The sequence below is a fragment of the Pelmatolapia mariae genome, linkage group LG1, assembly GCF_036321145.2.
Source record: "Pelmatolapia mariae isolate MD_Pm_ZW linkage group LG1, Pm_UMD_F_2, whole genome shotgun sequence".
Classification (NCBI taxonomy): Eukaryota; Metazoa; Chordata; class Actinopteri; order Cichliformes; family Cichlidae; genus Pelmatolapia; species Pelmatolapia mariae.
Window position 1 is genome coordinate 3885251 of NC_086227.1, and position 129347 is coordinate 4014597.

Here is a 129347-nt window from a genome sequence, read left to right on the forward strand (position 1 = left end):
TCCTCTTCTATGTGCAAACCAACAAGCACGCCAAAGCATGAAGAATAATTAGTCTCCAGGTCAGGCCTGAAAAGACAAGGAAACATTAACCATCATGTGTTGTTCACACTATTTATTTAAATCCCATGAAAAGTAAAGCTGATATATAATGTTGGATCTGGAGACTTTGCTATGTCCAACTGTTTGTATTCACTTACCAGACACTTTATTAGATAAGCTTGCTCAACTGCACATGAATTCAAATATTCAATCAGCCAGTGACATGGCAGCAACTCAGTGACATGTAGGCATGTCAAAAAACCCTGCTCAAGTTCAAATTGAGCATAATTTAAGTGATTTTGATAGTGGCATGGCTTTTAGTGCCATATAGACTGGTCTGAGTATTTCACAAAATGTTGATCTACTGGAATTTTCCCACATGACCACCTCGGGGGTTAACAGAGAAATAGCTGCAGTTCACTTCTCTGACTTTCAAAGTGATAAGAAGAGAGCAGTACCTCAGAAAAACACTGAAAATGTAATGCTTCTTACCTGACTGATTCATTCCACCTGTTGGTGCTGAAGTAACAGAGTCTAGAGGAAAACAAATGTGCCTTGTTAGCATTAGAGCTGTTAACACTAACACAGTTCACTCCCTTTCTTTCAGGCCTCAGTTTGTGCCATGATCCCAAAAAGAAATGACTAATTCTCAGGTATAAATAAAAAAAATACTCAAGTTTTCCTTCACAATAAACAGGATGGAAATTAAAATGAATACCCTGCGGTGCGCATATACATACTACCCTAATACTTAATACTTAAAATATTATATAGTTTATATACCCATTTAAAATAAATGTATTTTAATGTAAAAATTAAATGAAAATAAAAAACAGTGTAACATTTTTTCTAATGAACATCAGGGAGTGCCTCCCTTGTGGCAACCCCCCCCCCCCAAAAAAACAAACAAACAAACAAACAAACAAAAAGACATTGTCACAATTATATAAATGAGAATAGTTACTGTGATGTTCATGAAGTCCTGTTCGAGATCAAGAAAAAGGACGAGTGGGTCTGACTGTGAAACACTGCTTTCTCATTTGCTAATGAGGTGCCAGTCACAAGTAATTAGTCAGTGAGGAGCATAGAAAAATAATATGACAGATTTTCAAATTACACATGATTCATTTCATTCACCATGACCCTAAACTAGCGATGGGCAAATCAGGGGCAGATCTAGAGAAATTTTCTTAGGGTGGCATGAGGGTGGCAAAGAAATCAAATGGGGTGGCAAAATCAAAGCCTTTTTCCCCCCCCAAACACATATGCAGGTGGTTACATATGGTTAAAATGATTCAAATGCAGTAAGTATACATGTTTTTCATATAAATATAGTCTATAACTTAATTATTGTCTGTAGCCCACATAATTACACACTTTAGTTACATAAAACATGTGAGTTTTGAATATGTACTGTATAGCCTGTATAATAAATAAATATGTAGCCCAATAAGTATAAAATCCAGAAAGCTACACAACATGGGGCGGCTCATTTACAAACACAAGTCTAACTTAAGTTTCACTGTTTTTCTTAGAAAACAATCACATTGTTACAGCTTAAATTACACAAAATGTCAGAAATCTGCACTGTCATGAACAAAAATTTAAACCTAATTTTTCATGATTTGTTGGATTAACCCTCTGAGGTCTGAAATACAACCGGCCATTTTTGACTCCTTTTGAGTTTACGTTTGTATTTCACGCTCAGATTGTTTCATTTTATTTTTTCCCCTTGCCTTGTTTGGTGTCATTCTTTTCAGCTCAACTGAATTTAGTTGTTTTTTCACTGACATACTGCATTAGTATTACTGATCTGAAATCACACAAAGAACTTAAAATCCTAGTAGTATTTTTTTACTGTAAAAAAACAGACATGTTGAGTAAATTTGTATAACTTGAAATGCAAATATAAATTGTACATTTTGTAAACATATACAACTATTTATCTAAAAATGCAGCCAATACACCTGCCATTTTTTCATTTTTTACAACCATTTAAAAATATAACTAAAACTAAAATGAGAGAACAATCAGATTTCGCAATAAGATGCCCCACAAATGATGTGTGCCAGTAAAAAAAAGTTTGTCCACCAAAAGACAGGAGAACAGCACAGGGATAAACCTGCAGGCTGACAACAGGAGGTGTATCACTACAATCGTTTTCTACTTAGTGACAGTGTTTACATTGCAAATGTGCCTTAGTGACATTCATTAGTGCCCTCACTGACACACAAAACAAAACGACTACACAACAGAACAACTACACAAGACAACACAATACACTAAGTATACACTCCACACTAAACGTCACAAATCTCCCACATCTAAAAACTCTCTCTCTCTCACTCGCTTGCTCTGTCTCGCTGCCGTTACCTTCACTCCCAAAACTTTTCCCTCTTCCTAAACAACCAAATCCCACATGTTGACTTTTTTTTTTAAATTGGTCGACATGGTACATTTTTCCACCGATAGGAAAGAGGTGGCTTTTTTTTCCTTTCTTTACTGTTTTCGCGCTGTCCTTAGAAAACGCTTAAAACACACGCACACAAAAACGTGATGACAGTATTTAGAAAAAAGCGTGGCTTATATATATTATCACAACTCTGGATTTACTGGCCTGTAATTAAAATTTAAAAACTTTGAAGTCCGAACTTTGAATGTGGGCTGAAATAGAGAGTCAGCGTGTCTGCAGCTTGTTGCTACGTCAGCTTAAAATAGTCATGTGATTTGGAGGTGCAGCGTGTCCGTGGACCACAGAGGGTTAATAACACTCACCTTCCTTCCATTTCCAGAGTGTAACATCCAACCACCTGTGTAAAATCCGAAATTCCCATGGTGTTGTTCAAAATGTGCTCTGGCACAATCATAAGCATCGCTTGCTACTGAAAACAAGAAAAAAGCCGGTCCTGCTATGGGCTGAACCATTTGTTAATGGTGGAGGGGGGGAACACTATCCAATATATTCAGTTTTAGCATTTATATTCACTGTTGACTGTAACTACGCTCAAACTGTTAATGCTATCTTATTTTAATAAACTTTCATATGCAAAACTGGGGTGGCACTTGGGGTGGCAAGGGATCATTTTAGGGTGGCACTTGCCACCCCATGCCACCCTTCTAGATCCGCCCCTGGGGCAAATGAAGCTTACTGAAGCTTGTATTTAAAAAAGGTTCATCCCTCAAAGCTTCTCAATAGCTTTTGGTGCCACCTGGTGGGCAAACACATGAAGAGCAGCTTGAATCTACAAATTAAAATGAACTGCTTCATTCAATTGCCCACTCTACAGAGCTAACAGCTAATAGCAATCTAATATTGGGCTGCCATTGTGGTGCTTTGAATGTGTATTTTGGGGGGTGCTGCCTGTATGTGCCTCAGGTCCTTGTTTCAAACTGTAACAGGGGATTTGAGGTTTTAATAAGATGGACAAGTGTCATAATGCTGGATGAGCTCATTAACCATTACAACTAAGTAAGGTGCAATACAATAACTACAACTTGAAAAAATACTTTAAAACTAATGATAATACATTCAATTAACTTCAGAAAGTGTCAGGATTCATCTTTTATGTAACACATGATGCTCAGTGTCTGAGGTCACATCTGAAATCCAGCAAAGAAGCGGGTGGTCATCAAACAGCATGTTGATGTTGGTTCTATCACCACATTTTGGAGGGGACTGGAAGAGGGAAATAAGGTCGGTTAAGTCCACACTCCAGGTCATCCTAAACAATCAAATCAAATAGTGCCTGAAGAACTCCTCTTCACAGCACTCACTTAAATGGAAGGGATCCTTAACGCTAAACCTCTTGGCTAAATATCATCTGATATTGCTGATCCTGACCCAATCGTACCCATTCTCATGGTCATGGGGCACCAGGATGCCTCATTTCCACAGGTGGCATATGGACCAGGTTAAGTTTATCGCCAGTTAAAGATGGAAACAAAGCCAGATCATCGCTGAACACTTCTGGAGCCATTTCATTTCCAGATGCCTCCATGGCCTTCAGCTCAGACAGAAGTGGCGTGATGCCACCTGACCTTGCTGTAGATGAAGTCGTCATGATAGTGGACTCTCAGCTGCCCAGGGCCATGTGGCTAGTTGGGGAAAATCTCAAAAGTGTTTCTTAGGGTGGATGGTATAGTGTGGTCAGTGGAAGGACAAGTAAAAGATCACACTTACACACGACCAAGCTAGTTACCCTGCCTCAGATGCAAGATGGGAAAACCTCCTTATAGTATTTTTTTGCTATGATGTGCATTTGCAGTGTAAATACAGGGGTGGCTGTATATATGTCCCTGTTAATATGGACTACATTACCCAGAACCCCTTGCCTAGCATCATAGGATTGATTAGCCCCTGTTCTAACTGGTCTGACTTAGCTCCTGGGCTGACGATGCAGGAAAGAGCTGTTGGGAACAAAGGCAATAACCCATCCTTTGTTTGTTATGACTGGTGTCTGTCGCATAAATGTGACATTATGTGGGTCATGTTTAGGATGCTTCTATTTTGACCTTTTCAAAATATTTGTTCTAGCTACCGTTGGGGCATGTGCTAGTTAGTGAGAACCATGGTGACCCGATTAAATCATAGTTTCCAGTCCTGTTTCAGCTTTATTTGTCACATCTATGTTCTAATGTGACTTGGAACAGTCTACTGTAGGTGTGTTATGTACTGGCTAACTGCCTCATTATAGATATTTCCATCTCTTGTGTTGGAGTTCCATCTAGTGATACGTTTGGGAAGTGGTATACTAAATGTGAGCGCTCTTGAAGAGCAGAATTAGACTTTCCCCATATAAAACTGATAATTTAATTATATCTGGTGCAGGCTGGAGTCTTCCACGAACAGCATCAACATGCTGGTTCAGACGTTTTGTTTTGAAAATTACTCCACTACATTCTCGGCTAAAAAATATTTAAAAAGTGCAGTTGGTGACACACAAACAGGTTATTTTAAAACTTAACTTACAGTTTAGAGTACCACCACCACTGCCGCTTGTGATTTGAAATGTTAGAGTCTGTTGACAAGCTGCAGTGACAACATTAGCCCCATCAATTTGATGTGTGAGGTTGAAATGTAACCTATTAATTAGTTATTACATTAGGTTATGTAATATAATAGGTTACATTTAATGTTCCTTGCTAGAAAGGTTTGATGTCAGCTGGCAGGTTTGGTGCAATGAAGAAGGTGCCTAAAAAGTACAGTAGGCTGTCCAAACAGCCAAGCAAAGACTCACAACCTCGGCCAGCCGCTTGAAGAGGTACACCAGAGAGATAGAAGGCAGGAGAATAAACCACCTGTTCTCCATAGAACCAGCCACGGTTTACTCTCAGTGGCAGGGAAACAATATGAGAACAGAACCACCAAGGCTGGAGATGGAGCGATACTGGAAGAGCATATGGGAGAAGGACGCAACTGATAACTGCATGCTCAGTTTCTAGTGGATCTAAGAGCAGACCACAGCAACCTCCCTGAACAGGATCCAATAACCTTCACAGTGGCAGACATCCAAGAAAGCGTCTCTAGTATGAAGAGTTGGACAGCACCAGGCCCAGACATGGTTCACGCCTACTGGCTGAAGAAGCTGACTGCACTATGACATCACAATGATGCCAAAACAGGCTGAGATCAGCATTTTCTAATAAAAATATCCTAAAACAAAGTTTCATATCTCAGGATGGTGTGCAATGTTTCCTTTAAAAAATGTGGAACCTGGACAAGTAGAGGACAAAAACGAAAAGACCTGGCAGGCCTAAAACGTCTAACCACAGTTGATAAACAATATCTGAAAGTTATATCCTTAAGAAATAGGAAAAAAAGACCAAAGATAGGACCAGCGAGATACTCTATTGCCCATATTTACTGCAGCAATTCAGTTCAATTCAATTTTATTTATAAAACCACCAAATCACCAATCACAACATCATTCCCCTCAATATACCTTATTGTAAGGTAAAGACCCTACAAAAATATGTTAAAACTTCAACAATCAAATGACCACCTTTGAGCAGTCACTTTGTGACAATGGGAAGAAAAACTCCTTTTTAGTAGGAAGAAACCTCCGGCAGAACCAGGCTCACGGAGGGGCGGGGCCATCTGCCACAACCAGTTGGGGTTGATATGCAGATATGGTCTCAATAGAAGGAAGGCTATCAAGAAGCTATTCATAAGGAAGGGAAAGGTGGAAAATTACACAACAACTGCTACACCTATTTCTTTTCCTGGGAGTTCTCTTAGCAAAAATTTAAGGAAAGAATATCACAAACACATTTTTATGTGTATAGTGAGAAGAATCTTTAATGATTCAGGGTAAGTATTGGTCCCATAGTAGTGTGAAAACCAGATGGTAGGTTCCAGATATAAGGTCATGCATAAGAGGCACAAAGAGAGGCTAATAATCAAGACACAAGCTACACACCTCACCTGTCAAACTCACCTGACATTCTGGCCAGCTCAATGCTGTAGTCAGAGAACTCATGCCGTTTGCTCACTGAGCAAATGTGAGTCCCAAAGTCCTCCAGTCTGACCTGCAGGATGGTGAGCGTGATGTTGCCTGGGCTGTAGCTGATGGTGTAGCCAGCCGTGCAGTTCTGAAAGGCTTTGTGTTTGATATAGTGACACAGCAGCTCATTGAGAGGACTCCTCCACTGTATGGATAGCTGGAAGATATGCATCTGGTCCTCATAGTGGTATGAGCAAGGCAAAGTGGCACGCTGACCCGGCAGGCAGAGCAGTTTCCCGGTGCTACCTTGAGACACAAGAACTCAGGGTTAATGTTTTTGAAGATGCTCAAATCAGCATTTTTTTAATTTTTAATTTTATATACGTACTGTGGTGGTTCATTTACAAACACAAGTCTAACTTACGTTTTTTAATTAGAAATAATCGGATTGTTACATGCTTAAACTTACACAAAATGTCAGAAATCTGCACTGTCATGAACATGTTTTTCACCAAAAATTGAAAACCAAATTTTTCATGATTTGTTGGGTTAACCCTTTGGGCTCCAGGATATAATTGGCCATTTTTGACTACTTTTGTAGTCAAAAATTGAATTTTGTTGAGTTTTGTTGTTTTTTTAATGACTGGTTTCTTCCTGTTAAAAGGGAGTTTTTCCTTCCCGCTGTCGCCAAAGTGCTTGCTCATAGGGGGTCATATGATTGTTGGTGTTTTCTCTGTATCTATTATTGTACGATCTACTGTAAATATAAAGCGCCTTGAGGCGACTGTTGTTGTGATTTGGCGCTATATAAATAAATTGAATTGAACATGCTGTATTAACACAATTTATCTGTAATCACACAAAAAACAAAAACTCTAGTAGGAATTTTTTTTTACTGTAAAAACCACAGACATGTTTAGTGAATGATTTCATAACTTGAAACTCAAAAAAATTGTAAACAATAAATTCATATATAACTATTCACCTAAAAATGCAGCCAATGCCTCTGGCGTTTTTTGTACAACCATTTAAAAATACTAAAACTAAAATTAGAGAACAATCAGGTTTCACAATAATATGCCGCGCAAATTATTTGTGCCACTCCAAAAAGTAGTTTTTCCGCCACAAGACAGAGGAGAACACCACAGGGATGAAACCTGCAGGCCTGACAACAGGAGGTGTATCGCTCCACCTGTTTCCCACCTGGAGACAGTGTTTACACTGAAATCTGCCTTTGGTGGCTTTTCGGCAACAACTGTGATATTCAGCAGTGCCCTCAGTGTCACACAAAACAAAATAATGACTACACTACACACTACCACACACTAACTGCACACTCCAAACACACTAAAAGTCACAAATTTCTGCCTTTTACACCAGCCTCCCTCACAGATTGGTGAGCAAGCTGTTAACCCTAGGATTCCCATATTCCACCTGCTTTGGATTAAGGACTTTCTGACAAACACAGACGACACCACTTTGGTGTGGGTCATCTCTGGGGAGCATGAGTCTGCCTACAGGGATGAACTGGAGTGGCTGACAACGTGGCGCAGGGACAACAACCTAATCCTGAACACATTTAAGACCAAGACGATTAAGACCACATTAAACCACTTTACATCAATGGGGATGGGGTGGAGATGGTGTCGGAGTTCCTCTTCCTGAGAGTTCACATCATGGAAGACCTGTACTGGGGTGTGAACACAACGGAGATGGCAAAGAACTGAACAGCCCTCGCTGCATCATAAAAAGCAGGAAATATTATAAAAGACCCCTTACATCGCTCATAATCTGTTCCAACTGCCGCCATCAGGCAAAGATAGAGACGCATCAAAACAAAGACAAATAGACTGAATAGCAGTTTCTACTGTGTAACTGTTAGGGCATTAAATGACATGTAATCCTATGCAATAGTGTTGTATGTGCAATAAGGTTTTATACATAATACTGAGTGCTTGTGTGCTACCTCTTTGTTTTTAGAGTATCCTTTTTTAATTATATTCTACTTCTACTCTGTGACACCACAGGGACTAAATTTTGCTGTACTTGTTACAATGACAATGAAGATTTTCTGATTCTGATCACTTCCTGTTACAATGCACAGCGGTGTTTTTGTGTAGCTTATCTGTGTTTAACTAAAACTTACTCTGTGAAATAAGACGTTATGTATAATCTTCACGTGTTTTATCCAAAGTACACTCTCTGTTGGCTCTGTTAGCTCTCCCCAGGCAGATCCAGGAAAACAGGGTGGCTGGGTGACAATGAGGAGGAAGTGTACTCTAAACAGAAGGCCGCAGTTCACTACCAACCCATCCATCTCCCATTTAATTTTCCCCACTCGCCAAGGAACAAACTCCGGTAACTGGTGATTCTGTTTTGAGACATGTGAAGCTAGAAACACCAACAATCTTACTTTCTGGGAACCAGAAAGCTGAGTTGCTTTTCTTACATGCCTATCTGCCGCTTCTCGCCTCCTGTTATGGCCCCAAACCCTGTGCCTCTGTCAGCTCCCAAACAAATAAATGGCAACAAATGATATAAAACATAGAAAATCACAAAGATAGAATAATATAGTATCCATAACTGCACCAAAGAGTAAACCAGTGAAATGTGGATTATTAAACAGGTCCCTGTTAGTACATGAATTAATCATTCATCAAAAATTTAACATTTAGCAGTATTTCCTGAAAAACCTCTTTTGTCTGATCAATTCAAATTCAGATCAACATATTTATTTATACAGCACCAAATCACAACAACAGTCGCCTCAAAGTGCTTTAATAGCACTCAGACGGCACTTTTAAGGATTTTTAATGATATTCTTTTAACTCTGGACTCTGGCAGTCCTGATGCCCTTTTATTGTTGGACCTGTCAGCAGCTTTTGACATGGTCGACAACAACATCCTGTTATCACGGCTGGAATTTCATGCTGGCTTAAAAGGATCTGCCCTCCAGTGGTTTCGGTCCTACTTTTCAGGAAGGTCTTTTTACGTTAATATGGGCCCCCATAGCTCCAAAATAGCCCCTCTTAAATACGGTGTACCTCAAAGCTCTATTTTGCGTCCTGTTCGCACTGTATTTGTTGCCATTGGGTTCCATCTTCTCATGGTACAACATTTCATTCCACTGCTTTGCTAATGATTTGCAGATTTATCTGCCTTTAAAAGCAGAGTCAGACCATCCCCAGCTCTTATTATGCTGCCTTGATGACATCAAACAGTGGATGTCCTTAAATTTTCTAAAGCTAAATGAAAATAAAACTGAAGTTGTCATTTTAGGCAACTTTGTCAATAATCACATCGATAGCACTCTGGGCCTCCTTTCCTCCTACTGTAAAAAACCTCGGTGTCTACCTTGATGGTTCTTTTAAATTGAATAAGCAGGTGAGTGCAGTAGTCCAATCCTGCTTCTTTCAGTTAAGACAGCTAGCTAAGGTAAAGCCATGCCTCCCGGCTAACGTCTTTAACCTCCTAAGACCCGAACTCTTCCATGGCATGCATTTTTAATTTCTCTTGATATTTGGGCTGATTGGGACCGCATGAATGTAAAAACAAAGAATTGCCAGATTTTTCTTTCTTTTTTTTTTTTACCTGATTTTTGTTTCTGACAAAAATGAGATCCACATATGAGGATATTCATTTTAAATTTTTGTAGAACAGTGGCAGTATAATGTCCTCGTAAGTGGATATCAAGCCCTTGTAGAGAAAAATTAGTGCTTTTAGGTCTAGACAACCCAAAATGTGATGTCCACATATGTGGACGCCAGGTCCTAGGAGGTTAAATGTGTTATTCACCTCTTCCTTACTTGCAGGTTGGACTACTGCAATTCATTGTGTTTTGGTCTCGACCAGGCCTCCATTCATTGTCTTCAAATGGTCCAAAATGCAGCTGCTCGCCTGCTAACTGGTACCAAACGGAGAGAGTATATAACCCCAGTTTTAGGTTCTCTACACTGGCTTCCTGTCTCCTACAGGATCCAATTTAAACTTTTACTTTTTGTTTCTAAGTCACTTAACGCCCGAGCCCCTTCTTACCTGTCTGAGCTCCTTTCTGTTTATGCTCCAGGAAAAACCACGAGGTTTAGCTCAAAATTAATGCTGTCCATCCCACAGACTTATTTTAAATCTCGTGGCGATAGAGCCTTCTCTGTGGCAGGTCCCAGACTTTGGAATAGTCTTCCCCTAAATATTAGATCTGCACAAACACTTGATCAATTTAAATCATTACTAAAGACACATTTTTATGCCCTGGCTTTTAACACATTATGACCCGAGCATTTTCGTCTTATTTAATAGTCTTAGTTATTGTTTTAATTATTTTATTATCTATCATTGTTTTATATTGTTATCATTGTTTTACATAGTTTCTTTTTAATGGCATTTTTATATTGTTAAGCACTTTGTGCAGCATCGTCTGTCTGGAAATGTGCTATATAAATAAATTTGACCTTGACCTTAATCTTTGATCATTTCCTAATAACATTTAAATTTACAATAATGTAAATTATTGTAACATTACAATAACATGTTCCCTTACAGGGAGTAGATCAGCTGCCTGACACACTGGTGCCAAGAGAACCATCTCACCCTCAACGTCACAAAGAGAAAGGAGTTGATGGTGGACTTCCGGACTTCCAGAGTTGTAGAGAAGCACACACCCCCATTACCATCAACGGCGCTGCTGTGGAGAGAGTGAGCAGCTTCTGTTTCCTAGGTTTACATCTGGCGGATGATCTCACATGGTCTGTTCACATGAACAGAACAGTGAAGAAGGCGCAGCAGCACCTCTTCTTTCTCAGGAGACTGAAGAAATTCGGCATGAGCCCCCGCGTCCTCAGGACCTTCTACTGCTGTGCCATTGAGAGCATCCTCACTGGATGCATCACTACCTGGTATGGCAACAGCACCGCCTACAACCGCAAAGCTCTCCAGAGTGGTGTGGTGTGCCGAAAGGATAATTGGAGGTGAGCTTCCCTCCATCCAGGACATCTACAAGAAGCGGTGCCTGAGGAAAGCGGGAAGGACCATCGAAGATTCCAGTCACCCCAGCCATAAAGTGTTCAAACTACTTCCATCAGACAGGAGGTACTGCAGTACCCGGTCCCAAACCAGCAGACTGAGGGACAGCTTTTTCCATCAGGTCACCAGACTGCTGAACACTTCATAGACACCTCACTTTCACTTACTGGAACTTTGACACTTATGCACTCCATATTGTACATATATGCCATTTCTTTTGCACAATATTCATACTGCTGACCTCTGCATATTTTATATATATGTATATACATATTCGGAATACATATTTAGTAATGTGCATACATTCTTTTATTGTACACATATTTGTTCTTATAATTCTCATATTCCTGTTCTTATATTTGGCTTGTATCTCATGTTTCTTGTATTTTTCACATCACTGTTGCTTGTGAAACTTGCACACAACAGTTTCACTCACATGTGCTGTACCAGTGTACCAGTAATGTGATGTGACAATAAAAGGGATTTGATTTGATTTAATGGATTACACAGCAGTGGGGAATAGATTTGAACACAGTAGATGTCTTTCTGAAAGTGCTGTTACTAAGTTTGTTATCTTCTTCAATGCCATGTGCCAACACAGTGCAGAGCAGCTACTTGAATGCTACTCTGACAGAGGCTGATTACCTTGTTATTAATAATATTAATATGAATATTTACATCTTCACTGTCTATGACTGTGGATACTGTAGCTCCTCTGAAAAAGAGCCTCGAATTAGAACTCTCAATGCTCATCTTAAAGCAGATAACTTATGAGTTGGAGAGGAAATGGCGTCTCACTAAATTAGAAAATCATCATTTAGCCTGGAAAAATAGTTTGCTGCTTTATTAAAAAGCCCTCTGTAAAACTAGAACATCTTACTATTCAAAACTGATTGAGGAAAATAAGTTCAGCACTGTAGGCAGACTGACCAATAGTCATAGCTTTGTTGAGCCAACCATTCCTTTAACCTTAACTAGTTCATTTACCATCAATGTGTCTTTTAGACCCGATTCCTACAAGTCTGCTCCTAACATTAATGACCCCTATAATGCCCTTTGTATCATATTTGATAAATGAGTTTCTGAGACCTCAATCTCATCAACATGATCAATACTTGCCATAATTTCAAAATGTTATGGACAAAACTCTTTTTTGTCTAAAATGAACATTGTTGTTAACAAAAAGTTGCATTTTGTATCAAATGTGATACAAAAAATATATAACAAATATATAATTAAAATATATAATACACAACATGATATAGCAAAAAAAAAAAAAATGTGTGGATTTTGTTATAACGGTTATTAAACATCTCAGTTCCAAAAAGTCTGAATTTTTTGATTGGGTTGGTCTTACAGGGTTAATACACTAATCCTAAATATGATCAGCCTATCTCTATTAATTAGTCTTAGCCAATCTCAAACCTTCCTTTTATCTGATCATGTTTTTCAAGTTAAGTGATATTTGTTAAAGATTGTGGCTGTGTGGTTAAACCTACCTCCTCCACCCAAGTGTGACAGAATCAGTCCAAGGTACAGTGCAGCTGTCCTGCTCTGTTCGAGAGGTGTTCTCCACATTTGTTAACCGATTGACTCGACACGTTCAAATACTTACAAGATTCTAACACAAAGAACCCCGAGCCCGAAGATGAAAAGTGCTATCATTTTTGTTTTTGCTGTGGTGTCAGTTTACAAGCTCTGGCTGTAGGAGTACAGTATCTGAAGACTAAGTAGACTCAACGTAATCTGATTCTTCTGGATCACAGAAAATTTTTTTTGTTGGTGTTTGTGAAAAAGGAAAAATGAACAGACTTGGATTTATACCGCATGTTTCAGTAGAATTCAAGAACAGTGTATATGGACTACAAGATGGCAGAAAAATGTCCAAACTTCTAGTGAAAAGACCTTAAAGAAAAAACAGTTCAGCCACAAAAGATTTCAAACCACTACACGAACAATAGAAACAGTCGCCAAATCATACCACAGAAGTAACATGAAAACTGCTACTAAACATTGTCCCAACAACTCTGCCACAGTTGAGGAATTATGTTTTGTCTTATGTCGATCCCTTTACTTGTTGGATCCCTTACTGTAGTTTTGCCAAGCTAAGAGAAAGGTCACCAGGTTTCTCCGGGCATTGCACTATTGGGCGAGGGCTTAAGTTCCTCGGAGTATGTTTTTTTCCTGTCCTTGTGATCCCATGGCATTTTCGTACCATTGGTGTTTTCCTCATACGAGTTGTCAGAAGATCTTCAAATGGACCAACCTATTTGTTCAGTGGTTATGCTGACTTCAGTGTTTGTAATGTGATCACTGTATGAGATGCCCAGGATCAGATGATATTTGATTTTCTTTTACAGTCCTGCTGCGAGGGTCAGGATTTGCAGGAGTATATAAAAAAAAAGGACTTTACTGAAATGTGAAATATGTCATCTTCAACTGTACCAGTGTAGCTCACTCTGTACTCAGTGTAGCCAGCAGATGGTCCCGAATACCTGGGAAAACAGGCTGGCTGGGTGACGGTGAAGAGGAAGTGTAGTCCTAAACAGAAGGCCCCAGTAAACTGTTCATGTCTCTAATTTTTTTTCCCCACTTGGTGACACACCTGCCGACAGTGGGAAGGAAAAACTCCCTTTTAACAGGAAGAAACCTCCGACAGAACCAGGCTCAGGGAGGGGCGGGGCCATCTGCTGCGACCGGTTGGGGTGAGAGAATGAAGACAGGATAGAAGACATGCTGTGGAAGAGAGACAGAGATTAATAACAAGTGTGATTCCATGCAGAAGAGTCTATTAGCACATAGTGAGTGAGAAAGGTGACTGAAGAAGAAATACTCAATGTGTCAAGTCTACACCTATTGCAGCATAACTAAGGGAGGATTCAGGGTCACCTGATCCAGCCCTAACTATATGCTTTAGCGAAAAGGAAAGTTTGAAGCCTAATCTTAAAAGCAGAGTTAGTGTCTTTGACACACCACGGACCCACACAGTGTTCAATTATAGTTACACAGTTTATTTTAACAGCGTGTCAAATAGGGATGGGTATTGATAAGATTTTCACGATTCCGATTCCATTTTCGATTCTGTTTAACGATTCGATTCTTTATTGATTCTCTTATCGATTCTTTTTAAAAAAGGAGAACACTAAGGTCGACTAGCTTAGAACTTTGTTTTATATCTTCTCTTTGAACAAGATAGAAATTTAGGAGTAACATGGCCTTACAAACCCAACAGTGAGATCTTAAGAGATCCACAGCCTACGGCTCTTCAATGGGGTGTCACAGGGTCCCCAGGAAAAAAAATTGTAAATGTAAAACAACAAAATAAATATTCTTCTGTAGCAATAACAAAGTATAACATAAATTATTCTGTAGCAATTACACAAGAATATCCAGTAATCTCCCTGCCTACAATTAAACACATTCACTTACAGAAAATGGAGAGTCTTCTTCACACACTAAGGTCTATTATGGTGTTCCACAGGGTTCAGTGCTAGGACCAATTCTATTTACATTATACATGCTTCCCCTAGGTAGCATCATTAGAAGACATAGCATAAATTTTCACTGCTATGCAGATGATACGCAGCTCTATCTATCCATGAAGCCAGGTAACACACACCAATTAGTTAAACTGCAGGAATGTCTTAAAGACATAAAGACCTGGATGGCCGCTAACTTCCTGCTTCTTAATTCAGATAAAACTGAGGTTATTGTACTCGGCCCTGAAAATCTTAGAAATATGGTATCTAAGCAGATCCTTACTCTGGATGGCATTACCTTGGCCTCCAGTAATGCTGTGAGGAACCTTGGAGTCATTTTTGACCAGGACATGTCCTTCAAGGCACATATTAAACAAATATGTAAGACTGCTTTCTTCCATTTGCGCAACATCTCTAAAATTAGAAATATCCTGTCTCAGAGTGATGCTGAAAAACTAGTTCATGCCTTCATTACTTCCAGGCTGGACTACTGTAACTCATTATTATCAGGATGTCCTAAAAACTCCCTGAAAAGTCTTCAGTTAATCCAAAATGCTGCAGCAAGAGTACTGACAGGGACTAGAAAGAGAGAGCATATTTCTCCTGTTTTGGCTTCCCTTCATTGGCTTCCTGTTAAATCCAGAATTGAATTCAAAATCCTGCTCCTCACATACAAGGTCTTAAATAATCAGGCCCCATCTTATCTTAATGACCTTGTAGTACCATATCACCCTATTAGAGCACTTCGCTCTCGCTCTGCAGGCTTACTTGTTGTTCCTAGAGTATTTAAAAGTAGAATGGGAGGGAGAGCCTTCAGTTTTCAGGCCCCTCTTCTGTGGAACCAGCTTCCAGTTTGGATTCAGGAGACAGACACTATCTCTACTTTCAAGGTTAGGCTTAAAACTTTCCTTTTTGCTAAAGCATATAGTTAGGGCTGGACCAGGTGACCCTGAATCCTCCCTTAGTTATGCTGCAATAGACGTAGGCTGCCGGGGATTCCCATGATGCATTGAGTTTTTCCTTTCCAGTCACCTTCTCACTCACTATGTGTTAATAGACCTCTCTGCATCGAATCATATCTGTTATTAATCTCTGTCTCTCTTCCACAGCATGTCTTTCATCCTGTTTTCCTTCTTTCACCCCAACCGGTCGCAGCAGATGGCCGCCCCTCCCTGAGCCTGGTTCTGCCGGAGGTTTCTTCCTGTTAAAAGGGAGTTTTTCCTTCCCACTGTCGCCAAAGTGCTTGCTCATAGGGGGTCATATGATATGATTGTTGGGTTTTTCTCTGTATTTATTATTGTGCGATCTACTGTACAATATAAAGCGCCTTGAGGCGACTTTTGTTGTGATTTGGCGCTATATAAATAAAATTGAATTGAATTGAATTGAATAGAAAATCGGGGGCATCTGCTGTGGCAAATGGGTGCAAGCCTTTTACCACAAACTTAGTCACTGCTCGGTCACATTCGTCTATCCTGGCCTGAAAGGAGACGCTACCGGTAGACTGCAGCGAGAACTGCCAGCATCTGAGCCAGCCAGACTCTGTCTGTCTCTCTCATCATGGTCACCTAAATGCACAGTAATGGCAGGTTTTGTAATAAGGCAGATCGCGCTAACATAATATGCACTGTTAGTTGATTATTTTCCTGCCGCATTAACGGGAGAGGACGGGCAAACGTTACCGCTGCTGCTGGTTGAGATTCACGAGTCCGGAGCGGAATTAAAAACACGACATTCATTTAAGGTCATCGCGTGTTTTGTGAGCAAATGCTTTTGCATATTCGTAGTGTTTCCTCCCTTAAATGAAACATCTACTTTGCAAATATTGCAAGTTGCCCTGTTGTCATCCGTTCTCGTAAAGTATGACCAAACTTTTGAGCGTTTGAGCCGCCATGTTTCCTGCCAGGTAAATGATGCTCCGCAACGTGGTGACGTCATTCGGGGCGACTGGAATCGATAAGGGAATCGTTTGCAAAAATGGCAAACAATTCCAAGGAACTGAAACAATGGGAACCGGTTCTCAACAAGAACCGGTTTTCGATACCCATCCCTAGTGTCAAAACACTAGATGCTTTTCTTCATGGCAGCTCAGCCACACAGCTTCCTGTTCGGTGCTTTGACTGCTCTTGACAGCTTTCCAGCTGTCTCTGCAAACACCCACACCTCCTCTGCAGTCACAGGTAATCCCTATTAACCAAAAGCCCAGGTGTCAGATTGCTTGAAAGAGTCCTTCATATCCACCTTCCTCGTGTGCACCTTGTAGAATAGAATTTGGTGTGGATGAAATGTTTGATAAAGATGGAAAAACAAAAGCGAAACAGTGGAGCTGAAAAGCTAAAAGAGAAAAAGAAAATAGATGAAATAGAAATAGATGGAGCAAACTTTGTCAAATTAACCAACATATGTCCGAGTAGCTGCTGCCGAATCACCATTCTCTTCTGTACTCTCTTCCGCTCATCGAGTTGTGGGGGCACTGGAGCCTATCCCATCTACCATAGGGCGAGAGGCGGGGTACACCCTGGACAGTTCACCAATCTGATGCAAGAGTCATTCACACCGATGGGCAATTTAGAATCACCAAATAATCAATTTAGAAAGTACATAACCCCATTAATTACATGTTTAGGGATGTAGGAGTACCCTGAGAAAACTCATGCAAACATGGACATGCAAAGAGAACTGAAAATAGATAGTGGAGTCAAACTCAGGACCTTATTGCTGTGAGGCAACAGTGAAAACCACTGCAGCAATAACAGCAGTATCAGCAATAATTGGTAACAAACCCTGGCAGTTCCAGGAGATTGCTGTTATATAGGTGAGGACGGTGTACTTAATGCGGTAAGAAACTAGACAGAGGGACAAGGAAGAGATTCAAGTGAAATAAATGTTTCCTTTGACCATGGGCCATTCCTCATAGCTAAAACGTAGCTTTTAATTGTAACAGTTTTACCATAATGGTTGTACCATTGAAAACATCCTGACACAAAGTTTTACATCTTGGTTTGGCAGCTGCAAGTCCAATGAGAAGTGACAACTCGATAGGATTGTTAAGACTGCCAGGAGGGTTGTTGGTGCCCCTCTCTCGTCTCTGGAGGAGATCTACAAACAGCGCTGCATACGCAGAGCTATCTCCATCATCAGCACTTAAGGAGAGGAGAAATAAAAGGCTGCTTGAAAGAATGGGTGGATGAGGTATGTTACATAAAGCGCTTTGAGTTATTAAACTATAGATTATTTTAATTTTACACATTAACTTCATATAATTTAAGACCAAAGAGTCTTGCTGACAGATTTCTTTCATTTACTATTGTATTTTTTTTTTTTATCATGTAGGAAAAACTGGCCAAGGGCCGTTTTCTATTTTCCTACCGGTATTCCTATTCTCCTGATTGCTTCATCAGGAGACGCCCCCTGCTGGTCATTAGAATGAATGCAGTCTTTTAGACTGCAGCCTAAACTTATGTAGGTGCATAAACAGTCTAATCTAAGAACAGCAAACACAACAATGGTCTCAGAGATGAAGTTCTGAGTTAGAGATATTTAGAGAGCATGGAAAAAAAATGTACACTACATTTAAAAAATGTATATTAACAACATCGTGAGCAACAAAGAATCACACAGAAGTACTGTAATCAGTTTATTGGCAAAATGAAATATGAATCCATTTGTGAGTACATACTTATGACACCAACAAGCTATAATTGAAGAAGGCCATGTACTTCTAAACAGATGTATCCTTTTGTGTCTTAGAAACCATTACAAGGTTAATGGGAAGTTATTTATGCGACTGTAAACAAAACAAAACAAAAAACAGGCCACTGAGAAAACCACATACTGGCTTGAAATTAAAATTGTACACAAATGAATACCAAGGATCCATGCTGAAAATAGTTCCATCATGTCATACAGTTCAAAAGTGGTTACAATTAATGCGCTACTCTTCTCAAACTTCTGGATTAAACAAGGTTCCATACTTAGACCTAAAAATGGTCTATTTGCTTGTTTAAAAATGCCAATAGTAAACTGTGATACTTTTAGAAGACAAGTATCTTTTTAGTACCTTATTATTTCCTTTATTATTTTCAGACTTAAAAGCAATTAGGAGAATGGGAAAGAATATTGTTTAAAAATTGAAGGAGAGACCTGCTGCCATAGAAAATACTGGAAGGAATACTTTTGGGACTCAAATTCTTACAAATAAACACTTAAATTCCAGACAAACTACTATAACATCACACAATAACTCAAAACACTGGCATATAAAAATAAAACAAAACATCCACCAAGTGGACTTTCCAGAATCGCCAAAACTTTGCTTTTCTTGACATCTTTACAGTGCTGCAGGCATCTTATCATCACAGGGAGATCATTAAAAGTAGATACAAACACCAGAGTTCGTATTTTTTTTTTTTTAAATGGCCATCATGTGAGATACATGCATATATATTTTTTTGAATGATTTGCTAACAATAGTTTGTGTTTCATTCGAAGTCTTTTACAGTATATTGTCAAAAGCATTGGAATGATTAACAATCAAGGGTAAAATCTCTGAAATGACTCCAGTGGTTGAATTTCTCCGGGAACACAGCTGTTTACCTAAAATGAACATGATGGCCAAATTGGAAAGTTTTAACATTTTGAAAATTCAATGGCTAATTTTGCTCATTAATGCCTCCAAAGGAAAGGTATATCCATCTTTGAAAGACTGTTTCACTTCACTATTACAGATGCACAGATGGTTTACTTTCATATTTTCAAGGGAAACTAAAAGCATGCAGCAGCAAATTGGCACTGTGGAGACCAGCAACACTGGCAGGGAAAGAAATCCTCCAGTACTACACCTTTCTTTATTAATCTCCTCTAACCCAGTGTCCTCTCAGCATTTTTCAGCTTTGTGCTTTGATCCAAAGTTCAAAACTATAAGTTTTTAAAATAAAACCAGACTGAAAAAAAGCCTTAGAGGATAAAATCTAATAAAATCTAAGGAAAAAAATAGACATATTTCATTATTACCCTTGGATACAATTTCACCAAATACTTTGCTCCCTATTTGTGTGTTTCTTGAGTTCAGTAATGTAACTTCCTCCGCTGAGCTTCAGTACTTTGGCACTTTGGTATAATCCTCCATGCGAACGTTCCTGCACAGGCAGATGGACAGGATCATCCCCAGCAGCTGTCAACCAGAGAAAGACACTTTTAATTTCTCATTTTTAAGTTATTTATTCATAAACAACTCAGATTGTTCATCTTGAACAAACTCAATCTACAGTTTCAATACATTGGAATTACCAAGATTTCAGCACGATTACTTCTCAAGTCTGATATGAGCTTATTCTTAATAGCAAACATTAAAAAACACAGTCTGAGTAAACTAATAACACAAAGAGTCTTTATTCCACACACTGAACAGCCACTCACTTTGCAGGTCGAAGAAGTGCTTTTTTTTTTCTTTCAAACAAATATTTGTGACAAAAAATTGTCAGAAATTTGTGAAAACGTTCTGCATAGTGTAACACCACAGAAGTGTATGAAAGTGTGTGAGAGCAAAAAAAAATTAGTTTGGCAAAAACATCAGATCTTTGTGTCACAACACTGTAAATAGAGGAGCGTTTTTGAGAACTGTTCAGCCTTCACTGAGTGATTATTCAGTGTGTTCAACAATGACATGAAAGGTGCAGCTGCTTGTTTTATTAGTTTTGTTAAAATTGTATTTGACTTTAATTAACAACATTTTATGATTAACAAAGAATCCAGACACATCCAAAGGTTTCAAAAATGTTTTTTAAGCCACTTTAGTGATGTTGAACTGTAACAGGTATTATTTTGCATATTGTTTGTTTCTGTAAACTACTTTCATGGAAACCCAGCTAGTTATAGGTTAATGAGAGTTAATGATGTTGTACCTCAATAAGAGTCACTCCAAGGCAAATGCCTAACGCAACCCCAGTGTTGGTGAGGAGCCATCTCTCCACGCTGGCGGCACATCCCTGATTAAGACAAGAACCTTATTCACTGGAAATGGATCTAAGAGACAGCAAATATGTGAGGTGAACGGAAAACACCATTTACCACATCGTATACAGGCCAGTCAGGTGTCTTAGCCTCACAGAATCCACTGTCAGAGAAGTTTCCAGAAATAAGTGAGATGTTCTGGCAGGAGCAGGGAAACAGCAGCTGCGAGCTGTTGACGATGACCATGTTACCACTCCAATCCGTACGATCAATCCAGCCACAACACTCCATCTACAGATGGGGAGAGTTAAGCACAGGTTTAATTTGTAACAGCCAACGCATTACTCCCAAGGACGTTTGACTGGAATGGCTGATGAATGGGTTGATACATATAATTTTATACTAATTCTGGAACAGCTACTTTGGGCCTGATTTCATGTTTTTCAATTTAACACCCATGTAAACATTTCTGAAGAAAATATCAAGGTATTTTATTTACAAATGTTATTAATATACTTTCATATTTTGAACTGTAGGTTTTTATGTTATTATTTTTGAGTTTTTCCCTGGTGAGAAAGCATTATATTGTTATATGAAATTCCTGTTAATGTCAGCATGTTGCTGGGGAGGTTTTGACATCACACAAACCTTAGTTCTAGTTACTGTTTCACTTGGAAAACACCGGTGTGAACCAGGATTAGACAAGTTAAATGTTCAGTTTCCACTTATGTAGTGTGAGAATTTTCTGTGATTACAGATGTCTGGAAGCCTTTAAGATCTACACAATGCAGTCAAATGGAGTATTTACAACATGCAGCTATCTTATATTAAAAATTATACTCTATAATTATATTGTAAGTGTGTTGAGATAAGGTGACTACACACTAACAGTGCTAAAATTTAAACTCAGGAAAATCTGCTGATGAAAATAACTGAGGTTTAGATTACTGAAAATTAAAGGTTGATATTAAGTCATTTTTGCTTATCAAGACTGTAAAGCTATTTTGTCACGAGTGACAGAATCTGTTCATATAAAAATGAAATCTGATTATTTCAGAAGAAACTGGCTAAAAAGAGAAATCTAGCTATAGAGCTAATCGAGCTATTTTAAGCTACATTACCTTCTTTTGGAAACACACTGATGGAGAAGTGGTACAGTGACTTGCAAAAGTGTTCGGCTCCCTTGGACTTTTCCACATGGTGTCACATTACAGCCACAAACATGAATCAATTTTACTGGAATTCCACGTGAAAGACCAATACAAAGTGGTGTACACGTGAGAAGTGGAACAAAAATCAGACATGATTCCAAACATTTTTCCAAATAAATAACTGCAAAGTGGGGTGTGCGTAATTATTCAGCCCCCTTTGGTCTGAGTGCAGTCAGTTGCCCATAGACATTGCCTGATGAGTGTTAATGACTAAATAGAGTGCACCTGTGTGTAATCTAATGTCAGTACAAATACAGCTGCTCTGTGACGGCCTCAGAGGTTGTCTAAGAGAATATTGGGAGCAACAACACCATGAAGTCCAAAGAACACACCAGACAGGTCAGGGATAAAGTTATTGAGAAATTTAAAGCAGGCTTAGGCTACAAAAAGATTTCCCAAGCCTTGAACATCCCACGGAGCACTGTTCAAGCCATCATTCAGAAATGGAAGGAGTATGGCACAACTGTAAACCTACCAAGACAAGGCCGTCCACCTAAACTCACAGGCCGAACAAGGAGAGCGCTGATCAGAAATGCAGCCAAGAGGCCCATGGTGACTCTGGACGAGCTGCAGAGATCTACAGCTCAGGTGGGGGAATCTGTCCATAGGACAACTATTAGTCGTGCACTGCACAAAGTTGGCCTTTATGGAAGAGTGGCAAGAAGAAAGCCATTGTTAACAGGAAACCATAAGAAGTCCCGTTTGCAGTTTGCCACAAGCCATGTGGGGGACACAGCAAACATGTGGAAGAAGGTGCTCTGGTCAGGTGAGACCAAAATGCAAAACGCTATGTGTGGCAGAAAACTAACACTGCACATCACTCTGAACACACCATCCCCACTGTCAAATATGGTGGTGGCAGCATCATGCTCTGGGGGTGCTTCTCTTCAGCAGGGACAGGGAAGCTGGTCAGAGTTGATGGGAAGATGGATGGAGCCAAATACAGGGCAATCTTGGAAGAAAACCTCTTGGAGTCTGCAAAAGACTTGAGACTGGGGCGGAGGTTCACCTTCCAGCAGGACCACGACCCTAAACATAAAGCCAGGGCAACAATGGAATGGTTTAAAACAAAACATATCCATGTGTTAGAATGGCCCAGTCAAAGTCCAGATCTAAATCCAATCCAGAATCTGTGGCAAGATCTGAAAACTGCTGTTCACAAAGGCTGTCCATCTAATCTGACTGAGCTGGAGCTGTTTTGCAAAGAAGAATGGGCAAGGATTTCAGTCTGTAGATGTGCAAAGCTGGTAGAGACATACCCTAAAAGACTGGCAGCTGTAACTGCAGCAAAAGGTGGTTCTACAAAGTATTGACTCAGGCGGCTGAATAATTACGCACACCCCACTTTGCAGTTATTTATTTGTAAAAAATGTTTGGAATCATGTATGATTTTCGTTCCACTTCTCACGTGTACACCACTTTGTATTGGTCTTTCACGTGGAATTCCAATAACATTGATTCATGTTTGTGGCTGTAATGTGACAAAATGTGGGAAAGTTCAAGGGGGCCGAATACTTTTGCAAGCCACTGTAAATGGCAAAAGTACTGGTCCTTTTATAACCCTTTACTACTTTACCTGAGCACCCTTCCAATCAGTAGATGCCCTGATCTACCTCCTGAGCTCCAGCCACCCCTTAAGTGGAAATTAAGATTGTTGTTGCTCAGTTCTAGAGTATAAAACGAAATTCTCTAATATATTTCAAACAGATTCATATTAGGCCCTTCAGAAAACTTAAATTCAAGTTAATTTGTCTTCTTTGTCTCAGTTAGGTTTTCAATGCATTTCTGCATTGCAAGTCTAACTGTATAGTTAAAGTGTAAAGCATTGTTAAACTCAAGTTTTCAAATTCCCCCTGTTAAAAATGGATATACCTGTGTTTCTAGCTAGGGCATTTCTGCCATTTTGTACCACTGAAGATATTTTTATTGATGGGTTTGTATTTCAGGTCCATGCTTCCAACTCACGTTAGTCTGGATGAAGTCCCAGGCCTGCTCTGTGGTTGAATTGTTCCCAGAGTATTTGTCCAGTACCTTAGTGATGACCTTGGAGATCTGCTCATTGACCTGAAAGACAGCAGGCTGACAGAGTTGGTGAAACATGTATTACCATAAACATATAGGCAGCGTAATATGCCCACACTGTATCCATGTTTGAGCCAATGTGTCTCTTTTGTGTCTTCTTTTTGTGAATATATTGTTGGATGGATACCATTCAAATGAACTAAATTAAAACGCCCTCACTTCATGCTATGCCAGACACTAAGTAAAATTTCTCAATGTGGCATGTTTTAAATCTTATTAATTAGAAGGACTATGTGAGTTTTTGTCAATCAAAACAACAATACTTGCAGCCCATCGTATCTTCATTTAATTTATGATGACTAACATATTGTGTAGGTCTTTCTTGGAAATATTACAGTTCATTTGCAAGAAAGTACAAAAAAGTTCTTCTGACAATACTTGGTACAATTCCTAAGTTCAAAAAGTTTATGAATGCAAAAGGATAAAAGAAACAAGAGAAGGACTGTAGGAGCAAAACTGTATTCTGTTAGCAAAAAGTGTCAACTAATATAAATTCTGGTGAAAAGTTTGGATGCAAACGTCTGTTGTTCAGCCTAAACAAAAAAGAAGCTTATTTTGAGATAAAACATCTGCTGACCTGAAGAAGCTGACTGCACCCTACGAGTGTCTGGCAGCACAAATGAACCAGCTAGTTGATGAGAGACATCCAGAAAGGCCAACCGAAGACCAGACAGTCCTGATCCCCAAGGACCCCCAGAAAGGGCCGGTCCCATCCAACTACCAGTCTCAATAACCTGCTTCAGTACCACATGGAAGCTCCTGTCAGTCATCATAGTGGCTAAGATGAACAGGCACATGGCTCAATACATGAGGGGGGCATAGAAAGGAAATGGCAAGAATACCAGAGGTGCGAAACGCCAGCAACTGGTAGACCGAGCAGTTACCCAAGACTGCAAAAGCAGACTGACCAACCTGTGCACTGCCTGGATTGTGACAAGAAGGCCTATGACTCGATGCCCCACACATGGATCCTGGAATGCCTAGACCTGTACAAGATCAGAAGAACCCTAAGAGATTTCATCAGGAACTCAATGGGGATGTGGCGTACAACACTAGAGGCCAACTTCAAGCCAATAGCACAAGTCACCATCAAGTGTGGGATCATCATCAAGTGTAGGAGATGCTCTGTCCCCACTGCTGTTCTGCATAGGCCCGAACCCCCTCAGTGAGATCACTGACAAGACTGACTACGGACACTGACTTCGGAACGGAGCAATCGTCAGCCACCGGCTTCATGGATGACAAAAAGCTGTATGCCAAGAGAGAGACATGGATTCGCTGATCCACACCACCAGGATATACAGCAATGACATCGGAATGTCATTCGGACTGTTATCATCCAAGTACACTTCTCCAAAGAGAGGGAAGGTAGTCAGAATTGAGGGGATCGAACTACCAGAAGGCAACATAAAGCGCCTTGAGCTGACTGTTGTTGTGATTTGGCGCTACATAAATAAAATTGAATTGAATTGAACATTGCAGACATTGAGGACAGCTACAAGTACCTGGGGATCCCACAGACAAATGGGAACCATGAAGAACCCCCCTAGGAAAGCTGCAATGACCAAGTACCTGCAGAGGATCAGGCAAAAGAACAAGATCCAGGCTATCAACACCTACGCCCTGTGGGGTTAGCTTAATTGGTGATTCTTAATTGCCCATAGGTGTGAATGTGAGTGGTTGCCTGTCTCTCTGTGTCAAATTGGTGATCTGTCCAGGTTGAACCCTGTCTGTCACTCTATGGCAGCTGGGATAGGCTTCAGTCACCCCATGACTACAAACTCCCAAGATGTGAAGTTAGTTCAAGTCTGATACATAAAGATTATGAGGAAGAATAAATCACCAGCCAAAAACAACATCTGTAGAGACTGAACTGCAGAGGTAGCAAAAGTACAAAAATTCTGTACTTAAGTAGAAGTACGGATACCTAAAAAGTACTCCAGTAAATGTTGAAGAACTGAATGAAATGCACTCAAAGTAAGAAAGTAAAAAGTAACTCTTTCGAGGATGTTTTTTTAACAGCTATATTTGTGTAAAGTTAACTGAACCTGTTATATTAATGTAATAACAAAATAGCAGGTGGGAATACAAACTTTATTTTAGTCAGAGTTTTTTATTCTAATTGTCCTCAGCTTGAACCAATTAAATAGAAATGAGCAGAGAAAAAGAAGGAAATCTATTAAAATCTAAAATCTATTTTCTGTTGCCTACATTGTAGAGGTTGACTTTGCCTCTAAACAGGAAAATGAGTACAGGGGATAAAGTGGGATACAGCAGGTAGGGGAACCCTAAAACTGATTGTAATGGCTCAGTGTGGGGAAAATAACTCATAACTCACAATAATTTCTAATGTGAGCTCCAATAAACTCTTAGCTCTGATGGAGGCGGTCGCATCTTTCCCCCTCCCCCTTGCCTTATCTTTCCTGCTTGGCTTCTCATGTCCTTGTCTAGTCTCAACTAACTTTAAGAGAGAACCTCAGAGAGCCTCTCCATCTTGTTCTCTAAAACCTAAAGAATTATGGATTTGAACAACTGGTCCCTCAACCCAACCGACACCCTTTTCTCGATGAGAAGCCTGGGTTCGAGAGAGCCTGATTGACCTGGAGGGACATTTCCTGCCGGATACACAATGGATGGGTGGCAGCATTGGCGCGTCGTTTGCCTGGCGGGACTGTCGATTGAGGACGTAGAAGATTTATACCTATTTGGAACCATGATAACAGGGTTCTTGCTGATCAGAGCTGGCTCGGCTCTGGCTTATCAAAGATTAAAGAAAGCGGTTACAGCTGGTCAAAACCCCACAAGGCTGGCCGCTATGATCGACGCGACGGGAAGAGCTGAGAGTACTCCGACTGTGCTTGCTACCATACGGTGCAGATGGCGGGACTGTGTATATGATGAATAAAATTTGAACTTGAACTACATTTTCTTGGTGTACAGGCTGTGATCAGCTGCCCTGCTGCTCTTTATGGATTTAGGCACCTGAATTCAACAAAATGTGAGCAAATGTTTTATGAGTTGTCCTGGCTGATTTCCATCCTCTATACTGACAGTCTATTGTTTATACCAACTTTATACTAGACTGAATAAAGTTGGCATGAAGGTGAATGAATCTCAGCATCATCAGCTAAAATTCATATGAATCTCTGCTACACTCTGCAACAAAGTAACCTTACTCTAACCATGAAACCACAGCCACTGTGCACCACTCATACAGACTTTTCTTTACTTTAAACCCATCACAGTACAGCAAGTTAACCTGTTCATCCTGCACTAACCTGCAGAGGAAGCCTTTAAGTAACACAGTTATTCTACCTCAGTTTGTTTTTCATGTTTCACAATATGAAAAAAAAACTAATATCACAGGTACAGACCCAATATCTGATTTAAAAACATGACGACTTACATGTAAGCTGTAAATTTCCAGTTTATCAAACACCACTGAGCAGTCCTTACCTTTAATCTAACCTCTTATCTTTCTCCATCTGAGTGAAGTTAGCTCTCTTTCTTTTCTCTCCCTGTGAAATACAGCAGCTGGAGCTTTAGCTGCAACACACTGTGAGACAAACTGCACACAAACAGTTTGTGTGTTTGCTGATGTTTGTTGAGCTGATAGAAACATTGAATTTGAAATGACCTGCCACACGTTACACCTTTATGCTCGCTTGTCTTCTGTATGGCTGGCTAGATACTGAAATACTGCTTATTGACACCTGCAGTCATGCCAGTATTGTGCAAAAAACAAAACAAAAATATCCCCCCAAAAATCAAAACTCTGACCCACTTCAAACTCTAACTATAGTGCACGGTTTTGCTTCTTGTTATGTGACATCCTCTGGGATTTACACGTACAGGACTGCCTTTCATGTGTTGCTGTTTAGGATCAAATCGGTTTGATGTTTGAAGCCTTAAATCTGTCAAATCAAAATTAACGAGCCTGTTCTGAAAATGTAAGGAGTAGAAAATACAGATATTGGTTTAAAATGTAGGGAGTCAAAATAAAGCGAACTACTTAATTAAAGCAGAGATACATGAAAATTCAAAGTACAGTAACAAAGTATTTGTATGCCATTATTTAACACTTCTGCTGAACTGATCCAAACCACCAGATGTAGGTAATCTTCTGCTTCATCAGCTAAGCATTTATTGCTGGACCAATGACTGAAATAACTCATAGCAGGAGTAGGGGAGGTTTGGCCTGGACTTGAGCAGCAGACAGTGGCTGAGAAGACCTTCCAACAGAAGTTCAGATACAGTAAAAGCTGACGTCCTTGTTCTTGTAGCGTTCTGCTTTCATTTGTCTGTGTGAACTGTGTCTCCTGGCTCTCTGAGCCAGGCCAGTTTCTAGAGTAAAGTATAAAACGCTTTGACACCCAGTGCCCAGCTTGCATTTGGTAAAAGGACTGACTTTGCAGTTGATATAAACTAAAGAAAACCTCAACCCTCATCTCTCAAAATAAACCAAGAAAAACAAATAGTAAACACTTTAAAAACTATTCTTAACCATGAAGCTTTCACTGTGTTTTACTTCTGGCTGAAATACCTCAAACTAAATAAGTCTGAACACTGTCACTGTTACTGTAGATTTTTTTTCTTTGCACAGGGGTTGTGTACATGGTGGGTACATTTACCACAGCATGTGGATGAACAAACAAAAGCATGACAAAATGTATATTACTCAAGTTTGCAATATTTGAACTGACATCACTCACCACATCCTTCTGAAAGTAGATGAGGGCACCAGCTGCAAACTGAGTGATGAGGATGAGCAGGAGGACGCTGAAGTACTGAGAAGGATCACAGAGAACAGTGAATATAAAAATTAAGGGCATGTGAACAGCTGTATAAATAAAACTGAATTGAATTAAATTGAAATTAAACAGTCAGACCCACCTCTATATGTTAGTTAGTGGTGCATACACAAACATATCCCTCTCTATTATGTTGTACTGTTGTCAAGAGGGAAAGCAGCAAATAAACTGCATATAAACTCCATATCCAAATGCAGTTTTCCCCTGATGGAGAATTTTGACATCTTACCATTTGGCACTTTTATTAAACAGAACATAATATTACCTTGGTGCAGACAAATGACCTGATACGTAGTGTATCGGGTAGCTAGCAAACCTTTGCATGGTTGCTTATTAACAATGTCACCAGCACTGTCATCATTATCTGAAGCTATATTAGTTTTTGTTTTTTCTTCTCCTTTGGAGTGTTGGGGTCTGTTTTGATTGACTGATTGATTGATTGATCATACTTTATTCATCCCGAGGGAAATTGGGTTAAGGCTGCCAGCCGTGCCAGCAACATCTTACCCTTCCGACCATACATACATTACACAAACATCACATGGGGAAGACAGGTCAGAGAGATACAACAATAGAAAATGCACAACATGAGGAAAGACGAGGAGAAAAAAAGAACTCCCCCCAGACTGAGCTCCAACAGGGAGATCAGTTTGAGAACAGAAAAAAACACCTCAGCACAGGAATCATCACATCTCACAACATAGAAGACATAAGCTTCGAAGGCGTTTGGAGGGGGTGGGGTGGGGGTGGGTGGGGGGGGGGTGGGGGGGGGGGGGGTGAGTGTAGGTCTGTGTCAGTGTACATGCGTGTGTGTGTGTGTGTGTGTGTGTGTGTGTGTGTGTGTGTGTGTGTGTGTGTGTGTGTGTGTTCCGTGTTCAACCGAGAGAAAGTGTCCCTTCACCCGGTTAAGCAAAAGTCAACAATCTTCGATCAACGCGGATGGCCTTGAAGGAGGGACAAAGAGTTCTGACAACAATCCTGTTATCATGGAGATTTTTGTTGTTCCAGTCAGCTTCGACCTTGGCAGGCCTTCAGCTGGTGCCAGTGGGATAGCTGCATGAGTGAAGATGGTGAATGTTTGGGTTTAGTGCAAACAACTGCATCCAATTTTTCCAGTTGGTCTAATGTCCATCATTGGTCACCAATTCTCTCAATTCCTGTTGTTCTTCTCCAAGATCTTATCCATATTGCGTTCAAAACACAGTCTGAGTACTCACAGCCCTGCCAATCGTCTATCATGTCGGCCAGCCTTGTGGGATTTTGAACAGCTGTAGCCGCTTCTTGTACTTCGATAAGCCAGGTCCGAGCCAGCTCCAATCAGCCAGAACTCTGTTATCGTGGTTCCAAATTGGTAGATGTCGTTCAATGTCCTCCATCGAGGGTGTCGCCAGACACATGACGCAACCGACCATCGAGTATCCGGCAGCAAACGTCTCCGCAGGACAATCGGGCTCTCCCAAGCCCAAGGAGATGTCAATTCCGTCACGGGACCAGTTGATCAAATCCATAATTCTTTAGGTTTTAGAGAACAAGTCTGGGAGACTCTCTGAGGGTTAGAGAATAAGCGAAACTATACAAAAGACATGAGAAGCCAAGCAGGAAAGATAAGGGAGAGGGAGAAGGAGAAAAGTGCGACCGCCTCCGTCAAGAGCCAAGAGAGAAAAGAGAGCTCAGAGAGAGCTTTTGTGCTCAGAGCTGTTTGTTTGTTGGTCTAAGGCAGCCATTCCCTAAGTTAAGAGCGCTGTGGCCCACTTAAAAAAAACAGAATATGAAGATAAAAAGTCTTTTCTTCCTTCCTGATTTTGTTTTTTTAAATATATTGTTACATTTCAGATCCATCCCTATGCAACCATGTTTTTAATGTTTGATTTTTAATGGCGACAAAAACTAAAATTAAGCATTTGTGATAACTGGCAATGAGTGTTTCACATCATTGGGAAGGAATTCTGGCCCACTCTTCTTTGCAGAATTATTTTAATTCAGCCCTGCTGGGGTTTTCAAACATGAACAGTTGCTGGAAGTCATGCCAGAGCATCTCAAGCTGATTCAAGTCCAGATTCTAACTTCAGAGGTGAACCTGCTGGTGTGCTTTGACTCATTATCCTAACCCAACAGCACTTGAACATCCTGTCATTCTCCTTCAGATCTTTCTGGTAGAGACCAAAATTCATGGTTCCATCGATTATGACAAGTCACCCAGCTCCTGAAGCTGCAAAGCAGCCCCAGAACACCACACTACCACCACCACGTTTGACTTTGGCATAATATTCTTTTTGTGCAACACTGTATTAGTAACCAGATACCAGATGTAACACCAGTTGTAACGGGACACAAACCTTCAGTCCATAGAATATTTTCCCCCAAAATGTTGGGACTTATCGAGATGTTTTTTTGACAAATGTGAAATACACTTTTGTGCTCTTTTTGCTCAGCAGCGCTTTTCGCCTTGGAACTCTCACGTGAATGCATTTTTGCCCAGTCTCTTTCTTACTGTTGAATCACAAATGATGATTAACTGACCAAATGAGGCCCTATTTATTTCCCCTAAATAAATGAAATGATAATTTTGCATTTATTCAGGTTACATTTGTCTTATATTTATATATAAGATATACTTAGTTTTATAATCTGAAACATTTAAATATCATAAATAGATGAAAAAAACAAGAAATCAGGAAGGGGAAAAACTTTTGACAATATTGTAAATAAATGATGTACAAAGTCTGCTTATTGACAAAATCTCCTATCATCAAGAAGAATTGGCTGTGTGAAACCTCAATCACTACTTTTACAACACTTAGAAGAAACATTGTAGAAAAAAAGCCACAAAAATTTACAGTGGACTGCCGAACACTGGATAACAACGGTATTGATAAAAGGGCACAACTGCTCACTGGAAAACATGGTGGCATGTTTCAAGTATGCAAGAGACTAATCCAGGTTTAGCCTTACTCTGGCCTGGGTGTAGCTGCTGAATGATGATATTGGATAGAATGGAAGTTGGTGGATAGTTTGGTAAGCACACGTGCAGATACCAAAGTCCAGATCTCACTGTTCTGATGTCCTTTCTGTTTGTTTCTCTTCAGCTATCTTCTACTTTGTCTCCCTCAGTAATGTAGCTATTACTCCACAAAGGTCTGATGCACAATCTCCTCTCAGTAGCCAAGTTGTGTCTTCTATTTGAACTCTGGGAAACACTGATGTGAACTTCTGTCCAGGTGATGGAACCTCCCTTCCAGGTGCATTGTCAACATATCGTTTGATGTTTTTTTCTCTGTGTGACTGAACTCGTAGACACTTTTATTGTTGTGGAAATCTTCTGGACTTAAAGTACTGTGATTAGCTGAACTGTTCTTTCCAAAACATGCAGTAGTTGAATAGGTTCTTAATGTAACACAGCTAATGGTCTTCAGTAAGGATGCAAAAATCAGTTAACTATTGACAGGAAAATCTTTACATTATTTATATTTTGTCATTATCATGTCTAAATGGGGACGGTACATACACATACTCACACATACTCACCAGGCTCAGCAGAGAGCGGATCTCATAAATGGCCCCCAAGCAACCGAGGAAGCTTATGAGAATGGGGAAAGCTCCAACTCCTATCAAAATGTAGCATGCCAACTTCACATCTGTGGAGTTTTCTGAGGATCAGCAACAGAGATCTCAGGTTACAAACTGCAAGCTGTCAGAGCATGTGACTATGGCTACCATACTGTTAGGATATAAATTATACTTATGCTTTTTGTTTAAGTAGCAAAGCACATTGGTCACACATGCATGTTTGAGTTTTAACTTGTTTCTAAGGCGATTTCATCACAGTGGTAAGTTTACATTATTCAACTATAACTGAGCAACATGTTTAAATGTCAGACTGAATTTAAGAATGTTACAGCTGACCTACCAGATCCCGACTCATCCATGGATCGGAATTACACAGTAATTGTGTAAATGCACACACCCCTCTGTTTTTTTCCTGTATGCCATGGAATGCTAGATATTTACTAAAGTGATTTTTATGTCGTGTAAGATTCAGAAAATAATCTAAGAGACTTTCGATCTTTCTAAGTCCCATTAATTAAACAAAACAAAAAGAGTGAGACAAGAGTTAGTACTTTCCCAGTCATCCTAAATCTAGCTGTAGGGAGTTATACAAAATATACCTAACATTACAGTTAGACAATAAAGTAAAACAGACTGTGTGAAGTTGTTATCAGTGTTGCAATTGATCAACTGTCCCATTAACTGAAGCATTTTGACATTTCAACATTGTGCTGAGAGAACTGAGAGAACAAAAAACAAACTACATGATGGTGATTTGTGGTTCTTCACACCAAGTAGATGGCTGCACGTCTTCATTATGAACACATTTCTAAACGTTGACTATAATATTGGAAACACTGCAAATCCATCAGATAACTTAAAAAAATATTGATTCCCAGTCTGCTTTTGTATTGTGGTTCCCATGTGAGCTCTGAAACAAAATCTAAATACTTATTTGAGTTTGACCTCAATAATAACTGAGCCCACAGGGCAGATTTAATAATGCTCTGCACAATAACAAAACAGTAAATTGAATGCTGTTACTGTGCCATGTGCTTATCAGTATCATCTGCAGTGATGGGAATAAAGGCGTTACTAACGGCCTTACTTTTTTCAGTAACGAGTAATCTAACTAATCACTTTTCCTATCATTACAATGCTGTTACCGTTGCTAACAAGAAAATGCGGTGCGGTCGCGTTATTATTTTTCAACAAACAGACAGCTGAAGCTGTCTTCAGCTTACCGCAGTTTATATCAGTTGCACGGAAGTAGCTGTAAGTAATCTGGGCGCTACAGCTTTAAGCAGCTGCGCGCTCCTGCGGGCGGCAATCACTTTCTGGCACAACACCTGGAGCTAAGGGGGCAAAACAATCGCATGAGTGCTGCTGTTTGGCTGAGGTAAAACCAGAGTAATGATAAAAATAGATACGCGTGTTTTTTTCCTCAATAGTTTCGTCCCATTTACTGTCTAAGGACAGCGCTAGCAAGCACTCTCTGCTCATGACCAAAAAATAAAAAAACACAAACAAAAAACAGCCCGTTCGTGTTGGTGGAAAATGCACCATGTCGACCAATCAAAAAATTATATGGAAACATGAAATTTGGTTGTTCAGGAAGAGGGGGAAGTTTTAGGCGTGATGGCGAGAGAGAGAGAGAGCGAGCGCGAGTTTTGAGATGTGAGAGATTTGTGACGTTTAGCGTGTTTGGAGTGTGTAGTTCATGTGTTGTCTTGTGTAGTTAGTGTGTAGTGTTGTGGATAGTTTTGTGTTGTGTGTCAGAACAATGAGGCGACTGCTGTCTCCAGGTAGAAAAAGGAGTGATACACCTGCTGCTGTCAGACCTGCAGGTATCAGGCTGTGATGTTCTCCTTTATAGTGGACAGAAATTATTTTTTTGGAGAGGCACAAATAATTTGTGTGACATCTTATTGAAGAACAGCTGATTGTTCTGTAAATAGTTTGAAATGGTTATTTTGAAAAAGAGGTAAAAGGTAAATGGCTGCAAATAACTTTGTTGTTTGCAAAACTTGTGCATAGGATTTTAAAATTGACAATTTATATTTGCATTTAAAGTTATGAAATATGATTCATTAAACATGTTTGTGGTTGTTACAGTAAAAAATATAACTTTTTCTACTTGGATTTTATGTTTTTTGTCTGATTTTAGAACAATTGTGTTAATACAGTATGTCAAAATGAAAACATAACTGTAAATTCAGACACGTGAGGTTGTGCTGAAAAGAATGATACCAAACAAGGCAAAGTAAATAGTTTAATCGGTGAAATGTAGAGGTAAAATCAAAAGTAGTCAAAAATGGCCAATTATACCCTGGACCTCAGAGGGTTAAACATTTTTTTTAAAGTAACGCAATAGTTACTTTTCAAGTAATTAATTACTTTTAGAATCTTGTAACTCAGTTACTTTTTTGAAGAAGTAACTAGTAAATATAATTAATTACTTTTTCAAAGTAACTTGCCCAACACTGATCATCTGTAACACATGAAAGGGTCGAAATCTGATGGTAAATAATGTTTGATGTTATTCTTCTCACCTCACAGGTCAGCTGTTCTACAAAGAATTCAGGTTTATATGTCGGAGTAATTTGTAATAATGAAGCTCCCTACTGGATGAATACTGTGTAGTGCTCTACCTGAGTCTCAGTCCTCAGGACCAAACACAGTCCTCATCAATTTCTCACAATGAGATGATCCTAATAGAAAAATCATACTGATTCTTCTTCAGCCTGTTTTCAGAGAGACACAGGTCTGAAACCTGCACTTACACTGGATTATTTTTGTTGGGACAACACTCCCTCCCTAACTTCCTCATTGGCTGCACGCATTTTTGAGCTGCTAATCTGCTCAGTTCTTGGCTGGTAATTGTTGAAATGAACTGACTGCATCTTTGTTTATAAATTAGGGCACTGTTAGTAGATTTTACACTTCCATGGGCATTTGTCTCCAGCTTCAGTGACAAAACTGACACTGCAGCTCTTTGGTAAACCCTGACAGCAGCTTTTTGATACCAAAAGAGTTTTTTTGTGCTGGTCAAGACTAAATCTGGCCTTTATCAGGCATCCTGATGAATTGGGTGGGTCACTGGGAGGCTCCCATTAAGTAGGCGAGAGCACTTTCATTTTCTTCTACTTCTCTGACTTCTTTCTGTCAGTGTGTGCATACAAACAGAACGATCAGGCCAGAACATGGACTTAGCGTAGTCTGGTGAAGTCATTCGCTCTTTAGCTGTTACTTAAAAAGCCATCTCTAGACCCAGCAGTCTTAGCTAATTATAATCCAATCTCTAACCTTCCTCTCATATCAAAAAGTCTTGAAAGAGTAGTTATCAAACAGCTAACAGATCGTCTGCAGAGGAATGGCTTATTTGAAGAGTTTCAGTCAGGTTTCAGAGCTCATCACAGCACAGAAACAGCTTTAGTGAAGGTTAAAATTGATCTTCTTATGGCCTCTGACAGTGGACGCATCTCTGTGCCAACTGTATCTATAGATAGATACCCTACTGTATCTGTGAAGCCAGATAACACACACAAATGAGTTAAATTGCAGGAAAGACCTGGACCTCTAACTTTTTGCTTCATTAATTCAGATAAAAAAGAGGTCATTGTATTCGGCTCTGTATGTAGTATTGTAGGGCCCACCTGTACAAATAAAATTGAACTGAATTGAATTTAGCCCTCCAAGAGGCTCAGCTGTCATACTGTCGAATGTCATCTTCTTTTATTATATATATGTACAATATGTACAAGCTGTATGCCAAGAGACATCGAACGAGACATCGATTCACTGATCCACACCACCAGGATATACAGCAATGACATCAGAATGTCGTTCAGACTGGAGAAGTGTAGTCGGATGACAACAAAGAGAGGGAAGGTAGTGAGAACTGAGGGGATCGAACTACCAGAAGGCAACATTGCAGACATAGAGGACAGCTACAAGTACCTGGGCATCCCACAGGCAAATGGGAACCATGAAGAGGTCGCTAGGAAACCACCAAGTACCTGCAGAGGGTCAGGCAAGTCCTGAGGAGTCAGCTGAATGGTAAGAACAAGATCCGGGCTATCAACACCCGATGCCCTGCCCGTGATCAGGTACCCTGCTGGGATAATAAGCTGGCTAAAGGAGATAGAAGCTTCTGACATCAAGACAAGAAAGCTCATGACCATGACCATCAACCCAAGTCCAGCACCCTGAGGCTGTACGCTAAGCAGAAGGAAAGAGGCCGGGGACTGGTGAGTGTCAGCACCACAGTCCAGGATGAGACAAGAAACATCCACGAATACATCACGAAGATGGCCCCAACTGACAGCGTGCTCAGTGAATACCTCAGGCAGCAGAAACCCAAGAAAGAGGAGGAAGGCGAGGAACCATCATGGAAGGACAGGCCCCTGCACGGTATGTACCACCGGCAGATAGAGGAGGTGGCTGATATCCAGAAATCCTACCAGTGGCTGGACAAAGCTGGACTGAAAGACAGCACAGAGGCACTAATCATGGCAGCACAGGAACAAGCACTGAGCACAAGATCCATAGAGGCTGAGGTCTATCACACCAGGCAAGACCCCAGGTGCAGGCTGTGTAAAGATGCCCCAGAGACAATCCAGCACATAACAGCAGGGTGCAAGATGCTAGCAGGCAGGGCATACATGGAACGCCATAACCAAGTGGCCGGCATAGTGTACAGGAACATCTGTGCCGAGTATAACCTGGAAGTCCCGAGGTCAAAATGGGAGATGCCCCCAAGGGTGATGGAGAATGACCGAGCTAAGATCCTGTGGGACTTCCAGATACAGACGGACAAAATGGTGGTGGCTAACCAACCGGACATAGTGGTGGTAGACAAACAGAAGAAGACGGCCGTAGTGATCGATGTAGCGATTCCGAATGACAGCAATATCAGGAAGAAGGAACACGAGAAGCTGGAGAAATACCAAGGGCTCAGAGAAGGGCTCGAGAGGATGTGGAGGGTGAAGGTAACGGTGGTCGCCGTGGTAATCGGAGCACTAGGTGCGGTGACTCCCAAGCTAGGCGAGTGGCTCCAGCAGATCCCGGGAACAACATCGGAGATCTCTGTCCAGAAGAGCGCAGTCCTGGGAACAGCTAAGATACTGCGCAGGACCCTCAAGCTCCCAGGCCTCTGGTAGAGGACCCGAGCTTGAAGGATAAACCGCCCGCAGGGACGAGATGGGTGTTTTTATTTATATATATATATATATATATATATATATATATATATAATAAAAGAAGATGACATCCGACAGTAAAGGTGGGGATACTGGAGCGAAACATTAACACAGATACAAAAATGCATCTGCACATAAGTGAGCCATGTAGACATTTCATACGGTTTGCGTTGTATGACCACATTCCTGAGCTCAACTCTCTGGACTTGTGCTATCAGGCCATCTGTCTATCCTTTCAGCTTTGTCCAGCCAGTGATGTATCGTGGGTTGCGAGTGTGGAGTGATGAGTAAGGGAGTGAGCGCACTAGGCTGATGTGATGCATACTGATGCTGGACAGAGCTGAAAGAGCCCTGTGTCTGATGAGGACACCTGCTGAGCAGCCATGGCTGACAAACATCCTCAGTGATGTTCACTGTTCTATTCTTTCTCTATTACACTTGGTCACTGTCTCTATATGTCTTCATTGAACCCTCTTCAGTCATGTCTGTACCTTTTTCCCCCTCATGGACACAACTCATCTTTCTCTTTCTCTTAATCTCTTTTTACCATCTTGATATATTATTACTGCAGGTTAACCTTGTAAGTTTTAAAGATCTTTCTGATGTTAGATTTACAATCTGCTATGTCATAACAAACAATGGCTCTTCAGTTACTCAACAACTACAAACAGATGCGTTTTCAAACTGAAACTTTTGGTATATGACTTTGGTTAAAGATTCAGTATAGTCATGAAAATGTTTCTGCTTGAGTCAGACTTCAAACATCTGACATTTAATCCAGTTTTCCTCTTTGACATTTTAGTATTCATTCTTGGGCTTTAATTTTATATCCCTCAAGAATTTTGATGTCCCACCAAGTGTTCTTTTGTTCTATAGCAAGATTATTGAGAATCCTTAGAGACCATGTCCCTCTGATCTGTACTGCACCGATACAGACACACAGTCCTCTGTCAAGGTTAAGGACAGATCAAAGTTTTAAGTTTTGATACCAGTGTTAAATCTGTATTTCTATTTGGAAAATATTAACTATTATTGTTAATAATAACTGTTATCTGTAAGGTAGTATCATGCCCAACTTGAACACCTGCAGAAGCAAATATCTGTGAAGAAATGCAAAAAAAACTTCCTAATAAGTACTAAAATAATCATAACCGTTGTTTGTTTTTTTGTGATTTTTCCTGACTGACTGAATTCATTAGAGGGTCCATTGTCCCTCTTGGGGGGATACTCCCACAGGGTTTAAATCTGGGACTCTCCACCATTTGACCCTAGAACTGAAGAAGCTTCTCGGATGAGTGGTGAAACGTCTTCAAGCAACTTAAAGAAGTCCAGACGCTTTTCTTTCCAAGCTCCTTAGTCGAAAACAGCACTTCACAAAAACTTCATGAGAAACTTTAAAAGCAATGTCACTGACTGTTATGTCTTTATTTAATGATCTCATTTAATCATGGCTCAAGGTGCTTTATATCTTAAGGTAAAGACCCTACAGTAATTCAAAGAAAACAGAGAAAACTCCAACAATCGCACGAACCCCTATGAGCAAGCATTTTGGCAACAGTGGGAAGGAAAAACTTCCTTTTAACAGGAAGAAACCTCCAGCAGAACCAGACTCAGGAATGTATGGCCATCTGCCGCGACCAGTTGGGGCTAGGAAAAGGAAGATGGGACAAAGACACACTGTGGAACACAGCCAGCGATTAATAATAACTAATAATTAAATGAAGAGAGGTGTGTAAACACGTAGTAAGGGAAAAGGGTCACAAAGAAGAAACACACAATGCATCATGGGAATCCCCAAGCAGCCTAGATGCACTGCAGTGCAACTAAGGGAGAATTCAGGATCACTTAATCCTGCCCTAGCTATAGAGTACAATAACTTCAGTTTTATCTGAATTTAGAAGCAGGTCATCCAAGTCTTTATGCTTCTGTCAGTCTGCCCCCGGGCAGCTGTTGCTACAACTGTAGCTTGCCTCCACCAGTGTGTGAATGTGAGAGTGAATAAATAGTGGAATTGTAAAGCGCTTTGGGTGCCTAGAAAAGCGCTATATAAATAAAATCCATTATTTAAGATATTCAGTTTAACTAATTGGTGTGTGTTTTCTGGCTTCATGGACAGATAGAGCTGGGTGTCATCTGCATAGCAGTAAAAATATATACTATGTCTTCTGATGATACCGCCTAAGGGAAGCATGTATAATGTAAACAGAATTGGTCCTAGCACTGAACCCTGTGGAACTCCATAATTAACTTCACTGTGTGAAGAGGACTCTCCATTTACATGAACAAATTGGAGTCTATTAGATAGATATGATACAAACCACTGCAGCGCAGTACCTGTAATACCTACAGCGTGCTCCAATTCCTCTAATAGGATATTATGGTCAACAGTATCGAACGCTGCACTGAGGTCTAGCAGGACAAGCACAGAGATGAGTCCACTGTCAGAGGCCATAAGAAGATCATTTGTAACCTTCACTAAAGCTGTTTCTGTGCTGTGATGAGCTCTGAAACCTGACTGAAACTCTTCAAATAAGCCATTCCTCTGCAGATGATCTGTTAGCTGTTTGATAACTACTCTTTCAAGAATTTTTGATATGAGAGGAAGGTTGGAGATTGGCCTATAATTAGCTAAGACTGCTGGGTCCAGAGATGGCTTTTAAAGTAACGGTTTAATTACTGCCAGCTTGAAGGCAAAGAGCAAAACATACAAAAAATTAAGGAAAGTAGCTGGATATATTTGTTTAACTCAACATACATACACCTCAAGACATAATTTCCTGGTATCACCAATAACTGCTGGCTTTCAGACTTTTTTTAAGATCAATTACTGATAATCTTGTTGCTAATGGAATAACTACATAAAAATGTACAGGTAGTCCATACTACTACTTTGAGAAAGTTTAGGAAACAGACAGTTTGTAGCACATACTTTATGTTGATTAAATTATTATATATTATATTTGACAAACCCCCAAAAATCACAATCTAAAGCCAAAATCTATAACTCATCAGTATCATAGGCTGCAACATAGTTTCTCTGCACCGGTTTAATGTCTATGATGTATAGTCACAGAAGTATCGATACATTGGATGTAAAAAACATAGATTCATTACTAAAATAATTACTGTAAAAGTGATTTCATGGTAAGCTGTCTCTAAAAAATAGATTCTGGTTTTGTTTTACAGATTTTAATCTTATTTTAAATAGGATCTTATGATTGTTTAAAAAAAACAAAAATCAATTATCCAGAATTTGCTGGAAAGTGTTCAAAAAATGAAATCCTTTGACAAAATATGAATGGTATGCTTATGTCTGATCATATATTGATACAGTTTTGAGTTTCATAGTTTGTGTTTTAACAGTTCAAATAAATAAACCATAAAATCTGAGGTTCCCAATGGTTGCATTTCTTCTTTTTTCTTCCTGTCACACAAACAAACAGTGACACTTGGAGACACTTGGAGCTAGAACATGGCCACATTTAGGCTCTTAATCATAGCTTCTTGGTTTTTTTTTGGCATAAATGCAATCCACAAGGGGTTTAGTGGGAAGGATCCACTGGAGAAAATACAATATAGCATTTCTGTTTTAGTAGGACTCACACCAAACACTGGTCAAGACAGCAGGTTGTATTTTTATACTCCTATTCAATAAGATCACAACCCACAGAAAAGTGACTTAAGTAAAGTTAAAACCAGAGGAGGAAAAAGTACAGACTTTCTTTACTTAGATATAACTATAGATACCTGTGTTTAAAAAAATACTCCAGTAAAAGTACTGAGGCATCTTTTTTACTCAAGTAAAAGTGAAAAAGTATAGGCTCTGAAAAGTACTCAAAGTAGGAAAGTAAAAAGTAGCTCCTTGAAGGACATTTCTACTTACCATTCTGTACAAAGGAAACTGATCCCTGTGCTATATTAATATAATAAAATAATATTAGTACATACTAATTCCAATATTTAAATATAAATTCTAATTCAATTGAATGCACTCAGGCTGAATCTGTTATGTAGGGATTCAGCAGGTGGGGAACGCTTAGATCTGTGTAGTGTCTCCACATAGGGAAAAGAATCACAACTCAAAATGTCTTGGCCGATTCCCATTTTCTAAACTGACTGCATACTGTATATTGTGTTGTTACTAGACTGTTGGTACAAATGTGGATTCAGCAAATCAACAATAAATTAACCACAGTACGACAAGCTAACATCTTTATCTCATACAAACTACCAACTATTTTCAGCAACACACTCAGCGTCAAACTGCACACAACAGTTGGTATGTTTGTTTATGTTAACCTGATAAAAATGTTGAATTTCAAATTACCTGACACTTAAAAAATGTAACTCCCTTCATGTTTCCTCCATGTAACGCTAGCTAGATTTGAAGTACCGCAACCACAACATACGGACACCTGCACTCCTTTCAGGCCACTTGTTCTAGATAAGCAGTCCCCAACCTTTTTCGGGCCATGGACCGGTTTAACGTCAGACACTATTTTCACGGATGGGCCTTTAAGGTGTTGCGGATAAATACAACAAAATAAAACGATATGAACAAGACAAAAACTGTTGTATTTTGTAAATATAATAATAGACACGAGTTCACTGTGTAATTGTGTAACTTTATTAGCAGCGTCCTCCTGAAATGCACCAACAATATAAAGAGTTAGATCCTCCTATCTGCCCCTTAATGCTCTCTGGTCGCTATGGTAACGTGTAAATACTTCTTTCAAAATAAGACACACAACTACAACACGGGAAAAGACCCAGGGAAACCAAGTTAACAATAAAAACCCTGAAAACCATAAATTTAAATAAACACTCAAGTACAGATACCTAAAAATTCATTCAAGTACAGTAACAAAGTATTTGTACCTCGTTACTTCCCACCACTGGTTAAAACACACAGAGAAGTACAGATGACCTCAAACCTGATCAAGCACTTACTCAGGGCAATGATGAAAGTCTGATTGTCCAGGAGAATCCAAAATCCAAAGCCAACGATGACGGCCCCAAACAGCTGGAGGATACATATGAGAACTGCATGAGAACTATCAGAATGAAAGGATGTCACAATACCACAAATTTGATAGTTACAAACACCACTTCATTTCCATGATTTTCATGTATTTAAAAAAAAACTTTGATCAAAATTGGTGCTAAAAACTAATTAATAAAAAGCATGAAATTATGTGTTTTCAGAAGTATCTAAAGGTAAGCTGTAGGTGAAATATCTGTCAGTACAAATAGGAACACAGTGGAAACTAAACCGTAGGGATTATGTCAAAAGCTGCAAATGCAGAGGGTGAAATGCAGGTACAATGAAAACTCACTTCTATTAAGGGTTTTAATGCAACACTGCAAATTGTCCTGAGTTGATTAGTTTCTTTACATTTTACTTTTATTTTGACAAAAAGCTGCTGTATTGAATATTCCTAAATATTAGCCAACAAGCCAACAACATGTTTGTCTGTTTGTCTATGTTTGTTTGGAATTACATTTATATTTACATTTACATCCCACTTTCTCCAATTTTTATTGAAAATTATGCAGTTTAACATCACATTGCACTCTGAAAAGAAAGCATAGTACAAATAAGCAACTGGAGTTAAAAAAGGAAATCATGTAATCGACTTATAGCCCAAAATGTATTCTAAACCTCTGACTCATCAAAGTAGCCACCTTTGGCATTCTTTCCACAATAGAAATCCAATATTCTTCAGAAAGTTCTTCCCATATATGTTGCATAACTTCCCATAAATGTGGACCTTTCACTCTTCTGTCCAGTTCATCCCAAACCAGCTCGATGGGGTTTCAGTCTGGAGACTGTGGTGGACACTCCATGTTTTCAAGCTTACCATCTTTTTCTTTTTTCCTGAGGTAGTTCTGACATAGCTTGAACATCATGTTGTGGGTCATTATCTTTGATGATTGAGGATGAATCCCTGACCAACTAGGTGCATACCAGAGGGTATTGCATGGTGCTGCAGAATGCTGTGGTAGCCATTTTGGTTCAGGGTGCCTCTCACTCTCACCGACCCTGAATCCAGCAAAACAGCCCCAGACCATCACACTTCCTCCTCCATGTTTGACAGTTGATGTAACTGTGGAACCATCCTTTCACATACTCGATGGTGTACAAAGATCCTACGTGATGAACTGAAGATTTCAAATTTTAAATCATCAGTCCCTTCTTCTAGTCTTCAGTAGTCCAATGGTGGTGTTTCATGGCCCAGGCAAGCCTCTTTGTCAATGGCTTTCTTGCTGCAACTCGTCCTGTCAAACCTGCAGCTCAAAGTCTTCTCTTCATAGTTGAAACAGAGACTTGCTTACGCCTATCACACAAGCTGTTAACTCTCAGAAACTTGTCCTCTGTTTCATTTGTGGCTTTGGGTCTGCCGGACCTCTTCCTGTCAGAGTTTGTTTCTGAGTGCCTTTTGATGGTGAAGGAAACTGTACTCACTGACACCTTGACTTTCTTTGCTATGATGGTCTGTGTTACGTGCGTGTGTTGGTGGTTTATTTGTTCTCTTAATGTATGTATGCAAATTCACCTGTGCAGGGGCTCGGCTGTGATTGGTGGACCTAAGGAGTGGCCTGCTGTAACTGGTTCCTGCTGTGAACCTGAACTATAAAAGGGCGACTGAAGAGCTGCGGTGCGGGGGGTGTGGCAGACTTCCCGTGCACTTGTCCGAGGTCCAGACGGAGCAGCCGTAGATCACAGAAATTTCGTAAGAGTGAAAACACCGCTGAACAAACCTTTGTGGAGTTTGCCCGTGAGAAACATCGCTTGTTTGAACGCTGGATGCAAGCCAGCACAGTGAAGGATATGGAGGGATTGAAGGAGTTGGTTCTTTTAGAAGAATTTAAAAAAATGTCTCCCGGATCAGTTGGTTGTTTATTTAAATGAGCAGAAGGTGACGTCCCTGGCAAAAGCAGCAGTTTTAGCGGATGAATTTACCCTCACACATAAAGTCATTTTTTCAACTGGGGCGGCACGAGAAGTGAGGGGAGGGCAGGAAAAGAGACAAAGGTCCCCTAAACAGATCCAAAGGGTGAGACAGGAGGAAACTGAAAGGCGGGAATGTTTTTATTGCCGTGAGTCTGGTCACCTGATCGCCAGTTGTCCTGCGCTGCGGAAGAAAGAGCAGCGCAGAGGGTCTAAGGGACCCGTGGGGCTCATTAAAGTAGTTTCCCCACCTGTCTGTCCTGATCAGATGCAGGGGTGTGACCCAGAAATGGAGGTAGAGTCACGTTTTAAACCATTCCTTTCCCAAGGCTTCGTTTCGGTGGCAGGAGAAGAGAAGGACAGGGTTCCTATCACCATTCTCCGGGACACCGGGTCACATCAATCTTTTATGTTAGATGATGTGTTGCCACTGTCGGATAAAACCGCCTGCCACACGGATGTGTTAGTGTGGGGAATTGAAATGAGTGTTCTTCGGGCGCCACTCCACAGAGTATATTTACACTCACCTATCATAACTGGATCTGTGAAGGTCGCCATAAGACGTCAGTTGCCGTTTAAAGGTGTGTCTTTTATTTTGGGCAATGATTTGGCCGGGGGGAAAGTGTTTCCACCGCCTGAAGTGATGGATACCCCTGTTGCTGCCTCAGATGTTACTGATCCAGAAGCGACAGTTTTTCCCGTTTGTGCTGTTACGCGGGCGCAAGCGCGCAAATTTGCTGATGTCGTTAGTATCGCAGATACATTTGTGGCTGGGGGGCAAAAACCTTCTGTAGGGGAGAAAGACAGTGTGGGGGATAACTGTAGTGTGCTAAATTTAATGCCGGAATTGAGCGGCGATGTGAATAAAGACGCTTTGGTAAGCGCTCAGGAAAGTGATAAGTCTTTGAGTCCCTGTTTTGCAGCCGTTGCCAGGGCTGGGGAGAGCATTCTTCCACCGTTTTTTCCTGCAGGATGGCGTGTTAATGAGGCGGTGGTCTGCTGATCAGGGTGGAACATCAAGTGTTACACAGGTGGTGGTACCGTCCCAGCATCGTGACCAGGTGTTAAGCTTAGCACATGATGGCTGGGCACCTCGGAATAAATAAAACTTATTACCGAGTGTTGCGCAATTTCTTTTGGCCTGGCTTAAAAAAACATGTAGCTGCTTACTGTCGATCTTGTGCCATCTGCCAGTTGGTGGGCAAACCCAATAAACCCATTCCACCTGCGCCGTTGTCTCCTATCCCAGTAATGAGTGAACCTTTTGAAAAGGTAATACTAGACTGTGTGGGACCGTTGCTGAGAACAAAAGCCAGTAATCAGTATATTCTTACTGTGATGTGCTCAGCAACGAGATTTCCGGAAGCCATTCCGCTGCGTACGATGAAGGCCAAAGCAGTAATTAAAGCTTTGATCGGATTCTTTTCTGTGTTTGGGTTGCCGAAAATCATTCAAACGGACCAAGGCACCAACTTCATGTCCAGAGTCTTTGCACAGGTTGTTAAAAACTACATGCCAAGCATGTTACATCCAGTCCATATCACCCCGAAAGTCAAGGTGCTTTGGAAAGGTTCCACCAAACTCTCAAAGTTATGTTACGCAAGTTCTGTTTGGAGTCAGGTAAAGAGTGGGATGAGGGGTTGCCCCTATTGTTGTTTGCCATTAGAGAGGCGAAACAGGAGTCGCTGGGGTTTAGCCCCGCGGAGTTGGTTTTCGGACATGTGGTCCGAGGCCCTCTCCGACTTTTGAGGGAAAAATGGTTGTCGGAGACCCCGGAGGAGCCGTGTAGTGTACTTGACTACGTGAGTCAGCTTCGAGACAGGCTTCGCCTAGCGTGGAAAATAGCCGGGGGAAAACCTGAAGCAAGTGCAAACTAAAATGAAGGCTCGTTTTGACAAAAAAGCTGTGGATAGAAGTTTTCAACCAGGGGAGAAGGTGTTGATGTTATTGCCCGTAGTGGAGTCCAGTTTACTAACGCAGTTTGCGGGTCCTTACAGTGTTGAATGTAAACTCGACAATAACCATTATGTGATTCGCACTCCAGATCGGCGGCAAAAAACCAGGGTTTGTCATGTGAACACGTTGAAACTGTTCTATCCCTGTAAACAAAATACAACAGCACCCACGGTGTGCGCTGTTGCCGTCCTCCCCACGTACAAACTGTTGGATGACGGATTATCTGGGAAGGATGATGCATTAGGTAGTGGGCTGAAAAATTCAGTAATTTTAAATGATCTTGAATCATTTGTTGCCGATTTACCGGAAACTGCTCAAACTGACATCATTACTCTGATAAGAAATAACTTGTCACTTTTCTCTGATCACCCGCGCCAAACGACTGTCTTATGTCATGACATTGATGTAGAGGGGCAGGTTCCTTTAACTGCAAGAGTGTCTGAGATCTCTGCATTCGGTACCCCCGATCACTTCCTTCAGTATACCGTGATGCCCTTTGGCTTGCGTAATGCGCCAGCGACATTTCAGCGTCTGATGGCTAAGGTTTTGGCCGGGGTCCCTAACTGTGATGCCTACTTAGATGATGTGGTCATTTATTCTGCTTCCTGGAGCAGTCATCTCCAAACCCTCTTAACTGTCTTTAAGCGTTTCGAGGAAGCATCGCTCACTGTTAATCTGACCAAATGTGAGTTTAGAAAAGCCACCATCACCTACCTCGGGAAGCAGGTGGGTCACGAGCGAGTGTGCCCCGTAACCGTGAAGGTGGAGGCTATTATTGAGTTTCCGATTCTGCAAACAAGGCGCTTCTTGGGAATGTGTGGTTATTACCGCGGTTTCTGTAAAAACTTTGCCTCCGTAGTCGCTCCCCTGACTGACCTAGTCAGCCCAACCAAACCCTTCACATGGAATGTGGCGTGCCAAACTGCTTTTGAGTCAGTGAAAACTTTATTGTGCAGTGCCCCAGTTTTAGCAGCACCTAACTTTGAATCTCCTTTTAAGTTGGAGGTGGATGCCAGCCCACTGCAGCGGATGCGGTTCTGCTGCAGGCAGATGAGCACGGAGTGGACCGTCCGATCTGCTATTTCTCGAAGAAATTCAATAAACACCAAGCGAACTATAGCACCATCGAAAAGGAGGCGCTTGTATTACACTAGCCTTACAACACTTCGAGATCTACGTTGGGTCTAGCTCCGTGCCAGTTCAAGTTTTCACAGACCATAATCCGCTTGTGTTTCTTTTGCGAATGCAAAACTCCAACCAGCGACTCATGCGCTGGTCCCTCCTTTTACAAGATTTCAACTTACAAATTAGCCATAAAAAGGGCCTCGATAATGTCCTTGCTGATGCCCTATCTAGAGCAGTTTAAGCAGGTAGGAATTAAACATGCAGGGGTTGTTTAATTCTTACGGTGAGCTGCCGATTATTTTGGGAAGCCTTCTTTTCTCCTGTGTTTTTAGACCAGGGAGGTCAGACTGTGTCATTTCTTTGTTTTCTTTTTCTTGAACAGGTTAGAGGGGAACCGAAGCCTAGGTTGAGTTTTGTTTGTTGTGTTGGCCTTAGCTCACCCCCGAAAATATACACTCCCACTACCGTGAGTGCCACTGTTGTGAAAAAGTCCGACGCTGTGGCTGTGTCTGTTTGGGCGTGGGAAGTCGCGGGACACCCCGCTCTTGTTACGGTCATTTCGAGCCGGGTCGTAACAGTCTGTCTCCATTGATAATTGCCCTTTTCTCACCATTTTTGCAGCAACGCACTACTTTCTGCAGTACAATACTGTTCAGCTGATTTTTACAGTGCGTTCCAACACTGCTAATATGCACACAGAGGGGGTTGTAAGTAATCCAAAACAGTTGGAACAGCTGTAGGTATTAGTAGCACCAGCTCTCAAGGCTTGATCAACCTCCATTGCTGCAGAACAGCTTTAAATTGTTAACCCATTTTGAAAAAAAAAAAGCCTTTTTGTATAATTCTAACATGTAGATTACTTTTCAGTTTTGGGTAACCTTACCTTTTTTTAAAAAAGGTCTGGCAGTTCACCACTTACCTTTGTATCATTTCGAATAAATGGACAAATTGGGGTGTTGTAAAACTTCTGACCAGTAGTGTATGCCAAAAGTTCAGTGCGCGAAAACCACCCCCAAACTATTGCAAGCACAATTAAATTCCTTACATGTTAATTTAATAACATGCATGCATAGAAGTCACAGCCACTTGCACAAAAAAGCCATCATGCATATGAGAGTGTCTGCGTTGCACTCGCTGCTACAGTTTCACGCAGACAGGTTGCTTAATGTGCTCAAAGCTGAATCCTGCTTGCATAAACTAACTTAACTTTTCACTGTTTGGAGGGCAGAGCCCAAAGGAAGATTGGTCACTTTGGTGGACTGTTGATGTTAGTGCCTTAAACTGACTTACACTGTCAGAGCAAATAAGCACTACTTTAAACCATATTTATATATCCATCCTTTTTCTTCTGCTTATCCAATTTAAGGGGGTGGAAAGTCTATTTCAGCCGCCACAGAGCAAAACGCAGAGTACACCCTGGACAGAAATGCCTTAAATGCCTGGGCCCTTGGTATCCCAACATAACATTGCATTGTAACAAGATAATCTGTTACTCACCACCTGTCAGTGGTTTAATCTTTTGTCATTTTAGTTATATTTACATGTTCGAAATAAACTATATTCTATTCTATTCTGTTCTATTTAGCACCATTTGACACAATCTAAGATCTATAAAATTCTTCTAAAAAGTAGATCTTAGGCCAAAGCATGATATTCTACAATACAAGTTTTCCCATGCTTACTTATGTGTTATCAAATGTACTTTGTTATTGTCGGGTTTTTATCTTACCATATTAAGCGCCTTGAGGCGACTCTTGTTGTGATTTGGCGCAATATTAAATCAAACTGAAGTGAACTGAATGGAATGGAGTAATAAACTCAATCACAAACATACAGCTGCTCTAACACCATCCTAAAGGTGCATTTTTCTGCAACAGAGCACTTTTATGAGTCATTAGAAAATTTAAAATACTTACAAAGAAGATGAGGTTGAAGAAGAACAAGAAGTACTTGCTCGCTGTCATGCAGCCTTTCCCCATGGTCATTTATCTGTGAACATGAGACAAATGAAGAGTCATAATAGAAATTTACATTAACAGACCCAGAAGCGGAGATTATTACAGGATGCAGTTTAATTGTAACAGCTTTAGATCAGAGATAATCTTGATGTAAAGAAGTGGCGACAGATGCTGTAAGAATTAGAGACCGCTGTGGATCATGATGATCAGATCAGGACCAGGGGCTCAAATCTAAAAGATTACACCAGCAAAACCAGTATGACCTCAATCTGTGAGCATGGGGAGACTGCACTGGCAGTCTTTATAAAATTGAAGGAAGGATGAATGGAAAAATGTACCAAGACATTCTTGATAACAATCGGCTGCCATCCACCAGGATTATGAAGACCAAATGAGGGAGTATGCTTCAGCAAGACAATGATCCCAAAAACACAGCCAAGGAAACTCTTAGTTGGCTTCAGAGAAAGAAATTAAAGCTGCTGGAACGGCCCAGCCAATCACCTTCATGGATGTTTGTAAGGCTATCATGGCCCAGTGGGCGGGGGGGGGGACGACATATGTAGGCGGAGGACCAACCATCATGCCGGCTGCAGGATGCGGCGGAGAGGTGGCTGCAGCGTGGCCCTTCACCAGGAGACAAAATGCTTGTATTACTCTCTTCTTCTAGCTCAAATTTACCCGCCAAGTTACTCAGCCAACTCGCAAAAGTGTGCAGTGGCCGACAAAACTGCTGTACAGCAGAAATATAAAAGGTACAAAAAGAATAATAACTACAATAATTAAACAGCAATAAAATAACAGTGTCAGTTACCCACTGAGTCAAAGGCCAGTGAATAAAAATGAGTTTTTAATCTGGATTTATAAACCAGCACTGATGCAGATTGCCTAATGTGAAGAGGAAGATCATTCCAAAGCTTTGGGGCAACAGTAGAGTCTCCTCTAAGTTTCAGCCGTGATCTACTGACTGAGAGCAACAGCTGCTCAGCTGACCAGAGTGAATGAGGGGGGACATAGGGCTTCAGCAGGTCAGACAAATATACAGGTGCCAGACCATTTAAGGATTTTATAACCAGTGAAAGGATTTTAAAATAGATTCTAAATTCAATTGGAAGCCAATGTAAGGAGGCCAAAACCGGAGTAATATGCTCAAATTTTCTTTTTACCAGTTAAAAGCCGTGCCGCAGCATTCTGCACCAGTTGCAGGTGTGACAGAGTGGATGCACTCAGATGGAGAAAACAGCAGCCATCGCATCCTGCCCGCGTCCCAAGACCATAAAAGTTTCTTGGGGCTGGCTGGGTACTACTGTTGGTTTGTGCCTGGGTTTGCAGAGTTATCCAGTCCCTTGACTGAGCTCACCCAAAATGGGGAGCCAGATCTGGTCCAGTGGATGGAGCAGTGCCAGAGGCTGGGGGCCATTTTGTCCCAGCAGGTAAGGGGGTCGACCGGCCCATTGTGTACATCAGCCGGAAGCTGTCAGAGAGAGTAAGGCCACATATATCACGGTGGAGGAGTGTCTGACCACGTGGTGGCCAGTCCACTCCCTTCATTATTACCTCTTGGGACGCTCATTTGCCTCACTGCAATGACTCCACTGCATGAAGGATGCCAACGCCTGGATCACCTGCTAAAATCTGGCCCTATAGCCCTTTAAGGTCAAGGTGGTCAATAGATTTAGGGGTGCAAATCGTCATGGCCGATTTTTCTCTCTATTTGCAACTGTAACTGACTGGATTGCCGTACCAAACACTGCAAATTACTTCTGTGTGGTGGCTCATATCTGTGGGGGAAAAAAACAAACCAACCCAAATGGACCATCAATCAGCCCTCACTCCACAGAGTAGTGGCATTTACTGTCCAACAAATCGATGGAAATCTGGGTAAGATATGGAAAACCTGCTCAATGCTTCCCCTGGCAGTGGAGCCCTGTGGGCGACCCACTTTCCTGTTACTGTAAATGGGTTACACCAGTGTTTGTTCCAGTTTGGAAAGGGTGGCACCTGCAGGGATGGCAGTGGGAAGACAATATCCAGTGAGAAAGATTTTGGTGAATTCCTGTAGCAAAGTCAGATTGAAGTGACTGTTTTAAGGACAAATTGTTAGTGGGGTTGGGCGATCTAAAAGTGAAAGTCAAAAGCATAGACATTTTTTATGAGCCACTCAAGTAACCCTGGCATTCATTTTGATAGTGTCATTAAATTCCATGACATGACCAACAATACAGTGGTCAAATAAGTATTAAACATGTTTCCAATTTTCAAAATAAATATATTTGGAAAGGCGCTGCTGAGATGAAACTCTCACCAGTTGCTGGTAACAACCCATCCAATCCACACATGCAAAGAAATCAAACCATAGATGTCCATAAATTATGTGTCATTATGAGAAATGACACAAGGAACAATATTGAACACTGTTACTGAAATTTATTTATTACTTTGTACAGAAGCCTTTGTTGGTGACGACAGCCTCAAGACTCCCGTACGGAGAAAGTAGTTGCATGCATTGCTCAGGTGTGATTTTGGCCATTCTTCCACACAAACAAGCTTCACATCCTGAAGGCACTTTCTGTGAACTGTGAGTTTTAGTTCTTTCCATAGATTTTCAATTGGACTCATGTCAGGTGATTGGCTGGGCCATTCTAGCAGCTTTATTTTCTTTCTCTGAAACCAGTTGACAGTTTCTTTGGCTGTGTGCTTTGAATCATTGCATTGCTGAAACATCCACCCTTATTTCATCTTCATCATCCTGGTAGATGGCAGTCAATTTTTATCAAGAATGTCTGGGTACATTTTTCTATTCATCCTTCCTTCGATTTTTAGAGGACTGCCAGTGCCATATGCCGATAAACAGCCCCACAGCATGTTTCCACCTTCAAACTTCACTGTTGGTATGGTGTTTTGGGGGTGATACGCAGTGGCGTTTGACCTCCAAACAGGATCTGTATTATGGCATCCAAAGAGTTCAGTTTTGGTCTGATCTGATCAGACTCTCCCCAGTATTTCACAGACAGTCTAAATGTTGTTCATCAAACTTTAAATGCACTTGAACATGCAATTTCTTCAGCAATGGAGTCTTAATTATACAAAGAGCTGAAAAAAAGGCTGAAACACAATCAGCCTTTGGTTTTATTCTGTAATGTAATAAATAATTAAAACTAAGACACCACAAGCAGACTTAACTCTCCTCCTGCCTCTCCTTTTCTACCCCCTCCTCCTTTTTCCCAGCCTCTGCTAGTACCAGGCACAACCCTACATAGCTCAGCAGCTCTCAGTGACGCAACACACTGTGAGATAAGGGCACAAGGGTATACTATGAAAGAAGCTCAACACAGCCAGGCTTTCTTTGCATTAATTGACTTGGCAAGCCCAGACAGTAAGTATCACAGTGGTGGTTATCAGCTATATCTGTTAAACTAGGCTTTTTGGTCCAGGCTCTGTGCACACTCACATATAAATGAGCATTTCACACGTCATATGCCTCTTCTTCCACACAAAATTATCCCTAGTGAGTCAGGCAGGAGGAGGAAGCAGGATAAACAAGCTGGTGTAAAGTTGCTCCTGAGAAAACACCCAGCTTCCCCTGCCGGTTATCATGGCTAACGTTCTGAGGAGCAAACTGAGTGCGCTCCAGGGAAACATTTGATTCTAAAAGGATTTTAGAGAGTGTGGCATTTTAGCCTTTATAGAGACATTGCTTAGTGGAGCCAAACAGGATTTCAGACCTTTTTCTGGAGGGATTCAGATTACCCTTTTGTCTAGATCGAAAGGCCGAGGTGACCTAGAAAACTCAAGGAAGCGACGTATGTCTTTATTTTGCTGAATGAAACTGTAACTCTGCGACTGTCATGGAACTAATCTGCACAGCAGATGATGAACTTTTATCAGTTTGTCCATTTTACCTGCCCCGAGAGTTCCCACAGCTTTTTATAACAGCAGTGATGTAGTGAAAAATGGCAATCACTTTCACCAGAGGCACCTAACTTCATTCTAGATGATTTTAATCATGTCTCGCTTAAAGAGACACTATTTAACTTCTATCAGTATTAAATTTTATTTTATTTATACAGCGCCAAATCGTAACAACAGTCGCTTCAAGCCACTTTACATTGTAAGGTAGACCCTATAATAATACAGACAGAGAAAAACCCAACAATCATATGACCCCCTATGAGCAAGCACTTTGGCGACAGTGGGAAGGAAAAACTCCCTTTTAACACTTTTAACCTCCGGCAGAACCAGGCTCAGGGAGGGGCGGGGCCATTTGCCGCGACCGGTTGGGGTGAGAGAAAGAAAGCAGGATAAAGACATGCTGAGGAAGAGAGACGGAGATTAATAACAAGTATGATTCAGTGCAGAGAGGTCTATTAACACATAGTGAGTGAGAAAGGGGACTGAAGAAATGCTCAATGCATCATGGGAATCCCCCAGCAGTCTACACCTATTGCAGCATAACTAAGGGAGAATTCAGGGTGACCTGGTCCAGCCCTAACTATATGCTTTAGCAAAAAGGAAAGTTTAAATCCTAATCTTAAAACTATAGATAGTGTCTGTCTCCTAAATCCAAACTGGAAGCTGGTTCCACAGAAGAGGGGCCTGAAAGCTGAAGGCTCTGCCTCCCATTCTACTTTTAAATACTCTAGCAACAACAAGTAAGCCTGCAGTGCGAGAGCGAAGTGCTCTAATGGGGTGATATGGTACTACAAGGTCATTGTTGCACAAATGTATGTAAGGAAGTATGTCTCCTGTCCTACTAAACAGTCCTACTAGACAAAACGTTGGATCACTGTACAAGTCAGTCCCGCTACCTCCACTTGGTACTGCAGACCACAACCGTGCCCACTTATAAAGCAGTCTTAAAAAGACAGAAAGCACAGATAAAGGAGATAAAGAACTGGACAGAACAATTTGTGCTCTGCTTGAAAGAGTGTTATGACTGCACACACTGGGATAAGAGATTTGCTGGAATGATTTGGACACACTTACTGATGTTATATGTTCTTATACTGCACTTTGAAGAGACATGATTATTCCTTCCAGGGAACTTAAAACTTATCCTAACAATAATAATACTAACAATAATAAATCTGTAAAGTCAAGCATACAGAAAAGAGTCAGTAAGAACAGTAAGGACTTCCTCCCGATGTCTAATGTCAGTGTGCTGCTGCCTACCCTGTGGAGGTCTGTGCTTCCCTCCATGGATATGCCTCCCCAGACCAAGACTGACCCACCACCATGTTGAACAACATTAAAAGCACCATAAATACTCCACATCTTACCCAGACGCTTTCATGTTTGTCATATGTGCTCATAGTAAACAGGCTCTAATCTGTAAAAAGCATAGGATGCCAGTGGTGGACCTGCCACTTCTGGTATTCTATGGCAAATGCCACAAACATCAAGACAAGAAGGCTCCTTACCATACATGGAGGGTTTATCTCCAAATCCAGAACACTAAGCGGAAGGAGGCCGAGGATTAGTGAGTGTCAGAACCACTATCCAACAACATGAGCACATCAGACAGATGGCCACAACTGATTATGTGATTAATGAATATCTCAAGCAGCAGAAACACGAGAAAGAAGAAAGCAAGAAGATGAACCATCAAGGAAGGCCCAAACCCTGCTCGGCATGTTTTTCCAACTGATAGAACAAGTGGCTGATATTCAAAAATCCTACCAATGGATAGACAAAGTTGGACTAAAAGACACCCCAGAGACACTAATCATGGCAGCACAAGAACAAGCTCTGAGCACCAGACTGATAGAGGCTGGGGTCTACCCAAGGGCGTAGATTTGGTTTTGGCATTGGTGGGGACGGATGATTCAACCACCGAACCCTGCCCTGTTTCTTTTTTTTTCCTTTTTGTCTTTGCTTCTTGATAAAAAAAAGGAGAAATATACTTCCCTGCATATGCTATTCTACATCCTTTTAAACCATTTAAAATCACAATTCATAGTTTTATATGTGAATTATATAATGTTAAATTACTATTAAACAAATGACTGACTAAGTATTTTAGGCTTTAGTTTACTTCAGCCATATTCCATATAAATCAGGTATCATACAAAAATAAAAATAGCTTTAAATACAGTCATGACAATAAAAGAATATGACCTTAAGGACTTAACAACATTACTTCAGTTACACCAACATCTCTGATACATTAGCACTAAGGGAACACTGAATGACCTGGTGGTTTTTGTCCATAAAACTACTCATCTAAGATTACCACAAAGTAAAAGATCTCTCAGCAAAATTATGCAAAACTTTAGGCACACTATTGCCCCGATCAAATCAGTGAGCTGGGACTTTTTATTCTAAACATGAACTACTGTTACAGCAACAGACATGGACTACTGGTGCCCCACACAACAACTCAATGTCCAGTATGTGAAGCAGCCAAACACATGCCTTCTCCTCTTGTTAACTGAGATAAACTGCTGGCATATTTGTTTTACATCTATACTGTCCAGTCTCTCCTGGTGGACATGGCAACACGTTATTCATGGTTACATACAATTTTAGACTGATGTGGGCCAAAGCCTAGCACATACTTGCCAACCCTGAGACCTCAGAATTAGGGAGACATTCAAAAGGGCTGTTGGGGGGGAATACATGTACATACAAAAAACTTGAATTTTACAGTGTTTACTTATTGGATAAAATAAGTTAAATGTCACCATTATTATTGTCCAGCCGAAAACAGGCCGGGGGTGTCCAGCCCAATTCAGAGGGTGCGTCCACCTGAGGACCCGGCCTTTGAGGTCTAAGTGGGCCGGGTCCTCCGAAAGTCGAGTAGGCCGGGAATGAGCGACTGTGAAATTGGACGGTCTAGCCTTCAGAATTACGTCACCTCTGCCGTCTGCTCCTTGCTGTTTAAAATATAACCGGACGCTGGCGTAGATTCTCGACCATCTCACACTTTTGTTTAATCAGTTTTCTGTTTGACGTTTATTCAGCTGTGTGAAAAACCCCAGAAGAACCCTCCCGAGGGATTAATAAAGTTTTATTTAATCTAATCTAATAACTTTAATCTCAGCCAAACCGATTTACTCACGAACAAACAAAACACTGAAAAAGGCCAAACAATAACATGTTTAAGTTATCTGAAGTTTACACAGCTACATTCTCGCCTGAAAATATGCTAAAAGTTTATTTTGCGACCCAGAAAGAGTAATAAGAGTAATATTAAAACTAAGTAGCTGCAGTGGTAGTAGCCATTGTTGGAAACTGGAATTGGCTGGGCCAATCTGGGATATGGTTTTTCAATTTTGTTGTCCGGGTGGAAATTCGGGAGAATGGTGGCTCCGGGAGATTTTCGGGAGGGGCACTGAAATCCGGGATTCTCTCGGAAAAATCGGGAGGGTTGGCATGTATGGCCTAGCATAGGTTGTAACGTTATTGTGACGGACACATTTTATGAGTGAACTTGACTTTAAGTGATTTACAGGTTTCTTTGAAAAATACTTTCTTATATCCAGGTTCTTCCTTGTTGCTGCCATCCTCCTCTCCTCCTTGCAGGTCCTTGCAGCGCAGGCTTGCCGCTGCTAAAACTAAACAGAGCTCCCTGAAAGGCACAGCCAATCACATTGGCCATATTTGTCACATGAGGTAGGACTCCAGTAGAGAACGTAATTTAACTCTTTCTGCACCGCTGGGTGAATGAGACGTTGACAGATCGTTTTTCTTCTTTCTATCGGTTTTGTTTTTCTTTACTCGAAGAGATCAAATTATTGGTGGGGACAATTCAATAATCGCTGGATATTGGTGGGGACATGTCCCTTCTGTCCATGCCAAATCTACGCCCAATCTGGAGAACGCATCGTTAAACAGCAGACCCTCCAGCTAACATGTCTTTTTTTTTCCTTTTCTTTTTGCATAACTTACCAGCTGTTCTCACAAAGAAAGTATTGGACAGGATACTTTATTAAAAGATTGAGTACTGTAACTATCGTATCAAACACCATTTTAGTAAAATTATACTGGTATGAGATAATTACAGTTACGGGTTTATATTCAGAAATGTGAGAAGATTGTTGCAAGTGGAGTTGGCTTATAGCACATCAGCTTATGTGCTCATGCAGGTGGATGGCAATGGAGGAGAAGGAAAAAGGAGGATGAGGCTCGATATCAGGTTAGTTGTAAGCCACAGGGCTCGTCATCGTCTTCTTTCTCTCTCTCTTTCTTTTTTTTGAAAAGCATGATTGGTCTGCCTATAGTTAGAGCACTGAGTCTTTGTTACCTTGTCATGCATTTTCCTGTTGTTTCTGGCCATTTGACAATACAGAAATGTTTTTATGCTTGCGTAAATTAACCCTGTCATTCATCATTAGGCATGAAAAGATGAATAAAAATACTTAATTATTATTGCAATCTTCCTTTGATTGGAGGCCAAAATCTGTTGGGATGGGTACCAGATATTTTTTGCATGCAGGAAAAACTCAAAACAGCAAAAAACTTTTTAAAGCATATTATAAAAGCAGTTAAAATACAGCCAGACAATTTTACTCTGACTCTTACATGTCCGACAGACTAAGGAATCGAATGATATGATATGATAGATTTCCTCCCTGACCTTCATGTATTTGATTGTTACCACTGCACTGCATAGGCTGGGTTACAAAAACTAAAAAGTTGAATCAGACTAAAGTTTTTCCACCAAGCAACATAAAGCACTTAGCACCAGAAGAGCTTTAAGTTGGTCCTGATATTTGCATGTGCATATTTCAGGTGGACGCTGTGGCTTAATGTCAAACTTAGTATTACTGAGAAACTGAGGAACTGACAAGGAGACCTCTGGGCTGTAGAGTGGGGGTTAAACAGAGATCGAAGAGGAAGAGGTTTAAACCCTGTGTGCCGGCAGTCATTGTGGGGAATGTAAGGACCCTAGCTCACCCAGACTCAGAGAGAGTTCAGAGAGTCCAGCATAATGTGCTTCACTGAAATGTGGCTGAACGATCAGATACCGGACTCTAATGTTTATTTATTTATTTAGGACAGTGCATGTTAATGAACATAAATGTAAAAAAAAATTACATGAATGTAAACATGCCAGATTATAGCCAAAGGCTAATTTCCATCTGTTGTCCTTAAACATAAAAAAATAGACATAATAATTCATAAAAATTCATCATTCATTCATAATAAAAACTCTATCACCAAACTTACACATACACACCATTCTGTTCCCAAATAAAACATTAAAACTATACAACTCATACATGATCACACACTTGATTTATCCATAACCAGTTTTTAACCTTTGCCTTAAACAAATTGAATGTCGAGCATTCTCTGATGGATTGAGGAAGACTGTTCCGTTGTTGGATGGACAGAGATACCGACGCCAGCGGCAGAAAAAAGGAGGTGGGGTGGGTGTGTTTGTGAACTGCAGGTGGTGTAACCCGAGACATATCTCTGTTAGAGTGTTTCTGCTACTGCGACGTCAAGCTACTTGCCATCAGACTTTGCTTGTATTATCTGCCCAGGGAGTTTACTTCTCTTTCCCTGCTGAAGGAGAAGTTGGAGGACATGCAGGTGGAGGCTCCACTGGTCTAGTTGATCTGCGACTACCTGACAGGCAGACCACAGTTTGTGAGACTGCAGAGCTGTGTGTCAGAGAGTCTGAACAGCAACATAGGTGCACCCCAAAGGAACTGTTCTGTCCCCTTTCCTCTTCACCATCTATACGGCCGACTTCAAGCACATCACAGAAACTTGTCTCCTCCAGAAATTCTCTGATGACACAGCCATAATTGGAAGTGTGGAGATGGGATGGGGAAAGGAGTACAGAGGACTGATTGATCGTTTCATGAGATGGTGTGAGGTGAATCACCTGCAGCTGAATGTTGCCAAAACAAAGGAGCTGGTGGTGGACTTTGGCAGAAACAGATCCCGACCCTCCCCTGTGTGCAGTGGTGGGACTGATGTCGAAATAGTCACATCCTACAAGTATCTGGGAGTTCAACTGGATCACAAGTGGTCTGCCAATGGACGCTGCCTACAAAAAGGGTCTGAGCCAGCTTTACTTTCTACAAAGGCTCAGATCTTTCAATGTATGCAGCAGGCTGCTCAATATGTTTTACCAGTCTGTTGTTGCGAGCACCATCTTCTTTGCTGTGGCGTGCTGAGGTGCAGGCATCAAAGCAAAGGACACAAACAGACTGAACAAACTCATCAGGAAGGCAGAGTCTGTTGTTGGCATGAAGCTCGCCTCCCTGGAGGTGGTGATCAGTGACAGAATGCTGGCAAGACTGCTGGCAATCATGGACAATGACTCCCACGCCCCTTCATAACACACGACAATCTGAAGAGCAGTTTCAGCAACAGGTTCCTTCAACCTGGCTGTCTGAGGGAACGTTACAGGAGGTCGTTCCTTCTGCTGCTGTCAGAATCTTTAATTCATGCACTTCGGTCAGTCCACACATGTGGAACAGTATTAATCACACCTCAATGCACCCTGTCACTTTTGTACACCACAGTCCTTTTATATTTATATGTATATTTATACCTATATTCTTATATCTATCTATTTATCTTAATATTTATCCATCAATATCTCTGTTTCCACACTCATTTTATATGTGTGCTTGATGTTTGTTGTACAATTGCTGCTATGACAACTCAATTTCCCTCTGGGATTGATAAAGTCTCTCTGATTCTCTGACAAGAAAAAGCATGCTGAAGCACATTTAAAAAAAAAAGACAGTGAAATACTAGGAGAATACAGTCTGGTCAGATGAGACCAAAACTGAACTCTTTGGATGCCATATTTGGGGGTTAAAAGGCTCAGCCAATCACCTGACCTGAATGCAACAGAAAATTTATTGAAAGAACTAAAGTTCAGAATTCATAAACGGGACCTTCAGGATTTGAAGACTGTGTATTATAATTGGCCTAAATCACACCTGGGCAGTGCATGCAACTGGTTTCTCCATACAGGAGTCTGTCATCCCCAACAAAGGCTTTTGTACAAAGTATTAAATACATTTCAATAAATATACTTTCTCCCTGTGTCTTTACTCATTATTATACATAGTGTAATGTATGGACATCTATGGTTTGATTTCTTTGCAGGTGTGGATTAGATGGCTTTTTACCAGCTATAGGTTATAGGCTTGATTAAAATTACTACCATAATGCCGTTAAATTGGGATGCAACGTCATCAAAACAGCTTTGACTGGCAGAGACGGAGAAACTTGCATATCTCTGTTGTGCGAATGCTAAGAGGAAGTCCAGCGTTTACTTTCCCCCCCAAAAAAACCCAAAACAAAAACTGACTAAAGAAATCACTCTGAAGTCAAACATTGATTAAAGTCAGTGCTGTAGACGTCACCCAGTAGAAATTTGTATTTGTTTTATAGTCCGTTTTATCCTGATTTTAGTGTGTTTATTTGTATGTGCAGTTTTGATTTTATTTGCATGATTTTCACTTTGATTCTGATATTTGTATTGCATGTTTTTAGTATTTTTGCATGATATATGATATCATATCATATATCATATTGTTTTAATCCACTATGGACTGGTTGGACAATAGACAAATTAGCAGGCACCTGTTGAGGTGTGGGTGTGCCCCGAGGTGGCCTATCCGGTCTTTAAGTCTGACGCCGGGCCTGGGCCCAAACTCCGCTTCAGTTTTAGAACAGGAATTTCTATCTTTCCTAAAACATAAAGAACATTCTTCACTAACTGACTGTAAAATCAGTTCCAGTTTCTAGCTGATACCTCAGTTTGTTACTAACACAGCTAATGTCCAGGAAAACAAAAACAAACAAACAAAAACAAAAAAACTGTTAACCCCAGTGCAGGACCATCACTGAAACAAGACTGGAAACCTCCATCATCTCATCTTTGCAGCTCTCCATTTAGTATATAAGGCTATATCTTTTTTAACAAACAGCCCACATGTCAGCTGTCAGCAGAACTGAAAAAAATGTAAGAGCAGAACTTAAGATCCTGAAGTGTGCGAGGAAAGGATCAGCTTTATTTGAGATCTGAGTGATAATCATCACGTTTCAGTTTGTGATGATTCTGTTCTCTTTGTGATTACAGGAGCTACTGTCAGATTAGACCTCAGCACCACCCAGTGAGAACAGACAAATCATCCCATATGCTCCCTGTTTGTAGTAACTCCAAAATTAACTGATGAAAAAGGCACAAAGGCCATATTACATGCATACTACAACGCCAAAAAGCAATATCTCTACTCAAAGGAGACATCTCACAGATGCCAAACGTGCAAGTTTTGTCACCCTCAGATCAAAATTCACTGAACCAGGAGCAAAACATGACCAAAACGATGCTTCAAGCTTGAAAAACATTAGTATGAATTCTTTCATACCTGTGCTGTCTTACTTCCAAAACTTAAATCCATCGCAATTAAAAGCATTAACTGAATAACTCGATCTCCCACAATGCCTCAGAGCAGTTCCTTGCCAAAAAAACAAAACAAAACAAAACAAAACAATTTTATGCCCGGTTACAGAGATTTGATTGGACAATGCCATGCTGGCTGCATTACCTGTAGTTGCAATTTGTGCTTGGTGGGATTGACGTAAACACAGTGACATTACCATGATTCTATTTGCTCAAATGATTAAAAGGCAAGGTCCATCATGCAAATAGAAGCCGAAGTTACTTCCCCAGAGAACTTAAAGTTGCAGAGACTATTTTCACTGTGCAAATTCTATGTTCACACAAGATGCTGTGTGTGTGTGTTTGTGTGTGGGTAATAAAAAAAAAATTCAAAAACAAGCATTGTTTGGAGGCATGTCAATAAAGTTAAATAACTTCTGCTATTCAGTATTTAAGAAACAACTCTCACAGATTGTGCCAAATTGCAGAACCAGGCTATTTGTTCACTAAAACCTCTGTAACTTTGCTCTGTTTCACTTCAGCAGCATCAGTCTGCGCAAAGATAATGTCAGTATATTGATTCATGATTTTCTAGAGTTTAATGTCTACTGCAGCATATTTTCAAAAGGGTTATATTCTATAAGATACAAAAAGAATTAGGCGAGGAAAAAATCATATTTTTCGGTGTTCCATCCTCAGTTACTTTGACACAGTAGCATCAATATTTAAAACTCTGATGAATTCTGTAGCTTTATTTTGATATACGGAGTTTTTAAATTCCATTTTGGTCATGTCATTTTCAATCAGGAACCTCAGAAAGGCTCTTTAGAGGTTAAACTCATGTTCACATGTTGTTAGTTGTGGAGTAGAATTTGAATGAGGGAGCTAAAAATGGGTAATCCCATAATTAGCTCTAAGGCAATTCCAAAAAGGAAAAACAAGTTGTGGACTAACTATGGGTTAATGTTTGAAATATACCCCTTCTATTATCATGCAACACCGAACACCGAAGAGGTGTAGTACTGAGTTAAACTGTGAGACCCCCAAGTCTTCTCATCAAATTTTTCCAGAATGTAGCCAAACTGTTGCAGAGCTCAAAGAGATGAAAACATTCTTATCTAACAGTCATTTAGACTTTTAACCTCCAGCTGTATGCAACGCAGTCCAATTTATCCAACAAGACACGCTTTTCTGTTCTTGGTATATGGAAAGTCACCAAAGTGAATCGTGGAGCTGGCCCTGGAGCTGAACCGATTTATTGTCTCACATTGTGAGAAAGAGATGAAGGTCCTCTGATGAGCAGGCAGCTAAAATATTGGCTGAGCATTGACGCCCCGTGGAAAAAACAAACTGACCCACATTTTCATCTATAACAGAAACATGTCCTCAAACAGACGGCCCACTCTGCTTTCAGTGAGAGTTAGAGTACACTGTGAACATTAATTTATTATTTATTAATTTGTCAATGTTTGCTGAAGTGTGTAGCATGATTGCAAAACATCCTAAACATCGTAATATAGTAAAGATGGAGAACTTGGAGAATTAAAGTGAAGGTGCACTGAAGCTTCTGGCTGCACGTTTCAGTGGTCAGTGTTTATCTGTTTTGTTTGTCCTTTAGTTTAACTCCTGCTGAGAAGGCCAAAGTCACAACACACAAACACCTTCTTTGTAGTGAAGTGAAACAGTGTGAAAAACAATCAAAGTGTACTCTGCAACCACTGTCTATACTTGTGCTGCTTTTCTGATCTCTGATTTCTTCATGCTTGTTCCCTTTTGCAGTGAACATGCTATTGTTTCCTTTCCTGCTCAAGCCCATTTTCAACTAATCCAGCTATCCAGCTATATTCTACTTGCATATAGCATCACCATCACCCACTATTAGATTTTTTCCTTTCTTTTTTTTTTTGTGGACTGGACACAAGAATGTCTAAATACCCCAAATCACTCACTCCACAAACTGATATAAATGAGGTCAAATAAATGTCACGCTAGTTATGTGAGGGGATGCAAAACAAATCAATAAAAGTACAGATCCATAAACAGACAAAAGTTTGGTCTGATGAACAACCGACAAGCTGTTTGCCAAACTGGTTTACATAAAACTGAAGTACAGCATAATGTGAAAAGATGCAGTATTGGTGGCTTGTTCAGTGTAAACTTAATTATCCACAAATTGATATGATGATGTCACACATTTCTTTTGTTTGGTTAAAAAAAATGAAATTATTTTACCAATTTGCTTAAATACACTTCTCACTAATTACCTTGCAAAACTACTTCTATTTACCTACAATATTAATGGATCAAGCATAAAAGCTGGTGTAAAAACGTATTTATTCTTTAATTTAAAGTAGATTTATTATAAATGCAGTATCCTGTTAAGTACACTGTATGCATACTATAAAGGCAAGTTTCTTCCTCAGTTTAAACCATTAAATAGTAAGTCGTGCATTAGCTTTAGAACGAATATTGGGAATAAATGCCTGGCCATGAAAAGATCCCAGATATTGATTGTACCTGATAAATAAAACTGCACTTCAACAGAGTCCAATGAGTTCACCAAGTCTGCCTTCTGTTTCTCTTTGAACCACATTTGCTCAGGCTTTAAACAGATCACTGCATGTCTGAATGACAAACTTTGCAGCAAGAAAACTTCTGACGGATATTTTTTGTATTTTATTTTATTTTATTTTTGTGGGGTTTACTACAAGATACTCTAAGAGATGAGTTTCTAAGCAGTGTAAAAGGAGACTACACTTTAGCTGTAGAGCAAAGAATGGTCCGACACACAAATCCTCTCCAGAGGCGCCATATCACCAACCCCCTCATCTCACAGCATCCACAAAGCAGCTGATATGTGGCCGATTTTGCGAACTTCCACTCGTGATCAGCTGAACTCAATCACCATAGCTGCTACAGACGCTCACAGGTAAGAAGAGCAGGGCTTTAGAGAAGCCGTTTCTCTAAACGCACACAGTCGGAGCTGTGGTTACTCACGTGTTTCGGTGTAAATTGTGAAGAAGAAAAGGTTGAGCGCGACTTCTGTTAGGATCCTGTGCCCTCTGAAAGACCCGCTGCTGGGACTGAAGAAGCAGCGTGCCTCGGCAGCAACAACTGTCAGATACTGTCCCCATCATCCCCCAGGAGGAGGAGCTACGCCGCGCTGTAGCTTGTCGGTGTCGGAGCGCAGGACTCCTCTGTCACAATAAATACTTCCATTCTTCTGTAGAAACGGCTTGTTAAACCCAATACCTTCATACTGTCACACTTAAGCTCACACGTGTTCATTTTAACACATTGCTGCCCGGTGAATTCTGCTCGAAACGTAACCGTGTGGAACAGACCTCAGCACGGTGAATAACTTATTTAGTCACCAGTGCAAATAACAGCCTGCTAGCCAAATGAGTCCTCTCTGCCCTTTCTAAAATGGCAAATGGTGGGCAAAATGTTAATAAAACTAATAATAAAAACATATTTTGTTTATACACCTGTATTGTGTACCTTCAGCATCCTACTGAAGTACCAGGCTGGACCGAACTGTTTCTTCTTTCTAAACAGTCCCCGTCCTTTCACAAAGTGTTTTACTTAGCAAATGTCTTCTGATCACGCCTGATGATCTGGGTGACCTTGGAGAGAATTCACACTCACAGTCCGAGCAAGTAAATGTTTTCTTTGGATCATTGCTTTTGTTCATGCAGATTCATTGATTAAAAAAATGCAAAGCTTTACATAATGATATCATTTCATCTGAAATAGAGCTTGTTAAACTCTTAGCAAATATGTTGGTCCTACTCAGCATATTATGCTGTAAGAATTGTGTACAAATATTAACACATGACATCTAATGTCTCTCCTGTTACAGAACATGCTCATCTCTGTTAGCGTTTGGAGTGCTCAGTCACTTTCATTTTCTAAGAGCTAAAATAACTGACATTACAAAGTATGTTATGAGAGTGTTCATAAACAAGTAATATCTGAAAAAAAAAGTCTGAACTATTTTGAAGAGGAATATAATTTCATACCAATCTAAAGATTTCTTTTTTTTTTGTTGGAAAAACAGCTCATTGTACCACTTTCAGGGTTTTTTTCTCACATTGAAATCTGGCAATTTTTGAACATGAATGTCTCAAAATGCCTCCTGTACGGAGAAGCTAGTCACGTGCATTGCTCAGGTGTGATTTTGGCCATTCTTCCACACAAACAAGCTTCAAACGCTGAAGGCACCTTCTATGAACTGTGAGCTTTAGTTCTTTCCATAGATTTTCAATTTGATTCATGTCAGGTGATTGGCTGGGTCATTCTAGCAGATTTATTTTCTTTCCTTGAAACCAGTTGAGAGTTTCTTTGGCTGTGTTTTGTCATCATTGTTTAGCAGAAACATCCACCCTAGTTTCTTCTTCATCATCCTGCTACATTTGGTACCGATATTTCTCAAGAATGTTTCAGTACATTTTTCTAGTAATCCTTCCTTAAATTATATGAAGCCTGCCAGTGCCATATGCTAAAAAAACAGCCCCACACCATGATGTGCCCACTTACTCTTTGCAGGGTAACTTTGGGGGTGATATACAGTGCGTTTTGACCTCCAAACATAGTGTTTATTAGTCCAAAGAGTTCAATTGGTGAAAACCCCATTGTTCTTCCTGTATCCAAGTTTTGACTAACGAAGGACCTTCCCAGGGAGCCTGAGGAATGTGATCCCCCTGTCGTTGGAGCACACCCTCCAGTCCCCCATCTTAAAGATGGAAACCACCATCCTAGCCTGCAAATCCAGAAGCACCACCCCAGATCTCCACATGATGTTGCAGAGGCTTTATCTAGAGCTGGGGTGTCCAATTCCATGCCGGTGTCCTGCAGCTTTTAGATGTGTCCTCAACACAGCTGGTTCAAATGGCTAAATGACCTCCTCAACGTGTCTTGAAGTTCTTCAGAGGCCTGTGAATGAACTAACTATTTGATTCAGGTGTGTTGACCCAGGGTGATATCTAAAGCCTGCAGGACACTGGCCCTTGAGGCCTGGAGTTGGACACCCCTGATGTAGAGCCTTTAGGACCTCAGAGCCAACCTGGTCCACCCCAGGGGTCTGGCCACCAAGGAGTTGTTTACAGATAAAGCCACTTAAAATAGCCGCCTCATCCCTGACAGGACCATGTTGGATGCCCGGCCGATTCCTGACTGATTATCAGCTGATGATCAGCAGTAATAATATCCCCGCTAATGATGTAGATGATGGAACTGTGAGTAGTAAAGCTGCTAAGTATCTAGGAAGATCGGTGGTAATGTTTTGTATATCCACCAGGGGGAGCAGTGTGGCAGCACATTCATTTACAGGCTTCCTACACAGTAATACAACAGAATCACAATGTTTATAATAACAATAACTATAAAATACTGATATAAATATTTGCTTGCACCAAATAAAATAGACAGAAGACAACCAAGATAGAAGACAGAACGCGATGCTTGCAATCTATAACTTAAAAATGATTATTTAACTGCACCACTAATGTTCTTATATGAAATGTTTGTTTTTAGCCTGTCCTGTCCAGCATTGTAGCAATCAGAATTGTTCAGTTCAATTCAGTTCAATTTATACAGCACCAAATCACAAAAACTATTGCCTCAAGGTGCTTTGTATTGTAAGGTAGACCTTATAATACGGTGCCCCTGAGAGGCCAAATGGACTGCAACTTAAGAAAACACCACCAATAAGAAAAACGCTCCAAAAGCACACAAAACACAACGGCAAAAGGAAAAACAAAAACGGAAACAGGAAAAAACTGATTTCCAGAAGCACAAGGGAAGTGTTTCTGGGAAGACGATAACCCGACGGACCAGTTGCAGGAACCAAAATATGCTAAGAATTGCACTGGGAGACACTTAGAAGAAGTGGAGGATCTATCGCTTTTCTGAGGAAAGAAAATATGAGAGGTAAGTGTGTTAGCCTAACTATTAGCCTAAAAATCCGTCATCAGTATTATATGAATCATGAGATCAAAACACACTTACCTAGCATGTTTTTGTTCCTGCAAACTGGTCCGTCGGGAGGCATGGAGGAGACCTGGGCCCCAGACACCCTGAGCCCCACCAGAGCATGAGATGTCTAAGAGAGGTGGAGTCGAAGACCCGACCTGATACATGGACATAGACAAACAGGCACACACAGAAACAATTATGCATTTCCACCCTCATGCACACATATACATATACTCATATACTCACACTCGCCCAACATGGAGACACACGTACACCTGCAGCAGCAGGGAAGCCCTCCAGTCCAGACCCCGACCAGGTGGTCAGCTCCTCCTCCGGGCCCTCTGCGAACAGAGAAAAGGTTGTGAGATGACTCCATGCCTCCCTCCGCCTGCACATATGTGGAAAATGGAAATATAATTTATCCACTTTTATCTTCTTCAATGCCAGGTGCCAACACAGTGCAGACCAGCTACTGGAACGCTACTTTCAAAGAGTTTGGAATGAAAATTGTAACGGAAATTAGCTTCAACTGTGACAAACAGACTTTTAAAAAATAAAAAATATCAATTAAGTTAATCATGAATAGTGATAATATTTTGCATATAGCCACTCAGTGCACACACGCTGATCAGGGGGCTCGAGGGTTATGGTGAGATCAGAGCCAGTTTGAAGAGAACAATGCTCCTCCACAGACCACAGCATATACAATAGTGTAGAACATGAGCTGCGTCCATCTGCCTGTAAATGGTGTCATTCTGCAGCTGAGACACACAATCATGACAGTTGCTTGCTCGCTTCAACGTCAAGCTGTACGAGTCACTTGTGGATCTGTGGGCTTCGCTTGGTTCATGGCAAAGCGTGACATTAAAAACTGGTGACAATCTCTGAGCTCTAAAGCTGAGGACTGACCTCAGAATCGCAGCTGGGACCTCTTCACTCATCGGGTTTCAAAGAGGCTTTATTGATTCTTTCATACATAAGATGTTAAGAGACAAAACTTGAATTTGGATTCTTGAATCTACGAAATGTACTAGGTATCTTGTTTTAATACTCTGAGGCTAAAGATATACAATGATACATGAAACTTCTGGAAGATTTCCATTGGACATTTATAGAACATCTGTAAGTTATACACATTGTGACTGCAAAATAAACAATTTTAGCAGCTTGTTTCATTCTATCCATTTACTTTGGTCAGACAGGTATATGATTTCAGTGACAAACTCCTTATTTCATGCCAAGTCCTTTATGCAATGCAACAAAATCTTAGATAGTGACAGTAAACAAGTGAGTTTTCATTAAGGTTCATGATTTACTTTGGGTTTATGAGGTTATTTATTTTCCAGTTATTCAGTTTTTCATCCTTGTATTTATTGTTGATTTTAGTTTCTTATCTAGCCTTTAGCTTTCTGTTATCATTCCTCCCTGTGTTCCCCGTCCGCTTGTGTCTAGTTTCCTGCGTTAGTTCTTTGTACCTCCCTGTGATGTCAGTTTCCCCAGTCATGTCTCAGTGTCTCTCGCCCTCTCTCCCTCTCGCTCTCCATGTCCCTCTTTGTCTGCGTCATTCTTTGACAAAAGTCTGTCATGTGCTCCCATATCTATTTATCCCCCGTCCTAATGTCAAGCTTACGTGTCTTTGTACCCTCTTTATTTTGAGGGTACCTCATCTCACGTGTGTTATGTTCAGTTTTGTTCCAGCTGTGTTTCCACCTGTCGCCCATCCTCTCGCTAACATGTGTATTTAAGTCCTCGGTCTTCCTCTATTCCAGGTAATGTCATTTAATCCTGCATTTGGGGTCCTAACCTTGCCTGCCACACAAACAATAATCCTTACACATATACATGTATTCTTTTTGTATCTTTATTTTGAACATGTTAAAATAGCACAACAACAACAGAGAAAAAACCAACAAACCAAAACAAAAGGAAAACAAAACACCAATTTAATGTTCTTTCTTTAAGATCAACTTAAATGTTCAAAAAAGGAGTCGGAAGAAGCGTATGCTTATTTTACCCCATTTTCACTATTTAGTAACTAATAGTCAACATTTTATCTTCCTGTTTATGCCCTATCCATCATAAATTCTTCCTTACAATTCGTTACATGTATTTGCTTTTATAACTCCAGTAACACATCAAAAGATATACAAATTTACAGATATATAAATTTGTATAAATAATTATGCATATATAAAAAACAATCTGTTCCACAGCTTCACTCCACACACACACACATGCAAAAACTTCAAAGTCAAAGTAAACTTTATTGTCATCTCTGCTATATACAGTACAGTATATAGAGAAACAAACTAACAAGAAAACTTGTGTTTTACAAATACAGGATTGTTTTAAATTGCATCCCCGTTCCCTTTTGGAAAACCATTTTAGAATATTGTCCCGAAGTAGATTGTTTATTACTTTATACATTCTCTAGGCAGTGAGAAAATGAACCAGGTCTGTGAATTTTAATTAAGTAGATAAAATGTTTACCACATGAATTTTGCACAACATGGCAAACACATTGCCTGCAGCCCTTTTTAAATCTACTGGTTGTGCATGCTGGTAGTGAAGTTCATCTAACTGGAAGGTTGTCGATTTAATCCCTGGCTGCCCCAGTGCTTGTATGAATGTGGGTGATCATGAGATATGTTGTATAAAGCACTAAAGAGTGTGCATGTTAAAAAAATAAAAATAACATTCACTGCATGCCTACTCCATTCAACCAGATAGATTCTAATCAGTTTACAAGACCAGGATTGTTTGGAATGGTTTAGAATAAAAACTGCAGCCACAGGTAAACTCCATGTCAGAGTCCAAAAAAGATCGGCGAAAAGGATGAGGGAGCGTAGGGACCACGTTAAGAAAAAAACAAACAAACATTATAATAAATGTCAATATTGTTTTTCCTTCAGTTCTATGGAACCCGTTTTATTTTGGGTTATTATTGTTGCCACATGTATGTGTTCTTTGTATATTATTTCTGCAGATGTTTATATATTCTACTTATATAGTCTACAATAATACATCATCTTTTATCTGCTTTTTGATCTGCTGTTGAGATGGTCAGCAGTGTGAAGTTCCTGGGTGTGCACATATCAGATGAGATCTCCTGGAACCTGAACATTACCACCATCATGAAGAAAGCCAAAAAACATCTTCACTTTCTTAGGAAGCTGAATGAGACCAGTCTCCCTTCTCCCATCATTTTACCAGGGAACCACTGAGAGCGTCCTCTGCTGCTACATCACTATCTGGTACGGGAACTGCACTTTCGCTGAAAAGAAGTCTCTGCAGCGGATAGCGAGGACAGCAGAGAGGATCATTGGAGGTCCTCTCCCACTCATCTCCCAACTCTACGACAAACACATCATCTGACGTGCAAACAGCATAGTGAAGGACACTTTCCACCCCTCATATGCACTGTTCTCCCTCCTTCCATCTGGCAGCTGGTTTTGGAGCATCAAAACCGTGACGGCCAGACACTACAAGAGCTTTTCCCCCCAAGCAGTCTCAACTCGCTACCAAAGGACTGATAAACACAAACACTTTTACAAACATCTTACAGCACTCACCAAAAGACTCAAACAACAAAAACTTCCACAAATCCACAACAAACTGGACCTTTTAACAGTATGTTTATTTGCACACCTCAGTCACATCATGCCTTAACACATCTGTATTATACGATATTTGCACATTTTGCACCTTGCACATGTCTTCCTCCCTAAAATCAGCTGATTGTAGCAAATGCAAGTGGAACCAATAAGCAGGATTGATAGACAAGCAAACTACCAATTCTAAGCAACTGGGAACCGGTTCTCAATTTTCATCCCTACATACCACCCACCTAAGAGCCAAGAGAAATTCTGACGGATTGCGGAATGAATTTTCTATCCAAGTTGTTGCAGCAGGTTTATAAGCTGTTAGGGATAAAGAGACTTAAGACCACCCCTTATCACCCCCAAATGGATGGTCTAGTGGAGAGATACAACCAGACTCTCAAAAGTATGCTGCGCAAGTTTATCTCTGACACAGGTGCTGACTGGGATCAATGGCTGCCATACCTTCTGTTCGCCTACCGGGAGGTCCCGCGGGTTTCCACTGGCTTCTCGCCTTTTGAACTTTTGTACAGCTGCCAAGTGAGAGGCCCACTGGATCTGCTTAAGGACTGCTGGGAGGACCCCAAAGCAGGGGGTGAAAACATCGCAGCCTACGTCATCAACATGAGAGAGAGATTGGAGAAAATGGCATCATTAGTGCAAGACAACATGAAAGCTGCACAAAAACATCAAAAGAGATGGTACGATCAGAAGGCCAGAGATAGGGTCTTCCTTCCAGGTCAGAAAGTGCTGTTATTGCTTCCCACCAGCGATAACAAGCTGCTGACAAAATTGCATGGACCATACGAGATCGTCAGACAAGTGAGTAAAGTCACTTATGAACTGAAAATGCCAGAAAGAGCCAAAAAATATCAGACATTTCATGTGAACCTGTTGAAAGAATTCCACAGCAGACAACAGCCGGTCCATCAGTTACTGGTGCGTTCAGTTAGGGATGAGGAGGTGACGGAGAAGTTCTTTCCAACTAACATTCAAGTTTGTGCTTCAGTTGACCTTTCTCATTTGTCTCCTACTGAGCAGGCTGATATAAAACCACTTGTGGACTCACAGCTCTTTCGAGAAACACCAGGCTTCACGTCACTGGCTCAACACAAGATACGGGCGACAGGTGATTTCAGATAATTGAGTGCAGTATCCAATTTTGATCCCTACCCAATGCCCAGGGTGGATGACCTGTTGGAGAGAGTTGGATCAGCTAGGTACATTACAACACCGGATCTGTGTAAGGGATACTGGCAAGTGGCTTTGGCACCAGAAGCGAAAGAGCTGACAGTCTTCAAAACTCCTTTTGGTCATGCCATTTGGGCTTCAAGGTGCGACATTCCAACGATTAATGGACCATGTACTGAGAGATGTGTCAGCATTTTCTGCAGCATATCTGGATGACGTGGTGGTGTACAGCCAGTCCTGGGAAGAGCATGTCATTCAGCTACAGAAGGTGCTACACTGCATCAGAATGGCTGGACTGACTATTAACCCCAAGAAGTGGCTCAGGGAAGATAAAGCCGCAGGTTTGAAAGATCGAAGCAATCCAGTCCTTCCCAGTTCCGATGACAAAAAGGAAGGTGAGAGGTTTTCTGGGTGTGGTAGGCTGGTACAGGCTGGTACCTTCTTTTGCAGAGCGATCTGCTGCACTGAATGACCTCACAAAGGGCTCAGCCCCCAACAAAGTGTGTTGGACAGAAGAATGTGAGCAAGCGTTCAGAGACCTCAAGGAAGCAGTTTGCACACATCCAGTGCTCCACAGCCCAGACTTCAACAAGCCATTCATCTTACAAACTGATGCTTCAGGAGTGGGCCTTGAAGCTGTCCTTCAGCAAGAGGTGGATGACGAAAAAAGGCCTGTTGTAATTAAATGTGCTATATAAATAAATAAACTATAACTATAATTATTGAGAGAAAATAAGGATTACCAGTAAGGAGAACTAATGCAAATGTGTGTGTGAAAAATCTAGAATTAAAGGGGGTGCAAAGAAGTGATTGTAAGATGTGATTACTCACCTTTCTTTCGTGTTCTCTCCAAGGTGTTTGGGCAAATGTTTCCCTGAGGGTCCAGACACCATTTAAAGGTTTTCCGGGAGAGACCATGGGTTAAGGGAGTGTGGGGAATCTTTTGTGCTTGGGTTTTTGGGTTTTTATAATATTGGGTTTGGTGTCAGATTAAAGTGTGAAATATTTAATAATATGAAAATGTGAAATGTATTTATATATTTAATTATTCAAATTGATGTATTGTATACTGTGGTGGAAGGTTGGGATTTAAGAATTTACCTGGGAGTGGAATAATAGTTTAGTCTGTGACAGCTGAAAGTATTTAAGGCTGCCAGTTGTCATTAGAGATGGTTGATTGTGCTGTGAAGAACCTCGATGAGTAAATTGTTGTAAGGAGACCTGTATGGCAAATAAATACTTTTCGTTCCACTGCACTTGCCTTGGTCCATCTCACTGTGATTCCAGCTGCTAAGGACCACCCTGTTACACCCTTACTCCACAACAATGATACAGAAGATTTGCCCAGTGCTACAGGGTTATAACAATGTAAGGAATTGTTAAGTTCAAAAGTTGCGGCAGCCCAGCCAATCAGTATTGAGTAAACAGAGGTGGGAGAAATAGAACTCCATTTTGTGCAGCACTCCATGAGGTAGGCATGGTTGTTTCTGGGGATTAAGTTTTCCAGATGGAACATGATGAACCATAAGTACCAGATGTAGGGTTAGTAGGCACCTGCCTTCCCGGCACTGCCCCTTGAGGTCACTGCACTGCCCCTCCCCTGCAGCTGAGCCAGGGACCACACCTCTGCCACAATACTGAAATATATCAATCCTGCAACTTAGTGCAAAATTAATATCAACTTTAACATTTTACTGTCAGTTACAATAACTCGTACTGCGTACTAGCTAGCATGACGGAGTTTCTATACAGCTGGGTGGGTGCTATGATGTTACTGATAGTGAACTTTATTTTATTCATAAGGTTAGTTAGTAGAGTTGCCAACTTTCCCCTAAAAAACGGAATCATCCCGTATTCAGAGAAAATATTAAGTGTTTCGTATTGAGCTGAAAAGGAACACAGTTTGTCCCGGACTTCAGCTAGAATGAAAAAAGACACAAAGCTGGAGTTATTCTGTCGTTACGCTGCAGCTGCCTCTTCTTCTCTCATTCTCTCCCCCTCCCTCTCCTGTTGCTACTTCAATCATGAAACTGATCAATGATCAGCTGATTGGCTTTTCGCTCTTGTTTGTTTATCGCCCACTTTGCGCAAGAACGGGGAAACCAGCGGATTTCGCGCTAAACAACAGCAGCACGTTTAAGCTTGATCAGCTGTTGTTAGAATTTATTTAATAATACTTTCTAGTATCAGCTGATGTTTGCTGGAGCCACAGCTGTAAAGCTGCTGGTCATGATATCGGTTTGGTTATCTGGTGAGAGGGAAACATGAAGATGAAACCAGGAGATGTCCTTACTGAATCATCAGAGCTGAACAGGTGATGGAGAAACAGGTTTACCTTTTAGGTGACATGAATGAGTTGAAGGAAAGTTATGAACTGTTTCTGAGAGACAAATAACACCAGGATCCTTTTCTAAGTAGCTGACAGCTGGTAACTGTGCAGGGGCGGGTCTAGCAAAGTTTTGCCAGGGGGCAGGTAGGGCATTAACAGGGAGAGGGGGGAACAAAGAAATACTTTTGTTTCTTATTCTCATTTAAAATGTCTAGTTTTTAATAAGTAATTATCTGAATCTTACAACCAAAGTTTTTATCTGATGTAACATGTATAGAAATCATACATATACCAACAAGACTGTACATCACTGTCACAACAGCGTTTGTTTTTATTCAAAGGCTTTATGGCTTTAATACCTGGTGGGCCGGTCTCTAGTCAAAATGCCCGAGCCGATTTTTTTTTGTCCCAGTCCAGCCCTGCGCACGACACGCAGTGAGTTAATCTGAGAAGGTGCATGAAAAAATAAATGGCCAGGCCAGCGGTGCACATCGCAAATTAGCTCGCATAGACACATTAGTTGTGCCGCTTATTAATGACGGTATCTTAGTTAACAACCCCAACTACCAGATTCAACTTATAACTGGCTAAAAATAACTACCGGTGAGAGGGACGTTGTTAGCTGGCAGTTTTTTCAAGCGATGTTGAAATTTCCACATTCCAACACTTCAAATGTTTCAGGAGCTGTCTGCTCAGCGCAGCATCAGCACCACGTAAATACACGGATACATCCGTAGACTCGAGACAGAATTCACAATGCGTTTTCGGGACTTTCAGGTGTATGGACCAATGTCTTCTTTTCTGATCAAACCAGAAAGCTTTAATGAACAGCTGGATTTGTCTCGCATTAACTGGCTGAGTTAATGCCAGTTAATGCGACGTCAAAATGCAGCTGATTGAACTGAAAAGCTCGACTTTGTGGGGGTCAAAGTTTGCAGAACTACGTACGCAGCTGGAATCCATAGCTGTACGTGTTCATGGAGCTTGCATTTTCACCTGCTGGACATCACTACCTGGCAAGTTTAACTGTCTTCAAAACATTGCAGAGGCCTTATTGCAGGGCCGGCCCGTGGCATAGGCCGTATAGGCAAATGCTAAGGGCGCCGTCCATCAGGGGGCGCCACGCCAGTGCCACAAATGTTGAAAAAAAAAAAAAAAAAGTTGGTACTATTATTTCTAAATACAAAAAATAATCCCACGTTAATTAAAATGCAAAGTAAAGCTTATTTAATAGAAATATTATTTGTTACAACATTACGCCCCCCCCTCCCCGCACGGTGCGCCCCCTCCCTTCCCGTATCATGGTTCCTTTTGGACGTCACCACATCAAAAAATCAACACAAGATGTCAAAACGGCCAAAACTGTCAGGTGCCCAGGGAAGAAAAAAGAGAAAAGAAGAGGAGGAGAAACGAGAAAAAGACAGAGGTAGGTAACGTTAGCCTACATGAAATTATTTGTCTGAATGTGATAGTAACCTAAATTTTTAGCATTAAGCTAATGTTACATGATTCGCTAATTGCTAATCAATAAATAGCTAGTTAGCTGTTTTAACGTCAGTTAATATTGTGGAGGGGGCTAAATTGTTATGGAAAATAATAATTTAACGTTAGGTAATTACAGTACTCCCACCTTTCCCACCATTCCTCATTTGTATTCATCTTTTAAGCAGGTGTTTTTTGTTTACATTGTTATTGCCTTCTGGTTAGCTAACGTTTACCCTGCAGGTAATAGTCACTTTTCCACCCCTGTATATATTATAGTTGTAAGCCTAGTTGTTAAAGTGCACATCATTAATGTTAATTAAGCAATATCACATGAGAGGGAATGCTGTTTTTTAATATAAGCACTGCTGTGATTCGGTGAAAGATAATCATAACATAACATTCTCATATGATATTATACTGTTACTTTGCATTCTGCTATTCAGCATTTCACTGTAATGATGACAATAAATTGAATCTAATCTAATTTGCATATCAGTTAACATCATACATATATCTCTTTGGTTTTTCATTTATATTATATCATTTCATTTTATTCCTGGAATCATATGTTTTTATTATTAGACTTTAATACTCAGTGGTGTCACATACTCCTCTCTTCAGATGCACTGTTGAAGTTTCTAAATCCCACCCCTGGGCCATCTACCACATCTACCGCTGCTGCCTCCACTTCAGCAGCACAACCCACCAGTGATGCAGCATCAGCAGCACAACCCAGCCATGATGCAGCAGCATCAAGCGGTCTTCCTGTTGCCTCCACCTCAGCAGCACAACCCACCAGTTTTGCAGCAGCATCAAGCGGTGTTCCTGTTGCCTCCACCTCAGCAGCACAACCCAGCAGTGATGCAGCAGCATCAAGCGGTCCTCCTGCTGCACCAATAGACCCTGCTGACTGGCCTTCTGCTTTAACTGAAAAGGTACGAACAGAGTTAGTTCACAGAGGTCCATTTGTAATTGATAGTGACTTCACATTCCCGAAACAGAAAGACGGACGAAGGTGTCAGCATGATTATTTTAACAGACTCTTAATCAATGGGGAAAAGGTGAGAAGAACCTGGCTTATGTATTCGAAAAAAGAGGATAGCTTGCACTGCTTCTGCTGCAAAATGTTTTCCAAGAGAGATTACAAACTGAGTAGGGAAGGTCTGAAGGACTGGAAAAATGCAAGCCACTTGCTCAAGGTCCATGAGGATAGCCAGGAGCATAATGCTCACATGGCAACATGGAAGGACTTGGAGGTCCGTTTTGCGAAAGGACTCACAATAGATAAACAAGAGATGGCACTTGCTGAGGCTGAGAGAAAAAGGTGGTGTGAAGTTCTATATCGTTTGGTGGCAATAATTCAGTCCTTAGCTGAAAGAAACATGGCTTTCAGGGGGTCCACAGACACATTAAATAAACCAGACAATGGCAATTTTCTGAAAGAAGTGGAGCTTATGGCCAAATTTGATCCAGTGATGAAGCAGCATGTCAGTAGAGTAGAAAGTGGAGCTGGCAGTCACATACATTATCTGGGAAAAACAATCCAAAATGAACTGATTGACACCATCAGTTCAAGAATAATAAAACGCATTGTGGAAGATATCAAAACATCAAAGTATTTCTCCATCATTTTAGATTGCACACCTGATCTGAGTCATAAGGAACAGCTCTCTGTCATAGTCAGGATAGTGTCACAAGAAGACATACCACAAGTTAAAGAGCATTTCCTGGGCTTTCTTGTTGCAGAGGAATCAACAGGAGATCATTTGTCAACTCTCATCCTAAAACGGATAGAGGAGCTTAACATTCCTTTTGAAGACTGCAGAGGACAGTCCTATGACAATGGGGCCAACATGAAGGGAAAAAATAAAGGTGTTCAGGCAAGGTTGCTTCAGCTAAACTCAAGAGCTTTTTTGGTCCCATGTGGTGCCCACACTTTAGATCTGGTAGTAGCTGATGCTGCAAAAAGCTCACCAGATGCCCTTGGCTACTTTGGGCATTTAGCAAAATTATTCAAGCTCTTCTCAGCCTCCACCCATAGGTGGGGTGTTCTCCTGAAACATGTGAAAACCACCTTGAAATCATGGGCTGAGACCAGATGGGAAAGCAGGATAAAAAGCATTGAGGCAGTCAGATATCAGGCTCGGCTTCTGGAGGTGAGGGAAACAGCTACAGACCCTGTGGTCAGAGTTGAAGCCCAGTCTTTGGCTGAGGAGATTGGATCCTATCGTTTTTGCATTTGTACAGCCATCTGGTATGACATTCTCAGCAAGATCCAGTATGTGAGTAAACTCATGCAGTCGCCCTCCATGCAGCTAGATGTGGCTGTCAACTTGCTGAAGAAAACCAAAGATTCCCTCACCAGCTACAGAAACACTGGATTTTCTGATGCACAGACAACGGCAAAGGAGATGTGTGAAGAAATGAATGTGGAGGCTGAACTCAAACAAAAGCGATTGAGAACCACCAAAAGGCACTTCGGTTATGAGTCTCCAGATGAGCCCATACAAGATGCACTTAAAAAAATGGAAACCACATTTTTTAATGTGGTAGTGGATACAGACATCTCTTCACTTGGTGAGAGATTTCAGAACCTTGGAGAGGTGAATGACAAGTTTGGAGTACTCCTCAATTTCCACAACTTACAAAAAGAAGAGCTGCTACAGCAGTGCCAAACACTGAGTACTACTCTGACCCATGACAGCCAGCCGGACATTAATGGCACAGAACTTGCAATGGAAATGCAGAATTTCCCACCATTGCCATCAAAGAACATGACAAACATGGAACTCTTGACCTTCCTGCATGAGAAGAAGCTGGCAGAAATTTACCCCAACATGTGGGTTGCTCTGAGAATCTTTGCCACTCTTCCTGTTACAGTGGCTGCTGCTGAAAGAAGCTTCTCTAAGCTCAAACTCATTAAAACCTACCTGAGATCTACTATGATGCAAGAACGTCTCAGTGGACTTTCCATCATAAGCATAAATCATGTGGTCTCAAATCAGTTGTCATATGATGATGTTGTAGATGACTTTGCTGCAAGAAAGACTAGGAGAGTAAGGCTGTAGCAGGTGATGTGAGGTTGATGAAGGGGTGGTGTACAGTAATTTGTAAGTCATTCTAGTTAATGCAGTATTAAAAAGCACAACTAGAGAACTCTGTAGGATCCCCTTTTTTGTAATATAGTTGTTAAAGTCATACTGGTTTATTTAATATCTTGTTTTGTGCAGTGCCTTATTTATATTGTATTTTTAATTTATTTTATCCAACTTGTTGACACGTTTTATTGTGTTTATGTATGTAAAATTTATTGTATTTCATATATTCATTTTTTATTTTTTGTATTCATTTATTTATTCATATATTTTTTTTATCTTGTTAATTATTCTGATTGTGAATTTGCTTTCTTTAAGTAAAAAAAAAAAGGTCAAAGACAAAGCTATTCGGTTTCCTGTGAGTACATACACTACACTGCCGATGTAGGGGGGCGCCACCTAAAATCTTGCCTAGGGCGCCAGATTGGTTAGGGCCGGGCCTGCCTTATTGACAGTATTTGGCTCTACATGTCTGTGTGAGCAGAGTTTCTCTCACATGAAGAGTGTCCTCAGGTAGCCGTCTGAATGCTCGGAGACCTGCGTCTCTGAGTGGGAGACCAGAGATCACATTAACATGTGTGTCTCTGTATTAACAGACATGCCATATTGGCCCAGTTTATTTTTCTTATCATTGTTGTGAGGAGACCATAGATAGCATTTGCATTTTCTGTTGTACAGTTCACTTGCTGCTATGGAGTTCTTGTTATGGATAAAAAGTGTCTTTTTTTGTTTCAAAATAGCTGATAACTATTTGCTGATAGCTGCCAACATCTGCGAACAAATATAATTCTATAAAGTGGTTCTATATATTGTGTAACTGTTCATATAGAGCGTTATTAAATTTATTGCTAATGCAGTCATATGGCACACTGACTTCTGAGGAAATTTTAGATGGCACTCGTCAACAGAAAGGTTGCCTACCCCTGATTTAAAGTTTGCTGAACAACACCATGTTTGGAGCACCATACCAACAGTGAAGTTCGAAAGTGAGGACATCATAATGTGGAGCTGTTTTTCAGCATATGGCACTGGCAGGCTTCATATAATTTAAGGAAGGATGAATGGGAAAATGTTCTGAAACATTCTTGAGAAAAATCTGTACCAAATGTCAAAACAGGATGATGAAGATGAAACAAGGGTGGATGTTTCTGCCAGGGGTGTCGAACTCCAGGCCTCGAGGGCCGGTGTCCTGCAGGTTTTAGATCTCACCCTGGGTCAACACACCTGAATCACATGATTAGTTCATTACCAGGCCTCTGGAGAACGTCAAGACATGTTGAGGAGGTCATTTAGCAATTTGTATTGGCTGTGTTGGATCAAAGACACATCTAAAACCTGCAGGACACCGGCCCTCGAGGCCTGGAGTTCGACACGTGTGTGCTAGACAATGCTGCAAGTTTCAAGTTTTATTGTCATGTACAGATAAACAGCGTAGCCACATTTACCCACAATGAAAATTCTTTGGCTCGTGCTCCTTAGCTTTACATAAGCATATAGGAAGTGTGCAGTTATATTATGAAGAAAAGAAAAGAAAATAGCAGTAATAATAATAATAATGATAATGAAAAAAAGAGAAAAGGAGAGAAAAAAAGTATAAAAAATTTAGAGAATTTAAGACAGTTGGTATTTACAGTTTGTGCAATGATCCCAAACACAGCCAAAGAAACTCTCAACTGGTTTCAGAGAAAGAAAATAAAGCTGCTAGAATGGCCCAAACAATCACCTGACATGAATCCAAATGAAAATCTATGGAAAGAACTAAAGCTCACAGTTCACAGAAAGTGCCTTCAGGATGTGAAGCTTGTTTGTGTGGAAGAATGGCCAAAATCACACCTGAGCAATGCATGCAACTAGTTTTTCCGTACAGGAGTCTTGAAGCTGTCGTCACCAACAAAGGCTTCTGTACAAAGTAATAAATACATTTTACGGTGTTCAATATTGTTCCTTGTGTCATTTCTCATAATGACACATAATTTATGGACATCTATGGTTTCAGTTCTTTGCATGTGTGGATTGGATGGGTTGCTACTGACATCTGGTGAGAGTTTCATGTTAGTAGCACCTTTAGAAATATATTTAGTTACAAAATTGGTGATGTGTTTAGTACTTATTTTACCTGCTGTATGGTTCATATTTGACATTTAGCTCTGTTAGAGCACATTTATGAATAACAACCCCGTTCATTTTTGTGAAGCATGGTTATACTGCAGGGAAAAACAAACAAAAACATTAAATGAATGTTACATTATTGTGTACTGGTATTATACTTGTTCACCTAAGGGATTTCTCAGGGTCAAATTTAAGCACTTTTTAAGCACTTTCAAGGTCCATTATCAAGCTTTTCCAGCACATTACCAAAAAAAAAAGAATGCATGTTTCACTTTGCATCACCTCAGTAAGACCATGTAAAAATTAAAACAAATCATCTTAGGTTGACTTAAATGTCCTTTGTTCCCCTTTTGTTAAAACAGAGAAAAATGCACCACACAAAAATACTGAAAAAGGAAATCAACTTGTTAGAGATACTCATCTCCACTTGGAAAAAACAACCACACAAAACAAGAAATCTGCACAAATTAATAAGTCTGCTCATCAGATATTGATGCTTCTTTCTTATGTGACACAAAAACAGAAGACAGATGTTTGTTATTTTAACTAGTTAAGCACCCACACCACCAAAAATGGGGGAAAAAGGGAGGAGATCACATTTAATCGATTATAACACGAGGTCAGAAATATAAGTGCAGACATGAGTAGTGTCCACAGAAGCCTCTGAATCTCAGCTGTAAACCATTTCTACAAACACCAAACAGTTAAAAGAGCAGTTACATCACCATGAATCTGTGGACAGGTAATGATCATTCTGATTTATGATTTTCTGGAGTTAAATGGTGTTATTAAGCTATAAAATACTTTTAAATAAATTAGATGAGGGAAATAAAAAATCTATTTTTCTATGTTTGAGTCACAGTAACTTTGACATAGTAACATGTGCAGTAATATTTACACCTCTGATGACAGCTCACAAGCGTTAGCTTTATTTTGATACCAAGACTGTTTACACAGAGTTTGTAATTGCAGAGAAATACTCCATTTATTTTGGCCATTTCATTTTCGAGCAGGAAGCTCAGAAAACCCCTGGGGGCCTAACAGGTTAAAGTTCATTCCCAATAAAACTAACTGTGAGATGTTTGACTACATCGTCTGTATTATTGTTAAAGTCCTAAATGATCACCTTTAAAGTGTTTGTGCTAATAACACCATGTACAGTAAGACAGGCATGGAGAACAGCACTGACTGGGAGAGGCTTTGAACAGATGACACACTCAGTTCAATTCAACATATAAAACTTCAAGAATGCACAAACATCTACCTAAAATCTATTTATTTAGTCTATTATCTGTCATATAATTATGTAAAATTATAATGTATTGTTCATCTCCCTTAAATAAACAGGCAGCCTTAAAGTATGAAATATTCATTTATTAAAACACAAAATTTGTCTGTTGTCTCAGTGGCTGATAGTGCCCCACAGGCATCAATGTGAGCTTAAAGCCATTTATAATTTTTAAACTGTTTAATGTGTAGGTGCTCACGATAAACAGATTTTGAATGAAAGCCAGGGAACTTCAGTAGCACAAAAAATGACTATTCTTTGTGCCCATATGGATCAGTCCCTCTTTTTACCAATTTTTCTTAAGCCTTAAGTTGGCTAGTTAAGTGTCGGACTAACATTTAAAGCTTTCACTTGAGTGAAGTAACTAATATTACTGCTACTGCTAAGTAATGTTAGCCAAGTTTAAAGCATACTGCATAAATCACCATGCCATAACTAACTGCTATACTAGCACTGCCATACTCTATCACACTCAGTGCATTTCAATCATTCTCCAGCAAGTTTGATAGCTAGCAAAATAATAATAATAGTTTTAAAAATTAGCCTGTGTTATGTACACATACTCGAAAATTATTTACTAGGACTCACCTGTCACGTGACTCAAGAGTACAAATCCCGCAAGTGTCGTTTTCCATCAAACACTCATTAAAACAGCAACGTCAGGTTAGTGCACTCATCCCGGGGGGAGGGGCGGGGTCACACATTGAAACAGACAGACATGCAGACGTGCGAGGCAGGCCAGGCGGAGAAATTTAGCTTTTACACTTTGCGACTCATTTTATTTCTCTATCTGATAAGAAAACTATTCGGTCAGTTATTTGTGGTGAATGAAATACAGTTTCAAGCATGTTTAAGCACCGCATCTGAAATTTGAAAAGACAATATTACAATTCAAGCATTTTCAAGGATTTTAAGCACCTGTACTCTGTGTACTCTGGTTTCTTACGTTCTTCTTTCATTCTTGCTTATTTTCCTCTAGTTTTTCCTTCTTCCATTGTGTTTCTGTGTCTGGTTCAACCTCATCTATGTTTGCTTACGTTTCTGTCTTTGTGTCAAGGATGTATGTCTTAGGAACTGGCTAACACTGACACCTGGACTGTCTTACATTGATAGCCTCTCGTCCTGTGTGGATTGTGTTCGGTTTTGCTTCCCGTGTGTCATTAGTGCATGATTAGTTTCAGCTGTGTTCCCACCTATGTCCTGTTCCCTCATTGGCTGTGTCCCAATTTAGCGACCGCACGCTTCGAGTATGCATTTTGAGGCCGATTACGTCACAGCGACGCGACGACGGCTGTCCCAGTTTGAAGTGTACTCCAAATGCGTACTCCAAATGCGCCGTCGATTTCCCTAAATATCAAGCGTGGTCCGGTGCACGCTTTGTGGTCCCATATATCCCACAATTCATAGCGCGGTGGTGGGTGCGGATAATTTTGCCGCGAAATACAGCAGATGGCAGAAGCGGAGCGGCTGAAGAGTGAACTGTCAAAAGTAAGTACTGAATATTATGTCACTTATTTATGTGCGAATGTTTAATAATGAAGAACATTAAAACATTACTGTTGGCCACATGTCGGCAAAGTTATGTGACATTAGTGATGTTTGAACTTTTAGCGTTAACTTGGTTTTAGAGCGTTTACTTTAAAATATACGCCGTTCAATAGTTGACCTTAATCTTACAGAGAATGTGATGATTTCATGGATAATTAAAGTTAGTCATATATCCACAAACACAACAAGCTGAAAGTCAGTGATGCTGCTCGGTTCGCAGTCCTGAATATGACGGCACAAGCAGGATTCACTGCACTGTTAATGTCAGCTATGTTATATTGCTGCCTCTGTTCGGTGGTGTCGAGCCAAACGGACTTTAACGTGTGTTTGAACGAGCTGACGGTTCACTCGTTAAGCTGAAAGAAAGATGCTTTAATCACAGGAGTCACACACGTGTCCACTGCACCATCTGGGAACTCTTCTTGTTTAGCACTCGTAATAACACAAACACTAAATCCTCCTTCTCTTGTGCTGTTTTGTACCAGTGTATACACCTGAGACTGTCACCTGTCTGTCTGTCCTGCACTCTCTCTCTGTTTCTTTCTCTCTGATTGTGTAATAAAAGTATGAACATGTATTTATAAGTTACACTTGTGTTTGAATCCTGCAGCTTCTCACACATTTGATTTCCATGTGTGACAACTGCAAGTGTCCAGAGTGAGGACAGACTGAGGGACCCACTGCTGCACATCATCTGTGAGGCTTTGCACCCCTGATGATCCACCAGGACAAACTCAGCAGTGTGTGAGGAAGAGGAGGAGGAAGAGCCAGCAGCAGCTGACAGATGGAGAGAATAGACAGACTGTTCCCTGTTTGTGAAGGACTGCTAGAAAAGTTTAGAATAACTAATTGTCTGTCCTGAATCAGTCTTATTAGGTAATGTTCAAATAATTTGATCATTCCAGTGTTTTCAGTGTGGGAGAAAGTACTCAGGGCCTTCAAGTTACACACTATGAAAGGCAGCAACAAGTTTAATATTCAGAAACCTAAAGTATGTATCAGCAGCAGAATGGAGCTAAAAATAAATGTTTGTTTCAGTTCTATGAAGCTTTGAGTATTTTGGATTAGTAGTACTGCTGTGTTTGTTGCATCATATTGCTGTAATTGTTTATATGCTTTATATATTCTGAGGTAAGTTGATCTATAGTGTTACATCATATTCTATAAGGATGTTATGTGTTTGTATACTTTCTGCCCAGTTTGACCCATTTAGCAGAAGTCAGCCTGTTTAAGGCTCTGATATCTATTCTGTATGACTTAAAGCAGTTATGACATGGTCTGATTTTCTCACCCAATAAAGGAATATTTAATATACCAGTCTACTCTTCATTCTATCAGAAACAGTTTTCACAGCTCGTACATTTCCTTTTTACACATATATGTAAGCATTGAGCCAAATGTAATAATGCCAACATATTAAACCGACAATATTTGTCTCTTATCTATAATACATCTGTATATACACTGTCAAAGACACTTGTCTTTGAGTGAAGATTTAAGGTGATAGGACATATAAATAAATGCTACTTGAATCTTTGACACAGAGTTCAAGCTCACTGCTGTAATATATCCTGTAATATATATATATCATAATAATCTGACAATAAATATAATATTGGCCATATTATATTTACATTATATTTACATTACCAAAGTGAGATGACTTTAGTCTCATGAACAACATCAGCTAATTGTTATTTACTAGCTAATCTTTAAATGACTGTTCAGTACAGAAATGAAGCCCAACAATCATGTTTTACAGTCCTGTGGTCTCAGCCTCAGAGACTCAACTAATCAAAGTGATGTCATGAAAAAAAATGATTGACCAACAAAACATTTTTTCTCCTTCATTTCTGTCAAACAATGCTGCATGAAACGTTTCTCGTGGTTAGTTCCGCACTTCTCGTACTTATAGTACGCATCGTACGTAGTATGCGTACTGTGCATACTCCAATGCGTGCGGTCGCTAAATTGGGACACAGCCATTATCCTCTGTGTTCAGTCTTCCTTTGACCTCTTTTGCAATATCTGTCTAGGGCCAGGGGTAGGCAACTCCAGGCCTCGAGTGCCAGTGTCCTGCAGGTTTTAGATCTCACCCTGGGTCAACACACCAGAATCAAATGATTAGTTCATTACCAGGCCTCTGGAGAACTGAAGACATGTTGAGGAGGTCATTTAACAATTTGAATCAGCTGTGTTGGATCAAGGACACATCTAAAACCTGCAGGACACCGGCACTCGAGGCCTGGAGTTGCCTACCCCTCGTCTAGGCTGTGGAACCTCATGTGATCCTTTGTTTGAGCTGAAGGGAAGGAGTCTGAAGTTGAAATCATAATAAATCACATTTTTCTTTTGGTAATATTGAAAAGGGTCCCACAGATGTGAACATCACATAATGGTTAACAGAGACAGGCAGTAACGCTTACCCGATTACTTTTTTCAAGTAACAAGTAAGGGATTAATATTGCAAAAAAAGTAATTAGATTACTGTTACTTTCCCATAAGCACGCTGCATTACTGCATTACTAAACTGTGATTTTGTTTGTGAGAGTGTCTCATGACAATGACGTACGAGCGTGCGACAATGGATAATATGGAGTGCGGGAGAGAGTACGACCATGCAGTGTTTGAAGCGTGGAAATACTTTGAGTTTGATTCTGTAAAAAGTGACAAAAACATTAGCGTCTGCTGTACACTCTGGGAAGAAAACTTCTTTCTACAGCAAAAACTTAAACTTCAAATCTGAGCAAGCACCGAGCACACCGCCACAAGAATATGAAATTCACAGAGAAACCCCTGGATCCCCCCACTGACATGACCGCTGCGGCACCAGGCAAACCAACACCGGCCCCACTCCTACTAAACAGGTGACAATAGATTTAGGAGTTGCTGAATCTTTGATTTTATTTATTTTTTGCTGTGTTTTACTTGCATCCATCTATCTATTTGAAAGAGTGAGTGTAAACACAAAACATTATTTTATTTTATATGCTGGAATATGGAGAAAATAGGTTTAAATAAATTTCTTCCAGTCAAACACTGTTGCATATAATTCAATCTTTGCTTGAAGTCAAAAAACTAATAAAACTAATAAAAAAAGTTTTAAAAAGAGACTTTTCCATTTGATTCAATTTTATATGATGGATTATGCAGAAAAAATAGAATTGGGCTGAAAGGTCTATTGCTTTATAACGTATTCAGGTTGTGTATCATGTTTATAAAAAGTAATAAAGTAACTAATTAGATTTGAAAATAAATAATCATTAAAGTAACGGGATAACTTACTTGGAGAAACAATCAGTAACTAATTACTGTTTTCAAGTAACTTGACCAACACTGATTGTGAATGGCAAAATCTTAACTCTGTTTTGATAGCTTCACTTTTTGCATTAAATCATACTGGGATGTTTGTTGTAACAAGCATGGAACTTCAATATCAGAACTCGAACAAGAGATACAAAGAAACTTCATATAGCTTACAGATATTTTCACTGTGCTACTGTGCACAACTCACCTAAGACCCCATCACATAATTTCAATTGGGTTAAGGGCATTACTTTGACTAGAGCTTTCCACCACTTGATTATTTCCGTTTTCAGCCATCCTGTTGTAGATTTACACGTGGGAATGGGATTATTATCTTGTGGCATAACCTAATTTAGCTTTCAGACAGATAGCTTCACATTTAACTGTAGAATACTTTGGTTTATAGGAAGTTTAATCAAATTATCAACCCGGCACCACTGCTTGACAGCTGATGGGGGGGGAATCAATATGCTGTTAAGCTTTCTCAAAACATGGTACTGTGCATTATGGTCAGATATTTACATATTGATCTATTCTGTCTTTTTTTTTTTTTTACTGTCATGAACTTCAACATTTAACATGCTGAGGCCCTTAGAGCCTGAGACTTTTGTCTTCAGATTTTTAAAAATTATTTCACTATTTCATGGTTTCACCTTGGGGTGAATTTACTGAAATGTTGACTCCCGGGAATACTGACTGTCTTAGACATTTTCCACTTACTAATCTTTCTCGCTGAAGAATGACACTTTAAACTGTTTGGAATAATAAGTTCATCAAGCACATCTGATTAGCAGAATCTGGCTGCTACCTGCCCTCTTAATAGAAGCAGTAAGGGCGGACTTAGTTTTCACACACTGCTTCTACATTCTGGCTTAGTTTTTGTTGAATAATGGCACTGTATAATGTGCTGCTATTCATCTGAGGTTGATATGTAAAACCTTAGAACTAAAAGGTACATACTGTTTTTTAGCTATTCCAGTTGAAGTGCTTACAGCAGATTCAGAACGTTTTTAATATTAGGAAATAACATGCTATATAGAACTTTCATCACAATGGTGTGATTAAATAGTTTGCATCGTGTGTTCAAACTATGTTTTCTAATATTAGTTTGCACTTTCTTCGGAAAATGCACAACTGAACTTTTCAAGGTACATGTCCTAGCACCAATAGGGGAAAATTGTACACTTTAACAGCAGAACTCAAAACGCTCAAGGAACAAGAGTCACCAAGAAACTTTATATAGTTTTCAAGTATTCAAAACTGTTAAATAAGTACAAGATGTGTTCACATGATTTACATATTGGACAATATATGCACTGCCCATTTTTATTTGTCTTTACATGATTCCCACTACCCACGCAACACGCTAAAAATTTCCGCAAATTATTCACATTTGTTTAGATGTTTTTCTTTTTACTTTTTGAGTGAGCTGGTTATTGTGACAGCTTTCTATTGGACAAGGACCACACAGATGGTAACACCTGGAAGAGTTTACAGTGTGGGATGGACAAGTCCAAAGGAGGGGATATTGGGGCCACACTGAGCATGGTCAAAATGGTGATTAGCTGCTGGTGATGTCAACAGTACATATTAAACACAGGAAATAAGATTAACATTGAGTCTCAGTCTTGATCCCTTGGGCTGTTCATTTACATCCACACAATAAGAAAATAATATACAGAAGGACTGACGGTGGGCTTTTGATGAAGTGTTTCTCTGGGAAAAGCAGATGGCTTAGCATTTACACTCTTTCATGATTAGCTATGTGAGAAATTTTGTCAAAATGCTCTTTAAGGCACCTAATGCTGTTGGAAAGTATATGTGCTCCTGTAAAGGAAACTAAAAAACAACAAGTGACTAAACATATAAGTGATACACTGTATTTCTAAATTCTAGGTTAATGCTGCCATTCGTACATGGAAGAGAAAATCAAACAGGTGGGAAGGAAATTAAAGTAGCACCACAGAATGTATATTGGGGAAAAAAAACAGAAAAAAGAAAGCCTCAGTACAAGATTCAAAAGTTCAAGAACATTTGAAACAGTGAAAGGTTCCTCTGCAAAGTCTAGTGTCAACAGACATCACTTCTGATTTTACAAACTCTCACAGTAAAGAGTGAGCGTGGAGAAAAACATCATTCAACGGTGACACGGAAGCCAGTCATTCTGTACATTACTTTTAACATTTCGGATTTCAAAAGCATATACTGGTAGCCTTTAAAAGTGGATCTGAATGACCTTGAACTACCACATGTGCCATGTTACCATTACAGAGTAGCTCCAGAAATGAAAAACTTTGAAGAATACAATTTTATGTATGCTGGATTATAAAATTGTTTTTGATGTTGTTGTCTTTTAAATTATGCTGCTTAAAGTGTGTATTTACATCACTGAACAAGCTACAGAGATTTACCACAAAGAAATGTGCTCAATGTCTGAACAATGAAAAACACACATGTTCCTTGCTGCTAAAGCTGGATTACTTGTTTACTGTCAGTCATTTCCAACACATAACAGAGCCTGACCAATATATAAGCCTACCACAGATCTACCTGTAGACCCACACATATTGTTTGAGAAGCCTCAATATAAATACCTTTTATTAAAAAAAAAAAAAGATCCTCTTGCTGTCCATATCACTTGTAGCAAAGTAGCATCACAGCGGGGGAAAAATGGTGGGGTGCCTCCACTGCAAGTTGCTAACTACTTTGTGAATTACTATAGACTAAATATAAATGTTTATTTAAAGCCTCAGCATTTGCATTGTGGCTTGCTTTACTTTTTTTTTTTTTTTGGTTTGTTTGTTTCTAGCCAGAAGTGACCATATGAGAATGAGTGGCTGGAGTGCTATGTTAACATCTAATGCTAGCTTTGTTTGGTAGAAAGGTGAATCGCACCTGTTCCTGCAAATTAGTACTGAGTAACACAAAAACACAGGAATCTGACACCCTAAACCTGGAGAACAGACTTCTCAGAAAAATAACCACTCAAAAAAACATTTTGTACTAAAACAGACAACAAAAAACACAGACAAGAGATCCAGTTCTGTGACTTCAATCACCTGAGGTGACATCCTGCAGACAGCGTGTGGCACTAACTATCAGTTATACAAAAAGTGATGCATAATCTTAAGTCGATAAAGACTTGAGCAAAATCTAGAGTCACACAGTTGTTACGAAGGGAGTAATAACCTCCCAAAATAGCTACCAAAACTCTGCTGTAAAATGTGTAATTGTTCAACTGTGTAACACTTTTTATCATGGGAGTCCACAGAGATTAACTAACTTTTGGAGCTGGAATCATATTACCACAAGAGGAACTTTTGACATTTCATTCATTTTTCACTTTAAACTAATGCATGTCCCTCTTCTAATACAACTCACTTGCTATTTTTATTTAAGCATGCAATACCGAATTTTTGGGTAGCAAAAATTTAGTATAAGGATCAATCAGGCTCTACCTACCTGATATACCATAAATAAAAACTGTTCCTGTGGGTAAGCTCATGATAGCCCAAATTTAACATCATAATTCAATTCTACACATACATACACATGATGAACTTAAATTATACTCTGAAAAAAGACATTCTTTCCCAGGAAAACTACTGGAATAATGAGAACATGGCACCTGCATCCTAAAGGACTGTCTGGATGATGTTACAATGCCTCTGGACCAACCACTCTACACTGTTCATTCAGTGCAGTTTGCCTACTGAAACTTACCAACTAGAGACAAAAACCAAAAGTTCAGTAAAATACCTGCCTATGAGACAGAGAGGAATAATCACCATACTGTACACTTTCTACAATATCCACGTCCATTATGAATAAACAAGTGCATTTACTTAAAGGAATAGTTTAGCTTAAAACAAATTCTGTTTTCACTTAGGAGCCAGCTAGATTATTCCCAAAAATGAGAAAGATTCCTATCACGGGATGGACTTGTAAAATTTCCATTAATCAATATTTTGGGTGGTTGGTCTTTATATGAAATAAAGTGACAGAGTGAACAACAAATTTGTTTCAAGTTAACAGCACCCTCTAATAACGTTCAATTTCTCTCTCTCTCTTTTTAAATTACTGTACTTCTTTTACATCAACACAACAGTTGATTAGCAGGTTGTCTATATTTACAGGGAAAAGTCCACCGCTTATGCATTGAGCCTCAGAGACTGATCCTCTCTCCTCCTGGAGGAGATATCAATGTCTATGGAGTCTTTACCCACAATGAGTCGGAGCCGCTTTGCTGGAGGAAGTGGAATGAAATCGTCTTCAAACTCATTATCAAAGTAGTCATCGTCATCCTCCACTTCCTTGTCCTCATCATCAGACGAAGGGTCTGCCAGGACCTTTTGGGTCAGATGTCCACCATTCCTGGTCTCTAGACCTTGACTCATGTCTCCATTAAAGGAAATCTGGTCCACCTTTGTCTGTGATAGTCTTCGTGCATCATCCTCCCGCTTCAACTGGATTTTCAGCTTGGTGGAATTGCTGTGGACCACAGGGGCAAAACCGTTATTCAGTTTGGCGATGTAGGAGCTGCCTTTATCCTTGTCATGATCCTTGCTGAACTTTATGCTAATTTTGCTCGAAGAAGGTGAATTGACCGTAGATGCAGAAAGATGGGAGGAGCCAACAGGATCGTTGGGGTCAGTGGTCTTGCTACTGCTGCTATCCCTCCGCCGGCGGAGCGTCAGTTTGGGGATGCCTGTGTTATTCTCTAGGATCAACTGAGCATCGTATCTTGTGATCCGACGCTTCTTCTTCCCCTTGTCCTGAGACCGGCAACTACCCTTTCCCTTGTCCCGGTGGAAAGATTTGCTGCCATGGGTGACGCAATTGTAGTCTCTATGTTGGTCAGCAAAACTCAAAAGCATATTTCCACAATCTGAGAACTCTGCAGCATGGCTGCCAACCACTTGCATGAAGGATTCCCCATATGTGTCTTCGCATTTAATTGTCCGCTCGGCCCTGAGCCGTGCTGGCCGTTTCTGCCTGGTGCTTGAGCGTCTTCTGGCATAGCCAGCATCTAATGATGGATGCTCTAGCTCAACTCCGTGGTGGAGGTACTCCTCCATGTCAGCTGGCTCTGTTTTGATGACCACCCCACCAGGGACTGGACTCAAACCATCCATGGCACTGGGCTCTAGCTTAACACCAGATGCTGTTTCCCGAGCCTTTACAAGGGTCCTTGTGGACCTGCGAGTTCTGTACATCGAACACTGGCTGCCTTCGCTGCTCTGCACAGCTGGGAGGTGGCCATTTTCCTTGGCAGTATGACGTGTCAGATAGCCTTGCTGGCCCAGTGTCTGCTGCACTAGCTCCTGCCCATCCTTCTCCTTCTTTACAGTGACGCCTTTACACAGCGACATCTTTGAGTCCGTGAGACCCAACTGGCAGATCTCTCGTTTGGCCAGTGCCTTGGGCTCTGCACCCCTCTTCCGACTTCGCAACTGGACTTTACTTAGCGAAGGCTTAGATTGGGATCTTAGTCTCTTTGGTACCCTGTTATTGTTTGCGCGACCTTGTTTTGAACATGAGGTAGTAAGGGCTCTTGACAAAGTCTGTCTGGTTTGAGTCCTGTTTTTATACTTCAGGCCAGATGATGATGACGATGATGATGTTCTTTTTCTGGCAGCTGGAGGAAAAACAGAAAAGGTTGCACATTATAATGTTTTTAGATAACTGCATATAGAAAAAAAGAAATAAAATGTAACATTTTGGACTTCTAGCGGAGTCCTGCAGCACAAATAATACAGATTACTGGGGATGATTCATGGTACAATTAAGAGATATAAGACAGTATTGCCCAAGGAGTTTCACATCTGGGCTGCGACAGACGAAATACATGTTAAACTGTTAGAGGACTCTTACATTGATGTGTTTTTGGCATTTCCTGAGAGTCTACATCGGTGTGCGAGCCTACAGAGTGACTGTCTGAGGTCCTGTTTCCCTCCCCTAGCTTCTTCAGCCTGTTGAGGCGCTTGTCTGTCTCCCGCAATCCATACTTGCTGTTGATCACCGGTACTTCCACTGGCAGTCCAGCTTTGGATTTGAAAGCACCAGTACCTCGTCTACATGACAGAAGGGGAGGGGGGGGGGGAGTATGATTTAATTGTTCTTATCGTACTCAACTGAGATTCTGAGTTTGTTTTACTCAAATTCTTTTGTTTTTCCAACCCACACTGAAAACACTGTGTTTAGTTTTCTCATGACATATACTCCTACCTTTCACACGTATAGCATTCACAAAATTCATTGTTTTCCCCAAAAAACCCATCTCCATAGTAGCACGAGATTTCTTCTCCTGGCTCAATGTCCCTTAAAACTTTCACACAAGCTGTGTCTCGACCTGTTGACACAAACTTAGAAGACAAACGGAAAAAGTCTTAATAACCTGAGTTTCCACATTTAAAAGTGACTGATCCCAAAAGACGCTGAAGAAAGCCTACCTTGCAGTTTGGCCGACAATCTGTGGGGGGAGGGCACAGCAATTAGTATACTCGTGAAAAACAGTGATGTCAAAATTTTTAACAAGAGGGCGTGATAAGATTTCCACAAGTAAAACGAAGATTACTACCATGATTGATGAATGCAGCTGGTCCAAGCCACAGCTGCGCACAGTTCTTGCGGGTCGAATACATGACACTGAAGTCATTCTCTCCATGCCGCAGCAGTAAGTTCTCCTCGCTCTCTGAGAGCTCAGCAATGCACCCAACCAAGTACTCAATCTTATCGTTTCTTTTCCTGCGATATTAAATTAGACAGAAAGGATGTTTTCACCCAGGTTGAAAACAAGTCTGTAAGTTAACATCACACCCTACCACAACTCTGGTTATCTGTTTCTTCCAACTTCTAATAAACTGCTTATGTTTCTTCTTTTTGCAGTTTTATTTTTTAATGTTTTAATATATTTTACTCACATCCTGTGAAGGACTGTTAATAGTGTTACAATTATTATTATTAGATCAAAAGTTTGAAATCACTGTAACTGGAATTATCTTTGAACTAGACAATGGCCAAGTTTAAACAAAACCAAAGTTCATAGTTATTAATAACATATATCAATTGGTTCTCACCATTCCTTTGTTGCCACAATTTTAGCTCCATTTTGCTCAGATGAGTAACGGTTACAAGGGAGAATCTCAAACCCACTGTCTGTAGCAAACATGCGCAGATAAACAAACACCTATGGAAAACACATAATGAGCTTTGTGATTGGATGGCTGGCTTGAACAATAGTGGGAAAATAATAATAGTGTGTTTACATGCTGCTTGAAGAGCTTTTCTTGAGCCTTCGTCTTGTGGAGAAATATATTTCGAGCCCAGTCTCCTGATGTCAAAGCTTTGAAAGCTTTTTCCAAGTTGTCGTGTTTCTTGAAGCGCTCAATTATCTCTTTCAGCTCTTCTTGCCTTCCCTTAATAGGTCGAAATCTGTCAGGAGACATTTGAGATACAAAAGTAACTACAAGCTTATCATCTGGGATAATCTCAGGAGAAGCTGCAAGCAAATTAGCAGAGGCATATTTGCTAACCTGGTGTTCATTTTGTGTGTCTGAAAGCCCAGATACGGATCCAGTATGAGGCTCGTGGTTAGATCGTCATTCTCACACAACTCCTTGGCAGTCATTCCAGAGGAGGGTACATAGCGCCTTTCTGCCTCCAGACTGGCTGCATTAAATCCTACAAAAAGCACAAGCATGCTAAAGTTAAAGCATGCTGCAGCTGAAGAATCCTTGGATTAGTAAAAGCAAGCATATTGAACTCACTGCGGCTACATCTTCGGTTTCTGGTGTGGCTCTTGCTGTGGCGCAGAGATGCACGTTGTGGATGCTGAGAGCGAGTCTGGCTCGGGCTCACAGTCTGCTCGCCAGTCAACTTGTTTCCATGTCGTCTGCCATTTAATACCATGTTCTTGGATTCGCCCAGCCACTTCATGCCCACAAGACCCCTGGTCCAGTTGCATTTAGTCTCTGAGATGAAGCAACACTCTTGAGTGGGGAAGACTGGGGACAAGACTTTGAAACCTGGTGAAAGAAGAAACGGACGAGAAATTTTTAAACTGCAAAAATTCAATTGGTTAACAGAAAATATCTTATAAACTGGAATGATAGAGTTAATCTTTAAACAGGTATAAAATATTTTGTTTCTAACTTCAAGGCAAGCTGAATATTTTTTTTGACTAAATGACAAACCAATATTGAATTTGCTGGCTACAAACTTTAATGTTGCATTAAGAACACTATTTGCTGTTTAGCATCGCTACATCAAGGCATCTTCATTTTAGATACCTCATTATCTGGGTTTGTAATGTAATGAGAACACAGCGAAACACAGTTACTGTAGGGTTTGTACCTTACAATACAAAGTGTCTTGAGGTAACCGATGCTGTGAAATGACGCTATATAAAGAAGACTGATTTGAAAAGTTACTCAGATACCATTTGGCAATCACAGAGGTAGAACAGTGAAGGTAAACATATTTCTTGCATTTCTTTCTTTTCTGATTTCACTGATATCTGAACTATAAATATTATTCTCTTAATCAATCTCAAACTAATTTCAAGCAAAAAGGACAAATTTGCTGCTTTTAGCTTTTCAATGATGACAATTTGTTATTATTTTTGTTTGCCCAGTAAACTGCCATTTAAAACACTACTGGCATAATGTGATCAGCATCAGTGAATGAACCCAGCGCTGCGAGACGCTTCAGGTTTGGGCAATGTCAGTTCAGAAAAATAATCCTCGAGCGCCGCTTAGCGTTAATTCCATATACTGCATTGGCTTACTGTCAAGTGCACCAGAAATGACTTCTCTCCTGTCATCCATCCACACAGTGCTGCCCTGTTAATGTATGCACCATATGACAGACACGTTTTCGGCTTCATTACCATGCCATGGTGTTTATAAGTCTGTCATAAGAGCAGTTTCCAGGGCGCTAAAGTGTGGCATCATCGCAGTTGTGATCGAAGCAAATGTGCTTCGTCTTTATGGTTCAAAAGCTAACGTTAGCTACTAGAGAACACAACATCCTCAGGGAATGGGAGAGGCAGTAGAAACCCGGAAGGCCACACCGTAATCTGAGGCCGAAATTGTACCAGAGTTGTGAATATAGCAGGGTATTGTTTGCTGACAACTCCCCTCTCTCCACCCGTTCGCTTCGTTAGCCTGAGGCTAATTACCACGAACGAGGCCTGAGTGGTTAGCTTGCCGGCTACATGCCTAGGTATTTTCCAAAGACTAAGCACGTCTCACAAGTACTACCCATCAAACGCAATTAAAAACAAAGGCTGATGTCGAGTACTGTTAGACTGGTGCACATATTTAAGGACCATCTCATGCCACAGTACACCAATTCGACATCACAAACTGCTCTGACGTTTCCCTATCAAGCTACTAAATTTCAGCAAAAAAAGACCAAATACGGCTCGTTTGCCAGGCCTGCTGATTTAAACCCCCAGCGAATCCTCAAGCATTAACGCACTCCCCGATTCATGTTAGCCGACATGAAACTTGAGCTACTAACTTAACTTGATCGTCAGTGAGCAACGACTAATTGCAGTTATTCAGTCTCTCCTCATCAAATTTATGTCGTCTCAAAAATCATGAAATATTCGGTGATTACACGGCATTTAGCTCCCAGCATGTCCCAGTAACTAGTTTACGGTATGCAGTCTACCTACAAACAACTGGAATACACCAGCTAACGCACGCTATCAAACTGCATTAGCACAGGTTGTTTGATATGGAAGCCATTAGCTAGCTCGATGGGCTAAATATTCAGTTTCTCAGCGAATTAAAAGTTACTTAATGTACCTGAATCCATGTAGATACAATATACTGTCGTTATCAAAGAAAGCAAATAACGAGTTACCGGGTGTAAGTAATGTTATACATCATAATGAGTTCAAAAGGAAGCTGAGAGCGTTACACGGGTTGGTATCGTTAAATAACCCCAGTCGACAACAAAAAAAACCCCACCAAACACACAAAATACTTACAATCTTAAAACGCTAAACCGTCGCGTAACAAAACAGCTCTTCTTTAAACTAATCCAAATGTAGCACGATACCCTAAAAGAAAATAACACAGGAAACACATTTTTTAAAAGAAATTAACATTAAAATTCAAGATGGCGGCCACGGACAACAGAGGGACAGAGAAAAACGCAGCACAGCCATCCTAAAGAAAATAGGTCCAACAAATACGACGCAATCTCTACCGTCTGTGCTTAAAGAATAAACATAATTAGAAAACGCAATGTAAAACTTGAAAAATGGTCACGATTGGGGATTTTTCTAAACCTTTTTTTATTAAACAACGCCGAAAATAGGTATCTTAGTTTGTAGCAGTAATTGTCGGAGGTACACAAAAGTAGTGCTGCATAAACAAACCTCGTTACACTTCCTAAAGAATCCACCGGTGTGGGAAGAGCTGGTTCTGCTGCATATTTTATAGAGAACCGTATCTGAACGACATCGGGGTATGGAAACTTCTCTTCCCAAACACAAAAGTCCTTCTTGTTCTGCACTTTTGTTTTTATCCAACATCACTTTGTAATGAGAGTAGTCCTCATTCATATAGGCTTATCCTTATGTATTTATACGCAGAATAGCCCTAACCAATTTTTGTTATAAAATATATTCTGACGTTCTAATATTTGTTACCTTCATTAATTACACCTTACTAATTATAAATGGGTTTCAAAAGTACCCTGCCAATTGGGGTTTATGCATAAACCCCAATACTCCGTAAAGCAGAATTAGTATGGGGACTGCACCCTCAGCTCTGTCTCAAGAGGACATATATGGAGGACCAGAAGCGCCAGATGTATCAAAATAAAGAATTTTTGTGCTTTTGTAATGAATTGCAAAATAAAAAATGCATTGTAAAATTTAATCACCAATTATTTTGATTATTTAAACATGACTAAAGCAAATTATTATTTGATAATTTAATTTAAAAGAAAACATTACTTGAGCCAATATTTCAAAATTGATTAATCCATTAATAAACACTTCAAATCAAAAATGGATTTCACATTAAAAAATTAACCTTTCAATAAAAAACTTGTTTTCCGAATTTCAAATCAAATAATAGATTTTCAAAATCTTTTTTAAAATACAATTTAAAAAAAGAGAAATAAGTAAAAGGATTTAAAAATCAAAGATTTATTTCATGGGATTAAGTATGGGATTACTTCCATATTAGCTAACAGATTAACAATCAAATTATCTTTCACATTCCCTTTCCCCCCTTTCTATTTTATTATCAGTTTTGACATGAAATACAGTTAAGTATATGATATAAAAATATAAATTCGAGACTTATGAAGTTGAGAACATTTACAATGTAAAGCAATAAATAAAAGAAATAGAAAAAGAAATAATGAAACATACAGGAAATACCTGACATGTACCCCACATGTGAGATATTTGAAACACAATCTTTAAAGGCATTAAAGTTACTTTTTATGGCTTTTCAAATCTGTTAAACCTTTCAAAGTCCCAAGGTGAGTTTTCAGTTCAGCCTTGAATTAAGGGGAATTGAGTTTTGGATCAGAGTTTTCCAAATAGAATCTAAAAGTTGTTCCTTATTTTGTAGGTTCATTTTAATACTAAAATATAGTTGAAATAATTGTTCAGTTTCAGTCCAAAAAACAGAACATTAATACAATCGTAAAAAAAAAAAAGATGCAAAATTGATTCTCTGACTGTTTTACAGAAGGTAAAAGATTCATCCAAATCATTTCTATATTTTTTAATAAAATGGTTTGTTGTATATATTTGATGAATTATTTTAAAGTAAACGTCCTTGACCTTGTTGGTGACTAAAGACTTTTAAATCACCAACAATTAGTATTCATACCATTCCAATAAAACTGACAATGAGCAGTTACAGGACAATGAATCATATACCTAAGAAATTTTTAATTAATATTTTGTATCCTACATATTAATGCAATTTCTGAGAATTTTTTAATTTCTGGTCCATTTCTGTCTTGTAGTAGCCTTAAAAAATTAATGGCAATTGCATCAAAAACTGTACTGTGTTCTCTCACAGACCCTGGGACATCAAAAGTCCTCAACAACTCCTGACGTTTTTCATTCATTAGTTTGGATATATAATTAATATTATTTTGGATCCATTTCTTATAAAACATTGATTTATTTTTGTATTTAATATTTTTGTTATTTCAAATCAGAGATTTATGTTGGGAAAATTTATGTTTGTAGACAAGAATAGAATAGAATAATGCCTTTATTGTCATTGTCACATGTCACATGTATAACGAAATTAAAACTGGAATAAAACATAAATAGTAAGACAGCACCAATAAATGACAAAAAGGAGAAATTAACACAATCAAGAGGAATATATATAAAACAATAGAAAGGCACACTTTGGAGAAAAAAGTGCTTGGAAGTAGTTGGACTGATTGCGGTCAGTTGGTAAGGAAGTCTTTGATCCAGGAGCAGGTGGCACGGGGGATCTGAAGGTGAAAACACAAAAACGTGCAGAGTAGAAGCCAACATGATCATGCCTGTCTGTGAAAAATAGATAAGTGAATGGGAATTTTGTTGACATCAAAATTACATTTAAGAAGGAATTCTTAAGGTTTGGTGTTAAATATCATAATCTATGTTTGTCTCTAATGAAAATTTTTGATCCAGTTCATCTTGAATATCACATCTGGTGTATTGAAATCTAACATATTTAAACCCCCTTGATCATAACGATTATTTAGTACAGATCTATTTAAATAATTATATTTATTTTTCCAGACAAAATTATAAAGTGCAGAATCTATGAATGATTTAGGAACATGTATTACTTTTGCAGGATATACTAAGTGACATAATCCCTCTGTTTTAGATGAAAGGACTCTTTCCCAAAACGTTGATTCTGTTCATTTGGACATAGTGTTTTCACTCAACATTTATACACATTGTTAGAGCAATGGCTGCAGCCTACAGCCTTTAAATCACTGAGCCATGATTAAAATGCTACCTATAAACACATCAGTCCAGATGTTACCATAATAACCTTCTGATACTTAAGTGTTAAAGGAACTGAGACAGGGTGATTACAATGATACGTGTCACTTTTATCATTGCTTATATTACTGCCCTCTGCCAAGGCAAAGAGTAGAAATGACATTACTGATTTAAGTTCATTTGTTTTAATTACACAAGAGGACACATTCATTCTCAACTAGACACTGTCTCTAACCACAGTATGTTGAATCTTAGCATTGAATGTCCAGTATATGTAGCATTTAACCATTTACTGCACCTACATCACTTATATGTAACCAATGTGTGGTAAACATTCAGATAGTGAAATTTAGTTACTTATGAATTATATGTGAAGAAAACCAAAGCTGAAATGGATTCAGTTTATTAATTTTCCAGTGTGCCCTGGCTATAAAGGCTCTGAATGCTGTGATGTAAACAGTAAATAATGTGGAAATACACGCAACTTTGGCCCGTTAAAAATCTCAACTTAGATTGTTGAATATAAACAATGAATGCATGTAAAGAAGAAACTGCACACCCAGCATCAATCGTTTGGTAAAGTAGCATGAATACTGTAAAGTTTTGGAAGATCCTGTTGAAAGTCACACACGCATCACAACACATCTGCCAAATAAAGTTTGACTTTATACAGTATACTGTTGAAATTCACTTCTGTTCCAGTTAATTTTACTCAGCAGTAGTCACCTAATGGATGTCACTGGTAAATGAGTGGTGAATTTTACTTCAAGTGTTTATAATGAACTGTTTCTTGTTTTTGTAGAATTCATCAGCGGCTGTGGAGAGATGTATTTAATTATCTTTTGTTCCATTTTTCCTTACCTGAAGCTAAGGTTGGCTTCATCCTAACAAAGAGACAAACCTCAGCACTTTACATAGGCGTCACATCCTCCATGCAGCAATTCCACAGAGAGATCAATGACCACTTGTTAAGATCAGCCAAAAATCTGTGGCAGAGTTCACATCCCTGAGTTGGTCTACAGAACCGATAAATCCAACTTACAATAAGAAAGTTTACATTTGTAAAATGCTAGGTTATACATGAGTCACCTCAGACCATGTGTCATCATATTGGGATATTACATTCTGCCCCTTCATTCTGCTCAGTTCAGTGCTTTAAACTCTGTTAAGATATAGCAGCTTTGGGTTGTGCCTTTCAATCGAAGGTGATTAGGAGGAGAAATTACAAATGTAAACACCAAACCAGATTTTGGGTGTTAGCAAGATGACCTATGATCAAAGGGGTCAGTTTCACATATTATTGCAAGAACTGTCATTCTCCCTCAGTTTTAGTGAGAATTTCAGCATCTAACAACGATTTTTTTCAGCCTCAAAAAGTTAGTTCAATTCAAGTGGACACAACATTTTACAGTGGGAGAAACATTACATAACTCATCCGAGAATACTTAAGTAACTTGGATGCGTAATAAAACATTTTTGTCATGGAAAAATTTCCAGAGGAACTTTTAGGCATATCCTTGCCTGGGAATAATTCATGCATTCAGAGATCCGTTGTAGTTTTTTTCCAGTTAGCATTTCTCTTGTCTTATTCTCGTCCTTAGCAAAAAGTCTTAAAACTATCTGCCAATCATCAGACCAGAAGATTATTCAGCCAGGTGTTATTCTTGGGAGTTAAATAGCGAAACTGAGCTCAAACAGTGAATTCACTTTAGACTGGAATTCATACGGTTGAAAAAATATACCAGTTTAGCTGGATGAGGATGTTTTCTTTGATGTCTGCTGAACGTGTAATTAAACAAGTTTAGAATTGATATTCACCTGGTCTGCACATTAACATTCAGTATGACTAGTGATCTGTACATTTACAACATAATTTACAGCAAAATGGAAAAAAGGTCATTTATGTGAATAACTTTACTCTCCCTAAATATAACTCATGAAACAAGTAATAGTACAAATGTGAGGAAGTTACAGACTTCCTTCTTAATAACTGTACATGACTCTGTTAGAATGATTTGAATTGTGTGTTAAAGGAGAACCAGATTAGGAGGTAAAGCAGAGGACACGGAGTCAAACATCACTGAGGCAGTCTCTCCTGCATGGTTGAAAGTTGAAGGTATTCCTGTGCGGGAGCTTCATGCTAAGTTCAAAGTGCTGTCAAAGCTGTAACATCCTCCATGACTGCGGTATGGAACAGATGTGGGTGTTTCATCATCTCCCAGAGTCCAAGTTGTTGTCAACAAGCAAACCTACACACCCAAAAATCACTTGAAAATATAAAAGTCAGCCAAAATATCAGCAGGGATTTAATAACATAACTTTATAAACTTATTTATTATATACATCACAGCATTCAGGGCATTTATAGACACACATTACAGAGCACACAGAGAAAATTAATCAACCGAATCAATTGGTTTTCATTACATACATTTTATTAATAACTAAATTTCATTATCTGTATCTTTACCACACATTTGACTGCATACAGGTACTGCAGATGCAGTAAATGGATAAATGTTACACATTGCACTACGCTGGACATTCAAGGCTAAGATTCAACATACTGTGTTAAAGGCAGGACTGGACCGGGACAAAAAATCAGCCCGGGCATTTTGGCTAGAGACCAGCCCACCAGGTATTATAGGAAAAGCTATAAAGCCTTTGAATGGAAACAAATGCTGTTGTAAAAACAAGAATTAACCGTAATTCTTTATCTTAGTATGTTCCAAAATGGAGGATATTACTATCGTTGGTATGAAACGCTTGCTTATTAGTTAACTTGTTAATCACAAGTCCTTGGTGAACACTTTCATATTTTATTTCATTTTTTATACAGTGAAAATTAAACATTACATTTACATTACATTTTTACGACTACTCTTGAATTTTTGCTGAGTTTTATGCATTTATTTGTATCAAAATATTTTTACATAATGACTTTTTTGCACGCGTCAACAGCGGACGTACGTCACAAGAAGGTCAGAGGTCGAAGTTTATTGCTGACGTAGGAGCTTCGTGGTAGTTGGAAGATTCGCGGGAAATGTCTGAAAACAAGTCGGCTCTGACGTGAACGCGTACAACTTCAACCGGAGTTTGTAGTTTAACCTTTCAGACTTACCAGATAAAATATCAGTGTCTTCATATAACGTACGCCCTGAAACGGAGAGAGTTTTAACGTTGGCTTGCTTAACTGAGGAACTCCACGCACACAGCATTGTCAACGACGCTAATCGGTTAGCTCAGCGGTAACAGTCCTCCACAGCCTTTTAGCAACGATAACGGCTAAATCTGTTCTCCTAGGACGGCGGAAACAGCGGCGCACATACAACGGGCACAGATAAATGCACATTAAACAGTGAGAACAATGGCAGAGAGGCCAGAAGACCTGAACCTTCCCAACGCGGTAATCACCCGCATCATCAAGGAGGCGGTGAGTGTGAACATCGAAACACGGTAGCAGTCACAATGTCGCGCGTGCGGTTGGTCTTTTTGTTTGTTTTATACCTGCTGGGGATGGTTAAATACGCTAAACAAATACACGACGTAATTCTGGGAGGTCGCCGGTGACCCAGGTTAACTGTTTTTTTTTTGTTTGTTTTTTACGTTAACCGGTTAGATTTGTTTACGTATTCCACTCTCCGTTTTTCAGATGTTCCGTCCGCTGTCTTTCTGTAACATAAATAACGTGCTGACATTTCCCTCACGACACCATCGACCAGCTCGCCGGTGTTCCAGATTATCTGGCGTCGCGAATTAACTGGTGACGGTCGAACAGACGTGTGGTAGACTTGGTTTTCAGGAGCCGCTACCGACAAACCAGCAAATAAACACCAAATATTTCATCTGTGACATTTGTGAGGTTACCTCAAACACAGTCCGTCCTGTTGCTGTTAAACAACAAGATATTTAAAAATGTTGCGAGTTTACCTGGTGATATTCTCATGCACGAGGTGACTGCGAAAACAGCAAACAAATAAACGTCACCACGCCAATGCTGTTTACAAGACGGCAAGAGTAAACGATCTGGAGAATCTCGTCTTCGTTATCGTTCCCCTCGTATGTTTTATTACTCCGATTTCAGCATTTTCGCTTCACAACTAAAGCGTGCAGTTTGTGTGTACGCAAATGGAGTCGAGTCAACTGTGGCCAAGTGTCATAGTCTACAGCCAGATTAACTTGTAACACACATCTGCACCACGTTTGAATTTGTTTCATGCACAATACGTTTGTAACTTTCATTTTTTTCTGTTTGTGCGTCTTACAAATAAACCTTTAAACTACATGAAATGGTATTATGTATGTATTTTTGGCCTACATCAGTAGGAAATGCCAAATTATATACACAAAGTTATAGAAGTCACCATTCCCATTGTTCATCATGATTTTAATATTTTTTTTTCCATAACAAAGGAATATGTCTTGAAACAAATATATTACACATTAAAATTTCACTAGTGTTGTAACATCACATCCTGTTAGCAAAGTCTGCCTGCGTTTGTTCTCTGGAAATGAAAATTTTGGTCCAATATAGGTAATACATCAACATGGCTGGAGAGAGTTGGTAGTTATATACAGTCTGTATAAGTGTGATTAATTTAACAAACATTTGTAAGGAGATGGCAGTTACTGTGAATTGTTTCTGTTTTTTCTGGACTTGCCCTGTACAGAAGGCGACTACAAATGTTCCGAATGCTAAATAAACAGAAAAAAAAGATCCCTGTTGTCTTTGCGTAATGACTGGTTTTAGTCCTGACAATCCACGTTGCTGGCATTGCATCTTTCCACATGTTTGTGGGTCGTCTGGAATGCTCCAGGTGTAAGTGCAGCCGCTCAGCCTCTACTGCAGCTGTGTTACAAGTTAATCTAGTAGTAGGCTATGGCACTTGGCCACAGGTGGCAGTAGTGGACTGAACTCCATTTGAGACTGCTCCAGCTGCTATGTGATACGTCAGTCATCACTTGCACCATGTGAAAGTTCTGGAAATTAAATTATGAATATTCTTAACTTAGCTTTAAAACAAAAAAATCTAACTCACCTCAACACTCAAACACATGACAAACTAACTGACACACTTGAGTCACTCACTTTCTTAAATCCACTCACTCTTACAAGCTCTACTCAATCACACTGGCGCTGTTTATTACTAATCACTGTCTAACTGCTGTAAATTCACAGTAACCGCCATCTCCTTACGAATGTTTGTTAAATTAACCACACTTATACAGACTGTATATAACTACCAACTCTCTCCAGCCATGTTGATGTATTACCTATATTGGATCAAAATGTTCATTTCCAGAGAAAAAACACAGGCAGAGTTTGCTAACAGGATGTGATGTTACAACACTAGTGGAATATTAATGTGTGATATATTTGTTTCAAGACGTATTTCTTTGTTATGGAAAAAAATATAAAAATCATGATGAACAATGGGATTAGTGATTTCTATAACTTTGTCTATAATAGTTGGCATTTCCTACTGATGTAGGCCAAAAATGAATACATAATACCATTTCGTTTAGTTTAAAGGTTTATTTGCAAGACGCACAAACAGAAAAAAATGTAAGTTACAAACGTATTGTGCATGAAACAAATTCAAACGTGGTACAGATGTGTGTTACTTACACTTGGCCACAGTTGACTCGACTCCATTTGAGTGCACACAAAGTAAAATGCACGCTTTAGTTGTGAAGCGAAAACGCTGAAATCGGAGTAATAAAACATACGAGGGGAACGATAACGAAGACGAGATTCTCCAGATCGTTTACTCTCGCTGTCTTGTGAACAGCATCGGCGTGGTGATGTTTACTTGTTTGCTGTTTTCGCGGTCGCCTCGTGCATGAGAATATCACCAGGTAAACTCGCAACATTTTTAAATATTTTGTTGTTCACGAGCAACAAGACAGACGGACTGTGTTTGAGGTAACCTCACAAATGTCACAGATGAAATATTTGATGTTTATTTGCTGGTTTGTTGGTAGCGGCTCCTGAAAAGCAAGTCTACCACACATCTGTTCAACCGTCACCAGTTAATTCGCGATGCCAGATAATCTGGAACACTGGAAATCCTGTTCACCTGCTTAACAATGCCTGCTGATTCAGAAAACACAACTACATTAACTGGTGACAGTCACAGTTTAATGTGGGCAGCTGCTGATCAATATAATATAACGCCCCTCAGAGTTCTAAACAGAGGCATTTTCAGAGTTCTTGTTAAAATCAAGGTGGGCCTGCAACTGTAAGTAGACCACTTTCTCCAAAACTTTAGACAGGAAATGAAGCTTTGAGATTGGCCTGTAATTGGACAGAACAGTTGGGTCCAGGTTATGTTTTTTAAGAAGAGGCTGAACTATTACTTGTTTAAAGCATGATGGGACACAGCCTGTAGCAAGGGACGTATTAATTAATCTCAGGATAAAAGGCCCAACAGCATTAAAAGTGTTTTTAAGGAAGCTTGGGGGGAGACAATCAGAGGGGCAGTATGATGATCTAAGGTTACAAACTACCACAGTCAAGTCATTAAGGGAGACAAACTGCTCTAAGACAGCTGAGCACATAGGAGAAAGACTAGGATCTGAGGTAGCAGTTGATGAGACAAGGGCCCTAATGGATAGAATCTTGTCGTAAAAAATGCTAAAAAAACAATCATCACAAATACTTGGTGAAGAAATGACTCCAACATTATCACGCGAACTAAGAAAACGATTAAGGACATTAAAAAGTACCTGAGGTGTGTGACTGTTTACTGACACTAAGTTTGAGACAAACTGTGTCTTTGCAGTTTTTACAGCTTCTTGGTAAGCAGAAAGATGAGTCCTTAAACTCTGTAGAGAAATGTGCAATTTGTCCTTTTTCCATCTATCGTCTATAGTCACGTGTAAGGGAGCGTGTATGTTCATTCAACCATGGCTCTGATAATTTCTTAGCGCGCACAGTCCTGAACCGAGCAATAGAGTCCAAAATATCAGTGCAGGTAAAATGAAGAATGTCCGAAAGGTCCTCAACACTGAAACAGTTGGAGTTCATTATTCCAGAATCCATAAAGGCAGCAGAAAAAGCGGGCGCTGTTATTGCATTAAGCGCTCGCTTTTTGCGCACTGGGGCGCACGGCTTATCTACCGAGCAGCGCAGCGTTAAAGTGAACAACACAGGAAAATGATCGGAGATGCCCAACTCTGATATTTCCGTGATGCACACATCCAGTCCGTGGGAAAGTGCCAGGTCTAGTGTGTGACCTTTTTCATGCATGGGACCGGTAACCCACTGGGTCAAGTTAAAAGAGTCAATAATATTTAAAAAGTCCTTGACCAGAAGTTTAGAGTCACAGCAGTCATGGATGTTAAAATCACCAAGGATGAAAAAACTGTCAAATTCAAGAACAATTCCAGCCATAAAATCTGAAAACTCTTTGATAAAATCCTTATTAAACTTGGGAGGACGGTATATGAGGGCACACAACAAAGGCGCAGCAGAGCTCAGGTGTAACTCAAACAGCTGGAGTTCAAAACTAGAAAATGAATCGTGCTGTAATGTTTGATGGCAATGAAATCGAGCGTTGAACACGGTGGCTAAGCCTCCCCCCCTAACAAATGTCTTGTTTGCTAAAGATCTTACATTTAGTAGAGCCATTTGAAGGGTGTAGATTCTAACATCTGATGCTCCGGCTTGGTGAAGCGTGCGAAGATTTCTGTGGTCCACACCACATCCACGGGTCCGAGGCCGCTTGGGGAAATAAAATGCTGAGAGCCGGGGATCAAGTGTCGTGGGACAACAGGCAGGATCCATCTAAAGATGCACTCTGCTGGTCCAGTAGTTCCACGGGAAGCACGGAGAAGAGCTCTGACTTTGATGAGTGTACCAGCCCGCTTTCCTCGTTTCCGCGGGCGCTTCTTCCAGGAAGCGGTGTAGGAGTGTCGGCACAGATAGGCTGAATACGGGGCTCAAAAAGTAGTGGAGGAGGCCCATAATCATCTCCTCACGCCGTTTGTTTTAGAGCCAGATCATATGATGCTTTGATTTCTAAAAGTAGCTGGTGATTGTACACATGCAGACCAAGGGCATTTTGGGATAATATAGAGAAGGATAAAGCTAGCAAAAGCCAAAGCAAAGCTGCAAGAGTTGACGGATGCAATGTCGACAGACGTGTCGCCGTGCATACTGCTGGCGCCATCTTGTCAGGGACAAACACACACAAACATCCTCCATTCAAGCAGAGGAGAAGTCAGCAAACACAAGTCATGCATGAGAACTGGCGTTTTTGAGGTTGCCTATAGATGGTGTTTAATTTAAACAGTTGTCATTCACACTTTTACTCTGCTGATAAGCAAATTGCAAAGCATCAAGTCAACCAGCAATAAAGGACATGATAATACTCCTTTTTTTTTTTTTTTTTTTTTTTTTTCCCCCAAATCTCTTTATTTGGTTTTCCAGTTTTCTTTATCATAAAGGCGACAAAGATTCAAATATAAATGATTACATTAAAAATTAAACAAAGTAAAAAAAAAAAAACCCAAAAAAACAACAAACAACGAAAGAACGTTGGACAGAGGATGCTATTTATCGAACTACCAATGAGGCTCAGTGATCATTTATATCTGTACAGTATTGAAGAGATCTATAAAAGGTTGCCAGGTTGAATGGAATTCCTCCAACCTCCCCCTTAATAGGAGTTTATTTCTTTCCAGCTGCAAGTGTCTCAATACATCTTGTATTAACGCTGATGTGGTAGGAGGCACCTTTTGTTTCCAATTTAGTAGAATTAAACGGCGTGCCAGCAGTGTCACAAATCGTATCACATTATTTTGGGTGGCTGATAGGTCTACAACAACCGGCTTCACTCCGAATAAAGCACAGATTGGGTCTGGCTTAAGTGTTTTGGTTTTTTTTTTAATTTTAGACAAGATATGAAAGACATTATTCCAATATGTTGCTATACAGGGACAATTCCAAAAGATACGCGCCAGTGAAGCAAGTTGCTGTTTACATCTTTCGCAGGACGAGTTTACATTGGGGAACATTTTTGACAAATGGAGTCTATGTAGCACTTTAAACTGTAAGAGTCCATGACGAATACAAACAGAGGAAGAGTGTACATTTTCCTGGGCTTTTGTCCATTGATTGTCTGTAATTCTCGTACCAAGGTCACACTGCCAGGCCTCTCTCAGATAGTCAAGTGTGACAGTTCCATCCAGTTGTGACAGTGCATTGTGAATTTTTGTTATTAGTCCTTTCTGGAGTGGATCAAACTGAAATAAGTTATCTAAGGCAGAGTCTGGGGGCCGATCTGGAAAAGATGGAAAAAGCCTCCTTACAAAGCTTCTGATCTGTAAGTATTTGAAAAAGTCATTACTGTGCAAGTCAAATTTTTCTTGCAGTTGCCGGAATGTGGGAAAAACCTTATTGATGAATAAATCCTTTATTGAGTGCAGCCCCTTGTGGTTCCATTGGAGAAATGAAATGTTTGAAAGTGATGGTGTCAATGTTGCGTTATTCGTGAGTGGAGTTAGTATGGAGGCTTCCTTCCACCCGAAATGTTTCCTTATCTGTGTCCAGATTTTAATTGTATGAGAGACTACAGGATTTTAAAGTCATGTTTAGGGATAGGGAGAGCTGAATAGATCATAGCTTCTAATGAGGAGGGGTAACAGCTTTCATTTTCCATCGCTGTCCAGTCGGCCCCCTTAGTGTGCAACCAAAACGACATGGAACGAACATTACATGACCAATAATACAGACGGAAGCATGGTAATCCCATCCCTCCCTGACATGTCGGTCTCTGCAGGTAGCCTTTTTTGATTCTTGGATTCTTTCTGTTCCATATAAAGTAGGATATTAAGGAGTCTAATTTATTAAAAAAAGGCTTTATTAATCACAATAGGGACACACTGAAATAAAAATAAGAATTTGGGAAGAATATTCATTCTAACAATGTTTATCCTCCCTGCTAGTGAAATTGGTAGATTAATCCATTTGTCTATGTTATTTTTGGTTTCATCATATAATTTAGAGAGATTATGTTTGAATAAACCATAATAATCCTGAGTGATATTTATTCCAAGATATTGGAACTGATTAGAAACCCGAAATGGTAAGGTATTGAAACTACTTGGGTTACCTATTGCTTTAGAGTTGACTGGGAACAGCACACTTTTAGATAAATTCAATTTGTATCCTGACACTTCTCCAAAATTCTGCAAAATTTCCATGATGACTGGGACTGATGTTGCAGGGTTAGAGATATACAGTAGTAAATTATCTGCATAAAGCGAGACTTTATGTTCTGCTTTTCCCCTTCTGATCCCTGTATATTCGTCTGTTGAGTGCAGTAGAAGAGCTAAAGGTTCAATAGCTAATGCAAAAAGCAGAGGTGAAAGAGGACAGCCTTGTCTTGTTGAGCGATTCAGATCGAAGTAGTCGGAGTGGACATTGTTTGTTTGTACTGACACTTTTGGTTGGATGTATAGTAGTTTAACCAGAGAAATAAATTTAGGGCCAAATCCGAACCTCGACAGGGTCAAGAAGAGATAATCCCACTCGACCCTGTCGAAGGCCTTCTCCGCGTCTAAAGAAAGCAAAATTTCAGGATCAGGATTATGCTTGTCTTGCGTATAGATAATGTTTAAAAGTCTTCTAATATTAAAAAACAGCTGCCTGTCTTTAATAAATCCTGTTTGGTCCTGAGATATAATCGTTGGCAGAACCGTTTCCAGGCGTGTTGCCAAAATCTTTGCAAGTATCTTATTATCTACATTAATTAAGCTGATCGGTCTATATGAAGCTGGGTCTAAAGGATCTTTTTCTTTTTTATAGATCAAAGAGATGCTTGCCTGATATAGAGTCGGCGGAAGGGCTTTTTTGTCCAGCGCCTCATTATATACTTCTAGTAACAGGGGTGAGATATGGTCTTTAAAGGCCTTGTAAAATTCCGAAGGATAACCGTCTGGACCCGGAGCCTTGGAGTTCTGTAAATTATTTATTGCTTGCTGTATCTCTTGTATAGTTATGGATTTTTTGAGTTGTTCTACTTTGTCTGGGTTGATCACAGGTACACTAAACTTGTTAAAGAACATCTCAATTAGTGCGGGGTTCTTTTTTGATTCTGAGGTGTATAAGTCTGCATAGAAACTTTTGAATATACTATTTATCTCCTTTGGGTCCCTCGTTATTTGTCCCGTATTGGTGCGAATTTCTGTGATCAATCTTGTTGCTGCTTGTCTCTTGATTTGTTGTGCTAGAACTTTACCCATCCTTTCCCCCTGTTCATAATATTTATATTTTGCCTTGGTTAGAAGCTTAACTGTTCTTGTAGTATACATCAATTCTAAATCAGCTTGCAGGGACAGTTTCTTCTTGTGCAAGACTGTTGAGGGCCGCGCCGTGTGTTGTCTGTCTACTTCCTGTATCCTGTCTTTTATACGACTTTCTTCTTCTCTTTGTTGTTTATTCATTAGACTCTTCCGCGAAATTAACTGCCCCCGAATGTACGCTTTTAGTGCTTCCCACAAGGTAGACTTGGTAATATCCGGAGTGTTGTTAATTGACAGGTAGAAATCAATTTGGTTCTTAATGTCTTCTATCCCCTGTTTATTTGATAATAAACTATTATCAAATCTTCATATCTTTGTTGTGTGATTGAACCCGAGGGCTAGTTGCAAAAGGAGGGGGCTGTGATCCGACAACATTATTGTGCCATATTCACAGTGCTTTACTGACGGTAGAAATTTAGAATCGATTAAAAAAAAGTCTATCCTGGTATGTGTCTGGTGGACTGGAGAATAGAATGAATATTGTCGCACATTAGGATTCTGAACTCTCCACGGATCAATTATTCCATAATTTCCCATAAATTCCTGGATGGCCTTTGCCGATTTAGATATTTTGGCTGGTCTACTTGATGATCTATCAAGGTTAGTATTTAACACCAAGTTAAAATCACCTCCTATGAATAATTGATGAGTGTCGATATCCGGAAGCTTTGATATTATCGACCGTATACATTGCTCATCGTCCACATTTGGAGCGTAAATATTTACTAACATAACTAAATGACCATAAAGTTTGCCAGTTACAATAACATATCTACCCTGAGTGTCTGGTAGTATTTTTGCTGCCGTAAATGGTACTGATTTTTTGATCAGTATGGCTGTGCCTCTGCTTCCAGCATTAAACGTAGAGTGAAATATTTGTTCTATCCATTTGCATCGTAATCTGTTGTGGTCTTGTACTTTTAGATGCGTTTCTTGCAAAAAGATTATATCTGCATTTACTTTTTTTAAGTGAGCTAAAATATTTCCTCGTTTCACTGGCCCCCTGAGTCCCCTACAGTTCCATGTTACAAAGTTGACAAGATTTTGTGGCGCTCTTTCAGTAGAGGTACCAATAGTTATTAACTGTTACTGAGTGGTTGATGGATCTTACTCTGAGCTTTCTAAATGTGAGCCTCTGAAATTCACAACTTTCTTGAACCAAACTAAAGAACAACCTCATGAACTCAAACCAGAACCCTTTCTTCATTTGCAGCAAAATTGAGCTGCAAATGGAAAAGAAAAGAAAAACAATTTTTGTCCAGCTTTTTACAGGCTGTAGACATCAGACTTACCACTAAACTCCTTAAGATTGTCTATTATTATATACTATTCCCTCCTGGGTCATGTTGTTTGTAGAGATGGCAGCCACTGTCCCTCCTAAGCGGTAGATGTGGCTGGACTCTGGACATGGGTACTGACGAACTTCTCTGCTTCGCGCGGATCTGTGAATGAGTGCTTGGTGTTGTTCACCGTTATAGTCAGCTTCCCGGGGTAGTACAGACTGTACAGGATGCCAGCATTCCGCAGTTTCCCTTTCACGGGGTTGAATGATGCTCGAAGTTTGCTGACCTCGGGATTCATGTCAGGGAAGATGTGTACAGGTGATCCTTTGTAGAAGAGGCGGCCTTTTTCCCTGGACAATCGCAGAATCTTCTCTCTGTCGGTGTAGTAGTGCAGGCGGACTATCATGGCTCTTGGGCGCTCCCCTGTCCGTGGTTTCGGGGCGAGGGTTCTGTGGGCTCGGTCTATTATAATAAGCCAATCATCATCTTCTTTCCCGAGCACTTCTAAGAAAAACTCTGCCATGAAACGGCTGGGGTTTCCCCCTCAGCGTCCTCATTAATGCCCACCACACGCAGATTTTTTCTGCGGCTTCTATTTTCTAAATCCAGGCATTTGACGTGCAGCTTGTTGTAATCTTTCTTTAGGGTCTTTCAGTAGAGGTACCAATAGTTATTAACTGTTACTGAGTGGTTGATGGATCTTACTCTGAGCTTTCTATAACACAAACACACTGGCCACGGTCCAGATGAAAAGGAATACCAAACCCTGTCAGTTCCAGGTCCTTGCCCCAGTACACAAGTGTTCCTCATTTCATGTTTAAGTGAGTCAAGCTTATAGCTTGTTAAGCTTATAGCGCTCTCTAAGGTTTGTGTACCTGAGTCGCCTTCGGATTTCACCCATTCTCCCTCTTTTCCTACATGAAGATTTTCCGTACAGTCTGAGCTCTGGAGGAATATTCACCGGCTTGACTCAGCTGATAGACCATAGTGACAGGAGGAACCCTCATCTAAGAATGAGTTTACATGTTGGTCGTGGCCTGGTATTCATTTATTTATTTAAATCCAAGATACAGTTCTGCTCAAAAGCAAGAGGACATAAGACCACAAATAACCTCATTATCAGTAAACCGGCTGACCCGACCCATCATTTTTGGCAAATACTGGAAAGCACATCTGGGGTGGTACCGGAATTATATAGAGGGATATAAATGTATATAGATTCCATCTCCACAATGACTCCTAATGGCCACGTTTGCTATCATTACACCTTACTGTAACAAGCATAGCATATGTAAGCATATATGTCTCTCTGTATATTATCTCCTAACCTAATGGGCCAGTCTCAACAAAACTTTGTACACATACGCAGGTTATTGACATCTATATGCTTTCTTTTTTAAAGCATTTATGATAAATTCCAGTTGTTTTGATTTTCATATTCATCATCACCTGTGAATGTAAGCTACATTACATTCTCTGTTTTTGTTTGTTTTTATGTTCAGTGGCGATCACCCTTATGTAACTTCACGGTCACCACTCGAAAAAGTAAAGCAGTCAGAAATGTGTTGCATTAGAAATGCAGAGAAGCATGGATAAGAATTGCACAGTTCGGGACAGAACTACTTATAGTACTAGACTATCAATAATTATGATTGTGTTGTTGGAGAAAAGATAAATGATTATTGCAGGCTTAGCAGGTTATGCTGTGAATAAAAGGTTGTGAATTATTATGCTCTGCCTGACTCAGCTGGTTATGTTTATGGCGTTCCAAACAGGTGTTGCCAACAGGGAAGATGCAAAGTGCCCTCTGGTGGGCAAATTTTGTAACATGAACTCTTATAACCAGGTTAAATGATGTTACTCTTGTCCCTTGTTTCTTTATTGGCTGGTATTGATTGACTTATATATCAGTCAGCCTCATATTGAGTTTTGGTGAACAACCACCAAATATAAGTTCAACACTTGGAATCGTCTCCAGATGCAGCTTCATTTGCTTGTTATTTCATGAAAAAATAATTTAATGCAATACTGGCAAACCCCTTATGGGCCTTTGTTGGCTGACTGTGTTTTCTGATAATGTGTATGTAGTGTAGAGATGGACCGATCCGATATTAAGTATCGGTATCGGTCCGATACTGACCTAAATTACTGGATCGGATATCGGCGAGAAATTAAAAAATGTAATCCGATCCATTAAATATCAAAAAAGCACCTCACAAAACTTGCGACACGACGTAACTCGGCTTGTAACCGTAGCACGTCGAAGCAGTGTGCTCACGTGATAGAGCGGCTGTGTTTATTTGTAGCCTCGCTAGCAATCCAGCATTTCATCTCCGAGGAAGTTATCCCAGAGAGAAGTAAAGCAAGTGTGTAAGTTCATCTCTGAATGTTTGTAAAGCGTACCTACGTTAAGCTTAACAACCGATATATGGAGCCTCTTCTCTCTCCCTCTCTTGCTGCTACTTCAATCGTGAAACTGCTTAATGATCAGCTGATCGGCTTTTCTGTCGCGAGTCTGTCTCTCTTCTTTGTTTTTGGCCCACTTTGCACCAGAAAGAGGAAACCAGCGGCTGAACAGCAGCAGCACGTTTAACCTTGATAAGCTGTTGTTAGAATTTATTTAATATTACTTTCTAGACCAGGATCCTTTTCTATGTAGCTGACGGCTGGTAACTGTGCAGGGGCGGATCTAGCAAAGTTTAGCCAGGGGGGCCGATAGGGCATTAACAGGGAAAAGGGGGCACAAAGACATACTTATCTTTCTTATTCTCATTTAAAATGTCTAGCTTTTAATAAATAATTATCTGAATCTTACACCCAAAGTTTTAATCTGATGTAAAATGTATAGAAGTCCATTACTGTATATAGTAACTGTTAAGTCTAATATACCCTAGTAAGCTATAGTACTTTTTCCTTTGGGAAAGTACCATCTGTGCAGTCTGCAATTCTGTAGAAGAAAGATGTTGAATATATTTAATTATTCTTGAAAAATAATTTATTTCTGTGCATTTTTTTCACACTGCATCAAATTAAAGTTGATTACGTCGATTAAGCATCATGAGGTGGAGGGTGGGGGTGGTTCCCTTTTTTTTTTTTTTTTGCTGGGAGTTTGCAACCCTATTAGTTAGGTTGCTTAATATTTCTGCTAAGTACTTTTTAAAATACCAGAATAGGAAGGATGGAGTAGGTTTAAGTTTATTAGATTGATCAGTATTGCTGAACTATGAAATATTTTGGGTGCAGTGTATTTTTTACATACAGGTATAACAGAATAGCTTTAGTGTTGTTGTTTATTTAAACTTGAGTATGAACTTATACAAAATGCAGCAAGATATAAAAAAAAAACAGTTTTATTGATTAAAAAACACACTATATCGGATTCATATCGGTATCGGCAGATATCCAAATTTATGATATCGGTATCGGTATCGGACATAAAAAAGTGGTATCGTGCCATCTCTAATGTAGTGTACCCTTGAGATAACACTTCTGTACTGTTTGTTTTCAACAGCTCCCAGATGGGGTGAATGTGTCAAAAGAAGCAAGAAGAGCCATATCCCAAGCAGCCAGTGTGTTTGTGTTATATGCCACCTCCTGGTAAGAATTAATGAATCCCATTTACATAATGTGATAGACCACTATTTATTTATTTTAGCAACTATAATAGGGGCGGGTGATATTTCGAATATACTCGCTGTATCTCGAGTTTTTCCACGTACGATGATTAAAATGGCTTAAACGTAACCATCGAGTATAGGTTGCCATGGAAATATTAAGCATTTAAGTCAGTTTTTATTTCCTGTCACACGCTGTGAATTCATCATTAACCCCCCCGCCCAACACTGCCCAATGCACTGAGCATGTGTGTTTATATATATATTTATATAGAGAAAAATATGTCAGAGTACGGTAATTTGCAAAACATGCTGTAAAACTATTGGCGCAAAAGGTAGCAGTACCACGAAATTATTCCACCAGCTGAAAAGTCATCCACTGCAAAATTAAGACTGTTTTAAACTCTGCATGTGAACGTCTCCCCACACACCAAAGAAAACTTTGAGGTTTCTGTGGACCACACATGCTGATATTTTCTTTAAAAGAACAAACAAACAAAAAAAAAACCCTGACTTCACTGAGGCTTACACTGCAGCTCACCCCCTTTGCCCCCAGGGGGCGTTGGGGCTCAAGACATATTGCGAAATATAGGGCTTTGGAGTTGACGTCATGCCGCAGTGCATTGTGGGATCGCGGCGCCATGACAGAAGGCCACAAATCAAAACAAACACACTGTGTTGGAAGCAGGACTGTCAGAACCATGCTTAAAATCAGCGCAAAAGACAAAGGGCTGTATCGCGACTGATTGCGCCCAGACGCCAAGAGACGGTATTTGGAAAAAATAGCGTGCATCGGTAATGTGGACCCGTATGAAATAAGGCAGTGGAGCGGAAACCCAGACAGCCTACCGCCGTTGTCCTATCCCGATATTTTCGCGTACCTTGTCTGTGGAGTCAGCGCATACACGGCGAATCATTTTTGGAATTATAAATTCCTGGAGGCGCACATCTAATTCTCAAACGGTTGGGTACAAGATTTGGCCGTTTTTAAGCCTCCACGTTGTGAGTACGTTGACCATATGACCAAGATACAGCCAGAGGTTGCACATAACATTGACTTCTCCTCAGCAGCTGCCCCCAAAATTGCTCTAGATGAACGATTCACGATTGATGCCAGCTGTGCGTTGCCATGTAAATAGTTTGCATTTCATGTGTACCTGCACATGTACTTGCTAAGTACATGTGAACAGATCTTGAATTAAAAAAAAAAACAAAAAACATACTTTTCATTTCTGTTTTATTGAAACTACTTTACAGAAAGTACAATTATTTACAATGAACTGTACAACACAGCAGTTTTATGAATATTCAACAAGAGCAAGTTTCATTTGGCCCTGGTTTGACAACCACACTGGGGCACATATTCACCAAAACACAGCACACCTTAACATTCTTATCAAGCAGTGTTGTGTCTTCACCCTCACATGATATGAGTAACTCCTGTCCACAGCCTCCATGACATGGTGATTTTGTTGTTGGTCTTCTGTCAGATCTTCATCTATTACTTCTGCACGGGGCACACCTTCATACTCTGCAGCTGCATAATGAAAGCATGTAAGGTAAAATTAGTGCATACACATAAGGTACATGTACACCAGTATTCCAGGTGCGTGATTCATCTGAAAGTTATGTGCAGATTAGCGTACAATGAGTGCAATTTTGTATGTTTTGGGGGCAGGGGTTACCTCCGATGGGTGCTCTTTTTCGCTTTCGTTGCACTCACCTTGCGTGGCGGTCCGAGTCTGACCACTGCAATCCAAGCCCGACGTCTTCGTTTAGTAATATCGGATACATGAGATCCCTCCCGTTGCCTCCAGGAGGGGAAACGATGAAAAGAGAGCCCATTTTCCAGCTTCTTGCCTTCCCTATCGTGTGATCTAACGTTGCAACCGACAACACAGTACGTACGAACCATAGCTGATGCTTCCGTGTGCTTCGTTTGGCCTACTGTCATGGTGGGAGGGGGCGTGGCCCCCCTCCCGTGACATCACGCTCCAAAGCCCTATATCATGTTTTGCGGTACAGCCACACACACACACAAAAAAAAAAAATTGCGATGTTACATTTTCCTCATATCGCCCAGCCCTAAATTATAATGACTCCGACATACATGCATATATATTTATATATATTTTTTGTACTTTATTTATTCGAAATTCTCTTTTTAAATTTTTTTTATACATAGAATAAAAGTGTATCAAGAGTGCATGTAATTTTGTTGTGCTTTTGGCACGACAATAAAATAAATTTTTATTCTAATTTCCAGCACAGCAACAAGCTAAGAATGCTATGATGTGAATGTTAATTCACAAACATTGAATCAAACAACTGCTTCAGTTTAAATGTGTTTTATTGTTTCCCCCTGCTTTTTTTTTTTTTTTTTTTTTTTTTTTTCCCTCAGCGCAAATAATTTTGCTATGAAGGCCAAGCGAAAAACTCTGAATGCAGGAGACGTCTTGGCTGCAATGGAGGAGATGGAGTTCGAAAGGTTCCTGGAGCCCCTCAGAGAAGCTTTGGAAGGTGAAACTTTGAAAATGCTCTCAGCTTTTAAAGATATTTTAATAAGTCCACAATAAGTTCAGTGACATCAGGACTTTTATTCATTTCCTTGTGAAGTTGTGAAAACAACACTAATGTATGTATTAGGGATGTTTTTGTGACTAGTTTCTTAGGCGCCTAAATGAGGGGGACAAAAAGTAAACTCACCAGACTAAAACTGAGAAACGCTCAGATATCAAGTGAAATTTGAGAACGTTTAATGGAGAATGTCAAAAACTAATAACGGACATCTCTAAAGCTAATATACACTCTGATAGTAAGTTAACTTTAATATTTATTTATTGCCCCAAACTTTCTAAACAGAGGCATTTTAAACCATTTATCACATTCTTCAGTAGTATATCATGCTTTTTAACAATGCAGCACCTCTCATTGTGCATTATCAACCTTACACATTACACTCCAGACAGACAACGAAGAAGAAGGAAAACACTTAAAACACACTGATGTTAAATTGCGACTAAGTAGTGTGGTGCATGCATTATAACTAATAGATGTAATCTCTCCAGCGTGTCCCGGGTCTACGCTGGGGCCGCCTCCTGGTTAGACATGCCCATCTGGAGCTTAGCTGGCTCCTTTCAATGCGGAGAAGTAGCAGCTCTACCTTGAACCCCTAACCCAGTGGTTCCCAAACTTTTTTTGCTGGGCCCCCCTTTGTTTTACAAGAAAAATATCCCCCCCCCCCCCCCCCCCCCCTTCACGCACGCACACACGCACGCACACACACACGCACGCACAAACACATCCTCCAACCACACACACCCATATTTTGCTCCATTGGGGTTTATTTCACACCTCAAACATTTAGTAAACAATTAAGCAAATACAAGTCATCTGCAGGTAGTAAGAAAATAAACTACTAACTCTTTTACGCTGCGTCCGTACGTACACGGGTGATTTTGACAACGCAGCTGTTTCGTCCACACGTAAACGGCGTTTGGAATCACCAAAAACGGAGATTTTTTAAAACTCCTTTTTTGGGTTTATGTGTGGACGAGGAATACAGAGTTCGTCAGGCAACGTCAAAGGTGTGTGCCTTTTTCCACGTCACGCTGTGTGCCACGTTATTGTTTACATGAGATGAATTGCAGAATGGCAGATGGTCAGATTAACAGTATTTTGTCTCTATCTGCAGGTTTTACACGCTTACATACACACACGCAGTTACTGTCCCTCCATTTAGAAAGGCAGAGGCGTCACGGCGTAATTATTTTACGTGTAGTTGTTCTTTTCCTGTGTAATAATATTCAACATTGCTATCAATACATTTTTCAAAAAATGCCTCTCTGTGCAAAATGGGTTTAAAAACATGAACAACTGTGGGATACTGTATGTCCGTGATTTGAACCCAGGGAACAAATCCTGGCAGGACCAGCCTGATATTATTCATATCCCGCTGTAACTTTACTGTATAAAGAGCTAATATCTCCAAAATGTCAGGAGTAGTTATTTATTACAACAAGTGTTTGTGAACTAAAAATCAAGAATGTGGGATACTGTTTGTCCGTGATTTGGACAGCCCAGCGCTGCTCCCGACACAGGGGAAACCAATTATGCAGGGGAGACCTACCTCGGCACTTGTGCAGGTGAAACCAAAGGGAAGATATGCTTCACCATATTTTCTAGTCTTTGGCTTAGAATGAAGTTGGTTTGGAAACATATTCAGCTATGCTTCATCTCCTGCTTTGCGTTTGTGTGGGAGCCCCGTGCTAGCGTTGTTTTTTTTGTTTTTGTTTTTCCTTTTCATGCCATGCCCCCCGTGCAATGGCTCTGCGCCCCCCACACTTTGGGAAGGTCTGCCCTAACCAGTGAGTGAAATCCTCACCCTATTGCCCATCCACCTTTCAGAGAAAGCTAATTTCCTCTTGTATCCCTGATCCCATTCTAATAGTGTTAACAAAACACAAGGCCTGAACAGATATATGGTCTCTCAACAATGATGCACTACCTGGTGGCAGATAGCTGCATAGCAGCAGTTGGGCATTGCTTAAAATTTTGACAAACATTCTAAATCATCAATAAACTGCATGGATGAGTCTCCTTCATGAAAATCAAAACCTTGCAACAAGGGAAATGGCTGCACAAAAAGTCATAGACCGATGTTCACGTTATATTTTCTTCGTTAGTATTGAGTTTGCAGTTTTGGCAGACAGTGGACGTGTCCGGTAGTTTATTGGAGTTACAAAAACACATCTACGTGATTTTAGAGTATGACGTGTCAACATTAAAATCACATTTATTTTTTAGTCAGTGTCATCAATTATGTCAACAAATCATCATCGCAGCCCTAAAGTAAAATATAATTAACTGCAAGTAACAGCAGGTGTTTGTATTTGTCAACAGTGTATAAACAGGGACAGAAGGGAAAGAAGGTGTCTGAGCAGAAACGGAAAGATAAAGAGAAGAAGGTCGACACAGAGAATAATAAGAGCAGAGATGAGGAAGGAGAGGACGACGATGAGCGCATGGAAGAGGAGCCTGAGGTCGAGAATGAAGCAGAGGAGGAGGAAGAGGTGGAGAACTGATAACATTCTCCCCACAGAGAACTCCATCACATACTCTGGGATAATCCCTGGCCAAACGGGATATGTGTGCGTGCAGCTCAGCGTCACCATGTATCAAATGATAATGAAATGTGAGCTGAAAACGGGTGACTTCTAGCCTGAAAACATGCAACACAAAGCACAAAGAAGCCACCTGTCTAGATATGTCATGTGACCTCCAATTTTGGATAAAAGAATAACAGACAAAAAAAAGAAAGAAAAAAAAAGAAATGCACATTTGTTTCTGCTCCCTGACGTGACAGTTTTTCTACATGACAATGAAGGGAATATGTCTGGATTTCAGACAAAATAAAACATTTTAAAAGATGTCATCTTGTTCAAACGTCTCCAAAAAAAAGTATATTAAATTGCAATAAATAGAATTAAAAACTGTGTTACCTTTATGTGTTAAGAATTGAAAAGACGAAATGAAATCACTGTGATTTCTTTGCATAGTCTCCTAAGCCAAAGTTCTGAAAGTAGAGTTGGAACACGTGTTATCATATAGGAACTTTAAGGCAGATTCTGCCAACATTTGGATTTAAGTCTGCGAGATTGAAGTTGTCACTAATATTGGGTACAAAAATGCATATTTATGGCTTATCCCACAACTACAACTGATGTGCATTGAGACAGTGTTTGTAGTGAACTGCTGTTGGGTTTTATACCTAGAGAAACTAGTTGTTTTGTTGTTTTTGAACAATTTATACTTTTGTAGACTTGTATACAAGTGGCTAAGATTTTTAATAAATTTGTATAAAAAGCAAACTTGCAAGCTTTGTCTTGATATAACAGGTACCTTGGGCAGCTTCTAAAAAAAGCAAAGGTGGGGCTGTCTCTAACCAGGTAATGCATGTCCAAATGGTAAATAGTCTGGCTTTTGTATAGTGCTTTCCTACTCTGTGAGCACTGAAAGCACTTTTATACAACTTGCCTTATTTTCCCACTCATACATGCATTTGTCCTCCTTTTTTCCAAGTAAGTGTTTTCTAGCGTTCACGCAAATTCATACTCTGATGGATGCATTGGAGAGCAACTTGATACCTTGCACAAAGATATTCAGTATGCAGACTGTGTGCAGTTAACCTTCCACCAACCCTCTGATTAGTAGATGACCTGCACTACCTTCTGAGCCTAAAGGATGTCAGCTACTAGCCACTTTTTAGCCCACAACATGGGCTAAAAATTGGACAATAGGGAAAAAAAAAAAAGTTATCTGGTCTAATGTTTCGATTTCTACTGTGACATGGGCACGCCATGCGGCCAATCGCATGCAAAGGCAGACTGGGATCATACCATTTTGTGAAAGAAGGAAACAGTGTAGATGTACAGGCCAGGTAGAGAAACAAGGGAGTGGATTTAAATGCAAGGTTGTCAGGAAAAATTGAAGAAAAGAGTGAAAATGTAAAATCAGCAGCATCTGGCTGCATTTCAGTCATACTGAAGACTGCAAAGCTGAGTGCAGAACTGATTAAATTAGGAGCTGGTTAAAGTGATACCTGTTTTTGTTTTCAGCTATTTTCCATTGTGGGGTTGACAAAAGGCTTCTAACTTGTTCTGATGTATGTTCTCTCTAGCAGTAGTAAATGTCTTTTATGAAAACACTGAATAAAAAATGGCGCCCTTGTGGAACCCCGCAGGGTAGGGAGGCAATGTTAGAGAACCTGTCTGTTCTAACAGAGATGGTCCGATTAGACAAGTAGGAAGAAAACCAGTCTAAGGCATTGCCAGCCAAAACCTTAAGCCTATTAAGTAGGATTTTGTGGTCAATAGTTTCCTGCATGAGAGGCCATTTAAAAAAAAAAAAAAAAAATCATTATAGGCCTTTAAGAGTGGTTTCAGTGGAGCGCTGCCTCTAAAGATCCAGAGTGAAAAGGGTCAAAAATCTCTAATCTGTATAGTAAAGATCTGAACTGATTTTCTAAATTTTTTTTCTAATAATTTGCTTATAAATGACAATTTTGAAATATGCCGATAATTATCAGTAGAGCTGGCATCAAAAATCAGTTTCTTCAATGTGGAGTTACCTCAGCATGTTAAAAATAGGATGGAACATGACCTTGCCTCTGTGAACTCTTGAAGATAGATAGCAATGTGGGACCGATGCTGGTGAGAGTCCCAGACAGGACAGGGAGGTAATATATCTAAGGAGCACGATGGAGATTTAATTTTACCTATTACTTTAGTTAAGTCATTCGGTGTAACTGGAGTAAAAGAAGTGTATCCTTGTCTCCCAGAGAAGGCCAAGTTGTTGTCAACAAAGAAACCTACACACAGAAACCAACTGAAAACGTAAACATCAGCCAAAATATCAGCAGGGATTTAATAATATAACTTTATGAACTCTGTGAAAATGATTTCCACATCATTTATTGTAAGCATTACAGCATTCAGGGCCTTTATAGACACAGGCCCTACAGAGAAAATAATAATAATGATAAACTGAATTAATTTCAGAGAAAATTAATAAACTGAATTAATTTCAGCCTTGGTTTTTATTAAATATATTTTAATAATAACTACATTTCATATATAATATCTGTATCTTTACCATACCTTTGACTAGGTATGGTACTGTGTTAGAGAGGCTGGGCTTAGGAGAATATGGTCCTTAATGATCATCTTGATCTTGATGTCCAGTTGAGAATGAACATGCACTTCTCAGCAGGTCAAAGCTATCGGCACAATCAATAATGTAAAAAAATCCAGGCAGCCAGCATGTGTCTCTCTAACCAATCAAAGAGCTCCTTAAATTACACAGCGCGTCTACATTGCATTGCTTTTTTTATTTTATTTTAAAGGAAATGGTAAAAATGGGATAGCTAATCTGGTAGTTAGTCTGTTAGCTAATCCAAGAGCTAATCCCGTAGTGAATCCAAAAGCTAATGCATTAGCTAATCCATGAGCTAACAGGAAAAAGAAATGCAGTTGGAGGAAATGGATTTGAAAATGAGGAGTGGAATTTTAAATGTCAGAATCGATTATTTTTCCTTTTTTAAATTATATGTTAAGAAAATGATTGAAAATCTTTAACTGAGAAATTATTTTCGATTTGAAGTATTTATTAATGGGTTCATAGGCTAAATAAGACTGAAATATTGATGCTTAATCGGTGTTTTTAACTCAATTCAATTCACTTTTATTTATACAGCGCCAAATCACAACAACAGTGAACCTCACGGTGCTTTGTAAGGATTGTAAGGTAGACCCTACAATAATACATACAGAGAAAAACCCAGCAATCATATGACCCCCTATGAGCAAGCACTGCCGGCAGAACCAGGCTCAGGGAGGGGCGGGGCCATCTGCTGCATGAGAGAAGGAAAACAGGATAAAGACATGCTGTGGAAGAAAGCCAGAGATTAATAACATGTATGATTGTCTAAGGAGGTCAGAAAGAAAAGCATCGGGACTTCTTTAAGTTTCTTGAAGACGTTTCAACTCTCATCCGAGAAGCTTCTTCAGTTCTAAGAGCAAAATTTTAAGCACTATGGGAGTGTCCCCCCCCCCCCCCAAAAAAAAAATCTGGGACTCTCTACGACCATTTGCTCTTAGAACTGAAGAAGCTTCTCAGACGAGAGGTAAAACGTCTTCAAGAAACCTAAAGAAGTCCAGATGCTTTTCTCTCCAAGCTCAGACTTCAACGACCTGGATGACTGAGAACCTTCAACAAGTATGATTCAACGCAGAGAGGCCTATTAACACATAGTGAGTGAGAAAGGTGACTGAAGAAGAAATACTCAATGCATCATGGGAATCCCTCAGCCACCTACACCTATTGCAGCATATCTAAGGAAGGATTCAGGGTCACCTGATCCAGTTCTAACTATATGCTTTAGCAAAAAGGAAAGTTTGAAGCCTAATCTTAAAAGTAGAGTCTGTCTCTCAAATAACTACAAATTAAATTCATAAATAAATTTACTAAAGTATTGCACAATTCATTATTGAAGCACAAAATGCTTCTGGTTTCTGGTCTTTTTGCTGTTTTGCATTCAGCAGATTCATACATCATCCATTTCGTCTGAATCTTTGAGGACTGCACAGGAGCGTATCATTTCTGGGACTGTAAATTATGTTTCACAGTGACCCAAACAGCAGGATTTTTCACACCTCCCCCTTCCTCTTCTCAATGGCCTTTGTACCATAGCAACTGTGTCACCCTTTCTCTCTCAGCCTTGAAGTCTTTATGGCTGTGTGTGTGTGTGTGTGTGTGTGTGTGTGAAACTTTTAAAATAAACACTTCTGTGAATGATGTTGTTTTATGGAGTTCCCATGAAGGAATTTTCATTCTCTGTTTTTGGTCTTTACCTTACAATGTTGCTGTGATTTGTTGCCATATAAATAAAACTGAATTATTAAAATGACCCATTAACAAATGTTTTAGGTGTGTCTTTCATGTAAATATCTGTTGAAAGACACATATATCTACACTTTGTTACACCTTGAAAATAAGACTGCAAAGAAAGAGCCTTTTAAAAAACATTTACATGGAGTTCTCACCTTTACAAATAAAATCCATTTACTAATAAAATTAGACTGCAGTACTTTTCTAATTGTATTTCTCAAGTTCAAACATGTGCCCGGCCAGGCACAGCCTGGAAAAGGGACATGGGCCCATGTTCCTGTAGGCCCACCACCCGCAGGAGGCACCGTAGGGGTCGGGTGCAATGTGAGTCGGGCGGCGGCCAGGAGTGGAGGTCCTGGCTGACCGATTCCCGGCTACCAAGACTGGCAATTGGGACATGGAATGTCACCTCTCTGGTGGGGAAGGAGCCTGAGCTAGTGCGTGAGGTCAAGAGGTACCGGCTAGATATAGTCGGGCTCACCTCAACGCATGGCCTGGGCTCTGGAACCAGTCTCCTGGAGATGGGTTGGACTCTGTCTCAGTCTGGAGTTTGATTTGGAGTTGCCCCTGGTGAGAGGCGTCAGGCTGGGGTGGGTATCTTGGTACCCCCTCGGCTTGCTGCTGGTATGTTGGGGTTTCTCCCAGTGGACGAGAGGGTTTGTTCCCTTCGCCTTCGGGTCAGGGAATGGGTCCTGACTGTCATCTGTGCTTATGCGCTGAGTGGCAGTTCAGAGTACCCAGCCTCCGCGAGATCTTCAACTCACACCTCCGGCAAGGCTTCAACAACATTCTGAGGGAGACTGGGGACATTGAGTCCGAATGGACCATGTTCATCACCTCCATTGCTGAAGCCGCTGCACTGAGCTGCGGCCGCAAGGTAGTTGGTGCCTGTTGTGGTGGTAATCCCCAAACCAAATGGTGGACACCAGAGGTGAGGGGAGCCACCAAGCTGAAGAAGTAGTCCTACCGGGCTTGGTTAGCCTGTAGGACTCCGGAGGCAGCTGATAGGTACCGAAATGGGCTTCCTCCGAAGGGTGGCTGGCCTCTCCCTTAGAGATAGGGTGAGAAGTTTGGCCGTTCGGGAGGGGCTCAGAGTAGAGCCGCTGCTCCTCCGCATCGAAAGGAGCCAGTTGAGGTGGTTCGGGCATCTGACAAGGATACCCCCTGGGCACCTCCTGGGTGAGGTTTTCCGGGCATGTCCCACTGGGAGCAGGCCCCGGGGCAGACCCAGGACACCCTGGAGAGATTATATCTCTCGGCTGGCCTGGGAAAGCCTTGGTGTTCCCCCGGATAAGCTGGAGGAGGTGGCTGGGGAGAGGGAGGTCTGGGCTTCTCTGCTTGGGCTGCTGCCCCCGCGACCCGGCCCCGGATAAGCGGAAGAAAATGGATGGATGGATGGATGCTCAAACACATGGCCAAGTTATATTTGACCATCAAAATAAAAGCTGAAATGTTTAAAAGTTTTTCTCTGGGTTTACGTATAGAAAATCCACTATACTGTGATTTTCTCAATCTGCAGCTGAGCTGCTAACCACATTTTAGCACCACAATGGAGTTCATTTAGAAAGAGTACTCTTCTACAAAGAAATGAACAGTACCCAATTTTTATTGTAGTTTTACCTTAATCGTAGTTTAATTTCATCCTCAAGCAAACAGTGATTTAGTAGTTGGTACCTGGTTAGTACTTGACTCATTGGCAAGTACAGTGGTAGTCAAGCAGTCTCTGTTATTTTCTCCAGTGGCATCATTTATCTTAGTTCTTGACATTTTCCCCCCCAAAACACTGATATGAACGTTTTGACTCTGATGAATTAATGTTTGTTCCTTTTTCAGACAGCGATTAGTCTTTAACATTTTAAACTTGAATCACATTACACAACATCAAGGATTTATAATTAATGATTCCGTTTATCATTAATCGTCATTTTCAATATTTCTGATCAGTTTTGTCCTCTATCAAATGAAAACAAATGTGTTTTTCTTTTAAAAACAGACCCTTTAACATAACTCCAAACCTTTGAGCAGGTGTGAGTAATATCTAGGTTTTAATGTGTTTGCCACATTTCCTTTCAGCTCATAACAGAACAAAAAAACTGCAGCAGACTCAATCTGATTTCCATTGGTCAGTATGATCCTCCTGTTCTATTTTGGAAATTCAGAAAAAAAATAGCCTCAAACAAACCTGTGAGCAATGCTCTCATCGTATCATTTTCACAAGGAAAATACACTTTGAAATGATCGTTCTCCTCTCAGGAGGACTGAGCTCAGGTTAAAATGGATTGTTTACTGTAGAGGTGATTAATCAGTTTAATCTTTAAAAGGTCACGATCTCTGCAGAGGTAAACATTAAAATGTCTGGAGAACATCAAATAGTAAGACTGGATTCAGTGTGCTTATACAGCAGTAAGGAGAACTCATATAATTTACAGCTGATGGGACTCATGAGTGTGATCGCTTGGATGACTTCTAATTCTCAGCAAAGGACACAGATGTTAGTATCTCTAAGCAGGTCCTCATACAGACATGGTAATTTCTACAGAAAAAGCTTTGTGATCAAGAATTATGATATTTATTCATTATCCATATTAGAGGAGTGATATCAAAAACTCTTTTAGGGCTAAGGCGTTTTTTGAAACGA

General features: G+C 40.1%; 3 protein-coding genes across 3 annotated transcripts; 1 reads left to right on the top strand and 2 right to left on the bottom strand.

The window, feature by feature from the left end:
* Window positions 1–18612: 18612 nt before the first annotated feature.
* LOC134625085 (CD82 antigen-like) lies at window positions 18613–65267 on the bottom strand. The gene is made up of 9 exons (XM_063470418.1): window positions 65130–65267; window positions 49733–49805; window positions 42734–42806; window positions 32562–32683; window positions 28938–29012; window positions 24109–24207; window positions 21050–21223; window positions 20884–20967; window positions 18613–20153 (listed from the first exon to the last, which is right to left on the bottom strand). The coding sequence occupies exons 2-9, from the start codon at window positions 49799–49801 to the stop codon at window positions 20076–20078; spliced, it is 774 nt and encodes a 257-aa protein (XP_063326488.1). The 5' UTR covers window positions 49802–49805; window positions 65130–65267; the 3' UTR covers window positions 18613–20075.
* Window positions 65268–90777: 25510 nt separating this feature from the next.
* kmt5b (lysine methyltransferase 5B) lies at window positions 90778–97974 on the bottom strand. The gene is made up of 10 exons (XM_063470419.1): window positions 97874–97974; window positions 95828–96085; window positions 95594–95741; window positions 95327–95492; window positions 95138–95247; window positions 94639–94805; window positions 94511–94530; window positions 94287–94423; window positions 93933–94132; window positions 90778–93696 (listed from the first exon to the last, which is right to left on the bottom strand). Exons 1-10 carry the CDS (start codon window positions 97881–97883, stop codon window positions 92210–92212), a joined length of 2703 nt encoding a protein of 900 aa, XP_063326489.1. The 5' UTR covers window positions 97884–97974; the 3' UTR covers window positions 90778–92209.
* A 6075-nt stretch (window positions 97975–104049) lies between these two features.
* On the top strand, window positions 104050–123126 carry pole3 (polymerase (DNA directed), epsilon 3 (p17 subunit)). Its single transcript, XM_063476819.1, has 4 exons — window positions 104050–104488; window positions 117160–117245; window positions 119664–119782; window positions 122165–123126. Exons 1-4 carry the CDS (start codon window positions 104423–104425, stop codon window positions 122344–122346), a joined length of 453 nt encoding a protein of 150 aa, XP_063332889.1. The 5' UTR covers window positions 104050–104422; the 3' UTR covers window positions 122347–123126.
* Window positions 123127–129347: the final 6221 nt, after the last annotated feature.

Coding starts and splice junctions, on each gene's coding strand:
- LOC134625085 (XM_063470418.1), bottom strand. CDS start 49,801: ATGACCATGGGGAAAGGCTGCATGACAGCGAGCAAGTACTTCTTGTTC. Junction 32,684..42,733: donor GACTTTCATCATTGCCCTGA/GTAAGTGCTTGA, acceptor GCTGATCCTCAG/AAAACTCCACAGATGTGAAG. Junction 20,968..21,049: donor ACTGGCCTGTATACGATGTG/GTAAATGGTGTT, acceptor TGTCTTAATCAG/GGATGTGCCGCCAGCGTGGA.
- kmt5b (XM_063470419.1), bottom strand. Junction 95,742..95,827: donor AAACCGAAGATGTAGCCGCA/GTGAGTTCAATA, acceptor TGCTTTTTGTAG/GATTTAATGCAGCCAGTCTG. Junction 94,531..94,638: donor AGCTGCATTCATCAATCATG/GTAGTAATCTTC, acceptor CTCCCCCCACAG/ATTGTCGGCCAAACTGCAAG.
- pole3 (XM_063476819.1), top strand. CDS start 104,423: ATGGCAGAGAGGCCAGAAGACCTGAACCTTCCCAACGCGGTAATCACC. Junction 117,246..119,663: donor GTGTTATATGCCACCTCCTG/GTAAGAATTAAT, acceptor TTTTTCCCTCAG/CGCAAATAATTTTGCTATGA. Junction 119,783..122,164: donor CCTCAGAGAAGCTTTGGAAG/GTGAAACTTTGA, acceptor ATTTGTCAACAG/TGTATAAACAGGGACAGAAG.